General features: G+C 44.8%; 2 protein-coding genes and 2 pseudogenes across 4 annotated transcripts; all 4 read left to right on the plus strand.

Moving 5' to 3' along the window:
• Nucleotides 1-12,983: 12,983 nt before the first annotated feature.
• On the plus strand, nt 12,984-13,390 carry LOC128094660 (40S ribosomal protein S15a-like). The gene has a single exon (XM_052713140.1). The coding sequence runs from the start codon at nt 12,984-12,986 to the stop codon at nt 13,335-13,337; it is 354 nt and encodes a 117-aa protein (XP_052569100.1). The 3' UTR covers nt 13,338-13,390.
• A 3,823-nt stretch (nt 13,391-17,213) lies between these two features.
• Nucleotides 17,214-86,902, plus strand: Dennd5a (DENN domain containing 5A). 3 transcript variants are annotated; one of them, XM_052761035.1, is made up of 23 exons: nt 17,214-17,372; nt 41,738-41,809; nt 42,518-42,627; nt 43,067-43,724; nt 49,867-50,054; nt 55,272-55,589; nt 57,041-57,256; nt 57,644-57,878; nt 59,362-59,512; nt 60,406-60,499; nt 65,327-65,458; nt 68,537-68,689; nt 71,269-71,353; nt 74,170-74,254; nt 74,687-74,815; nt 78,678-78,799; nt 79,999-80,144; nt 80,720-80,838; nt 81,183-81,364; nt 81,860-81,942; nt 82,617-82,740; nt 83,509-83,643; nt 85,849-86,902. In XM_052761035.1, exons 1-23 carry the CDS (start codon nt 17,267-17,269, stop codon nt 85,926-85,928), a joined length of 3,723 nt encoding a protein of 1,240 aa, XP_052616995.1. In that variant the 5' UTR covers nt 17,214-17,266; the 3' UTR covers nt 85,929-86,902. The 3 variants fall into 3 exon arrangements, with proteins under 3 accessions (XP_052616995.1, XP_052616993.1, XP_052616994.1); XM_052761033.1 differs by having other exon boundaries at nt 17,215-17,372; nt 83,509-83,677; XM_052761034.1 differs by lacking the exon at nt 41,738-41,809 and having other exon boundaries at nt 17,215-17,372; nt 83,509-83,677.
• Nucleotides 86,903-95,404: 8,502 nt separating this feature from the next.
• On the plus strand, nt 95,405-97,924 carry LOC128094175 (V-type proton ATPase subunit G 1-like; annotated as a pseudogene).
• A 1,942-nt stretch (nt 97,925-99,866) lies between these two features.
• Nucleotides 99,867-102,578, plus strand: LOC128123849 (40S ribosomal protein S7-like; annotated as a pseudogene).
• The last annotated feature ends 17,472 nt before the right edge of the window (nt 102,579-120,050 follow it).

Below are 120,050 nucleotides of genomic sequence, written 5' to 3' on the forward strand. Positions count from 1 at the left end.
TGCTTGGAAGGCTGAGGCAGGAAGATAAGAGATAGAGTTCATGGACAGCTTGGATATCTGAGATCTGAGATCTTGTCTCAGGAAAACACAGCCTGGAAGTAATAGGTTTTACCCCAAATACAGTGTGTCACCAGTGTTCATAGAGCACAGATTTGGCATAATGCCAAACGTAAGTCCAATCTGTGATGCTTAATAAATGTAAACTAAATGTAGATTACACTGAGAAATACCAGTGTCGTGCTCTAGATTCATTTCATCAGAGTATATACATTTCTTAACAAATAACATTTCTTGATTAAAAGAATTGTTTTGATTTTTGTTTGTTTTGTTTTGTTTTTTCAAGACTGGGTTTCTCCATAGCCCTGGCTGTCCTGGAACTCACTCTGTAGGCCAGGCTGGCCTCCAGCCCCGAGATCCACCTGCCTCTGCCTCCCTAGTGTTGGGATCAAAAGCATGCAGAACCACTGCCTGATTTTTTTTTTTTTTCAAACTTGGTAATTGAACCCAGGTCTTTGTGCATGGTAGGCAAGCATTCTGCCCCTAAGCTTTATTTGTGGTTCCCTCAAAGATTCTAACATACATTTTACCATTAAGAACAAAGAGCATAAGGGCTAGGACGTAGGTTAGTTGGTGTTTACCTAGTATATTTGAAGCCCTAGGTTCAACCTCTCCACCCCTACCTTAGCTAGCACCTCATAAATCTGGCACAGTGGTGCACACCTGTAACCTAGGCACTGTAAGTCCAGCAAAAGGACCAGAAGTTCAAGGTCATCTTTGGCTTCCTAACAAGTTCAAGGTTAATTGGGCTAGTCCTTGTCTCAAAAAACAAAGTATATAAATGGTATATTTTTAATATAATTCTTCATGAAACCTTGAGAACGGGGACCAGGGGACTAGACTGCTATGGGTCTTGGTATTGATGTCAGTGTGTATCTTTGTGAGATGTTGCCTTTGGATGAAAGTGGGTGCATAAGATTTCTCTTATTTCTTAGAACTACATATAAATCTATTAGGATTGTCTCAAAATAAAAAGATTAGGATTACATGTGGTTGCACACACTTTTTTTTTTTTTTTTTTTTTTTTTTTGGTTTTTCGAGACAGGGTTTCTCTGTGTAGCTTTGCGCCTTTCCTGGAACTCACTTGGTAGTCCAGGCTGGCCTCGAACTCACAGAGATCCGCCTGGCTCTGCCTCCCGAGTGCTGGGATTAAAGGCGTGCGCCACCACCGCCCGGCTATGCACACACTTTTAATCTAAGAGGCAGAGGCAGGTAGATCTCTGAGTTCTAGCCTAATTAAAAACAAAAAAAATTTGGAGTTGGAGAGATGGCTCAGTGGTTAAGAGCACCGACTGCCCTTCCAGAGGACCCGGGTTCAGTTTCCAGCACCCACATGGTAGTGGCTCACACCTGTCTGTAATTCCAGTTTCAGGGCTCCTGACACCCTCACACAGACATACATGCAGGCAAAATACCAATGCACATAACATAAAAATAAATTATATATTTAAAAAATTGGAAATAACTTCCCCACCAGTGATGCTTGAATGCATGATCCAGTTTCTCCTTTTAGCAACTGTTCATAACTAAACCAAAAATGAAAGCAATCCAAATGTCCTTTAATGAACTAGTTTTTTTTTTTTTTTTTTTGGTTTTTCGAGACAGGGTTTCTCTGTGTAGCTTTGCGCCTTTCCTGGAACTCACTTGGTAGCCCAGGCTGGCCTCGAACTCACAGAGATCCGCCTGTCTCTGCCTCCCGAGTGCTGGGATTAAAGGCGTGCGCCACCACCGCCCGGCTAATGAACTAGTTTTTAAAAAGAAAGTAAAATTAAGAGAAAACATAAAGCTGGAATGTGGTGGCACATACCTTTAATCCCAGCACTTGGGAGGCAGAGAGAGGCAGATGGATCTCTGGGAGTTCGAGGCCAGCCTGGTCTACAGGGTGAGTTCCAGAACAGGCTCCAAAGCTACACAGAGAAACCCCGCATTGAAAAACCAAAACCAAAAACACACAAACCCCCCCCCCCAAAACTATAAAAGAGGAGCTGGGTATGGCAGCACTCTAGAGATAAAAGGAATAGAAATTCAAGGCCAGTCTAAGCTACATAATGAAACCCTATCTTCAAAACTCAAAATTCATTTCCTCTACTGTCTCATAATCTCTTGGCTTGAGATAGGCTCAATAGTAAAGTACTTGTCTGGCATGTCTGAGGCTTCTGGGTTCAACCTCTGGAAAGCATAGGATTGAAGAGTAGAAATTAGAGACCAGGTGTGATACTCACCTGTAATACTAGCTGTGACTGGAGAGACACATTGAGTTCAAGGCCAGCCTAGGCTAATAGCAAGAACCTATCTGAAAAACATACAGGGGCTGGCAAGATGGCTCTTCTGTCTCAGGTAACCATGATCTCCTTGAGGATGGAAACTAGACAGATCCATGAGAAGTAAGGTTGGTCTGGTCTACACAAACTGATATACGAAGAAAAGGAAGAGTAGCTGGGACTATATAGCCCAGGAGTAGTGTACTTGTGTGGCATGCATGGTGCGGCCCTAGGTTCAATCCCCAGTCGTGCAAGAGAAAAAAGTAAAGGAATCAGTGGGGGTGATTTGCATGATAGTAGACAGGAAGGCTATCGGATATGGACCTAGTGACTTCAGAGAGAACTATTCTGTTTCTCCATCTGAAGCCTAGTGGCATTGCTGAGCCCCAAATTCTCAATGTTCTACTGACAGAAGTGTTGTTGAAAACATTCTGAACACGAAGCCCAGAGATCTGAGTTGGAACAGTGGAGGAGAGTTCATGTCTTCAAAACTCCACGTTTGTCTATTTTAAATAAAGATTTGAATGCTTACAAGGTTTGTGCTGTGGTCTTTTTTGTTTGTTTTTGTTTTTCTGAGACAAGATTTCTCTATATAACAGTCCTGGCTGTCCTGGAACTTGCTCTGTAGACCAGGCTGGCCTCTGCCTCCTGAGCACTGGGATTAATGGTGTGCACCATCACCGCCCGGCTGAGTTGTGCCTTTTAAATTGACCACAGGTAACAACTTAGTCCATCATTACTGGTAGTGTTATAGTGGGACAGTCTGTTGTGTGACATTTTGAAGTTGATTTTGAACGACTTTATTCCAGATCTATTAATCGAAAAAGGACTTAAGGTAGCAATTTTAGGTGGTTTTAAAAATATATCGGCTGGCAAAATGACTCGGGTCAAGAGCTCTTGTTTCTCTTGCAGAGGACGGTTTGATTCCCAACACCCACATGGTGGCCCACAACCATCTGTAACTTCAGTTCCGGAGGATCCAATGCCCTCTTCTGACCTCAGTGGGCACCAGACACACACGTGGTGCACATATGTACACATGAAGGCAAAATATACACATAATAAATCTTAAATCATTGTGGGTTGGAGAGAGCTCAACAGATACTCAATTGAGTACTAGAGTTCGGATTCCAGCAGCTATGTCCTGTGAACACCTGTAACTCCTGCTCCAAGGGACACCTATATCGACACAAAAACAAGTATTAAGTTTTTAAAACATGATGGTACATGTCTGCAATCCTGAAAACTTAGGCAGAAGGTTTGTGAGTTTCAGACCAGCTGGACGACAAAATAACATCCTGTCTAAAGAATAAATAGGTGCTGGGGAGAAGGCTTAGTGAGCTGGATCCCTGAGTGGTGCAAGAAAACTGGGTGAGCCAGGGTGGGGGTTGGGGTGGTATCTCCAGCTCTCAGGAGACATACAGGTGGATCTCTGAATTGAGGCCAACCTGGTCTACATACCAAGTTCATACCACCACAGCTATAGTGAGACACTCCCCCCCTTCTCTAACCCGGACTAGCCTAGAGTTTACTCTGTTGCTGAGAATAACCTAGAATTTGTGATCCTTCTCTCTGTACCTCCCAATATACCAACAATCTCTTTTAAATAATGCTGAATAAGGAAGTATTACAGGGAATAAGAACTAAAGAAAGAGTCACAGTAAGTGAAGGGTTGGACTGTAGCTCAGTTGATAGAGTGCTTGCTTGGCATACACAGAACCATGGGTTTAATTCTCAGCACTACAAAAATCTGTCCTGATGGTACCTGCCTATAATCCTAGCATTTAGTTACATAGTAAATTTGAGCTCAGCCTAATCTACACTGTGCCAATGAGCTATGCCCCAGCCCTTAACAGACTGGCAGGCATTCCTTGTCAGATTTTCAATATTCCAGTTGAGGATATAGATGCTCAACCTGTACTGGCTTATATATCACACTGGTACTGGAATTCTCTGCTCAGATAGTTTTATAAATGTTTTAAAGGAATGAAAGCAGGAAAAAAAAAAGGTAAGCACTCATGACTCACAGACCTTCAGTTTCTGTGCACGAGTCTTTCTCATCATACATCACAATTTTTTTTTTTAAATTAGCATTATAAGGTCACGGCAAAACATTAAACCAAATGTGTGACTTTAGACGGATTTTTCTTTTGGCCACCAGTTCACAAATAACAACACAGAGGCATATTATTTATGAAAGCTTGGCCTTTTCCTGGAACTCGCTTTGGAGACCAGGCCGGCCTCGAACTCACAGAGATCCGCCTGGCTCTGCCTCCCGAGTGCTGAGATTAAAGGCGTGCACCCTCCCCACCCCCCACACACACCCTAACCCCTATCTTTTAATCTTTGTTCTTTTACTTGGTTACCTTTATCTATACTGCCCATCCAGCTTCCTCTGTGGCTGGCTGGCAACTCCGCCTTTTTTCTTCCCAGAGTCCTCTCTGTCCCCAGAAAGTTCCACCTAACCTCTTTCTGCCTGGCTATTGGTCATTCAGTTCTTTATTAAACCAATCAGAAGGTGCCTTGGCAAAGACACATCTTCACAATGTAAACAAATATTCCGCAACACGTGACCCTTCTAAGCACAGTATGTGAGTGGAATGGTGTTGCCCGTGGCCTTGGGCATAGAAGAGGTAGGTATAGATACTGCCTGCCCACTGACCATATCCAGCACTGTGCTCGCAACCAGATGATGAGGGTCAAAGGTGAGAGGAGAATGGAGCAGAAACACAAAGAAAGCCGTAATGGAAGAGCATAACAGATGTTGACTTTAGCTCTGCAAATCTGTATTCTGCTGTCTACCAGCCACATGCTGGCAAATATCCAGGAGCCCTGCTGGTACCGCATACCAGCAGGATAAAAAGATGCAGCTCCAGATACTTTACTGCCACCTGTTGGAAGACTGTCATAATAACTATGCAAATTAATGGTGCCCACAATGAGACCTATCGGATGGAAGTCTGTACTAAAGTTAGTAGGCAGCCTGTGTTACTTTCAGGGTGTTAGGAGCCAGAGTCACAAATACTAATTTACAACGTGATTGAGTTTGAAGTCAGCCTGGACTACACGAAACCCTATCTGAAAAGACCACACAACAAATCCCAAAATAGTCAATTATAAGTTGTATATATTTTCACATTAGTGAAATTTACTATTTTTAGTGGGAGTTCTCAGTTTTGTCAATCATGCACCATAATGTAACCACCATTACAATCAAGATAGATGACAGTTCCAGCACCCCGTCTCAAAATCTTTCAGAAATGGGATGTGATGCCATAGGTCTTTATTTTTTATTTTTTTTTATTATTATTTTTTTTTTTTGGTTTTTCGAGACAGGGTTTCTCTGTGTAGCTTTGCGCCTTTCCTGGAACTCACTTGGTAGTCCAGGCTGGCCTCGAACTCACAGAGATCCGCCTGACTCTGCCTCCCAAGTGCTAGGATTAAAGGCGTGAGCCACCACCGCCCGGCCGCCATAGGTCTTTAAATCCCAGCACTCTGGAGACAGAGACAAGTAGGTAGCTATGAGTTTGAAATCTAGCTATGAGTTTGAAATCAGCCTGGGCTATATATATATATATATATATAGGCCAGCCACATACACATACTGAGACCCTGTCTCAAAACAAAACAAAAATCTTTCAGAGCTCAGCGACAGCTAAATATATCTCCCCTTTGGGATCTGATCCAAGGGCCTTTCATTTCTCCCTCACTAGGGCCATCCGGCCTTTCCCAGGAAGCTCTTGGCCCCAAGCTGATGAGAATAACAGTGCCACTGTGTTCACAGTCTAAGGGAAAAGGCTGGGTGCAGCACACAAGAGGCCATCTGCTCTGATTCTGAAAAGCTTTGTAGTCCAATGGGACATGGGGGGAAGGGAGAGGGCCTGAGAGAAGCGATCATTCAATGTCTCCTGGGCTTGGAGAATCAAAGATACTCCTCTGCTTTCTGGGTCTGACTACCCCACCCTACATCAATCTACACACACACACACACACACACACACACACACACACACACACACACACAACGCACTCATGCAAACACATTTATATATGTATGCATCTACATACAAGATCAGTCCTGTACCAGATCAGTCACCCATACAGAAAGAACTCAGACTTATACTTACACAAACACATTCACATGTTCACACACTACCTTAGGGAAGGTTGCAACTCTTGGGGACATTATCAACATTTGCTTCTGTTCCTCAACTTCATCCTTCCTCATTTGCAGCTTCAGATATGGGCTGAGGCTGACTGATTTTGGAGGCTTCTTTGTTGTTGTTAGTTACATGGCTGAAAGGTGATGCCTGTTAAATATAAATGCAGCAGAGGTGGTTGATGGTCAGAAAAGGAGCTGACACATAATTGCCCTCCAGGAATCAGCTTTGTTAAGTGAAGCACCTCCACCTAGAATGTGACCAGGCTGTGAGGTAGGAGACCATTAGAAAAAAAACAGTAGGGCTAGAGAGACCGCTCATTAGTTAGGAGTGCTTTCTGCTCTTCCAGGAGGTGGGCTCCTACTCAGAGCTTCAAGTCAGGTGGCTCAGGAACGCCAGCTCCAGGCAATCCAATATCCTCTTCTGGCTTCTTCAGACATATGCATACATGGGAATAACATATCAGAAATAGCTTAACAGAGGCTTTAACCATAAAGAGAAACTTTCCTTTAAAACTGGGAGAGGTGACCAAGCATGGTGGCACATGCCTTTAACCCCAGCACTTAGGAGACAGAAGCAGGTGGATCTCAGATTTTAAGGCCAGCCTGGTCTACATAGCTAGTTCCAGACAAGCCTGAGCTTCATCTATAATTCCAGTTCCAAGGACTCCAACGCTCTCTTCTGACCCCTGCAGGCACTAGGAACACATGCAGTACACATATATGCAGACAAAACACTCACAAAATAAATCTTTTTGAAAAACCTTGAGCTGAGTGGTGGTGGTGCACGCCTTTAATCTCAGCACTCGGGAGGCAGAGCCAGGTGGGTCTCTGTGAGTTCGAGGCCAGCCTGGTCTATAGAGCGAGCTCCAGGACAGGCACCAAAACTACACAGAGAAACCCTGTCTCGAAGAAAAAAACAAAACAAAACAAAACAAAACAAAAAAAAAAAAAAAAACAAAAAACAACCTCGAGAGGAGTTTCATTAAGAGGTTCAGTTCAAAGTAAGAATAAAAATGATAGAGATAGAGCTGCCATAATAAGGATGACAGAGAAAGCCTCCCCCAAAAGAGGCTTCAGAGAAATCAGTGAACAAATGAAAATATCTGACTGTATACATCTTCTGGGGCTCACAAGAAATTTTTCGCCATGAGATTTAGGATTACATATGTAACAAAAGAACACGGAGGAACCAGGCCCTGGTTAAGGCCATCATTTAGGAACTATAAAGCCATAAAATAGCATAGCTGCTTAACTCTGTGCCGAGCACGTTCTGGGAGTGTGGCCTGATTTTCAATTCTTTTAGAAAGTGAGTTGTTGAGAGACGGGAGGAGTCCTGTTTCTAAGCAAGGTGGGGCTGGAGGGCGTGAGAGAGTGAAATAGTTGTGACCTGTTAGGTAAAAGCAATCAGAGATGGCTATGATTATCGAGCATGGCGACACAAGCTTATAACCCTAACACTCCAGAGACCGTGGCCTAACAGCCTGGGCAATGTAGTGAGACTGTGTCTCAAAACAAATAATAGAAATAAAAGAACAAACTGTATTGGTGAAGGATCAGTGGGTTCCTTTGTTTACACAGTAGAACTTTTCATTGAGCAAAGCAAATACTTTATTTTTGTTTTTAGATTTTTAAAAATTTTGATTTTTAAGCCAGGTGGCAGTAGCACATGCCTTTAATTCCAGCACGTGGGAGGCAGAGGGAGGCAGATCTTTATGAGTTCAAAGCTATCCTGGTCTACAGAGCTAGTTCCAGGGCAGCCAGGGCTACACAGCGAACCCTGTCTTGAAAAACCACAAAATTTTTTTCTTTAAATTCTATGTGTATGGGTATGTACTGTCTAGTTTTATGTCAACCTGACATAAGCTAAAGTCATCTGAGAGGAGGCAACCCCAATTAAGAACTGCCTCCACAATCAGGCTGCAGGCAAACCTGTAGGGCATTTTCTTAATTAGGATTGATGGAGGAGGTCACAGCTCATTGTGGGTGGTGCCATCCCTGGGCTGGTGGTCCTGGTTCTATAAGAAAGCAGGCTGAGCAAGCCATGTGAAGCAAGCCTGTAAGTAGCCCCGCTCCATGGCCTCTGCATCAGCTCCTGCTTCCAGGTTCCTGCCCTGCTTGAATTCCTGTCCTGACTTCCTAGCAGTGATATGGAAGCATAAGCCAAATAAACCCTTTCCTCCCCAAGTTGCTTTTTGGTCATTTCATTGAAGCAATAGAGATGCTAACTAAGACAGGATGTTTTGTCTGCATGTATGTCTATGTACATTGTGTGCACAGTGCCCACAAAGGCCAGAAGAAGGGGTTGGATCTTCTGGAACTGGAGTTTACAGCTGATTGTGAGCAACTGTGTGGATGCTGGGAACTGAACCCTGGTCCTCTGCAAGATCAAATGCTTTTAACTACTGACCCATCTCTCCAGACCCTAACATATTATATATATATATATATATATATATATATATATATATATATATATATATATATAATTTAAAAAGTAGGGTCTCGTGTAGCCTAGCCTGACCCTTACCTCCCTATGTAGCTAAAAATGAACTTTGAACTTCTGATCCTCTTGCATCTACACCCCGAGTGCTGGAATTACAACAATGTCTGTGCTGCTGTCTCATTCCTGCCGTGCTGAGGATGGAGTGCAGGGCTTGGTTCATGCTGAGCAGGCATTCTACCAACTGGGCTACACCCTAGTCTGATTCCCTTCTTTTTAAGGGCTTAATGATATTCTCTTGTGGTCTATATTACATTTTGCTTATCCATTGTCCATTAATCTGCCAGTGGACACTTGGGTTGCTTCTGTGTTTCAGCTACTGTGTACAATTTTGTAACTTTTTTACACGTTTCTTAGGCGCTGAGGATTGAACCCAGGGCTTTGCGTGTGTTAGGCTACCACTGAACTGTACCTCAGCCCTTTGCTTTGAGGCAGAGTCTTGCTATGTAGCTCAAGCTAGTTTTGAACTGGAATTCTGCTTCTCTGTCCCAGGTTATAGGTGTGTACCATCATACTCAATGTACTTTGCCTGTGTGTGTGTGTGTGTGTGTGATCTCGTAAAATTCAGGCTGTCCTGAAACTCCAGATATAGCTAAGGATGGCTTTGAACTCCTAATCTGAGCTTCCTGGCTCTACTTCCTGAGGGCTAGAATTACAGATCTATGTCACAATACTTAGTTTATGTGATGCTGGGGTTGAATTCAGAGCTGTCTTCTGACTAAACTATATCCTTAACCCTTTATTTTTTTTCCCTAAGTGAATTTTTTTCACAGTATTTTTTTTTTTTTTTGAGCTGAGGACTGAACCCAGGACCTTGTGCTTGCTAGGCAAGCGCTCTACCACTGAGCTAAATCCCCAACCCCCAGTATTTGTTTTTATTTCATGTGCACAAGTGTTTGCCTGCATGTATGTATGTGTACCACATATGTACTGATCTCCTGGAACTGGAGTTACATACAGTTAGGAGCTGCCATGTGGCTGTTGGGAACTGAACCCTGGTCCTCTACAAGAGCAGCAAGTGCACTTAACTGCTGAGTTATCTCTTCAGTCTCTGTTTTTTTTTTTTTTTTTTTTTTTTTTTTTGGTTTTTCGAGACAGGGTTTCTCTGTGTAGCTTTCCGCCTGTCCTGGAACTCACTTGGTAGCCCAGGCTGGCCTCGAACTCACAGAGATCCGCCTGCCTCTGCCTCCCGAGTGCTGGGATTAAAGGCGTGCGCCACCACTGCCCGGCTCAGTCTCTGTTTTTTAATTTGTCTTTAATTTTTTAAAAATGTATGTGTGTGTGTGAGTTTATGTATACCATGTGCATGCAGTTATCCGTGGAAGTCAGAGGTCATTAGATTTCCTGGAACTGAGTTACAGGCTGTGGTTTGAATGAAAATGTCCCGCATAGGCTCAAATGTCCCCAGGAGGTAGAAGTCTTTGGGAAGGATCAGGAGGTGTGGGCTTATTGGAGGAGATACCCCACTGGGGCAGCCTTGAGCTTTCAAAAGAATGGTGCTATTCCCAGAGTACCTCTCTCTGCCTTCTACTTGCAAATCAAGATGTGAGCTCTCAGCTCTTCCTATCACCACACCTTTGCTCTGCCATCACGGACTCTGACCCTCTGAAACCATAAGCCCAGTTAAATGTATTGACTCTTGGTCAAGATGTTTTATAACAGTGATAGAAAAGTAACTAAGGCACAGGTGGTTGTGAGCCACCCGAAATGGGTGCTCAGACTGAACTCAGGTTCCCTGGAAGAACTGTGGGCACTCTTAACCACAGAGCCATTGCTCTGGCACCTGTGTTTGTTGTCGTTTTGTTTTTGCTGTTATTTATTTGTTTGATATAGGAGCCTATGTCGCCAAGCTTGCCTACCTTGTTTATTAACTAATATTTTGCACTGATATGTTCCACATTAGTACATATTGAAATCTCTTCCCCCTTTATTTCTCTTCTTGCTTGTTTTCTATCTGTATACTATTCCCATGTTTGCATAAACTAGTTTCTTTAACCTGTATGGTGTAGCTGAGTAATTTGGGTTATTCTTAGCTTTCACTGTTGGAACCCTTTCTACATTGGAAATAGGTAATTATACCGCTAGTTTGGTGCAAAATATGTCAGTAACTTCATTTTGGCTCAAAAGGCAGTGTTTAGCTCTGAGTGCATCTGTAGACCTTTCCTGTCAGTTCGTTTTCTCTCTGCTCTTGAGCTGAACTTTTGTGACCATTTTCTTCCTCCCCTCTCTTTTAGAGGTGCTCTTTCAGAGTGTAGCCCTGCTGTTCTTTTATATCCCAGGGAAGATGTGAGACTGGAGAGAGGAAGAAGAGAAGTAATGTCATGTGCCTTTGAACTGATTTGCAAACTATTTATCAAATATATAGAGTCAGGGTCATCACTGAGCTACATCTCCAATCTTGGCATTAAAAAAATAATCTTGGGGCTAGAAAGATGGTTTAGTGGTTAAGAGTACTGGCTGCTCTTCTAGAGGACCCTGGTTCAATTCCCAGCACCTACATGACAGCTTACAGCTGTCTGTAACTCCAGTTCCAGGGCATTTGACATCCTCACACAGACAAACATGCAAACAAAATACCAGTAAATAAATAATTTAAAAATAAGCTTATTTGTTTATTAAAGAGAGGTCTCATTGTGTATCCCTGGCTGGCTTTGAACTTGCTCTGTAGACCAGGCTGCCCTTGAATTTACAAAGACCCACCTGACTCTCTCCCTCCAGTGCTGGGATCAAAGGTGAGCCTTACCACTAAGGGAAGTTCTCCTTTCTCTTTCTTTTTTTCTTTCTTTTTTTTTTTTTTTTCAGAGCTGAGGACCGAACCCAGGGCCTTGCACTTGCCAGGCAGGCGCTCTACCACTGAGCTAAATCCCCAACCCAAGTTCTCCTTTCTTTCTTTTTTTTTTTTTTTGTTTTTTGTTTTTTTGTTTTTTTGAGTCAGGGTTTCTCTGTAGCTTTGGAGCCTGTCCTGGACTAGCTCTGTAGACCAGGCTGGCCTCGAACTCACAGAGATCCACCTGCCTCTGCCTCCCGAGTGCTGGGATTACAGGCATGCGCTACCACCTCCCAGCAAGTTCTCCTTTCTTTTTTTTTTTTTTTTTTTTGGTTTTGCGAGACAGGGTTTCTCTGTGTAGCTTTGCGCATGTCCTGGAACTCACTTGGTAGTCCAGGCTGGCCTCGAACTCACAGAGATCCACCTGGCTCTGCCTCCTGAGTGCTGGGATTACAGGCATGCACCACCACCTCCCTGCAAGTTCTCCTTTCTTAACTGTCCTGATCTAGGAGCTACATGCCAACACTCCTTAAATATCCCATTGTTTCAAACTAGCCATGTGGATTCAAGGAAACCAGAAAATGTGTTCCTGTTGAGGCATTTGTCTTCTAGGAACAGCTCCACACACACCATAGAAGGAGAGCTGTGATTTTTATAGTGAAGTGCAAGCATCACTTACTATCTTCTCTCCAAACTCAGTCCTCTCAATGCCCCCTAGCCTCCTTATTGCACCATGAACACTCCAGATGCACTCTGCTTCCCACCCATTTCTGTAATTACATCCCCTCAGATATCCACTTACTTGTCAATGTCCTTCATGCTGAATTGGGCACCCCAGGTTGTGTTCATAATAAACATTATATATTGGCCTGATGAAATGGCTCAGTGGGTGAAGGTGCTTGCTGCCAAGTCTGACAATTAGAGTTCCATCCTGGGAACCCAATGTCATCGAAGACAAGAATGGATTCCCCTAAGTTGTCCTGACTTCCACATGCATGCCGTTGCAGGAACACACACACTGCCTCCGATATAAATAAGTGTGATAAAGATATTCTTAAATATAAAGGAGTATATTATAGTCAAGCATGGAGGTGCATGTCCATAATCCCAGCACTTGGGATGCTGAGGTAGGAGGATCTCAAATTTAAGGCCAGCCTGGGCCTTATAGGCAATTCCAGGTCAGCTGGGTTATATAGAGAGACCCTGCTCTTTTGGCCATCTTTCTGCACTGACACTATGGTGCGCATGAATGTCCTGGCTGATGCTCTCAAGAGCATCAACAATGCTGAGAAGAGAGGCAAATGCCAGGTTCTCATCAGGCCCTGCTCCAAAGTCATCGTTAGGTTCCTAACTGTGATGATGAAACATGGTTACATTGGTGAGTTTGAAATCATTGACGACCACAGAGCTGGGAAAATCGTCGTGAACCTCACAGGCAGGTTGACCAAGTGTGGAGTGATAAGCCCTAGATTTGATGTGCAACTCAAAGACCTAGAAAACTGGCAGAAGAATCTGCTCCCATCCTGTCAGCTTGGCTTCATTGTACTGACAACCTCAGCTGGCATTATGGACCATGAAGAAGCAAGATGAAAACACACAGGAAGAAAAATCCTGTGATTCTTTTTCTGGAGATGTAAAACGCATTAATAAAAAGCCTCCATAGACTGTGGGGAAAAAAAAGAGAGAGAGACCTTGTTTCAAACAAAGCAATGCAAGTATATAATACTCTCAATATTTAAAATCCATTAATTCTTCAATTAATTTCTGAATTTGCACTGTAATCTATTGAGAGGTAAGAATAACTGGATGGGCCGGGCAGTACTGTAGTGGCACACATCTTTAGTCCCAGCACTTGGGAGGCAGAGGCAGGTGGATCGCTCTTTAAGTTCGAGGCCAGCCTGGGCTACAGGGTAAGTTCCAGGAAAGGCGCAAAGCTACACAGAGAAACCCTGTCTCAAAAACACCAAAAAAGCCGGGCGGTGGTGGCGCACGCCTTTAATCCCAGCACTCGGGAGGCAGAGGCAGGCGGATCTCTGTGAGTTCGAGGCCAGCCTGGTCTACAGAGCTAGATCCAGGAAAGGTGCAAAGCTACACAGAGAAACCCTGTCTCAAAAACACCAAAAAAAAAAAAAAAAAAAAAAAAAAAAAAAAAAAAAGACTGGATGACTGTTCTTGGGGCTGGAGAGATGGCTAAGTGATTAAGAGCACTGGCTGCTCTTCCAGAGGATCTGGGTTCAATTCCCAGCACCTACATGGCAGCTCGGAATTCCAGCTTTGGGGATCTGACACCCTCACACAGACATACATGCAGGCAAAACACCAATACACATAAAATAAAAAATAAAAATAAAGTAATTTTAAAAAAAGAATGATGGGCCGGGCGGTGGTGGCGCACGCCTTTAATCCCAGCACTCGGGAGGCAGAGCCAGGCGGATCTCTGTGAGTTCAAGGCCAGCCTGGGCTACCAAGTGAGTTCCAGGAAAGGCGCAAAGCTACACAGAGAAACCCTGTCTCGAAAAACCAAAAAAAAAAAAAAAAAAAAAAAAAAGAATGATGGGGTCTGGAGAGATGGCTCAGTGGTTAAGAGCACTGGCTGCTCTTCCAGAGGACCTGGTTCAAGTCCCAGCACCTACATGGCAGCTCACAACTGTCTGTAACTCAAGATCTGATATTCTCACACAGTCATACATGCAGCAAAACACCAATGCAAATAAAATGAAAATAAATAAATTAAAAAAAATCACACACACAATAATTTTAAAAAAAAGGAATGATAGTTCTTGTCCAGGAGAGGTTAACTGATGTGCTTCCTTTACACAGCTAGTATGAGGAGTGGGAACAGAGAGTTAGTCACTAACTAGTGATGTCTAGTTCTATATTTCCTCTGACTCTCTAAGAAGCAATTATTCTGCTAAGCATATTTACTGCTGGGAAGGAGATCACTTTACAGTTGAGTATTCTGGGCCTCTGAGCAGCTACCATTTCTCAAGACAAATTAATACGGTTTTCAACATGTGTCTTGTGGGTTGAGTTAGTGTAAGAGAGATCTTCTAGCAGCTGGCTAGTCTGGGTAAAACATTTCCGGACTTTAAAACTGAGGACATTTATTCTTTTTCCAAATCTCTTCTTTTTTTCTTTAGTTTTAATTGAAATCCCCCCTCAAAGTCTCCTCTATAATATCACCTCCAAGTGATCCTTTAATTGTACATGATCTGTACTCTTTCTAGGGTCAGTTTTATACCTGGCACTTGAAGCTTGTCCTGCCCCAATCCTTTTCTCCCTCTCTCTGTTTTCAGTTTTCAACCCTTGTTAATACTCTGGCTCAGTTTGCTTTTTTTTTTTTTTTTTGAGATGGGATCTGTACTGTATGGTCAGGCTGGCTTCAGATCTACAATCCTTTTGCTTGGCCTTCAGGATGCTGGAATTATAGGCTTGCTCCATCATACCTGACTTTCCTACCTTCCATATTAGTGCATTCCTTGATGCTGCCCAAAGGTATGGGTTTTTCCACTCTGTTGTGGCCCATGTTATGTATCTGATGTAAGAATTTCTTGTTTATCCCCTGGATCTCTGGAAGCCTTCCCTGACCATGACCCAACAGCAACAGGCTTCCTTGTCTTTGCTCTGTTTAGTTCTCTGAGCCCCCTGCACAGTCCTTGCCCCAAGCAAGCATGCAGTATAAGGTGGCATCACCTCAGATGGACTTTGTAAAGCTGCCCTCATCTCTCGAGTTTTCTTCCATCTGTTCAGGGAGGTTAGATCCAGGGAGCAGATGCTATGGTTTCCAGTGATGTTGGTTGTGACCTCTCGGCCATGCTCCCGAAGGGATCCAGTACTTGAGAGAAATACTGGAGACAGAACCCAGGAGAGAGCCCAGGTTCAGCCCTTGGGAAAGCCAACTGCTTTCTATAGTCCTTCGCTGGCTGCCTGCCAGAGCAGACCTTGAGCACACCATTCTGCAACAATGACGATGAAGTGTAATGTTTCTGGAGTGTCTTTTATGTTCTGGATATAATCCTCACCACTTTACCTATACATGACATTTGTTTTATGCTTTCACAAAAATAATGTCTGCTGGCACCTACAGATTACATAAATAACTTGCTAACATCACGCTATAAATTATAAAAAGTAGGGATTCAGACCGGAGGACTGTTTTCACAGCCCATGCTAGCAATCACTACAGTGTATCGCTTTCGTGGCGTCTGATGTTAAGTTAAAAGACCCACCTGAGCCTGGTGTGGCGGTGCAGACCCGTAAGTCCAGCACCAAGGAGGCAGAAGTAAGAGAATCGCTACAGGTCGGTACAAGCACATAGTGAATTCTGACTCAGTCAGGGCTACACAGTGAGACCCCTTTCAAAAAACAAAAGAAATGACATATCTGTCTAGCTTCTGGGGGAATGAAATCAGAGGGTCTGTTGTTGAGGTCAGAGACAGGGTCAGGAGGTTTCACTCTCTCAGGCACACTGGAAGGAAGGAAGGAAAGAAAGAAGAAAGGAAGGAAGGAAGGAAGGAAGGAAGGAAGGAAGGAAGGAAGGAAGGAAGGAAGGAAGGAAGGAAGGAAGGAAGGAAGGAAAAAGGGAGGGCGGGCGGGCAAATTCTGACAGCATGAAAATAAAGAACTTCTAAGTGGCTGGGGCCTCTTAGAAGGTGGAGAGACAGCTTGGTGCACGGAAGAAGCCCTCCTTGTGGGGTGCGGGGTGGTGAGCTGTCCGAGAACTCGCCTTTCAAGAGTAGGTTTTGTCTCTTGCTTTTCGTTGAACCTCAGTTTCCCTATCTGCAAACTAAGGGTAAATATAAGATAAACTGACCCACCCTCTCCAAAGAACAGGGTTTCCTCAGATCTTTTGGGAAAGCCCCGTCACTGACACCGAGGAACGGGGACAAGGAGAAGCTGTTGTGTGGTGACAGTCTAGGACCAGGATCCGGTGGGCTTCACAGCTCAGTCCTGAAACTCTATCCCCGTGACACCGTCAGCACGGGCCAGGGTCTCAGCTCTACCCCCACGGCCCACTCTTTGCGCAACCCGCCCCCAGTCTTCCAAAGGGCGTCGCAGTCCCGTGAGGGCTGCCGTAGTCGCGGGATCCCGGCGGCCGGCCGCTGGCTACACTGCGGCGACAGCTCTGGAAGCCCGGGCTCCGGGGGCCCAAAGAGCATCACGTCATCCTTTGCGCCCGGCGCCCGCCCCTCCCCGACCGCGCGTGCGCACGCGGCGGCGGCGGCGGCGGCGGCGGCGGCGGCGGGTGGGGGGCCGCGGTGGGGCGGGCAGCCGCTCTCCGCCCTTCCTCAGGCTTGCTCGGGCCGCGGCGCGGAGGACAGTCCAGGATGCGGCGCGGGGTGGTCCAGCGCCCCCCTGCCCCGGCACGGCAGCGGCGGCCGCTGGGACCCGGCCAGGCCCGGGGGCGGCGGCCCGAGCCTCGGTAGCGGCGGCGGCGGGAGCGGCGGCGGCCGAGGGCGAGCGGGCGGCCGGGGGCGGGGGCTCGGCTCCGCGCGGCTCGCCCGGCTCGGCCCAGCGCCATGAGCGGCGGCGGCGGAGGGGGCTCGGCGCCCAGTCGCTTCGCCGACTACTTTGTCATCTGCGGGCTGGACACCGAGACCGGGCTGGAGCCGGACGAGCTGTCGGGTGAGTGCGCGCCGAGCCCGGGCGGGGGCCCGCGGTCCTCGCTTTGTCCCGGGAGCCCGGCGAGGGTCGGGCGAGGGGACGGGACGCGCGCGCGGGGCCCGAGGGCCTGCTGCCCCACGCGCGGTGGGCACGGCGACGGCGACCTGCGAAGACGCGGGCGCTGTGTGCGCCCAGGAGGTCGAGTGGTTGTTTAGTGCAGAAAGAAGGGGAGCGTGCCTTCCAGCACCCTTTTGGGAGGGTAGAAGTTAGCTCACGTCCTAGAGAGAGTTAGTCCCACCCAGACTTTTCAAAAGAGCAAAACAAAAACTTGAGTTTATCTCGCCTCTTCCCAAGAAGCCCGTGATACCAGTTCCTCAAAACCGTTATAACTCACTTCTGAGCAGGCCAGGCCCCGGGCTTTTCCCCCACTGCTCTACCCCTCTGGATGAGACACCAAGAGACAAATTGAACTTGAGTTACACGAAGAATGATTTCTCCGTTGGCACTAGAAAAGAACTTGCGCCCGGGGCCATGCCTTTTTATGAAAGTTATGTCCTTTACCAGGCGAGGGTCATTTGTGAATAAAGGGTGACGTCCCAGTTGGACAGGTTGTGGTTGTGCTGTGTTCTGATGCCTCTCAAGTTATCTTTCAAAGGGGAAGTGGTGGGGGAGTGACAGTGAGGTCCTGACGAGATTTGGCACCCATTGCTTGAAAGTGTAAGAATTATGAAATCCCCGGTGAATTCCTCCGCGCCCGCACTGAAACCCTTGAGTTGCGACAGTTTTGAAAAGTTTTTGTCTGGAGTGGCCAGTAAACATGTTTCAGTGGGTGCAGGCTTGCGTTAGACTTTAAAGTTATGTTATGCCGATTTGATGAGGGGAACTCCTTTCCCTTTCTGTCGCAGTGTGGTCACTGCGCGCTGTACAGTTTTCCCTTTTGAAAGTGATCATCCTGTTGACTGATTTCACTCTGCTTAAGAGATGCTAGGATAGTTTTGCATTTTTTTTTTTTTTGGTCACCAGAAAAATTCCAGTATTTCTTTTGAAAAAAACTAAGTGCCCACTTCAGATGGCAAAAATGGATTGTCTTTTTAACATATGAGAAACTGATACTTTATTTAAAAAATCATGAAGTAGTAATGGATTGATGCTTAGCTGAGCCTCCTGTTGGGGGCAACTTCAGTATTCCAAGCTCACCTTTTTATGTCGTCTAATTCTACACTACAGACAGATGTTGTCATCTGTTTCATATGTATTAACTTTAGACTTTGGGATGATGTAGTTGTTGGAATACGGGTCTAGGTCTTGGTGTTGGAGAGGATCCGAGAGGAAAGTGAGGCCCACAAGGAGAGCAGGGCTTGTAGCTCTTGACCGTTGGTCCAGCGCTTCTGTGGTGACATTGTGCTGTATATAGTAGCCCCTCTGGAAGTCTTTAAAAAACAGTAACATGGTCACCAGTGGTGGTGTGCATTTATAATTCCAGCACTTGCGAGGCAGAAGCAGGAGGATTGCCACAAGTTTAGGGCCAGACAGGGCTTCGTAGTGAGACCTTGGCCAAAAAGAAAAAAGAAAAGCAAACTAACATGTTGAGAAGGGTTAAAAACAACAGTTTTTCTGGATGAATAAAATAATAAAAATAACAATTTTCTGGATGAAGCTCAAAGGTAGAATAACTATTGTTATTTTTATGTTGTGCCATTGAATGTATGCTAAATTGTGTAGATATTTGGTTTTAGAAAATAAAGACAACCTTAAGGGGTGGTGTAAACCCTGCCCTTGGGAGGTGGAAGCAGGGGAGTCTGGAGTTCCAGGTCATTTTCAGGACATTAAGGAAAGGAAAGAAAATGGGGTTTGGGTTCAGATGAGACAGTGTTGTTTTGCTGTTGGCAATATTTGTGCCTCAAGCAAATTAGATAACCAGCACTGCAACTAAAAAGGTTTTACTGAAAACTTAAACTAAAACTTAAAAAAAGCATTATCATTTACCAAAAAAAATGTTATTCTCTTTATGAATATCTGTTAATTATCTGGCTTCTCAGCAAGTTAAAATTCTATCCCTATGCAAGCTTATTGGGAAAATAAAGAAAGGGATGAGTTTGAGAAACGTGTAAGAAGGCATTTTGTGTATTTTTAAATTTGGTTGCAGTAGTATAATGCCAAGATCGTTTATCCAATAGCTTGCCTTTGTTAGAGCAGACACTGATTGAGGGATTTTTTTTCCACCCTTTTCACTTCTGGTGGGTTGATTGGGGAATATGGATGACCCATGGGGACTCTTTGAGCACAACAAAACAGAATACAAATAACTTTGTGCAGTCCATGCTGAGACTCTCTAGGGTGCATTTTTCTCTCCTTAGCCTGTTTGATTGCTCCCAAATTGGTGATGTCATAGTCCGTGAAACTATATGAAATTAGGAATTGAGCTCAGATTCTCTGGTTAGACACTGAGAGGAACCTATGTTCTTTTCTCCAACCCAGTTAAGTTGTATTATTTCTCTGGTAGTTTCCAAATACTCAAAACAAAACAAAAAGCTATGTCCAGAAAAAGCAAATCAGAGATGCTTAGACAGGCTGGGTATAGTGGTCCACATCTGTAATCCTAGCACTGGGAAGGTTCAAGATGCAGGAGAGTTAGACATTTAAGGTCATCCTTGTCTACATAGCTAGTTTGAGTTTATCCTGGGCTACATGAGACCCTCATCTCAAAGAAAAAGAAACCAAAATTAAAAATGCTTCCAAGTAATTTCATCATCAGGAAGGTAGAGACAGATGTGTGTCAATTCCAGACCAGCCTGGCTGCATAGTGAGACCCTGTTATAAAAAAAGCAGAAAGTAAAAATTAAAATTAGGGAAAAAATCCTTTCAGAATCTTTTCTATGCTGACACAGTCAAGGATCATAGAAGTCTAGGGATGTGGTAAATAGCTGTTCTGACTCGAAAGGTAAGTGTGGGCTGGAAGAGAAGATTAGCTAATAGTCACATTAAAAGAAAGGCACCACGGGGTGGTGGTGGAACATACCTTTAATTCTAGCACTTGGGAGGCAGAGGCAGGAAGATCTTTGTGAGTTCAAGGCCAGCCTGGTCTACAGAGTGAGATCCAGGATAACCAGAGCTATTACACAAGAAACTCTGTCTTGAAAAACCAAAAAAAAAAAAAAAAAAAAAAAAAAAAAGAAAGAAAGAAAGAAAGAAAGGCACGGTGTTGAAAGAATACACTGAAATAATCTCTAAATGTCACCTTAATAATTTTTTTTAAAAAAAATTTTATGTGCATTGGTGTTTTGCCTGTGTGTGTGTGTGTGTGTGTGTGTGTGTGTGTGTGTGTGTGTGTGTGTGTGTAAGGATGCCAGATCCCCTGAAACTGGAGTTACAGACAGTTGTGAGCTGCCATGTCGGGTGCTGGATTAAACCAGGGTCCTCTGGAAGAGCTGCCAATGTTCTTAACCACTGAGCCATCTCTCCAGCACCCTGAATGTCCCTTTTTAAGAGACGGAAAATTCTGTCTAGGAACTCCAGAGCAGAGGACTTGTCAGGTGGAAATTCTTAAATGTACTGAGCACTGAGATTAGAATGGTTTTTCTTTTTGAAAATGATGTCTTGCCACGTAGTCCAGGCTAACCTGTGACTCCCTATGTAGGAAGCTCAGGCCATTATGATCACTAAGTATGCTTCCTTGAACTAGGATTTATGTGTGTGCCACTGTACCTGGATAAAATTGGAACTTTAAGGCTACGAAATGTCAGACAGGGAAGCATACTTAGAGATTATATAACTCGATTTTACAAATGAGAAACCAAGGTGCAGAGGAAGGAAGTATTTGTTTTCCATGCCACGTCCCATTCGCCTTTCCTGCTATTTGAGTGATGGTTTGTGTGCTTTGCAGTTGTCTAATGGGGATGAGAGAAGTAAGATATTTGTATGATGGGACAGTAGCAGACGTTAAAGCCTTTTATTCAGACTCAGATTTCTATTTGTTTGTTTCCCAATTAAGACAGAGACTCATGTAGCCAAGGCTGGCCTTGAATTTGGATCCTTCTGCCTCTACCTCTTGCCTCCACCTGCTTGAATTAGATGTGCACCACTACACATGACTCTACTGTTTGTTTGTTTTTTTTTTGTAGCTGATTAGTATTCTGTGACATAAAACATACAATTAGTTGATTAATATTTGAGTTGTTTCTACTTTTTAATATGAGTAATGTTGTGAACATTACATACATGTTTTTTGGTGGGCATATGGTTCGGTTTCTCTTGGCTTGCATATCTAGGAATAAAATTGCTAGGTCATATGGAAACTTTGTTTAACCTTTTGAGCAATTGCTTGCTAGTTTGTTTTCCAAAATTGCCCCACCAGCCGCTGTTTCCACCAGCATCCATGTATTCCCAACAGTACAATCTTTCTGTCTTGTTTTACTTTGTTTTGAGACAAGAGTTTTTTTTACCCTGTAGTACAGGCAGACTTTCTTGGGACTTAATATATAGCTCAGGCTGGCCTTGACCTTATGGTGATCCTCCTGCCTCAGCCTCCCGAGTGCTAGGATTATAGGTGTGACCCACCAGACCTGGCTGAATGTCTTTTTGGTTATAGCTATCCATCCTGTGTGTAATGTGGGTTTTGATTTCCTATTCCTGACTGCTAAGGAAAGATATCTTATTTAAAAGAAATAGACTTTTTCTCATTTTATAGAGATGAAGCTTGAGAGCTGAGTGTGACAGTGCATGCTTGTAATCTCAGCACTGGAGGCAGAGGCAGTATGTCCCTAGTTCTAGCCCAGCCTGAGCTATACAGAGAGATTAGCTCCCCCTCCATCCCCACTGTCCATCTCATCCCTGTGCCCCCCCCCTCCCTAAAATAAAGATTGATGAATTGACTGGGGATGTGAACCAGTGGTAGAATGCTTGTTTGGCATACATGAAATCCTGGGTTTGATCCCCAGAAATGTTTAGTGAACGAGTTTCTTCAAACTTCGAGTCAATATGAATGAAAAGTATTTTGATCTTTCTCTACCAGTCTGTGAGTTCCAGGCCAATTCTCAGTGTCTCTGCCCTGAAACCTAGCTTACCAGCTACAGGAAACTCCAATCTTGATGGCTCACCTCAGGCTTCTGATTGCCCAAAGTCAAGGTTGCTGTAGTAGGGGGAGATTTCCCAAGTAAGGGAGAACAAGGAAGAAGTCTGATGAAGGCTGGCACTCAGGAACTGAAGATGCAACCCAAGGCAGTTTGAAACACATAGCGAATTTGTTCCGAGACTGAACTGGTACAACACTAGAGAGCCCCCCTTGACTTCCTCAGGTGGTGAAGGTCACGTGGAAAATGAGTGGACTTCACTTTAATGACTTTGGGGCTTTGCACCTTTCATGAGGAGATCCTGAGTCAGTGTTTGGTGCTTAAATCAAATTCTTTATTCTGTTCAGCCCTTCCTTCCTTCCTAGGTTAAAAATAGTTTCTTTGCCTAAGGTCTCCTTTGGTAACATCCTTTTCCAGGCCCATTTCCTTTTAGAAACTTCCTTTTTGGTTAAGTCTGGTAGAAGGTGTAGTTGGGCTTTGCTTGGCTCTTGCCTGGCGCTGCTCCTGTAATTATCAGATGAGTGTAGAGCTCTCAGGACGTACACAGAAGGGGCCCTGTGCTTTCAGTTCCTGCTGCTGTGGAACAGTCCTCTGCCAAAGGCTTGCTTTTCCACAGAAGCTGGTGACTTCCATTCAGTGATGAAATTTTGTTTGTCATTACTAAACTTTCTGGTGTACTTTCAGTTATTAAATGAGGTAGATATTAGTAGAATGTCCATATTCCAGGTATTTTGTGTTGATTTAAAATTTTTTATTACCTTTTTTTATATTTATGGGTGTACATGTGTCATAGCATGTATGTGGAAATCAGAGGACAACTTTTGGGAGTTGATTCTCCTATTGTGTAGCTTTTAGGGTTCAAATTTAGGTCCTCAGAATTGGCAGCAAGCATCTTTACATGCTGAGCCATCTTGCTGGCCCACTTTTTAATTTATTATTATTTTATTTTTTTGAGGTGGGGTCTTACTATGTATCCTTGGCTGGACTAGAGCTCAGTATGTAGAACAGGCTAGTCTCAGATTCACAGAGATCCACCTGCCTCTGCCTCTAGAGAAAGGCATGCACCACTGTGTCTGGCCAGTTGTTGATTTTAGTTTGGAGTATTTGAGCCTGTGAGCCACAGGATCCTGGCATGGTGAACAGTAAGAGGGTATGCTGGATCACATGCTGTTTTCAGAATGTTCTTGGGGGATCAAACACAACTCCAGGAATTAAAATAGCAACAGGTAGAGTTTCGACCACTGAATTTGTAAGTATGCTTAAGATACTTGCTTGAAAAGCAACGGAAGGAAAGAGTTTATCTTGGCTCAGTCTGGGGTGATGCAGTCCATCATGTCAGGGAGATTATTATGGTGGAAGCATGGGGCAGCTGATCACTTCATCTGCAGCCAGGAAGCAAAGAGAGATGGTGCTGTGCTCAGCTCACTTTCTCCCTCTTTTTTAGTCAGTCTGGGCTCTAGCTGAGGGATGGTTCCATGTGCATTTAGAGTAGGTCTCCCCACCCCAGTTAAACCTCACTGGAAACACCCTTGAAGACATACCCATCTTTGTGTCATAGGTGATTCTAAATCTGGTTAATGAATATAAACACTATGGTCTGGTCAAAATGTTACTAGGCCAGGACAGGCATGGTGGTGCCTGCCTGAAGCAGAAGAAAACAGATCTGTGATTTAAAGATAGACTAGTCTACATAGTGACCATGAGACCAGTCTCAAAACAAATAAACAAACAAGATTGCTAGCAGCCAGATGGTGGTGGCAAATACCTTTAGTCTAAGCACCTGTGAGGCAGAGGTGGTGGATCTCTGTGAGTTGGAGGTCAGCCTGGTCTACAGAGTGAGTTCCAGGACAGCAAGGACTACACAGAGAAACCCTGTCCCAAAAAACCGACTTTTTTTATACACACACACACACACACACACACACACACACACACACACACACACACACACAATCTGCAGCCTACTGTATAGATGGGACTAGCTAACTTAGTCTAAAATACTTGTGTGGAATGCTGAGTGGTATAAGCAGTGAGAAGGTTTGTGGAGGTTGCTGTCATTTAGTATTCTTTGAGTTCTAAACTTCTCAGTGTGCAAAACATGATCATGTGTTCGTGTATATTGGTCACAGAAGCAAAAAAGTATCAAGAGCTAGAAGTCAGAGACTCTATTCACCACTTTTGATAGATGGTAATGATTAATATTTCTAAATGACCTTATAGTTTTCCAGTGTAGTTTTAAACAATTTTTAATTTTTTTCAGTTTCATTTGGGAAAAAAAAATCTCCTGGCTATGTGGAGGTGGCATATGCCTTTAATCTCAGCACTTGGGAAACAGAAGCAGGTGGATCTCTGTGAGTTCCAGGCCAGCTTGGTCTACAGAGTGAGTTGCAGGACAGCCTGGGCTGTTACACAGAGAAACCCTGTTTCGAAAAACAAGCAAACAAAAAATAAAAAAGGAAAAAGAAATCTTTTGTTCAGTGTTTACCCAGCAAGTTAGAAAAGAATTGTTAGAATCCAGGTCTCTGCTGTCTCAGTATTGATGTGACTTTACTTTTTTTTTTTTTTTTTTTTTTTTTTTTGTTTTTCGAGACAGGGTTTCTCTGTGTAGCTTTGCGCCTTTCCTGGAACTCACTTGGTAGCCCAGGCTGGCCTCGAACTCACAGAGATCCGCCTGGCTCTGCCTCCCGAGTGCTGGGATTAAAGGCGTGCGCCACCACCGCCCGGCGTGACTTTACTTTTTTAAAAAATGTTTTCAAGACAGGCTTTCTCTGTGTAGCTTTGCGCCTTTCCTGGAACTCACTTGGTAGTCCAGGCTGGTCTTGAACTGACAGAGATCCGCCTGGCTCTGCCTCCCGAGTGCTGGGGTTAAAGGCGTGTGCCATCACTGCCCGGCATGACTTTACTTTTTAATTAAAACTTAAAAAATATTTTGGTGATGGGGCATTTGACTAGTGACTTGTTTTGAATTACAGAGTTTGGCATGATATGACATGACATGACATGACATGCTGTGGGTTTTTTGTGGTTCAGTCTCCAGCTCATAGCTGAGTAGAGCTGCAGTGTCAGGAGATCAGGCAGATGACCTGCTTCCTTACATACAGCTAGTAAGGCTGGCTGTGGGTTTTGCTTCTTTCCCCTCTCTTATCAGTTCTGGAAATCTTAGATCAAAAAGTGAGTAGAGCTTTGGTTCTAAGAAGGCTAGTGCTCTCCCCACCCCAGTGTCTCTGTGTTTTCAGGATGTTTCAGGCTTTTTGCATGTGGTCTGTTTTCTTTGAAGAAGAAAGGATAAGATTTGCATCTCCTAACCTCAGAAGTCCCTTGGTGTACTTGGTGTAGTGTGCAGTTCTCATCCTCTGTGTTGGTAGTCAGGGGTCTGCTTGTGATTTCTGTTGCCTTGTAAAGAAATGATAGGGGAAATAACCAAGAAACTTTGAGAATATTTTAAGTGATGGAAACAGGAGAAAATGACTTAGAAATAATAATCACAGGCCAGGATTCATAAGATAGATGGCAAATTCCACTCATTTTAATTATAATACATTAAGCTGACATTTCAGGAAAGTCTAGAGAATCGGTTCTATTGGGGTGGAACAATGGCTCAGTGGTTAAGAACAGTGGCTGCTTTTTCAGAGGACTCATGTTCTATCCCCAGCACTCACATGACAGCTCACAACCAGCTATAACTCCTGTTCCAGGGCATCTGATGCCTTTTGGCCTTTGAGCACACTGCACAGACATACTTGTGCACAAAATTAGAAGAGCCATTAGCCTTCCTATATGAATGACAAATATACTGAAAAAAGAAATCAATGAAGCAGTCATGTTCACAAAAACTACCAAAAAAAGGAAAAAAAAAGTTTAGTTTTATTTATGTGTATGTGCCTACTTTTCTGTTTGTGAACCTGCTTGTATGTGTACCACGTGTATGCCATACCCACTGAGGCCAGAAGGGGGCATTAGATTCCCTGGACCTGGAGTTATAGGTGCTTGTGAGCTGCCAGCTGTGAACCCAGATCCTTTGCAACTGCCCTTAACTACTGAGCGATCTCTAAAGCCTTGAATTTATTCTTTTCTTAAGGTCAGTGTATCATCTCTGATGTTTTATTTATTTATTTTTATTTATTTTTTTGAGACAGGGTTTCTCTGTGTAAGCTCAGGCTGGCCTCGAACTCAGAGATCCACCTGTCTCTCTGCCTCCCTCTGCCTCCCAAGTGCTGGGGTTAAAGGTGAGTACTATCACTGCCAGACAAGACTCTGTTTTTGTAGTTTGCAAGTGATAGCTATAAGGTTGGTTTAGCCTAGTTATGTAGATAGGGATTAATTTTGTTATGTACTGTTACATACTAGGGATTTAATTTTAGGAAAGTGTCTTTTTCCCTTACCTTTTCTACTTTTCATTTAACATGACCATTAAAAAGTTAAAATTTTTTTTTTCTGGCCAATGAGATGGCTCAGAAAGTAAATTTGCTTGCTACCAATGCTGCCGTCTCCACACTGTGGAGAGAAAGAATCAGTTCCCAAAGTAATTTGTTCTGCGACCCCCACATACAATAAATAAGTGTAATAAACTCTTAAAAGAAGTTTAGCTTTCTCTTGATTCTAAAATCCTGATCAATTATACAACTTTAAACATTACATAACTGTGTTAGAAATTTCTCTTGACCCAGAGTCAGCTAGGCGAAGTTCTTCACTTTGCTGGAGACAGTGGTTCATATAGTAAGTGCTTAATGACGGCTTGTTGTATTATTATGAAAAGACATCAGCTTCTTTTCAGATCTTAACTGGTTTTCTGATGTAAGGCATAATACTTAACCTCTTGGAACTTAATCAGCCAAACTTTAAACTTTCCTGAGTGCTGAATAGTGAATGTAAGAGAGGTCTGTAAGAGAGAATAGCAAGGACTGTAATTAAAGTTCCTGAATTTTTTTTTTTTTTTTTTTTTTTTGGTTTTTCGAGACAGGGTTTCTCTGTGTAGCTTTGCGCCTTTTCCTGGAACTCACTTGGTAGCCCAGGCTGGCCTCGAACTCACAGAGATCCGCCTGGCTCTGCCTCCCGAGTGCTGGGATTAAAGGCGTGCGCCACCACCCGCCCCGGCAAGTTCCTGAATTTTTAAAAGTCTGAAAGCCAGAGTCAAACTTGAAGCTGAGATGTTGATGGAGGAACATCATTTGGTTTGGAGTCTGATTATCTCATGATTTGTACATTAAAGATGAATGTGTATTTATCTTGCTACATAGCCCAGGCTGTGCTCTCAGCTCTTCTAGTCCCCTGCCTTGGACTCCAGTGCTGGTGTTACAGGCATACTCCACAAGGCCTGGCTTCGTTTTCAGGTGGGTCTCCACCTTGATAGTATCTTGTGTTAGCCTCAGCCTCCTGAGTGCTGTGTACCTGAGACATGTGCTACCACACCCAGCTCTGTCTTGGATTCTTTTTTCTTTTTGTCCTTGCTTTATTTCTGAGTTGTCATGGACCTTTTTCCTTTTTTCTGGCAATACCAGGGATTGAATCTAGGGCTTCCAGCATGTTGGACTAGTGCTTTATAGTCCAGTCCTTGTGTTTTGAATTTTTTTTCACAACTTATGTTTGAGAGCCTAACCGTAACCAATCATTGACTTTAGTTGTAGTTTCAGATTGTTCATTCTCACTTTTGTATGCTTTCCATTGTGTTACTTGGCTACATTTTGTCTCTGAATTCTACATTTGCTAGGCACATGGGTAGTTTCAGGATTTTGAGTATTGATATTTCATTAGAATTTGCTTCATAGGAGTACTTTTAACTTTTTGTTGTTGTTGTTTTTTTGTTTGTTTTTGTTTTTGTTTTTTCGAGACAGGGTTTCTCTGTGTAGCTTTGCGCCTTTCCTGGAACTCACTTGGTAGCCCAGGCTGGCCTCGAACTCACAGAGATCCGCCTGGCTCTGCCTCCCAAGTGCTGGGATTAAAGGCGTGCGCCACCACCGCCCGGCTTGTTTTTGTTTTTGTTTTTCCAGACAGGGTTTCTCTGGAAGTTCTTACTGGAATTCTTGCTATGTTCTAGGTGGGAGTCTGTGGTATATATTGAAGGTATCTTCTAATCTGTGCCTTCCCTTTTTATTCTCTCTCTCTTTTTTTCTTTCTTTGGTTTTTTTGAGATAGGGTTTCTCTGTGTAGCCTGGCTGTCCTGGAACTCGCTCTTTAGACCAGGCTGGCCTTGAACTCACAGAGAACTTACTGCCCCTGCTTCTCCAGTGCTGGGATTTACCAGCATTCCCTTTCTAGTCTCTTGATGGTGACTTTCAAGGAACAAAAGCATTATTACATTGTAATGTTTATCAGTTTTCTCTCTTTATGTATAGTGTTATTTTGTATCTTTTTGATGATTACAAGGTAAGGAAGCTCTTCTGTGTTTCCTTTCAAAGGCCAGGTTGTTTTACCTTTCATATTTAGACGGGCAAGTAATTCAGAGCTAACACTTTAAAATACTGTGCTGCAACTATTTTGTTACTGGCTGGAAAAAAGCCCCCTTACTTTTTTTTTTATTTTAATTTTTTATTTTTATTTTTCAAGACAGGGTTTCTGTGTGTAACCCTGATTGTCCTGGAACTCATTCTGTAGACCAGGCTGGCCTTGAGCTCACAGGGATCTTCCTGCCTGTTTCCTGAGTGCTGAAATTAAAGATTTCCTGTGTGCTACTACTGCCCAATTCCCCTTAACTTTTTTTTTTTTTTGGCTGTTGTTAGCTGTTGTTTGGTATTCTACAGAGTGAATGAACCATTTCCCATCCACAGCTGGGCTTGAGACACAACAAGGCTTTGATCAGACCAGTACAGTGCTTTAAAGGAACATTTTGTAAAACAAGTGCTGGTTTGTGTTTTGATAGTACCAATTCATAAAATTTTAGTGGTTAGAAAATTCTGCTTTAAAAAATTATTATTATAAAAGATGGTAAGGGTAAAGAAGTTTTCTGTCTTTGAGGGCACATTAGCACCAGGCACCCATGTTCTATTTTTGGTTTTTGGAGACAGGATTTCTCTATGTAGCCCTGACAGTCCTGGAACTCACTCTGTAGCCCAGGCTGGCATCACACTCAGAGATCTGCCTGTCTCTGCCTCTCAAGTGCTGGGATCAAAGGCGTGCGACACCACATTTGAGATGTTGGCTACCTTGGGTTCTGCTGTATGTTCTGTGAAGTGGATATGTGTTACCATGTCCATGCAGTGGAGTATTCTTTCTTGGGAAGTATTGGGGAACTCCAAGGGCATTCCTGCATTTTGTTTTCAGGACTACAGATTTGGAAGGGACATACATATGGCAGCCCTTGGGGAAAAAAGGAGCCAGTATTTGTTGGGTGCTTTACTTACTATTACTCATTTATTCTAAAGGATGTAATTGAGAAACAGCCAAAGTGGAGCTGCAAAGGGCAGGGTATAGGGAGGGCTAGAGCCTGCATCCCTTCCTTAGGGCTCTGTCTCTAGCCCTCTTCTGTTTTCCTGTGCTGGCAGAGGTATGTCTGTTTTCAGAACTTGGTTTTGTTTTCTTGTTGGCATGTTAGAGATAGAAACTTGGGAGCTCATTTTATGATAAACTGGCTAACATGGCTTCTGCTGCCTTAAGAAAACTTGCATTGTTAGAATCTGTGCAGCTTCTCAGTTTCTTAGGTTTGTTTTCATGAGCCAAAAAAGAAAAGAAAGCTTTGATTCTGTTCAGTATTTCTTCAAGAAGTATATTTATGCTAGATGGCACTAAATGTGAAATCTCAACCACGTTTGAAAGCAGGGTGGTGGCAAATGCCTGCAGTTGTGGCCTTTGGGAGGTAAAAACAGGAAGATCAGAAATTTAAGGTCACCTTTGGCTATATAGTAGGTTTGAGGCCAGCCTGGGTGGGATACATGAGCTCCTGCCTCAAAAACAGCACCCAAAAGCACATTTGAAAAAAGCAAGTCAAACCTGAAAATGCAAAATATTTTTTTGCCCGTTATCAGGATAAATTATGTATAGTTTGGAAAGAACGAATTGCTTAGAAAAGACTGACACTGAGATCTCTAAACACTTACTAGAAACATTAAATTTTGCTGTGAATGAATTGCAGTCTCTGACCCAGACATTGCACCTTTGAATTCCAAAGTATTTGGGGATGAGCTAATTCACTCACTGTTAGAAACCTCTAAAGAACCAGAATAACCAGAAAAAAAAAAAAAAAAAGACATTTTCAAGACCAAGAACAAAGTCAACTTGAAGTATTCCTAGCTAAAATTTAGAATGGAACCCTTCTCTCTCTTCCTGTCTAACTGAGGGCCTGCAGAATTGCTCGTGCAAGGCAGGATGGTCAGAAGAACCATTGCGATGTTCAGAGGGTGGCAATGAGAGAATGTCCTGTTGTTTACAAGTGCATCTGTGGAGTGAACTTCAAAAAGTGTGCCCAAGCTGGCTTCAGACAGCCTCCCAAGTGCCTGGATTGCAGGCAGGAGCGTCCATGGCTGGTTTATAGTCAGTTTTCTCGAAGAGAGAGAGGAGCTATGTAGAGATGTGTGGGTAGTTATGGAAAATGTGGGCAGACAGTGCCATGCTGACAGGAGGAAGAATGCTTTTATATAGCTGACACTTAGAGGAGCTCGAGGGAGGGTGCGGAGCCTGAAGTCTGAGGAACAAGTGGGGGTCCATCCATATTTCCCTTTTTGAAAACCTTAGCAAAACACAGAAAATGGACAATGGGTGAGGAAATCTGGGAAGGAAGTAATTGTTATGTTAACTTGTATTCATGGGCAGGGTTCAGTGGGTAAAAGCTGACCTGAATTTGATCTCATGTAGAAGTAGAAAAAGAAAACAGAATCCACAAAGCTCTTCTCTGTTTGCTACATGTACGTCGTGGCATGTACATGCCAGCATGAGTACACACACATGCATACACATAAGCGCACATTTTAAATATTTATTATTGTTTTATTTGTTGTGTATGTGTGTGAGCCTGTATGAATATATTTGTACAATGTGTGTATGGAGGCCAGAAGAGGCATCAGATCCCTTGGAACTGGAATTGTGAGCTGCCAGGTGGGTGCTGAGACCCCAGTTTTTGACAGAGCAGTTAATGCTCTTAACCACTGAACCATCTCTCCAGCCCCCACACGCTAATTAAAAAAAAAAAAACAAACTTAAATTTTACTTATTAAAGGACCCTGTTTTCCTCACTTGTGGTAGTCTTGAAAGGGAGACCAGTACTAGCTAAGTTGGAAACATAATCCAGTTTTGGGAGACTTTTCTTATTTATTTGTTTGTTATGTAGCCCTGGCAGGCCTTGAACTCACAGATCTCCAGCTGCCTTTTTCTTCCAAGTCCTGGGATTTAAGGCATGCACCACCACACCTGCTCCCCACATGCTTCTATAGTACTAAATCAATTGAGTTTTATAGTATAGAAATGAGGAATTAATTTAATATTCTAATTTTTAGATGAAATCTCATTACTAGGTCCAAAGAAATTAAGTTAGTCAAATCGAGCTAGAATGGTAGCACATGCCTGCATTTAGTGCTCATAAGACTGGGACAAGAGGGTCACCAATTTGAGGCCAGCCTGTACCACATAAGCAAGATCCTGTTTTTATTATTATTATTATTATTATTATTATTATTATTATTTATTATACTCTTTTCCACAGAGATTATGTACAAAACTTGTGACTTTAGTAAGTACAGAAAAGTATAAAGAAAAATTAGCAGTTACTCATACTTTTGCCTTTCAAAGGTAATAAATGGTGTGTATTACTTATTTTTCTCATTATTGTGACAAAATAAGCTGTGATGAGAACAGCTTAGGGAAGGAAGAGTGTGTTTTGGCTCACAGTCCATGAAGACAGGGAGGGCATGGCAGGAGGAACCCGAGTACTGGTCACATTGGTATGTACTCAGAAAGTGGAGCTCTGGAGACTGGCTGCGCTTGTTGGCTTTCTTTGCTTCAGTCCGAGCCCTTTGAATGGTGTCACCCTGCCTTAGTTAGGGTTTTGTTGCTGTGAAGAGACACCATGACCACAGCAGCTCTAACAAGGAAAACGTTTAATTGGGGCTGACTTACAGTTCAGAGGTTCAGTCCATTATCATCATGGCAGGGAACATGGCGGCACATAGGCAGACATGGTAGCTGAGAGTTCTACATCCTGATTCGCAGGCAGCAGGAAGAGAGGGACACTGGGCCTGACTTGAGCGTGTGAAACCCTAAAGCCCACCCTGACAGACACACTTCCTCCAACAAGACCACCCCTCCTAATCCTTGTCAAGTAGTTTCACTCCTTAATGACCAAGCCTCCAAACATATGAGCCTATGGGGGCCATTCCTGTTCAAACCACCTCACCCTCTTTTATGGTGAGTCTTTTCACCTCAGTTAACCTCACCTAGATAATGCTTCCCAGGTAGCCCAGAGCTTTATTTTGTGGTGATTCCAGTCTGCTCAAGTATCAGTGTTAGCAGTTTGTGTTTCAGGACTAGGGATGTAGCGCACAGTGGCAGAATACTTGGTGATGTGTGCAAGCCAGTTTCACACTTTGACTCTCAAACCAAAAAGAGTTTGTTGGGGCTAACTGGTTAAGAGCAGTAGGTGCTCTTAAAGGCTGAGCCACCTCTCCAGCCCATGTTAAATTATGTAAAAATATCACATGTTGCAGGAAAATGCCACTCTGCACTTTGTAAGAAAGTGTTGGGGCCCAGAAGACATACACTGAATTGTGGCTCTTTGAAGTCAAGGAAGCTGGAAGCCCTCAGCATTGGAATCTTTTAACCTTAAGTCCTTTTGTTTCTCCCCCCATCCTCTTCTGAAGTGAGTTGTAGAATCCAACCTTCCTTAAGGTGAATCACAAAAAACTGAGGTCCCCCCGCCCCCCAGTGAACACTTGAAAACCTAGAAGGGCAATTCTTGCCCTTCTCCTTTCTGTTCTGTCCTAGTCTGGAGGAGAGGAGTGCTGCATAGAAAGTCTAAGAACAGATGGGCCTTCTCATCTGAGCACACCCTTTCACCCGATTACACTTCTGTGTGGCTTTCCAGTCTGCATTGGGCCAAAGCATAAAAGCAGACATTTTCTCCTGGATTTCCAAAGGCTCTATGTCACAGAAAATTTGTTTAAATATATTTGGTATGCTTACAGATTGGAGAGATAGCTCAGTTGTCAAGAATATAGAGTTCAGTGCCTTGTTCCTATGTCAGGTGGTTTACAACCTGCCTATAATTCCAGCTCCAGGGGACCTTACCTGCACTCACATGTGCACAGATACACACGTACAATAAAAATAAGTTAAAAATTTTCCTTTTTGGTTTTTGAGACAGGATTTCTCTGTGTAGCCTTGGCTGTCCTGGAACTCACTCTGTAGCCCAGGCTGGCCTTGAACTCACAGAGATCTACCTGCCTCTGCATCCCCTGTGCTGGGATTAAAGGTGTGTGCCACCATGCCTGGCAAGCCCCAGATCTTTGTGCTAGCCCCATCAAATCAGTCTTGGGTTGTTTGTTATGGTTTGCCAGGCTTGTTGCAACAAAATCTTGGAATGTCCTGCCTTAGAGACCATGACTTCTTCAGCTTGTCACATTACCTATTAAACATAGCAAATTCTCCAGATCTGAGATGCTACCCTCAGTAGACGTGTGTTCACTGTAGGATATTTAGTTGTGCTAAAAGGAAACACCGTAGTAGTCCTTGCTATTCAAGCTGTGTCCTAGCTTTGCATAGTGGAGCACACAGCACTTAGGACAGTGGTTCTTAACCTGTGGGTTTTGACCTCTAGGGGGGTCGAATGATCCTTTCACAGGGGTCACCTAAAACCATTGGAAAACACAGACATTTACATTATGACTCATAGTAGTAGCAAAATTATAGTTAAGAAATAGCAATGAAAATAATAATAATAGGCCGGGCGGTGGTGGCGCACGCCTTTAATCCCAGCACTCGGGAGGCAGAGCCAGGCGGATCTCTGTGAGTTCGAGGCCCGCCTGGACTACCAAGTTAGTTCCAGGAAAGGCGTAAAGCTACACAGAAACCCTGTCTCGAAAAACCAAAAAAAAAAAAAAAAAAAAAAAAAAAAAAAAAAAATAATAATAATAATAATAATTAAGAAATAGTAATAAAAATAGCAATGAAAAAAAAAAAAAAACCAGGAACTGTATTAAATGTTTGCAGCATCAGAAAGGTTGATTTTTTTTTTTTTCCAGAACTGGGGACCGAACCCAGGGCCTTGCACTTGCTAGGCAAGCACTCGCTCTAGCACTGAGCTAAACCCCCAGCCCCATCAGGAAGGTTGAGAATCACTGCTATAGGAGGTGAAGTTGGGAGGATTAGAAGTTCTGTGGTTATCTTGAGCTGCATAGGGAGTTTGAGGCCCACTCGGGCTATTTGAGACTATGTCTCAAAACACATAAAAACAAACCCCACAAAAAAAAAACAAAAAAAAAAAAACAAAAAAAAAAAAAACAGAGTTTGTAATCTAGTAATATGGAGCAGTCCTGTCTGGGTAAGTTCTCAAATCCCAGTCACTTTGTTAAAACCTGTTAGATAGGAGGTATATGAGTTGGCTTAAGTCTGGTGCCTATAAGATTTTAAACAGTGGGCAAAGCCCCAACACAAGTAATAAATTACGTGACAAAGAAAACACACTGAGAAAGGAAGTGAGCAAATCTGCCTCCAGGGGAAAACACAGGAGTAACAGATGGTCTCTTGATTTTCTCGGAAAGGCTTGGTGAGGGTGCCTTTCTTGGGGTTAGTGCCTGGAAGGGAGCTTTTGTGGCCTTTCTGGGGTAGGGGCCGTTTACTCCCTGCTTCTGGGTGTTCTTGAATGACCCCTGAGCACATAGTCAGCTGGTGATGGAGACTGAGGTGCAGGCTCTCTGCAAGGGGCAGTTAGTTAGCTTCACTTTATGTTATTACAAATTTACTTCAGTTTCATGGCAAGAGGAGATAAGGGGGAGGGAAAGTTTCCAAAACTCACAACCCTTATTGTGTGTGGCTTTTGTTTGTTTTTGTTTTCTTGGGACCCATTCATGCTTTAAAAAGCGCAGGTTGGCTTCACACTTGTGACCGATCCTTCTGCTTCTGCCCTCAAGTGACGGACAGACAGTTGGGTATCACCATACTTGGCTTGAATGTATGTTTTTAAGGTGTCATTACTTAAAAAGACATCTAATAGTAATCTCAAGGTTAGTTTTCATTTAATTAGTAATTTCCATTTCTTTCTATTCTGCTCTGTGCCCCCATCACACACAGATGACAGGAAATGCTGTTTGGTTTTGAATTGGGGTTCACAAATTATCTGGAAGACAGGTACAGTAGAAATACAGGGAACAGACCTGTTGAAAACAAAACAGGCTGGTTCTTTAATGTGTCAAATTAACCAGACCTAAACTCTATACATCTCAGTGAACTTCTGTTTTGTTATTACACTTATTATTTAGTTTGTATGTGTGTATGTATGTGTATGTGTGTGGGCATACCTGTGGAGGTTAGAGGGCAATTTGGAGAAATCGGTTTTCTCTTGCAACCATGTGTGGCTCATGGGGCTCAAACTCAGATCATCAGGCTTGCCAGAAAGTGCTTTTACCTGCTGGGCCATTTTGCTGGCCCCCAGAATCTATAATGCTTCATGAATTTTCCATGTTATCCTTGCATCCAGTCTTCTGTCTGTTCTCCAGATTGGATAATTGCTTTATTGTTTTTAAGTTTGCTACTTTTGACATCTCCAATCTGCTGTCAAGCCTGGTCACACAATGATGTTGTCTACTCCTCTGTTGAGTCCTGGGTTTCATTAATCGTGACTATAACTGTTTGTTTTTTTAACAATTTATTTTTATTTTTTGTGCATTAGTGTTTTGTCTGCGTGCATGTCTGTGTGAGGGTGTCAGATCTTTGAGTTACAACAGTTGTTAGCTGCCATGTGGGTGCTGGGAATTGAACCCTGGTTCTCTGGAAGAGCAGTTGGTGCTCTTAACTGCTGAGCCATCTCTCCTTCCCTGACTATAATTGTTTTAAAATCTTTTCTATTTCCAATATTTAGGACAACTCAAGGTTGTTGTCTGCTGGTTGATTCTTCTTTTGAGAATGGGTCATATTTTCTTCTTTCTTTATATTCTGAGCAATTTATTTTTATTTTTTTAGGTAGGGTCTCACTGTGTAGCCTACCCTGTCCTAGAACTTGCTGCTCTTGAACTTGCAGGGCTTTCCCTGCCTCTGCCTCTCAACTGCTGGGATTGTAGAGATGTACTACCATATGTGGACTTCGGACCCTTGACATTGAGTTTAGTATATTGGCAAACTCTGGATTCTGTTACCTTTCTTCAAAGGGCATTGGTTTTGTGTTTATTTTGTTAACTTTCACTGAATCTCATTTCTTTTAGATTGACTGTGTGTGATGTATGCTCCATGTGTGTGCAGTTCACGGATTGGGCAGGAAGGAATGTGGGCAGAGTTTATATACAAGTTTTAGGTTCCCTGTCTCTAGTTCTCTTTAGAATTTCCTGTCTTGGCTTTCTAGCTGCTGTCATAGTCTTCAGGTTTGCCCTCTGGTGAAGATTGTGAAGCTGGTGTGGGTTTTTGTTAGAGCTGTGGATGCTGCTCATGGCACAGTGGGAAGCCATAGACAAAGGGAAACTTAGCAGAGCTATTTTCTTCTTTGAAATGTTAGTTCTTCTCCTGCCAACCCCCCCCCCCCCCTTTTTTTTCGGTTTTTTGAGACAGGGTTTCTCTGTGTAGCTTTGCGCCTTTCCTGGAACTCACTCTGTAGCCCAGGATGGCCTCGAACTCACAGAAATCCACCTGTCTCTGCCTCCCGAGTGCTGGGATTAAAGGCGTACGTCACCACTGCCCAGCATTCTTCAGTATTTTCAAATAGTTTCTTTTTTTTTTTTTTTTTAATTTTTTTTGTCAAGTTCGTGGATGTTTGCAGGAAAATTGTTGTGGTGGTAGGAACTATTCTGTCATGACTATAAGCAGAGCCTCTAACTTCTATCTTGTTTACTGCTCTAGAGGGGGTGGGACCTGGAGGAATGGAGCTGATAAATGAGACAGACTGAAGTCTCAGGCAATAGCCAACTTTATTCAGAGCATCAGACAGTTTATACTCTGAGGGTTAAGAGGAGTCACATGAGTAAAGTACAGTCACAAGGACAAGCAGCACATGGCAAAAACAAGTTTTTCCATAGAGGCATATAAACAAATACCGATAGCCAGTTGTAATGAAGTAAACTTACTCCTACCCGCTAAACCTGGGAGGGGCACAAAAGCATAATCCAAGAACAATTCCGTGTTTTTGAAGAAACTGAGGTCCTAAGACTCTTGTTCTAGTTTCTTGGAGTTTTCTCACACTCAAAAATCTCCTCCAACACTGTCTCTTCCCTCTCTTTCTCCCTCTCCTCTCCTTCCTTTCCTTCCTCCCTCTCCTTACCTCCTGCCTGCCTGCCTCTCTACTGCTCTCCCCCCTCTCCCTCCCTTCTTCTCTCCTCTCATTCCTCCCCTTCTTCCCCCCCTCTTTTGGACAGGGTTCCATGTACTCCAGTCTGGCCTTCAGTTTATAGTGTAGCTGAGGATGGCCTTGAACTTCTGATCCTCCTGCCCCTGCTTCCTAAGTATTGGGTTACAGGCATGTAGCATGTGCTGCTATCCTTGGCTTCAGTGTAGGCTTCTAATGAAAGGGAAGAAGGGCTCAGCGGTTAAGAGCACTGGCTGCTCTTCCAGAGGACTGTGGCTCAGTTTCCAGCACTGCGCCAACTTGGCAGCTCACAACTGTGTGTAACTCCAGTTCCAGGGGATCTGACACCCTCACACATAACATGCAGACAAAACAGCAATGCACATCAAAAATAAAAGGAATCATTAAAAATCATTTTTAAAAAGGAAAGAAGAAAATACTGTTACTCTAATTTGGGTCGGCACCAGCCTGGAAAGCAGTTATGTAGTGGTGCATGTGGTTAGCATGCACACTTAGGTTGTTTATGGTGGGATATTTACTTCCCAAATTAAGAGGACTATTTGGAGCTGTGGTTCCTAGCTTTTTTGAATTCTGGTACTTAGAATCTGATAGAAATTATGGTTCCCTTCCCAGAAAAATGCTCATGTCTTCATAAAATCACTTTAGAGAATTCAAGAGTTCTTTGAAACTTTCAACATAAGCTCCCCTCCCCCAATTTAGGGTTATTTAAATCAAGCTGATACCCAACAAATCAACAGCAGTCCAAATACTAGTTTGTGATTTGGCTTGGCTAAAGCAGAAAAAGTGTACAAGTCATTAGATGTCCTAAGGCATGTAAGATTTAAAGAATTAGTTAGGGTTTCCTGAAATGTATCTCTGTAGAGGCAGATTCACAGAGATAGAGGAGCACCACACCTAACATTTAAGTTGTTGTTAGAAATGGAATTTAGTTCTTACATCTGTTCCTATTATGGGTTTTTTGTTTTTGTTTGCTTGCTTGCTTTTTGGTTTCTTTTGAAACAGGGTCTCAGATGTGGCCCTGGCTGTCCTAGAACTCACTGTGTAGACCAGTCTGGTATCAAAATCACAGAGATCTGCCTGCCTCTACTGCTTGAGTGCTGGGATTAAAGGTGTGCATCACTGCACCTTAATTAAGGTTTTTAATTTTTTTTTTACTTTATGTGTTTGGATTTTGCCTGCTTGTGATGTGTACCATTTGCATGCAATACCAGCAGAGGCCAGAAGAGGGAGCTGGATCTCCTGGAGCTGGAGTTACAAATGGTTGGTTGTTAGCCTCCGTGTAGGTGCTGGGAATTAAATCTGGGTCCTCTGGAAGAACAGCCAGTGCTCTTAACTGCTGAGCCATCTCTCCAGCCTCCTGTTTATGTTTGTTATATATGTTGTGCAAAGAACTACCTGTTGTTTCTAGAACAGCAGGATTTTATGGTGTGATGTCACATTCCTAGTATTGTTTGAATTTTCTTTTTTTTTTCTTTTCTTTCTTTCTTTTTTTTTTTGGAGACAGAGTTTCTGTGTGTAGTTTTGGTGCCTGTCCTGGATCTCGCTCTGTAGACCAGGTTGGCCTCGAACTCACAGAGATCCGCCTGCCTCTGCCTCTTGAGTGCTGGGATTAAAGGCGTGAGCCACCACCACCCAGCTTGAATTTTCTAGAGATCTACACAATAGAGGGACTAAGGTGCCTGTGTACACGGGCTTCAGACAGTGATCTCTGTAGGTGTTTCAGTTACTACTTTCTCACTGCTGCTTTTAAAAATGCAGCCTTCCATAAACAATAAAGGATTGAATCATATCAACAAAAAACCTCAGGTTTGTGAACTCCTTTCCTCTCTTATTTGACAGTAAAAAAAGAGAAATTTATTTCCAAAAAATATATGAAAAAGTTTATATAAATTATCAAAATGTATATAAAATAGTAAAAAATTATGTTTTTAAGTGTTTTGTCTGCATGTATGTATGTACCATGTGTGTGCCTGGTGCCTGTGGAGGCCAGAGGTGTTAGATCCCCTAGAGCTGGAGTTATAGATGGTTATGAGCTGCCATGTAGATGTGGGAACCAAACCCATGCTCTTTGCAAGAGCAGTCAGTGCTCTTAGCCTCTGAGCCATTTCCCCAGCCCTTGGCTCCACTCTTCCTTATAAGCCATCTTAGAAAAACTTTTTCCAGCAGCTTTTAGTTAGTGGTAGCCACCCTGACCCCTGTGTATGTTCAGATATTTTGTAGATTTTACTCTGGATTTTCTAGATAAGCTAGGAAGAAATGAGCAAATGTAGGAAGTTTTGGAAGCTTAGAAAGAAGAAATAGTTATCTCTCTCAGAACTGAAGGTGGTTTAAAAATACCTGTGAGAAGTTTGACTGTAGACAGGATCATTATGTCAGCTACTTGCTGCTTGATTATGTTCTGCGGTAAGTTCAGGCCTGTCATGGTGGATCTCAGCAGGTGCTGCGGAGAGCACTGACCGGCTCTACATAAGGCCTTGGTTGTAGCTGTTGCCAGCTGCCTGCTGATTGTGCCAGGCTTCCTGAGTGAAGGTTACTGAGTATATTTTGAGAGATGAAATGCACTAAAAGAGAAAGTTTCAGAGGAATCTATTGGGAAGATGGAAGTGGAAGATGGGAGCAATTGAAAGTGTGGTTGGTACTTGCTTTACTAACAGAAGGAAAGTTATGTGTTGACAGAAGCTGAAAATTATGAAGAAATGGGCTGCTGCTTCTAAGCTTGGACAAAACTCAGAGTAGATGAAAAAGATTTTAATTAGAAAGCAATATGTCTAACTGGAGTTTTTAGTTGTTTTGAATAGGTGCCTTAGAATCCACCCCACCCTCTCTCCAGGGTTTCCTGTAGCCTGGGCTGGCTTCAAACTCTATGTAGGCAAGAAGACCTTGTACTTAAAATTTTTAATTTATTTTTATGTAGGGGTGTGTGTGTGTGTGTGTGTGTGTGTGTGTGTGTGTGTGCGCGCGCGCGCGCGCGCGCGCCTGTTTATATGTGTACCATATGCATGCAGTGCCCATAGACGCCAGAAAAGAACATCAGCTCCCCCTGGAACTGGAGTTAGAGGTGGTTGTGAGCCTGATGTGGGTTCTGAGAACCGAACCTTTGCCCTTTGGGAGAGTAGCAAGTACTCTTAACTGTTGAGCCCTGACCTTGAACTTTGATGCTCTTGCCTTCACTTCCAATACTGGGGTAACAGATGTGCACCATCATAGCTGGTTTTAGATGGTGTTTTGTACATGCTAAGCAGACACTACCAACTGAGCTACATCTCTAGGTCTAAAAAAGAAACCTGTGAGATGCTTGTGGGATGGTTTGTACTGAGTAGCTTTCTGTCCTTGGCTCTATGTCTTCCTGTAATGATGAGCTATACTACTCCCTTAATCATTTCTAGCCCCCCATGGGTGTGGTGGCCCAAGCCTTTAATCCCAGCACTTGGGAGGCAAAGGCAGGTGGATCTCTGAATTTGAGGCCAACCTGGTCTGCAGAGTTCGAGGATAGCCAGGGCTATGTAGAGAGACCCTGTGTGTGTGTGTGTGTGTGTGTGTGTGTGTGTGTGTGTGTGTGTGTGACACACACACATACACCAACCCCCTTGAGTTTTCAACTATAGTTAGAATCCTGTTAGCTAGTATGCACAAATAGGCCCCCATGCCACCTTAGCCTCCTGACCTATATATAAAGTAAGGGTAAGTATTATTTTGTGGATTTTTTTTTGTTCTAGGTAAATATATATATATATATATATATATATATATATATATATACATACACATATGCATACCTGTATGTGTTTATTGCTTTGTGACATGAAATGTGACTTGTGCTGGAGTCATGGTCAAAAAGTTTGAATAACACTGCTTTATTGTAATACTTTGTTATTTCATTTATCATATAGCATTATGCCAGTACATTCAGGCTTCTAAAGCCAGGGATGGTGCCAGCCCTTTCATTTCAAGTACGACTGAAGGTAAAAACAAAACAAAATTGAGCACACCCAGAGCTTTCCGGTTCTCAGTCTCTCTAGTGGCATTTTGACTCTTTGGCCTTTTAACCATCTTGTGCCTTTTGAAGCAGTAGATTTTTCAGATTTGTGTCTCTCTAGGTAGCAGTTTTTTTGGCTCTTTCCCTCCTCACTTTAATGTTATTACTTCAGCATATGCTAGTGTTTTTACGAGGAGGCAGGGAGAAACTAAGAATTCTAGCAATTTCAGATGATTCTGAACTGAGAAAATAGCCCACTACATAGCATACCTGAAGTCTTCTTAATGCCTTTGTATTTTTATTATCACAGAAGTATATAGCTTACTCTTAAAATTGTATGCTTCTACAATGTTTCCAGTTGATTTTAGGCAAATTAAATGTGGCTTTTGGGGGTGGAGGATAGGCAATCCACTTTCATTTCTTGTGCTTTCTCCCTCCTTTACAAGAAAATTAACCACTGGGCTTGCAGCAGTGATTTCACTTTGAAGGTAGTGGTGTCCACTATTAACTGCACTATACTTTTTCAGCTTCTTATTGACATAGTAACTTTTGATGCCTTTTCTACTTGGGCGGCTGGCATACTAACCCCTTGCCTTTATTTCTGTTCCTTGCTGGACTACCACACTCTGTGTTCATAACTCTGTGATTTAAAGGGACTTTGTGGAGATGATTTGCTTCCTTCTTTTTCTTACAGGAGAAAATTTTGAGCAGACGCCATTGAGACGAACATTCAAGTCTAAGGTCCTTGCCCGATATCCTGAGAATGTAGACTGGAATCCCTTTGACCAGGATGCAGTGGGAATGGTTAGTATTTATTAGTCGTGGAATTATGCAGAGTAATGTATAGTAGGGTATGAATCCTAAGTGTGGTAGCAATGCTTCTTCATCGAGTACTTATTTTATTTTACTTTTGGGGGTGCTATGGCTTAAACTCACGGCCTTATTCATGCTGGGCAACCACATCATTGAGGTATACCCTAACACTAGTAGTTCTTGAAAAAAGGATTGTAGAACACATTGCTCATGATTCTGTATTTGATTAATGTATCAAATTGGTGAAAAAAATCGTGTTTCTATTGTGTCAAACAAGTATATACTAGTGAGTCAGTGTGAATTATATTAGTGTGGTAGAGCTTTAGGTAGATGGTAGATGGTGTCCAACAGTAGATTCTTGCTAGCTGGTATGTGTTCTGAAGAGGTCAAGGAATGTTCTCACTACTTGTTTTCCTGTTGCGTTTTGCAGCTGTGCATGCCCAAAGGGCTGGCATTCAAAACCCAGGCTGATCCCAGGGAGCCACAGTTCCATGCCTTTATTATCACCAGGGAGGATGGCTCTCGGACATTTGGGTTTGCCCTCACCTTTTATGAAGAAGTGACCAGCAAGCAGATCTGCAGTGCAATGCAGACCCTCTACCACATGCACAATGCTGAGTATGATGTCCTTCGTGCTCCACTTGCTGATGGTGGAGACCAGAGTGGCATGGAAGACGGTGAAGGCATTCCTGGGACCAAGCTGCAGCGCTTCAACTCCTACGACATTAGCCGGGACACGCTCTATGTCTCTAAATGCATCTGCCTCATCACACCCATGTCCTTCATGAAGGCATGTCGGAGTGTGCTGCAGCAGCTCCACCAGGCGGTCACATCACCTCAGCCCCCTCCTCTGCCCCTTGAGAGTTACATATACAACGTACTCTATGAGGTGCCCCTTCCACCTCCTGGCCGCTCTCTGAAGTTTTCTGGGGTCTATGGGCCAGTAATCTGCCAGAGACCAAGTACCAATGAGCTTCCTCTATTTGACTTTCCTGTCAAAGAGGTCTTTGAACTGCTTGGGGTGGAGAATGTGTTTCAGCTTTTTACTTGTGCCCTTCTGGAATTTCAAATCCTGCTTTACTCACAGCGTAAGTGAATGTTGACTGTAACTCTCCACCCATGAGGGGTCCCTGCTTTCTATATTCACATATAATGGGCCTGACTATAAAGGTCAAGGGCTGTTACAGTCTTTTGCAGGTGGGAGGAGAATGGATGGACCCCGAGAAGCTGTCTTCTGATTGGCTATCATTATGATCTTTTTGTAAGAATAGATCTAATTTGGGAGGGGGACCACTGTTTCCACACATCCTTCTGATTGACCCTGGAAAGGGTTAGGAGGTAGTAGCCACCATTAGTGATACTCCGTCATTCTGTCTATTCCTCAGCCTGACAACAAAATCAAAGATTTCCTAAAGGATGATTCTTTTCGATTGAGAAGATGAATTGTTGCTTCTTTCTGTTGTTTGTTATCTGAATTGTTTCTATAAAGGAGAGTGGGATGTGAACAGCGGATTTAGAAAGCATACTAAGGTAGATGAGAAAGAGCAGTTGCTTACTGAGTGAGCCAGACCGGGATCGTGAATTTCAGCACGTATTTATTAAGAGTGTACAGTATTCAAGGCATTGTTTCAAGGGAGGTGGAAGAAAGTGGTGGACAAAATAGAGAAATAGTCTTTCTGTAGTAGTGGAATTTATATTTTAATGGGACAAGAAGAGTTAATAAATAAACATGCAGAATGAAAGGTAGTTCAAGACTTTGGAGAAAGATAAGATAGAAGGATGATATTTGGGGAACAAAAGTTCTGGACGTTCTAAAATTTTTATTTTTATTTAAGTTTGTGTAAGTGTGTGTGTTTGCATGTGGGTATGTGCACATGAGTGCAGGTGCTTGCAGAGGCTAGAGGCCTCAGAGCTCCTTGGAGCTGGAGTTATAAACAATTGTGAGCTTCCTATAGGGCTGGGAACTGAATTGGGGCCTCCGGAAGAGCAGCAAGTATTTTTAACACTAAGCCATCATTCCAGTCCAAGTTCTACTTTTTTCCCCCTGCCAAGACAGGTTTCTCTGTGTAACACCTTTGGCTGTCTTGGAACTTGCTCTGTAGGCTAGGCTGGCCTTGAACTCAGAGATGCATCTGCCTCTGCCTCCAGAGTTCCGGGATTAAAGGCATGTGTTACCACTGCCTGTCAATAGAATGATGTTCTCTCTCTCTCTCTCTCTCTCTCTCTCTCTCTCTCTCTCTCTCTCTCTCCCTCTCCCCCTCTCCCTCTCTCCCCCCTCCCTCTCCCCCTCCCCTCTCTCCCCCTCCCCTCCCCCCCTCCCCTCCCCTCCCCCTCCCCTCCCCCTCTCCCTTCCCCCCCTCCCTCCCTCCCTCCTCTCTCTCTCTCTCTCTCTCTCTCTCTCTCTCTCTCTCTCTCTCTTTCTTTCTTTCTTTCTTTCTTTCTTTCTTTCTTTCTTTCTTCTTTTGAGACAGGGTTTCCCTGTTTAACAGTCCTGGCTGTCCTGAAACTCACTTTGTAGACCAGGCTGGCCTTGAACTCACTGAGATCCGCCTGCCTCTGCCTCCCAAGTACTGGGATTAAAGGTGTGTGCCACCATCGCCTGGCAATAGAATGATTTTTAAAATAGATTTTATTTTCATTTTAGTTTACAAATAGGGTCTTTTTCCCCCATGAAGATTTATTTTGTTTTTGATTATTTGTATGTTTGTGTGGATGTGTACAGGTGCCCATGGAGACCAGAGGCTTCAGGTTTTCTGAGCTGTGGTGACAGGCAGTGTGAGTCTCATGGTATGGGTGCTGGAAATCAAGCTTGGGTGCCCTGGATGAGCAGTACTCTCTTACCCCCGAGCCATTCCCCCAACCTCCTGTTTGGATCTCACTCTGTAGTTCTGGCTGTTCTAGAACTTATTAGTATGTAGTCAGGCTGACCTAGAAGTCTGTACAACTCTATTCAGTCTTCCTGTCTCTGCTTCCCTGGTGCTTGGATTACAGGCATGATCCATCACAACTTGTAGGACTATTTTGAATTGAAGAGCACATACCCAACTAAAATAGCCACTAATTCCAGTTAATTTCTTGAGGGGCTACTGGTCCGATGTTAGTAAGTCTTCTAGTTTTTCTTAGATGAAATCTCTTAGATGAAATCTCTGGATTTTAAATGATGACCACAATGTTGTTAAGAAATAACATAGGTCAAACAAAAGCATCCGTTGATGAATGATTCCCGAGGCTTCCTTTTGCAATTTCTGATTTAAAATACAGTCTTGCTGGGCAGGGGTGGCACACACCTTCAGTCCCAGCACTCAGGAGGCAGAGGCAGGCGGATCTCTATGAGTTCGAGGCCAGCCTGGACTATAGAGTGAGTTCCAGGACAGCCAGTCTACACAGAGAAACACTGTCTCAAAAAAACAAAAAATAACTTTCTGGTCAGTGGCAGACTGCTCGCTTATGTGGTCCAGTGGTGGTCCCATAAGATTATGTCACCAAGTCATAGCTGTCCTAGTTTGTGTATGTATACTATGTGGTGTGTCCTTGTGTCTAATTTTTTAGAATGAGTTACAAAGACTTGTTTATTTCTTCTTAGTGTCTTTAGTTCCAGTGGGCTTTGAGTTACCTCCTTTTTTTTTTTGGTTTTTTTGAGACAGGGTTTCTCTGTGTAGCTTTGTGCCTTTTCCTGGATCTTGCTCTGTAGACCAGGCTGGCCTCGAACTCACAAAGATCCACCTGCCTCTGCCTCCCGAGTGCTGGGATTAAAGGTGTGCGCCACCACCGCCCGGCAAGTTACCTCCTTTATTAGAAGTAACTGCTCATTACAACGGGGGAAATGGAGAGAATAGCCAGTTACCTGGAGCGCAGACATTGATAGTTAAGGGGTATGGAATGCTATGGCAAAGGAGATGCTGATTTTGTTATTGATACTAGTGTACAGAAAAGGGTTTTGTGTTTATGACTCCTGGAGGTTAGTATTTTAGTGTGGGTACACAGATTGCTGGACCTCTGGGGCATTGTTGAGTCACTCTTCAAAATGGGAGGTTGCTTTAAAACAAACAAACAGCAACAATAAAACATTTAAAAGGTAGAGGAGGAAAACCCAAACTCATACAGACCTACAGGCTAGAAAACTCAGAATATTTCTTACCTGTTAAAACAGACCACACAAGTGGAAAGAAGATGTTATTGAAAATGGGAATCATCTTATTCTGTCTTATTTTTAAAGATGCCACAGTCTCGAGTTCACTACAAGAAGTTCTTCAGAGATTTAAATCTAGAGCAAATAAAATTATCTGAGTTTCGGATACTAGATTAGGTTTATCCTGAAGAGGAGGGGTAAAGTGAGACTTAGATTTTTACACTGTTGAAAAGCCTGCTTATACAGAGCAGAGAATGACCCTCTTTAAACCCCAGCCTGCCCTGATATATGCTGAGTTCCCAGCCACTGGAACTACTGAACTCGTACTGAATGAGTATCCAGGACAAAGAAAACCTCATGATGATGGTATTTTTGGCACTGTTTCTCTCATAAGGTGTTTTGGCACACCGTGGGATGCTGTTGTCCTGAGAGCAGCCAGCCATAGAATGTAGTAGCATGTGCTTCATTCTCTTTGGCTAGGGCAAGAGAGGGGAAGCTTGTTGTTTTGTCTTGGACCTAGTGACTTCACCTTAATCTACTGCTATTTCAACCTCGAGATTCAAAGCTGGGGTGAAAACCTGCCAACTCAGAGAGGTTGAGTAGCACCTAGCTAACCTCTCTTTGCTGGCGTTCCCAGAAAGCACATCCTTCTGCTCTGCCACTCAAAGTCCCTCCCTACTACTTGTGGTGCGTCTCTCTATCTCTTCCAGATGCCCTCTGATGCTCTGTGATTACTTTCTGTCAACTAGTTGTTAACTCAGCCTCCATGGTTAATTTTATTTAACGCAAGTGCTAACTTGGGGTTCACAGTGTGATTAAATATTCCCAACAGAATCTCTTTAGTTTTCTTGTGATTAAAAAAGAAAAGGTCTCTGCTTGCCTCCTTCCCTTCCTCCCGCCCTTGCTCCATCCCACCCTCCCATCTCTTACACCCAATCTTGAAATGGTGTGTAGAATATTTATTCAGAGCCGGGCGGTGGCGGCACACGCCTTTAATCCCAGCACTTGGGAGGCAGAGCCAGGCGGATCTCTGTGAGTTCGAGGCCAGCTTGGGCTACAGAGTGAGTTCCAGGAAAGGAGCAAAGCTACACAGAGAAACCCTGTCTCGAAAAACCAAAAAAAAAAAAAAAGAATATTTATTCAGAATATATGTTTCAGTGCCAATATTAGGAATAGTAGGACTGGACTTAAATGTCATCTAAAGGTTTTCTCCTATGTTTCAATATTCTTTTGATTTTATCTTTTGGATTTTTTAAAAAAACTAAAAAAAATTATTTATGTGAATGTGTGTTTTGTCTCCATGTATCTATGTTCCTTGTGCATGTCTGGTGCCCTCAGAATTCAGAAGAGGTGTTGGATCCCTTTAACTGAAGTTAGGAATGACTGTGAGCTATTGTGGGTGCTGGGAACCAAACCTGGGTCCTCTGCAAGAGCAACAAGTGCTTTTATCTACTGAGCCATCTCCCAGCCCTTCATCTTTTGGATTTTAAAATACATTTTTCAGATGTCTGAGAATCATAAGACTTTAGCTTTTATTTATAGATATTTTCAAAGCAAGTAATAAATATTAAAATATTGAAAAGATAAGAATGATCATCATCTGGAGAATTATTAGACTTTTTATTAGTAATACTTACTGGTAATAGAGGACTGGACTTGGTGGTACTTGCCTTAAATCTCATCACTCAGGAGACAGAGGCAAGTGGATCTTTGTGAGTTTGAGGACAACCTGGTTTACATAGCAAGTTTCAGGTCAGCCAGAGTTACATAACAAGACCCTTTAAAAATAAAAAGTGCCAGAGGAAGGGATGAAGGATCTGGAGTTTGCCCAGACCAACACATCAGGCCCATCTTTCTTCAGATACTGATGGCACGCCTGACCTGTCTGTATTTTGTATATTTTTAAGGTTCTTTCAGCTCCCTCTTCATATTGACAAAATCCTAGAGTGGATTACAGACTAGAGGAGAATACTTGATTTATTACAAAAAGTGCAGTTTGAGACCAGTGGAACTGCACGGTGCGGGTACCCCATGCCACCTTTGGGTGTGCCTCACTCCAGCTCCTCAGTGTGTATGCCAGCCCAGAAGCTCTTTGAATCTGCTTTTTGTTTTTGTTTTTCGAGACGGTGTTTCTCTGTGTAGCTTTGGAGCCTGTCCTGGAACTCATTCTGTAGCCCAGGCTGGCCTTGAACTCACAGAGATCTGCTTGCCTCTGCCTCCCAAGTGCTGGGACTAAAGGCATACGCTACCACCGCCCAGCTTGAATCTGCTTTTTAATTTTAATTTTTTTTTATTACTACACAAGCCTGAGTAATGAACTCTTTGCTCTTTGGTGATTAAGTTTCTGGTGTCTGTCCCCTCTGCCCTGAGATCAAAGTTGGGCTGAGAACCTGGCCTCTAATCCTGCCTTTCTGGTGACTTTGAAAGCTATCCAGGGAGGCCTCTACACCACTTCTCAGCCCCCAGTTATCTTGGTATCCAAGCAAAACAACAACAACAACAACAACAACAACAACAAATCAGGATTCCGAGGACCTGTGTGCTAGGAACTGAGGATGAAGGCTAAATATATCAAATTAAAGAAAAGTGTGACCTATAATTAATTTGCTATTGGTGTGAGGAATATATATTTGAGTCTCACAGGCTAGCTTTAAGCTCATGGCATTCTTTTTGCCTCAGCCTCAGTGCTGGGATTATATCATGAGGTACCATGCCCAGCTAAACTCACAAAGTTATATTAGTGTGCAGAAGTGTCTGAGTAGTGAACAATCTTGTTTTGTTGTCTGGTGAACAGAAAATCCTAACCACTGTTCTTTTTGTTCTAGCCTCCCCCACCCCTGCTTTAAAGAATATAACTAATGTTTTGGAGTAGTGGCTAAAGAAAGGTGCCATTTATTATTTCTATATATCAAATTCTATTACCAGCTGGACCTGTGTGTGTGTGTTAGGGGTTATGTTTCAAGTTGTGGTCTACCAGGGTCTGAGTCACAGTGGTCCCTGGGTCGGTTGGATTGTATTGGCAGTTTGAGCTTTCTCTTTGAGAAGCAAGTGTTCATTTGACCGCTTTGTTGATCATGCTTCTATCTTTTTTTCTGACCTAGATTACCAGAGACTGATGACCGTGGCGGAGACGATTACAGCTCTTATGTTTCCTTTCCAATGGCAGCATGTCTATGTCCCCATCCTCCCAGCTTCTCTCCTGCATTTCTTAGATGCTCCTGTCCCATACCTGATGGGCTTGCATTCCAATGGCCTCGATGACCGGTCAAAGCTGGAGCTGCCTCAGGAGGTGAGAAGAGAAGCTGAGTGGGTCAATGGCCCTCTCCAGCACTGGAGGGACAAGGATTCTGGGGGGAGCCCAGCATGGTGTCACCAAGGGCCTTTTTGGGGGTGAAGACCAGGAATATGAAAAACTTTTCAGGAAAAAGTACAATGAATTTTTAGCCCAATTTATATCATTTTAGAGATTCTTCTTCACCTGGCATGTCCATTGTGTTTGTATATTTTATTAATTGCTTTTTTTAAATACACATTTTTTCAAGCACCGTGTTCCCACTTTTATTGCCATCTTTGGCTTCTTGTATACATGGGACACATTCTGTTCCTTTTAGGACTCTTTATCCTCATTCTCTGTTAACTTCAAGTATGTGAGGATGTGAAGAAGTTCCTGGGAAGCCAGCAGTTTTCTTAACGGGACTGTTTGAGAAATTATAGTTTATGTAAGAGACTCCAGCATGTGTGTTCTTGCATGTGGATCCTCTACTCTGTGGCTTTCTCCATTGCTAGAACAGCCTTTGCACTTGTTTCCAGCCTCTCCCTATGCTTAGATAGTGGGATTGAAGAGTACCAATGTGTCCTTCATAAGTAGGTCTGTCTGTGGCCTCAGAGTCCCATTCACCCAGGCTTGCCCTCAATGAAGGTCACACATTATTGAGGGCAGTTACCTAGTTTGGGTATCTTCTACCCTGATTTATAGCAGATAACCTCTATGGGGGTAAAGAGCTGTGGGTCACCCTTTTTAAAAGAGTAAACCATTACACATGATGAGGTAAGAGTAATGATATCCTTGAAACACACTTTTAGTTTTTTTCCCAAAAGAATACATTTTTCACAAAACTAATAATAAGAATTAGCTCATGTCTTACTACCCAGAGATAATTTAATTTAGCATTTTAGTTTGCATTGTTATACTATAAGGTATCTTTAAACTCCGCTGTGAGAAGGAAGCATTGAGGCAGATGAGGGACATTGATGTGGGTCTGTGCGAGGTGGCATCAGGACATTGAGGTGGGGTAAGCTTGGTTTATAAAAGAGACTTTCTATAGAAGGACAGAGGCTGTTCATTTCTTAGACCCTCAAATTAGAATTCATCAGTTGCAGCCGTATCTTCAGCCGTCAGAAGTCTGTAAAAAGCCCTTTGTTCTTTTTCACACCAACACATGATCTCAGCTGGCCTTGAGCAAATGAGAGCCTGAGCTGCTCTTGTGAGGCTTCTTTTGTTCTGGCTTCTCTTTGGGGTTTCATTGTCTGAAGCCACAGCCATGTCAGAAAAGTGAGCTTGAGAGCAGTAGAGTGAGGAAGAGGCTGTCACTTTGTGCTTGTCCCCTTTCTTTCTTCTCCTTCTGTCTTTCCCTCCAGGATCCTGTGTGCTGAGGTCCCCTTCAGGGATGAACTCAAAGATGCACTGAGGGGAAGCTGGCTGGGATTGGGCCTGGGAACTCAGGTTGGCAAAGGGCTTTGTGACCCTCTGAAGGAAGAGTTTGGGAGAGTTTGGGAGATTTGGAGGATACCGGAAATTACTTCCTTAGCTAAATAAGTTTTCCCATGAGCCCTTTCAGCAAGGCAGGGGTGAGCAGAGAAGTGGTCATTTAGCCTCCAGTGTCCTTGCCAGGTTTTGCATCTTCACCAAGCTGTCACCCAGGTGCCAGCCCTTTTCTCAGTTCAAGGAAGGGATGCTTGAGGCATTGGTCGTAGGTTTATAAATGGCTTTCGGTTGCCAGCCCCACTGTGTGCTGAGAGGAAACAGCACAAGACTGTTTTATGAGCCTAGAAATTAAATGGCCTTTTCCTTTTGTCTTCTCACCCCTCTTCTTTCAGCTCTGTAGAGTGACTAGTGAGGTCTACTTAGAGGGTTCCTATGTATCTTAATTAAGCCACCTTTGAAGTGTGTGCCTGAGCTACTTTCCTCAGCCTCCTCTGACCAGAGATATGCACATATGTGGACCCAGAATTTGAGTTTGATAAAATTCTCTATAGATGGGATCTGATGCCTTCCTCTGACTCTGCAGGCACCAAGTACACCTGTGGTGCAGACATACATTCAGGCTGTATGGGAGGGGTACAGTAAAGAAAGCACCATGATTAGGGGAAAGGTTTTTATTGTGAATCAGAAGGAGAAAATATCCAGAGGCATCTGGAAGAGTCCAGAGCAGAGAGAAATAGAAGCAGACTGGGCATGGCCAGGGCTAGGGAAGCGGTGGTAGCGAGAATAGTGGGTTATAAGGAGGGTGAGTAGCTGTGGGGAGGGAAGCCTGTGGGCTGGAGCAGGCCTGAGCGTTTAGGGTGGTGGTGAGAAGGTCCAGGGGGCTAGTGTGGGGGCTTTGAAATGTATGATGGATACTTGTGAATGGGGACTGAAGGAGCCTGGAGGCTAGCATGGACTTTGATATGCTGGTAGCCACAGGTATATGTCAGCGGAGAGCTATATGCCGCTTCTGCCAGAAGGGAAATGACTCCTTTTGGTTGATGGGAACCTGTTTCAAAAGTTCCTGAGGAATGCTGGCTTTTATCTAACCACCAGAAATCCTTCTATAGTAAGTAGCTTGACTTGGGCCAAGACTGTCATTTCTGGATGTATACTGCCTGAGACCTAACACAGCCAAATCACCCATACAAATAAATAAATTAAAAAAAATGTTTAGGGATACTCTCTCTTTGACTCACAGCATTGGGAGAGAAGCCAACAAGCATTATTGGGTGGATCTGGTTATTTTAGTTGCCTCCATGTTTCTTGTTGAAGAAACTGCTTTTTCCCCTCTTTCTTTTTAAAGAGAGACAGTTGAGGAGTAAGAGATGGAGGTGTGTGCCTCTCCTTCTGCCAGCTGTGTGTGAAGGGCTCTTGACGAGATGAGTTGATTTTGTTTTTATCTCCTTTTTTGATGGCTTAGCCTAGTAGCATTTATTTATTTTTCTATTTTTGGTTTTTCAAAACAGGGTTTCTCTGTGTAGCCCTGGCTGTCCTGGAACTCCCTCTGTAGACCAAGTTAGCCTTGAACTCAGAGATCCGCCTGCCTCTGCCTCCCCATTGCTAGGTTCAAAGGCATGCATCACCACCGCCCAGCTGTGTAATAGCATTTATAATGTTCAAATCTTAAAAGAGTGAGAAGTAGTCTATTTTTAGGTTATAAACAGTGGTCTTTTAAGCTGGCAGGAGCTAACTTTGTTATCTAGTAGAGTAACTCAGAGGTATAGTTTAAAGTTAATCTTTTAGTCTTTGAATTTTTGAGATGGGAAATCTTTCTTTTTATAGATACAGGTTGATAGGGTAAATTGTGCACTCAGCATTAAATGATGCAGGGAGTGTTCAAAATGTAGTTTTATAGAATGGCTGTTGGCCAGCTGATCATGTTATACCCTGGCTGGATCATGTTATACCTTGGCTGCTTCTTCCAAAACATGAAGGTTATTGAGCCAAGGATAAACTTGTGGATCACTGGGTCAGCATTTTGGTATATAGTATCAGTGCCTTGCTGAAGAAGGACCCTTACCTTTTGCCATAGGAGACCTATTTCAGGTAGATTAAAAAGTTAAATGGGGAGCCATTGAGGTGGCTCAGTGGGTAAAGGCACTTGCCAGCACGAGGACAGCCTGAGTTCAATTCCAGAACCCACATGGTGGAAGGAAAGAGCCTACTCCCCAGTGTTGTCTTCTAACTTTGCTTGTGTACACACACTCACCCCCACACACATGTAAATGTACTATAAAAAACCTTTGACATTGTAATTCTCAAAAACAACTTTGTAACCTGTATCTCTTTTATATAAAGGAGACAGGCATACCCTGAGCCCTTTACTAATCTGTTGGAGTGAAGGCAATGTTACTTGTCTTGTGAGGACAGGCTAATAGGCATATGAACAGCTCTTCTAATTTATAATGCAAGAAAACGGACAGGAACAAGAACTTTAAAGCTTTAAGTTGATTAAACTTTAAAAAAACAAGGAGGTGCGGGGACTGACCCAGGAGCTGGGATGATGTTCAGCAGTCAAAAACCCTGGCTGCTCTGCCAGAGGACCCGAGGTCAATCTCTAACACCCACATTTTTTAAAGCATTAAGAAATGTGCAAGACCTCTGAGGATGAATGGTGGTCATAGTGAGCAGTTTAAGTATATGACTGGGGTGAAACTGAGTTCAGATCCCAACTCTGTCAAGTAGTGGTTTTAGTATGTTACTTAGTCTTAAAGTCTTAAAAAACCCGTGTCAGGTTTTTTAAATTAATTGATTTAGTGTGTATGGGTGTTGTGCCTGCATGTATATCTGTCTTTGTGCCTGGTGTCCATGGAGACCAGAAGAGGACAGTGGGTCCACTGGATCTGGAGTTAACAGACAGTTGTGAGCCAACGTGTGGGTGCTAGAGATTGACCTCGGGTCCTCTGGCGGAGCAGCCTGGGTTTTTGACTGCTGAACATCTTCCCAGCTCCTGGGTCAGTCCCCACACCTCCCTTTTTTTTTTTTTTTTTTTTTTTTTTAAAGTTTATCTTTTTAGGTTAGTCCAGGATGGCCTGGACCTATGTAGCCCCATGCTGGTCTGGAACTCTTAGCAGGCCTCCTGCCTCAACTTCCCCAAGTGCTGGGATTATAGGCATGCTCTACCCTGCATGACTTCTCTTTGTCAGTTTCATTTGTAAACTGAGACTAGCTAGATGGTAAGAAGTCCTTTGTTAACTCATGTTGCCTACCATTTAGCGTTGTGTGAATGCTGACTGTACTTCCTCTCTGAGGCAGTCTTAAAGTCAGAAGGAAGCATAAGGAGGACTGTGACGGTCAGATCTCACAAATGAGGAGTGAAGCTGAGAAGGGAATGGTACAGCACTCAGTGCATTCAGGGTCACACTGAAGATGGTGGCAGTCAGTACCGGTGCCTGGACTTTGACACTCTTCTCACTGACTGTGGAATTCAGTAATCTGTCAGACATTTGACCAGCATTCACTGTGGAGCTCTTGTGTCCTTAACAATGATACCATCATGGTCTCTATACTACTTTTAGCTATTTCCCCTAGCATCATTTTACTTCTGAGGAAAGTGGTCAGAGATCATGTCATGTTCCTAAGGTTTTATACTCAGAAAGGCAGGGGCAGCTCTGAGCATAGGGCTGTCTCATTGCCTCACTCCATCTTCCTTACCGGTACTATGTCTCATGCATATCATTTAGATGTATCCATTGTCCTTTCTAAAACTTCTCTCATGGTGCTCTATTTGTTCATACCCCTTCCTATTTTGATTTCTAGGCCAACCTCTGCTTTGTGGATGTTGACAACCACTTCATTGAGTTGCCAGAGGACTTGCCTCAATTTCCCAACAAATTGGAGTTTGTCCAGGAGGTCTCTGAGATCCTCATGGCTTTTGGGATTCCCCCTGAAGGAAATCTCCACTGCAGCGAAAGCGCCTCAAAGCTGAAGAGGATCCGAGTCTCTGAGCTTGTGTCTGACAAGAGGAATGGGAATATTGCGGGCTCCCCTTTGCATTCCTATGAGCTCCTCAAGGAGAATGAAACTATTGCCCGGTTGCAAGCTTTGGTCAAGAGGACTGGAGTGAGTTTGGAAAAAGTAAGATTCTGGGAATAAGTTTGTGACAGATTTATTCTTTGTTAGAGTGCTCTCCTGGGGAAGATGGATTTAAGATGAGAAAGTGCCCAGGTCAGGACAGTGCTTATTGTGAGCAGTGAAGGAATGTTCCATGTGGGAAACTGACTTAGTGCTTGCAGCTGTTCTAGCAAATGTTGCTTGGTGAGTCTGGGTGACTTCTTGTGCAGATCAGGGAGAGCCTGTTGCCATTCTGTGTGACACTTTGCAGCATGGTTGGGAAGGATGGTGGTGGTAAGCCTTGAGTTCAGACCTTTCATATCCATTGCCCTGTGATGTCACAACAGCCTAATAGAGATACATCTTGACTGACGCTGAGGCTTAGAGACCTTTAAGCATTTCTGCCCTAGATTGGGAGCCTCGCCTGGAGTTCAGCTACAGTTTATAACAGATCCTGTAATGCTGACCTCTCTCTAGGGACGCACTTGGCTTTCCAGTTTCTGGTTTTGATGAAATTAAGCTTTTTGTGCTTGTTTGCCCATCTCTTTACCTCTCCCATTCTCATTGCTAAATGACTTTGGTTAGTTATATATAAATGTTAGGCCGCTGTAATGATTTTAGTGGTGAGCAATTTCATTTCTCTATTTTATTTTGTAAAGTACAGCAGATTAAAAAAGCTATACCAGTTGAACAAAGAAATGTTTTTAGGAAGATAAGAAACGTATATCCTTTTAAAAAAAGGATAGTCTTTGAAAGGTAAGAAATATGACATCCCACTCTCACTCCCACCCTCAACCCTATCTGTCCTTTCCCCCAAAAAAGAAAGAAAAAAGAAAGGTGATACCAGGAGGGACGGAGAGCCAGAGTTTGACCCACTGCTCTGACTCCCAGGTGCTCTCTTCTCCTTCGCCCAGGAGCGATTCCCTCCTCTCCTCCCTTAGCTGGAGTGCACTCAGCTCCCAGTGACTGCATCTCCACTTCATTGAGTTGCTGCATACCTTCAGACTGAGCTCTGTTGTTCTCTACAGAGTCTCCTTCCCTCCCCTGTCTTTACTTCCTTCCGGCTTGCTAGGCAAGGTTCTACCACTAAGCTAAATCTCTGACTCCTAGAATTCTTTCCTTTCATGTTTCTTCCCATTTTCCCTTCTTTTGTTCTCGCCTCTTCACCATTTGCTGCTGAGACCAAAAGGAAAAAGATCAGAATTGCTCATCGGGTAGTGGTGGCGCATGCCTTTAATCCCAGCACTTGGGAGGCAGAGGCAGATGGATCTCTGTGAGTTCGAGGCCAGCCTGGGATACAGAGCGAGATCCAGAACAGGCACCAAAACTACACAGAGAAACCCTGTCTCGAAACACCACCCCCCGAAAAAGTATAATTGTTTGTATTTTCAGCTGTCCTCTCTCTTTTTTCCTCCTCCCTCCCTCCCTCCCTCCCTCCCTCCCTCCCTCCCTCCCTCCCTCCCTTTCTTTTTTAGCTGGAAGTTCGTGAAGACCCCAGTAGCAATAAAGATTTCAAAGTTCAGTGTGATGAAGAAGAACTCAGAATTTACCAGCTAAACATTCAGATCCGGGAAGTTTTTGCCAATCGCTTTACTCAAATGTTTGCCGATTATGAAGTGTTTGTCATCCAGCCCAGCCAGGATAAGGAGTCCTGGTTTACCAACAGGGAGCAGATGCAGAACTTTGATAAAGTGAGTGAGACCCTGCGAGGCGTGGATGAGAGCTAGTTACAGCTTGACAAGTGAAGTCAAGTGGAGAAGCAGGCGTGCAGATCTTACTGTGATTGACCTCTAGCCAGAGTGCCCCTCCTTGGTTTCTGTTTTGCTTTGTGGTGCTGGAAAGGACTCTCTCTCTCTAGGCAAAGATGTATGTGTAGTTGGCCGTCAGGGCTGACTGTGTCAGACTCTCAGGAAATCTGAACTTTTAGGAGAGTTAACAGAGGGGAGGAGGGTTGTAGTTGACTTTTCATAAAGCTTCACAGAGTTGTCCCACTTCAGCCCTTGGGCGTGTTGCCACTGATGATCAGGGCTGCCATGCTCTCCTCTCTGTTGTTGATTGCTTTCTTTTGGTCCCACTAGGCATCCTTCCTGTCAGATCAACCTGAGCCCTACCTGCCCTTCCTCTCAAGATTCTTAGAGACCCAGATGTTTGCATCTTTTATTGACAACAAAATCATGTGTCATGATGATGATGATAAAGACCCTGTCCTCCGGGTCTTTGACTCAAGGGTAGACAAGATCAGACTGTTGAATGTTCGGACACCTACTCTCCGGACATCCATGTACCAGAAGTGTACCACTGTGGATGAAGCAGGTAAGACCTCTCTTGGCCTCTGGGACTCCGTTGTTAACATGTCCCTTTACCTAAACATGTCTGCTTCTTTCTCTATTTTTGCTTTTGAGTATGTTATCACATGGCCTGTGATGCTCTTCTTTATTATTTTATTTTATTTTTGTTCTTTTGAGACAGGATCTCTGTAGCCCTAGCTGTCCTGGACTTTATTATATAGACCAGGCTAGCCTCAGCTCACAGAGCTCTGCCTGCCTGTGCCTCCCAGTACACAGACTAAAGGTGTGCATCACCATGCATTGCTTTCTTCCTTATGTTTTGTTTGCTTTCTTTTGGCCTGGAAATCTTTTTTCTTTGTTTGTTTTTGAGACTGAGTCTCTCTATGTAGTCTTGGCTGGCCTGGAACTGCTCTGTAAATCAGGCTGGCTTTGAACTCCTAGAGATCTACCCACTTCTCAAAATCATTTTTTTTTTTTTTTTTTTTTTTTTTTTTTTTTTTTGGTTTTTCGAGACAGGGTTTCTCTGTGTAGCTTTGCGCCTTTCCTGGAACTCACTTGGTAGTCCAGGCTGGCCTCGAACTCACAGAGATCCGCCTGGCTCTGCCTCCCGAGTGCTGGGATTAAAGGCGTGCGCCACCACCGCCCGGCTCAAAATCATTTTTGTTTTTGTTTTTTGATTTTTTGAGACAGGGTTTCTCTGTGTAGCTCTGGCTGTCCTGGAACTCACTCTGTAGAACAGGCTGGCCTTAAACTCACAGAGATCTACCTGTCTTTGCCTCCTGAGTGCTGGATTAAAGGTGTGGACCACCACCACCTGACTTCAAAATCATTTTTAAAATCAGGATTCCCAGTCCTTTTCATCGTGTATTATACTTGAAAATGGCAGTATTCAAACAGCCGAGGGCTGTGGTCACTTGAGGCTCTACTTACCTGCCAGTCTGTTCTCAGCCCATCTGTAATCCATGTGTTGAATCTGCAGCATAACCATTTAAATTACTCTTGTCTGTTATCAGAATGTGGAGTCTCATGGGTCTATCAGAATACAGGGTTTAAGCTATGGGATGATGAGCTAACTAGCCCTCATTTTTAAGGCTCTTTCAGAAAAAGAGGTGTCAGAGTGTCACTTGAAGTAGCTATATGCTGTTTCCAGAGCATCAGAGATCACTACAGATGTTACTAGAGCAGACTCCTTGCCACTGGCCATGTCCCCAGCCTTTGTGACTGAACTAGACTCTGTCTAGGTTTCCCCTCTGTGTGTCCCAGAAAATTCTCAGGGCAGTTAGCTGAGACATTTGTAAGAATTACCTACTCTATTTCTAATTTTTTGGGACTTCTGCCCCTCATTGCCTAATGGCCAGTGTTTTGAAGTCATATTTTATCTGTTTGTTTTCCTGTGTGTGTGTGTATTTCAGGCAGGAAGGTAAAATAATCTTTTCACTTGGCTAGAAGTGAAAGAGTAGTCACTTTTAAAAGTTTGACTTGATTTTTTTTTTTTAAATCTCATTCAGAAAAAGCAATTGAACTACGTCTGGCAAAAATTGACCACACTGCGGTTCACCCACATCTACTTGATATGAAAATCGGACAAGGAAAATATGAACCTGGCTTTTTCCCTAGGTTGCAGTCTGATGTACTTTGTACCGGGCCAGCCAGCAACAAGTGAGTAAACCTAGAGATGCTCCAACCTAGCTGCTGATCACAGCAGCCAGTGGCATCCAGAGTCTCAACTAGAGTGGTTGCATAAAAGACCTCAGACGTTCTAAAAAAACAAGTGTGGACAAGACCCAAACTATGTAGGTGTCAAGATTATCTGTTGGTGTTTGTCTCCACTGTACAAATTGAGATAATTGTATCCCAGGACTAGCAAGCAGCCAGGCTGCAGCGGGGTTAAAACAACCTCACATCTGAACCCCATAGAATGACTGTCTAGCTTTAGTTCTTAAACGGCAGTGTTGGAGATAACTGGGCTGGGACTGAAAGTGGCTGTCATGCCGGATGGTCCCTTTTCAGTTTCTTTTGGAGATGAACGTGTCAAGTCCCAGACAGTTTTGTATCTGCATGTGAAGTTTTGGTATATATTTTAAGACAAATCAATGTCTTACTCTTTGGAGAGTGCTCTCTCTTTTGTTCATTCACTTCTCTTTTAGCTGCTCATCCCTGAGGACTTTGTATGGCCCCCGGTGGCTTTCTGTGCTCACCATCAGCTGCCTAGATACTCTCAATTTCTTTGGTCAGTTGGCCTTACTTTTTTTTTTTTAATTTATTTAACTTTATTTTATGTGCATTGGTGTGAGAGTGTCAGATGCACTGGAACTGGAGTTACAGGCAGTTGTGAGCTGCCATGTGGGTGCTGGGAATTGAACCCAGGTCCTCCGGAAGAGCAGCGGGTGCTCTTAACCTCTGAGCCATTTCTCCAGCCCCAGTTGGCCTTACTTTTTAGTGGCTTTTTTTTTTTTCTTCCTATTTTGAGACAGGGTCTCTCACAATGTAGACCAGTTTGGCTTAGAACTCAGAGTAGTAGATATTCTTAATGGCCTCTTTGATATTGTCAGGTGGACAAAAAGGAATGCCCCTGCCCAGTGGAGGCGGAAAGACCGGCAGAAGCAGCATACAGAACACCTGCGCTTAGACAATGACCAGAGAGAGGTACGACACTGTGTGTATGGCAAGGACTCCACCTGCTGTCGCCATTGTCCCAGCAATGGCCTTTCTCCTTAGAGAAGGGTTTAAGTGTGCTTCTGGAAAGTGTTTTCCACATGGCGTTCTCTCCGTACTAATTCCCTGCTGAGTGTAATACAAACTTCAGAAAATGACAGTCTGAAACTTAGGAGAAATGCCTTTAAAATTAGGACTTTTTGTATGTGGTATGTTAGGAAAGAACTAATTTTATTAAAATATAATGGAGGAAAGTTAACTGGAGTGTGTACTGCGACACTGATTCTTAAGATGGAGGACATTTCCCTGTGCTTAGGTGGCTGTAATGGTTAGTTTTCATGTTGACTTGACACAGTCCAGAGTTGGGGGGTGTTGTCTAGATTAGGTTGGCCTGTGATCATGTCTTAATTATCTTGATTACCTTAGCAAGAGGATGTGGGAAGGTCCTCTTGCTATGGGTGATACCATTCCCTGCGCAGGGGATCCTGGATTGTATAAGAATAGAGAAAGCAAACAGAGGACCACCATATCTGCATCCTTGCTTTCTGCTGATTGTGGATGTGATGAGATCAGCTCCCTCAGGCCCTGCTGTTGTGACTTCCTGATAGGATAAAACTGTGATGTGCATCTTTGAACCTGAATCAACACTTGCCTTTGTTAGGGTATTTTATTGCAGCAATAGAAAAGAATGGAGATAGTGGACTTGACTTTATTTTTGCCCCTTATGTGGATAAGGAGAGGGATGGTGTCTTAGTTACTGTTCTGCTATGAAGCGACATCACGATTAAGGCAGCTCTTATAAAAGAAAGTATTTAATTTGGGCTTGCTTACAGTTTCAGAGGGTTGATCCATTATCATCAGGGTGAGGGGCATGGTGGTAGGCAGGAAGGAATGGTGTTGGAGCAGTAGCTGAGAGTTTTACATCCTGATCTTCCTGTAGCAGACAGAAAGAAAAAGAGGGTAGGGGAGAGAGAGAGACAGAGAGAGAGAGAGAGAGAGAGACAGAGAGAGAGAGAGAGACATTGGGTCTGGATTGAGTTTTTGAAATCTCAAGTCCACCTCCAGTGACATACTTCCTCCAACAAGGCCACACCTTCTAACCCATCAGTTCTCAAACTGTGGGTCGGGACCTCTTTGGGTTAGGGGTCACACATCAGATATCCTGCATATTAGATATTTATATTGCGATTCATAACAGTAGCAAAATTACAGTTATGAAGTAGCAACAAAAATAATTTTATGATTGGAGGTCACCATGGCATGAAGAACTGTATTAAAGGGTCACAGCATCAGGAAGATTGAGTCCTGACCTTTCCCAAACAGTTCCACTAATTAGGGACCAAGCATTCATGAGCCTATGGGGGTCATCCTCACAGGTGCAGACCATCACAGGTGGTATCGCAGATTATTGAATTTGTTTCCCCAATTCTCTCTGCTGCAAGCTGCGTTACTGCTTCTTAGTGTAGTCTCTAGTTTAACTTCTGGCTGAAGACCCCGCTGTAGATTTGTTGCAAAGCCTTTCAGAAACTTAAAAGACATTGTGATTTTCATCTTAAACTAATAAAATTCAGTCAAGAAGACTTTTCAGTGAGTTGGAAAATAAATAGCCTGTTTTCCTTGGCTGTTTTTTTTTTAACTTTCTTTTGTATTTATTCTTTGTGTCTTTCACATCAGGCATCTCCATTCCATTCATTTCCCATCCCTTTGTATCAGTCCTCTGCCCTTGCAAACCCCTCCCCAAAATAAAATAAAATAAAATAAAATTTTTTTTTTTTTTTTTTTTTTTTTTTTTTTGGTTTTTCGAGACAGGGTTTCTCTGTGTAGCTTTGCGCCTTTTCCTGGAACTCACTTGGTAGCCCAGGCTGGCCTCGAACTCACAGAGATCCGCCTGGCTCTGCCTCCCGAGTGCTGGGATTAAAGGCGTGCGCCACCACCGCCCGGCTTAAAATAAAATTTAAGAGAAAAAAGAAAGAAGGAAAACTCAATCTCATCATGGAAGCTGTAGTATAACACAGTGAGTCACGAAGTAAATCCTTTTATCCATACACTTTTATGTTTTTTAACTTATTTTTACTCTTTGCAAGTGTTCATTGCATATTGGGGTTTGCCAACATATTATCCTGGTTCTGGGCCAAGTAGTTGCAGGGTTGGTCAGCCTGCCAGCTCTCCCTTGTCCTCACCACTAGGGCGGAGCTCTCCTGCATTGTCCTGGCTAGTTCACCCCTTGCAGTGATGAGCAAGGGGCAGGGTCGGTTCTCCTGCTTTCATGTCCTCAGGGTCGGTTCTCCCATACCTACACCTTCAAGGCCAGCTCTATTGTGTAGACAAATTTCTAAATGATCTTATTAAATAAAAAACACGGAGCCAGGGATATAGGGATGAAAGCCTTAGAGATCAGGGAAATAGTGATAGCCACCAACCTTACTTCTCCAGCTCTGCAGCTACCAAAAGGGAGTGACTTCCTGTCTACCTGCGCCTTTCTTGCCTGCTGTTCTCCCCTCTCATTGGCTCTTAGCCCAGCTACCTCACTGCCTTGTCACTGCCTGTCTGTACAGACCTCCAGGTCTCTAAGGTTGGTACTGGGATTAAAGGCGTGTGTCACCAGCTTGGCTGTTCCCTAGTGTGTTCTTGAACACACAGAGACTCTGCCTGCCATGTGATTGGATTAAGGGCATGTGCTACCACTGCCTGACTTTTGTGTTTACTGGCTTGCTATTTTCTCTGATCTCCAGACAAACTTCATTAACATATAAATAAAAGATCACCACATTTCAGCATAAATAAAATATCACCACACTATTGTGTTGCCCAGGCATGGCAAAAGGGCCACTTTCCTGAGTGCTGCAGCTGATGAGAGGCAGGGACAGCTCTCCTGCTCTTAATACCTCAGGGCCAGCTCTCCCATCTGCCTCAGGCATTGATAGCAGGGGGAATGGGGGGCAGCATTTCTCCCCCACCCATGCTGCCACATGACAGATGAGTAATGGGGACAGCTCTCCCATGCTCATAACTTTGGGGCTGGTTCACCCTCACCTCCACCAACAGAATTGGCTCTATTGTGCTGCCCAGGCGAGGTGCAGGGCTGTTCTCCTGAGTGCTGCAGCTGGTGTGGGACAGGGCCACCTCTCCCACCTGCCTCAGATGTTGATGGATGGGGGTAAGGGGCCATGCTGCTGCATGACAGATGAGTAATGAGGACAGCTCTCCCATGCTCACAACTTCGGGGCTGGCTGATTCTTGGCTGTTTTTTGAAGAAATGAATGAAACTTGAAGGGCTGTTTGTGGCTCAGTGCCAGTTAGAACACTTGTCTTGCAGGGGTAGGCCACTAGAGTTTCAACCCAGCACCACAAAACAATTTTTTTTTTTTTCAACTTTAAGATATAGTTATGAAATTTTTACAACTGGTCTATAGGAAATAATTATGCTTAGACTTTTGTGTTGTTGGCATAAGGGAATTGGTATTGATGTTCTAAATGTTTCACCTCTATCTTCTACTTCACTTCAGTAGGACTGTTTTTAGCAGTATTTATTGAGTATACTTTTGTAGTCAGAATCACTGGGGTAAGCATTATGAAATACCAAGATGACAAGGAGGCAGCCATTTCCTCAGAGAACATGTATGTTAGGGAGTAGAGTCAGGTACATAAGTAAATCAAGTAGAAAAATCTTTTGAAGGAGCCATGTGAAGGGCAAATCCTCTTACAATCACTCATGAGAGAATGTAGAGATCAATTCTAGTGGGATAATCCACAAACAACTACTTGGAGGAAGAGCCAGTGTCTGTTGAGGCCTTAGGGATCAATAGGGTTGTTACAGAGAAAGAGCAACACTTCCAGTAGAGGGCAGGCTCTAAAGCTGGTGTGTATTATATAAAGCAGGCTGTGGAAGATGCTTTTGGAGGAGAGAAACAGAGAGATAGATAGCCAGTTAGGAGGCAGATGCAATTGACAGTTGGGGCAGATTAATGGGTCAGAACATAGAGTGGACAAGGTTGTGATACTAGAGATAATATGGAGGAGGGGCAATATTAGGGATGAAATGCTGGTCATGAACCTGAGATATCAAGAATGCCCATGTGTAGTTTATGAAATTGATGTGGACTCTGTGTTAAAACAAACAGCATACAGAGAAACAGCAACATACTGTAGAAGAGTAGGAAGTATGGTTGTTTCCTCAGTTCCTGATTTAGCAAGATTAGGACAAATAGATCCTTTTTATGTGGTGAAAATAGTTTAGTTCCTTTTATCATGGTGAGTGAAATGATTATTGCAGTCACGTTGAGGTCTGATTGGATTTGCTCATTGAGCTGTGTATGCAGTAGCAGGCATGTCCAATTTGTGGACTCCTGGCTACTACCCTACGATACCTGTGAATGCAGCCCAATGTAAAACAGTAAATGTACTTAACCATTGTGATATCAGTTTGTTTATTTATTGTAATTGTAACCCTGCTGCAGGATTCTTAAGTATAAACTTTGTAGAGGACAATATGATGTCATAATGTCAAAAAGTTGAATATGCCTGCTAGTGTGTGTGTGCCCTGTGCACAGGAGCACGTGTCTAAGTCCCTCTTATGTCTTTAAATCAAAGGTACTTTATTATACCTGTGTCAGCAAAACCAAAAATCATAGCATTTTGGTTTTTCCCTTTAGTACAAGAATTGAACTTAAATTTCCTGCTTACAAGTGTATTTGAGCTCAGGCAGAGGCAAGCAAAGAAGTGTGGGTGTAGTGCTGTGCTCAGGACCCCAGCAGTACTGGTTGCTTATGGTTTCTGTGCATGGACATAAAAGGTCTTTGCTTTTTCTGTTTGATGTAGAAGTACATCCAGGAAGCCAGGAATATGGGCAGCACCATCCGTCAGCCCAAACTGTCCAACCTCTCTCCATCAGTCATTGCCCAAACCAACTCGAAGTTTGTAGAAGGCCTGCTGAAGGAATGCCGCAACAAGGTGAGCTGTGGCCAACTGAGTGCTGCTATTCCCTTGGCAGCAAAAAGGAGATCATTGCTTGGTTCCAAACACTTCTTTTTTAGTTAAAAAATGTGTTGTGTGTGTGTGTGTGAGAGAGAGAGAGACAGAGACAGAGACAGACAGAGACAAAGAGATAGGTCAGGACAACTTTTGGTTTTTTGAGACAGGGTTTCTCTGTGTATCCCTGGAATTCTCTCTGTAGTCTATCCTGGCCTCAAACTCACAGAGATCCACCTGCCTCTGCCTCCTGAGTGCTGGGATTAAAGGCATGCGACTAAAGTCAGGACAAATTTGTAAGTCAGTTCTCTCCTTCCCTCTTCTTGTGGGTCCTGATGAAAGAACTCATATCATCAGGTTTGCTTGGCAAACCATCTAACTGGCCCCACTCCTTATATAATGGGATAATACTGACCTTACAGTCTAGTTGCCTTATTAATTACAGATTGCTTTGCATATGTGGAAATGTTTTTACATTCTGTTGTAATCTGACAGAAATCACTTTTCATGTCTCGAAAAAGCAGTTTGTGAGCCGGGCGGTGGTGGCGCACGCCTTTAATCCCAGCACTCGGGAGGCAGAGCCAGGCGGATCTCTGTGAGTTCGAGGCCAGCCTGGACTACCAAGTGAGTTCCAGGAAAGGCGCAAAGCTACACAGAGAAACCCTGTCTCGAAAAACCAAAAAAAAAAAAAAAAAAAAAAAATATTTATTAAAAAGCAGTTTGTGGGACTCTTACTCCATGTTAACTCAACATTTGTTGTTATTCAGTTTAAGCTTAGTAGTGTGGATGGTTTTCTCATTATAAAAAGAAAGATTAAATTTTTTTTTTTTTGTTATTGTTGTTGTTTTTCAAGGCAGTGTTTCTCTGTGTAGCTTTGGTGCCTTTCCTAGAACTCACTCAGTAGCCCAGGCTGGCCTCGAACTCACAGAGATCCGCCTGCCTCTGCCTCCTGAGTGCTGGGATTAAAGGCATGCGTCACCACCACCCAGCAAAAGATTGATTTTTAATATGTAAGTTATAAATGTAATTTCTTTTTTAAGTTTTTGTTTTTATTTTCGAGATAGGGTTTCTCTGTGTATTCCTGGCTGTCCTGGAACTTGCTCTGTAGACCAGGCTGGCCTTGAACTCAGAGATTTGCTGCTTCTACTTTCTGAGGGCTAGACTTAAAGACATGCACCACCACCTCCTGGCCTATAAATATAATTTATAATCAAAAAATCCTCATGCAGTCAGAGTATCATAATTTTTAGGACAACTCAGGTGTTTGTTCTGTGCTGTGTCCTGATAGTTATCAGTAAAATTAGAAGAAACTCCTGCTCTAAGAAACTTGGGCTGGAGAGATGACTCAGTGGGTTTGTTAATCCCACTGAACTAGAGTAAAGACCATTACCCAGATTCTTTGGTCAAATTACGCAAGCTTTATTTTCTGTCAGACAGGGCTGTCTCTCTAAAGCAGGATTCAAGAAATTAGCATTGAACATAGGAGAAAGTAGGGTTTATATATGCCCAAAACTGTTAGGCTAGGGGGTTTTCAGTTTTTTTTGTTGTTGTTGCATAGGAACTTGCAAAACATTTCAAAATTATTTGGCAGAACATCTTATCAGGGTGAAGATTAGAGTATAAGGTGTGGAACATGTCAAATTTCAGAAAATGGGTCAAAACATGATCAACCCCAAGTGTCACAGAAAGCAGGAATGAACTTATTTTGACCTTGTAACAAGGTGCCTTAATCTTAAGATGGAGTCAGGCTGGTCCATCAGGTGAAGGCACCGGCTGCCAAGTCATCTGATTTCACACATGTACCATGGCACTTATACTCCCTCCACAACCCCCCCCCCCTCTAAAAACTTAAAAACAAACAAACTTAGATTAAGCAGAGCATGGTGGTGCACAGCCTTTAATCTCAGCACTGAAGAGGTAGAAGCAGGCAGATCTCTGAGTTTGAGGCCAGTCTGGTCTACATAGAGAGACCCTGTTTCAAAAACAAATAACAAAAGTTAGTTTATTCTATCAGAATTGATATTTTAATTTCAGACTTTTTTATGTCAAGATTTTAACTTTTTTTATATTTTACTTTGTGTGTATGAGTGCTTTAACTGCATTTATCTGTGTACCACATGCACACCTGGTGCCTAAAGAAGTGGTGAGCCTCCATGTGGGTACTGGGAATTGAACCTGGGTCCTTTGCAAGAACAAGTGCTCTTAACCACTAAGCCAACTCTTCAGCCCAGGATTTTATTTTTTAATTATGTGTGTGCATCTCTGTGATTCTGTGTACTTGAATGCAACTGCCCTCAGAGGCCAGAAGAGGGTGTCAGGTCTCCTGGAGCTTGAGTTATAGGCTGATGTGATCTGCCCAGGGTAGGTTCTGGAACTGAGCCCAAGCCTCTTCCAGGAGCAGCACAGGCTCTTAACCCTGAGCTTTTTTTTTCCAGCCCCAAGTTAAAGTTTTTTTTTTAAATCGACAGTTCATTCTGAGTCACTTGTGATTTTCCCATATAATGTTCCCTTTCCTGTCATCAAGAACATTGTTGATACATTTCTTGAAAGATTGCATGTTCCTCAGTCATCTTTGACATTGATGATGATGTTACATATTTACAATAAGCATTTGCAGATTTTTACCTGAAATTATACTCAATAACTTTGTGTCTCCTTGAGGGTTATTTCAGATTTATTTCTAGGTTATATGTGTGCTTGAAGGTTTGTTCAGTACATTTATTTAAGCACTGAGAATGGGAGAATATCAGAGGTGAGCATGAGCAAAGGACTTTATTCAACTCGTTTCATCTCATAAAGGCAAAGGCTTGACTCCAGAGTGATGAAATCCCTTGCTAGGGTTACATGCTGATAGCTGTGTTTTTACCACCTTCTTACCTGGACTTTGAAAGCTTGCACTCCCCCTAATCTGACCTGTATGTCTGTAAATACACTGTCCCTGGGGCCTCTTCATCTTGTCCTTCCCTGCCCAGCACATATGCCTTGCAGGCTACCACAGCCCTCTGCAATTGTGTGTGGTTCTACTCACTGTGGGGATCTATCCTACTTATCCATTCCTAGACCAAGAGGATGCTGGTGGAGAAAATGGGCCGAGAGGCTGTGGAGCTGGGGCACGGAGAGGTGAACATCACTGGTGTGGAAGAGAACACCTTGATTGCCAGCCTCTGTGACCTTCTGGAAAGGATATGGAGCCATGGGCTACAAGTGAAACAGGTAATGGGTCTAGCTTCTGGTTTCACTTACTAGTTTCCCTATACCAGTGGTTCTCACCTTACTAATGCTGTAGCCCTTTAATACAGTTCCTCATGTTGTAGTGACCCCAACCATAAAATTATTTTTGTTGCAACTTCATAAGGGTAATTTTGCTACTGTTATGAATCATATATAAATATCTGATATGCAGAATATCTGATATTTGACCCCTGTGAAAGGGTCATTTGATTTCCCCTTCAAGGGGTCTTGACCCACCAGTTGAGAACTGCTGCCCCATATTATCTAGCTAGCTGGCTGGCTTTAAAGGTGAACAGAGTGCTTCCAGAATGAGTCATGAAACAGCTAAACAAATGTGAGTTCAGGGTTTTTGTTTTTTCTTATAAATAAACTTTATACATCTGTGTTTTTCAAACTTTTAAAAATGGCATCTTTCGCCGGGCGGTGGTGGCGCACGCCTTTAATCCCAGCACTCGGGAGGCAGAGGCAGGCGGATCTCTGTGAGTTCGAGGCCAGCCTGGTCTCCAAAGCGAGTACCAGGAAAGGCGCAAAGCTACACAGAGAAACCCTGTCTCGAAAAAAAAAAAAAAAAAAAAAAAAAAAAAAAAAAAAAAAAAAATGGCATCTTTCTTGGGAGTAAGTTGCAGGTCAGTTTGATGGATTCTCTAGCTATTGGGGTGTGTCTGGAGGTAGAACAGGAGAGCCTGAGCTCAGGAAGCACCAGCCATGGCTGATTTTACAGCCCTAGTAGAAATGAGGCTCTCATTGAGGGTTAATCATCTGAAGATCTGAGAGAGATCCCTGAGGAGTTGAGTGTTTTGTTTTGTTTTTCCCACATAATATTCAAAGAATTTCTTATTTCAGTGATGTACTTTCAAGTGGGAGTCAAAGTAGCATCTTTTATTTTCATGTACTTGTTTTGAAGCAAGGTCTCATGTAGCCCAGGCTGGCTTTGAAATCCATATGTATTCAAGAGTAACCTTGAACTCCTGACCCTCCTGCCTCCACCTCCTAAGTGCTATTACAGACGTGTACACACCTGGTCTGTGCAATGCTAGATGTCCAATCCAGGGTTTCATGTGTGCTGAGCAAGCACTCCGCCATTTGATCTGTATCCCCAGCCCTTTAGGTACTTAATTTTTTTAGGGGGACATTGTTGTTTTTTGAGAAGAGGTTTCTCTGTGTAACTGTAGCTGTCCTAGAACTCACTCTGTTGACCAGGCTGCCCTCAAACTCAGAGATCCACCTGCCTCTGCCTCCCAAGTGTTGGGATTAAAGGTTGTGTGCCACCAAGGCCCAGCCTTTTTTAAATTTTCTTTTTGAAACAGCATCTCTCTGTGTAGCCCTTGCTGTCCTTGAATTTCTGATCCTGATGCCTCCACCTCTGGAGTGTAGAAATCATAGGCATGGACTGCTACATTGGGGGTTTATATGGTACTGGCTTGGTGTCTGCTAGGCAAGCACACTACCAGCTGAGCCACATCCACAGCACTAACATACTCTAGTTTAGACATTTAACAGAGTGCTATATTACTTGCAAGTGCTGAGTTATGATAGTATCTGTCATTATTCCTTTCATTAAATATAAAACTAAAAGACTTTGTAAGATTATTATAAATACTGTTACTAACATAATGCATACTATATTTTTTATCAGCCACATAGGGACATCAGCATGAATCTGAAATTTTTATCATCAGTGATAGTTAGGAGGTCTGGGGAGATGGCTCAGTTGGTAAAATGCGTGCTGTACAAGCATGAGGACCCGAGGCCTGTCTCCAGAACTTATGTAAAAAAGCTAATGGTGTTGAGTGCTCATGAAGGGGGGGGGGGGCAGCGGCTCACTGGACAGCCAGTAAGTACTTGATGAATTCCAGGCCAGCGAAAGAACCTGTCTTAAAAAAACAAGATGGGGCCAGGCAGTGGTGGCACATGCCCTTAATCCCAGCACTTGGGAGACAGAGATAGGCAGATCTTTTTGAGTTTGAGGCCAGCCTGCTCTACAGAGTGAGTACCAGGACAGTGAGGACTGTTTCACAGAGAGAGCCTGTCTCAAAAAACCAAACCAAAACCAAACCAAACAAAAAAACCAAGTGGAAGCTGGGTGTGGTGGCACATAATTTTATTCCAGCACTCAGGAGGCAGAGACAAGAAGATCTCTGTGGGTTTGAGGCCAGTCTGGCTTATTCATCCCAGCCTGCAACTAAGGGCAAGGATGCTTTTAAATATAATTGGAAGTTTAGAAGCTGTTTATAGACTCTCATAAGCTAGATATATGTTTCTGTGGGCAAGAGGTGACCTTTCTCCACTAGAGCATTTAGATTGCCCTTTACTTCCTTATTCATGGTCCTTTCCATGCCCTTTTGGGCATGTCCCATCTCCTTTGTATTCTAGTTGGGAACCTTTTCAGCTTTTTGTTCTCTTCCATTCTGTTTTTCCTGTATTTTAGTAGAAGATGTATTTATGTACATTGTGTGTATTTGAGGGAATTGAAACCAGACACAGCACCGATATTTTTAGCAAAAGCTGATGTTTGCATAGTGAGTATCTTAATAGCTGTTCATTCCTCCCATTGGTTCCAGGGGAAATCAGCTTTGTGGTCTCACCTGTTACATTATCAGGAAAACCGGCAGAGAAAACTCACATCAGGAAGCCTCAGTACCTCAGGTAAGGCCATCTCTTCACATGTGCAGAGAATGTCTCATCTTACTTCCCTGCCCCTCGCTATAATGATCTTGAATTCCCTGTCCAGGCCAGTGATGCTTTGGCTTTGAATGTTTTCTGTTTTAAAAATAAAGTCACCTGGCTGGAGAGATCTCAGCTTAGTAGTTAAAGACTGCTTGTTGTGGGGTTGGAGAGAGATGGCTCAGTGGTTAGGAATACCTGCTATTCTTCCAGAGGACCTGGGTTGGATTCCCAGAACCCACATGGTTGCTCACAGCATTTGTGGCTCGAGTTCTGAGGGACCCTATACCCTTCTTTTGCCGGGTATGAATGCAGTGCGCATACATACAGACATGTAGGCAAGGCACTTATACCCATAAAAGAAAAATAAAATCTTTTTATAAAAAACGCTCATTGTTGTTGCACAGGATTAGAGTTCAGTTCTAAGCACCCATGTGAGGTAGATCAAAGCTGTAACTAGATCCCCAGGGGATCAGACATCCTCTTCTGGTCTCCATGGATACTCCAACACACAGTGCCCCCCCATACACACACAAATTAAAATAAATCTTAAAAAAGAAAAAACATTGGAGCCACCATGGGCTTACTGAAACACAGAGCATCAGCTGCACCACAGGTTTGCTTTCCTTACCTGTTCTAGACTGTTTTGATCAGTAAAGTAAGCATCCTACTTTGGCTTCAGAATGGGCTGTAAATGAAAGAAAAATGAAATTGGGTTTTACTATGGTCCTGGTGTTTGCAGGAAGCTGTTCTTAGCATCTTTTATTTCTCTGACATGGGCATGGAAATTATTCTACTAGTCAATTCAATGTCCTTCCTTGGAACTCAAGTCAAGAGCCTAGTATGAACAAACCTTTATACTTCCTTTCTGTTTCTAATTTAATAAAAATGTCAGACTAGGGTAGCTGCTCAGTGATAGAGCCTGTGGCATGCTGAGTGTCCTGGATTCATTCACCAGCGGTGCTAAAAACACTGGAGTTGATTTTAAAAACTTTTAATTTATTTCTCTTATTATAAATTATGTATGAGTATTTTGCCTGCATGTGTGTATGTGCACCATGTACATGCCTTGGTACCCATGAAGACCAGAACAGGGCATTGTGTCTCCTGGAACTGGAGTTACAGCCAGTTGTGAGCCATCATGTGGGTGCTAGAAATTAAACCCTCGTTCTTGTTACAGGATCATCTGTTCACACTGTGAACCATGAGATTGCATTATTTACTGGAAAAACCTGTTTCTAGTTGTAGTGTGGCTCAGCCCTAGCACACCACTTTAATCCAAGAGCTTTCTGCTTGAATATTGTAAACAGGATTAAATAAAGTCAACCATAGGTCAAGAGTCAGAGCAAGCAAGCAGTTGACAGGAAGTGAACATAGGATTGTTTTTTTTTTTAATGTGCATACTTCTTTTTATTTATTTATTTAATTTATTTATTTTTATTTTTTTATTTATTTTTAATTTATTTAATGCCGAATGCTGTTTATTGAAGGAGGGAAGAGGTCTTAAATACAGGCTTACAGCACAATGGTAGAACCCCAGAGGACAGAAGTTCGCTACCGATGTTTTACAATCTTGCATCTAAGCTGCTAACGTCCATTATGCAGGATACACAGACAAGGAACTTCCCTTAAGCATTTAGGAGGGTGGAACCAGGCAGGGAATTAGCATAGGGAGGATATCAAGGTCAAGGTCAGCAAGCAAGGCAACAGTTACCCAAAACGGGGGCCAGGGCCCTACAGGTCCCCCTTTTACTAAAAAATGAGCTTCTGACTTAGGTTGCATGGGAAGTCAGAACATAGGATTGTTAAGGAAAAACCGTGGAGAGTAAGGGGGAGTCAGGAGGACAGGGAGAGAGATGCACAGAAAGAGAAGGGAGGGACGTTGAGTTTGAGGAGAGTTGTGGTGTAGGAGAAGATGGGAGGCTTCTAGGACCTTGGTGGAGGAGATCAGCAGGGTGCTTTCTCTGCCTCTGGGAGCTAGCAGGTTTTCACCCCAGCACCTGGCTCCAAGTCTTTATTGGTAAAATAGAACAATTGAGATTTTGTTAAAAACAACAGGTCCTCTAGAAGAGCAACCAGTGCTCTTAACTGCTTAGCCTTCTTTCTAGATCCATCTCCACCCTGCAAAACAAAACAAAACAAAACAAAAACAAATATAACCTGTAGTTTGTAGAGACTCCAGGGACCATCTAGTCCAGTCATTTTACTTTATGAGAAAAAGGAACAGGATTGTTATAAGATCATGCAACAAATTAATGAAAAAGTCTAGGTTGGGAGCAGACCTCTATCTACTCCTATAGGGTCCTTTATGCTGTCCTGAAGTGTTTCTTCCCATAGGTACACTGGCTCCTTTACAACTCTCTTTATACAGAGGGAGTTTACGGCTATTCTTTTTTTTTTTTTCTGGTTTTTCGAGACAGGACTTCTCTGTGTAGCCCTGGCTGTCCTGTACCTCACTCTGTAGACCAGACTGGCCTCGAACTCAGAGATCTGCCTCCCTCTGCCATATCTGTGCTCAAGTCCCTTCTGCCACAAAATCAGCTTTGCTGTGTCTCACTCTGTTAAGTGGGAAGACTGTACCTTTATTGGCTTATCTTACTAATTATTCAAGAATTAAATAATATGCAAAAGTTTAAATCTGATCTCTGTTGGAAACTTAAGAATATTTGTGAATGACTGCTTAAGGTATTAATGATGTAACCAACTGTTTGCTGTAGGAATTTGTGATTTGACATGTGAGAGAGTTAGCTATTTGGATACTCAGGTTTCTTTGGAGATGACCATCTTTGTTGTTCCAGGAATAATTCTTGATTCAGAACGGAGAAAGTCTGATGCCAGTGCCGTCATGTCTCCCCTGAGGATCTCCCTAATTCAGGATATGAGGTCCGTCTGTATTCATTCGTGAATTAGCATTAAAGTCTTGTCTTAGGTGTTGCTTGGGTATGATACTCAGCCCACAAGATCTTGGTGGCTGGTAAAGCATTTCAGCTAACCCAGCTAACTAGGAAGTCTTCATTACTAGTCTTTGTATAGTTTATAAAAAGGTGGTTTTCCTGGCATTTTGGTGAACTACACCAGGAGAGAGCACAGGAGAGCATCTCACCGTCCCAGGGCTTGGGATTAGCCTGGTTTGTTGAACCCTGTACTCTCTGTTCTTTCTCCCAAATAGTGAGAAATCTGTCTGGCAAAGCCACGTGGAACAATGAGAGTGACTCTCCCAGGGTGGGTAGGGCTGTCTTGTGCGTTTCCTTGGCTCAGGGGTGAGGCTAAGACAGTGAGTTCCTTTCCTACCCTACCCTACACTTTTTCCCTTAGGCACATCCAGAATATTGGGGAAATCAAAACTGATGTGGGCAAGGCCAGAGCATGGGTTCGACTGTCCATGGAGAAGAAGTTACTCTCCAGACACCTGAAGCAGCTTCTTTCAGACCACGAGCTCACCAAGTAAGGCCACTTGACTGGGAGTAGACCAGAGCGCCAGGGTTGGCAGGGAGACCAGAATCTGGGGGTGGGAAGGGAGGGAGATGCAGCGTGTTACTGCGGCAGCACGTTACTGCAGCAGCATGCAGTCAGACTGAGGCTGGGACGAGTCCTGCAGTGTCCCCTCCTCCCGCAACAGCCGAGCTGTACTTCTGCCTTCTGCTCCCTCCTTGCAGTCTGCACGTCTAACCCAGTGGGTCCTCCTCTCCTTCCTGAAGCCTTCTGGTCATGAGGCATTTTTCCTTCTGTTTCTTTCCTGTCCCGAGAAGCAAAGGGTTGGAGAATTAAAAGGAAACTTCTGAGTTACCAAACCCTTATCTCTTCTCTCCTGAGCCTCAGGTCAACCTAGAACAGCCAGTTACCCTTCTTCTTCTTTGACTGGGCCTTCTCAAAACTTTCAGATAGCCCTCTAGAACCTCCCTCTAAACCTCCCACTAGGATAGGGAGGGAGTCCAAGGTGCTTACACTTCCCAGAGCCACCAACTCTGCAGTCCCCTGTCCATCCATCTGTGACCTCTCCCCCTCCCCTGGATTGTTCTAAACCAAGGGATGAGAGGTCCTTCTTTCTCTGGCTCTCAAATGACTCCTCTGTGTCCTTTCAGATACAGCACATCTGGCTCGCTCTCTCCCCTTTTTTTTGTGGTGGTGGTGTTAGGGATTAAGGACCTCATACATGTGAGGCAAATGTTGTACTCCTTAGCTAGTAAGTCTTCAGCCCTAATCTTGTTTGTTTTTTGTTTGTTTTTTTTAAACCATAGCCCTATTAGAGGACATTAGCTTAAAATTCACTCAGTATACAGTACTTTCTTACCCAATGTTCTGATCCTTAAACTACTTCAGTAACTAGAAAATGAGATTTGCTTCCACAGATAGGAAGAGAGAGAAAAGAGTACTACATTAAGCATAGTCCCTTGGTATTAGCCCATTTGGCATTGCTACAACAGAATACCCAATGTTGGATACTATATAAAGAAAAAAGGATTTACTTATCTTACAATAAATGGGATGCTGGAAGTTCAAGGTCAGGCAGCCACATCTATTTGACTTGTGGCAAGGGCTTCCTTGGTTACATCACAGCATAGAAAAGGTAATCACCACATGTAGAAGGGACACAGTGCATGGAGTGGTCTCGATTTATGATAATCTGCTGCTCTGATGAGAACTCACTCCAAAGGCCAATATTAATGCCTGCTGAGAGTGACGCTCCTCTGACACAGTTACCTTCTTTTAGGTCTGACTTCAGTATTCTGTCTCAGTATCACCACACTTCGGCCCAAACTTCCAGCACATAGGCCTTTTAGGGAGTTTAGCCAAACCATGCCCAATCCATAGCACCTGCATCCTGTAGCCTCATCTTTTCTCCCATTTACTCAGCGTCAGCCATGCCATGTTCCTCCTTGTCAGCTGTCTGCAGTTGTCCCTTTTCACCTGTGTGGCCCCGTCTCTCTCCATCTACCAATTGCTTTAGGACCCAGTCAGAAGTTTTCTTTCCCGGAGTTCTTTGTTCTCCAGGCAGGCATTTGCTACAGCATTTGTTGGTCCCTCCTTTACCACTTAAATGCTGCATTATCTATTCGTGTGCTGCTTATGACAGTTTGCTTACATTGAGAAGGTGAACTGTGTGCTTTTCCAGTGCGGGTCTAGTATGTTGCTTCGTATCTAGAAGGAATCAACCAGTGTCTGTAAACTGTGTGCCTAGCTGCCTGGGCAGGAACAACCGTCTTGGAAGAGTCAGGCTTGACAGACTGTTCTTTAGCCTCTGGCATTCATTTCAGCCAGCTCCTAAGACTGTTGGTAGCTTGGAGACTGAAGGAGGTGGAGGGGGCCTCATGTTCATGAAATTCATTGAGCCATAAACTCTAGAGGAACAAATTAGCACCCCTGTTGTGAGTCCAGATCTCCTTGACCTCTCCATGGTGATTCCTGCTGCTGGTGTATAGTGTCCCCCATACTTTGACTTCTCCATTGGGACTCCTGCTGCTGGTGTATAGTGTTCCCCTTACCTTGACCTCTCCATGATGATTCCTGCTGCTGGTGTATAGTGTTCCTCATACCTTGACCTCTCCATGGTGACTCCTGCTGTGTATAGTGTCCCCCCATACCTTGACCTCTCCATTATGACTCCTGCTGCTGTATATAGTGTTCCCCCTTACCTTGACCTCTCCATGGTGACTCCTGTTGGTGTATAGTGTTCCTCATACCTTGACTTCTCCATGGTGACTCCTGCTGCTGTGTAGAGCTTCCTTTATCTTGAAACTGCTGTGTGATGTTGTAAGGCTGCAATTACCCTTCCGCTCTTTTTTTTTCCTCCTTTAAAAAATTGCAGTATTCATTTATATTTCTTTGTCTCTGTCTTACTTGCTCTCCCTCACTTGATGATCTCATCCACTCATGACTTCAGTCACCTTTGAGCAGGTGACTCCCGTCTCTGAAGCTCTAGCCCTGACCATTCATTCTTCTGAGCTCTAGTCCTGTATTTATTTCCTTTCAGACCTTAAGAGTAGTTTGGAGAGAATAAAAGCAGGCTTCACATCACATGGTTAACTTCCTTACAGTTTGCAATGTCCTTACTGTTCTCTATGAAAATCTTAACATCTTCCCCACTCTCCCCAACATCCACGATCCAGAACAGAGTCAGTTTTGCTCCCGCTGTTGTGCTCCCTCTAAGGAGGCTGAGTCCATAGCTCCCCCTTCTCTGGCTCCTTGGTTTTTCCTGCTCTGTTGTATTTTAGTCACCATTCTCTTTTCAGCCTCCCACTACACCAACTAAGTGTCCTAGCATTGGCCAGACCTCTAGGGCACAATGCAGAAACCCATTACTTAACAAAGCAAATTGCAAGTCTTTAGCCTGAGGGTGTAGGGCCTTCCTTTGTTTTGTTCTAGCCTAACTTTCCAGTCCTACTGCTACCTGATCATTTCTGGGCTCTCAACTCTAACCACCCTGATTTCTACACATTCTTTTCCTGTGACTTAGAACATCTGTCTGGTGTTATGCTGTCCTCTAGATCCCTCTTGATCTAGAAAACATTACAGGACTAAAAGTTCACTGTTCTTTAAATTTCCAGAAAGAGCCTTTCATCTAGTAACTCATTATGCTTATTGGCACTTACCAGTTTATTCTATTAGTGTATTTGAGGACAAGCTCTTCCCTTTTTAGGACCTGTGGGTAAGGCACTTTATATCCTTCTCTGGTTGGTGGGGATTGTAGTATGGGCAACTAGAATAGTTGTCTTCTTTTTCTCTGTATTTCTCTTTGACAAGGGCCTGAACACTGCTCTCAGTGTCCCCTTTTCTATGGAAAGTATTGTTGTCAAGCCATAGAGGGCCTAGAATTAGGCAAAGGAATTGGCCTTTGGTGTGCTGACTCTTACCTGCAAGCTGGGTCTGAGGTAGGATCAGGAGCCCACTCTGCATCACCTCTGGAATGCAGTGTTCTGACTCACAGCTCTCAGGTCTGTGGAAGGCTTTGAGATGTGGCCTGGTAATGAATGGTCACCACAGACCTCGTGCCAACAGTGTCTGTGTTATCTCTGATGGACTGCAGACCAGCCCTTGGTTTAGAAAAGGAGATTCCATGACCTGTCCCATGGGACAGTATCGTAACATCAGCATGTGTTTTTGTTGGACCTGCTGCAGCTTAAGCCCTTTTCCTCTACCCTCAACAGACTGGCTAGTTTTCAAACTTTACAAAGTGATCCTAAGAAGCTTGAGGCTTGACATCTCGTGCTTCCCTTACCCATCTGCTTGTGGAAGTGAGCACGCTTAGCTTCGTTCCTCTCCTCATGGCTGGGGATTGATGTGTTGATGTCTTGCCTCCTGCTAACAGGAAGCTGTACAAGCGTTATGCCTTCCTGCGCTGTGATGATGAGAAGGAGCAGTTCCTCTATCACCTGCTCTCCTTCAATGCAGTGGACTACTTCTGCTTCACCAACGTCTTCACAACCATCTGTGAGTAGCTCTCTCCTCTGCTCCCTGCTGGCCTGCTCTAGCCAGGCTTTTTAAACCTACCCAGGCTGGCTGCCTCCTTTGTTCTTTATTTCCTTGTTTTTTAATTTTTAAGAAGAGTGTCACTGTGTAGCCAAACTGGCGTCAAAACCAAACTCATGACAGTCCTCCTGCCTCTGTCTCCCAAGTACTGGTATGCACCTCCATGCCTGGCTTCCCTTGTCTTTTCTGTTTGCCCTGTGTGTCTGTGGAAGAAGTAAGGGGTTAGGTACAGTTCCTTCTTGATGGCTGTTTTCTCTGAGCTTTCTCTTCTCACGTCAGTGTTGTTCCAATCACTGCTCTTGGAGCTGGAGGACATAAAAGCATGCCAGGGAGCTACATTTCCTTTCCACCCTGCATGCTTCTAAAGAGTCTTTCTTTTGTTTTGGCCTAGGAGGTGTCTCAGCATCACAGATTTGTGGTAGCCTCAGAGAGAGAGAGAGATCTCTTCCTGAAGTAGCAGGAAGTGATTTAGGCCAGGCCAGCTCTGCCCCTAACTCACATATTCCTATGAGTGGAGCCTGTCCGTGCCTTGGGCCTCACTCCCCAACTCTCGTAGGAGGAGGGTTCCAAATACCCTAAGGTCTTGGAGCCTCATCTTTGTCTGATGCCAAGATTCTTTCTTTACTTGGTAGCCTTTGAGGTGGCTTCAAAGCTAGTTCTCTGGCCAGCCACTCTGCTGCTACAACTCACACTCTTGTTTCTCTCTTTGGCCATCTTCCCTCTCAGACACTAGGGCTGTGGGCTTGGTAGGAGTAGCACTGAACTGCAATTAGAAGACCCAAGGTAAACTGTTTCCTACTCCGTGCCCTGCAGAAGAGAGGTGGCAGCTGTGTAGCCTGCTAAGATCACTATTGTTGTGTTATTAGGGTTCATGAGGCACGAGACTGCAAAGTACTCTGAGATGGAATTCAGTTAGGAGGCGGTTACATTTAAAGCTGAGCCTCCAGATAAGCTTGTTTTTTATTGGGTGATAACCCTGGGAACAGCGAGAGCAAGGCTGGTGTTGGAAGCAGTCAGGGATTGTGATGCTTCAGAACTCCACTGACAGCCACACAGCAGGGGCTGCAGTCATGCCAGTATACCCTGGAGCAGGTCAGGGTCCCCCATCAGGTGTGGGAGAGTTCCAGTCCCACCAGTACCTCTGTGGCTTCTCTAAACAGTGATTCCGTACCACATTTTGATCGTCCCAAGCAAGAAGCTGGGTGGCTCCATGTTCACCGCCAACCCATGGATCTGTATATCAGGAGAACTGGGTGAAACACAGATCCTGCAGATCCCCAGGAATGTGCTAGAGATGACTTTTGAGGTATGTGTTACCTGGGGGTCCTATCCCAAGGCTGTGGGGACTCAAGTTTGTGGCAGCTGAGGTGGGAGTTTTCTGCAGGACGTTAAGGAGGCCTTGTTTCCCAGCCATATGCGTCAGCACAGTTCTGAGACAGTCTGAGGCCAGGACAGGGTTGACCCTGAGGGAAGAATCTGCATCCTGTATGGAGTCACTGGCTGGAAGGAGTTTGTCAGAACTCACGTACTCCCTTGTCCTAGGGCATACATGGGAGTAGGGTGGGGTGGGGCGTTGGGAAATTCCCCAGAGTTCTTTCAGCTGTTACACACAGGTGTTTGTTAAGCCTCAGGACCAACCTCTGGAGTGGCTTGACCCCAGACCTTGGTCTTTTTCTAAGGCTAGCATCTTCTTTCTCAGCCATGAGCTGCCTAGGAGACAGTGCCGGTCTGCCAGATCTGGCGGTAGATGGAGCTATGAGCTCTGCTCCTGCAGTTGCTGAGCCTGCCAGGTAGCAGGCAGCCAGTCATATTTGTGCCTTCAAGGATTGCCACTCTTTCCTCCTGCTTTTCTGACCTAACTTCTTTTCTTTATTCACTCAGTGCCAGAACCTGGGGAAGCTCACCACTGTCCAGATTGGCCATGATAATTCTGGGCTGTATGCCAAATGGCTTGTGGAGTATGTGATGGTCAGGAATGAGATCACAGGACATACCTACAAGTGAGTGACTCTGAGTGTGCACCCTCAGGGCTGTCTGTGGTGATTGAGTATGAGCTTTTCAAGGAGCCTCTTAAGGTTTGACTCTGCCTTGTGCACTTGAAAGATACAGGATGGTTTCCAACCAAGTAAACACGTATAACATTGCTGGACACATGTCCCAAGTCACCCAAGCCACTCAGGTAGTTCCAGTGATAATACACTGTGGGACAAAGAGAGCCTGGGGAGCCCTTAATCTGGTGTTGTAACATGTCCCTATGGATTGGCTTTGTTGATGGCGCTCCTGAGCAGCAAGGGAGGATGCTGGAGAAATGAGCAGCTCTCAGGGGTCATTGCTTTACCTCCAGGTTCCCATGTGGCCGATGGCTAGGGAAAGGGATGGATGATGGAAGCCTAGAGCGAGTGCTGGTTGGGGAGCTGCTCACTTCTCTACCCGAGGTAGATGAGAGGCCTTGCCGGACTCCGCCCCTGCAGCAGTCCCCCAGTGTCATCCGGAGACTTGTAACCATCTCGCCCAACAACAAGCCCAGTAAGTAGAAGCAAAGTCTGGGAATGGGCAGATGTCTGAGTCCTGGTCCCAGCCTGTGCAGCAACCCTAGGAGCCACCACTATTGACAAAGCCATCTCCTCTTGTGATCATCATATGTATGTGGCTCTTGCCTTGAAGACCTGGAAGGAGAATCTGATGTTTTCCATGTTCCTGTCAGGGAGAGGGGTCATTTCTGGCCGCCTCCTTCCTGGTGCCTATTCACCGCCAAGTCATGGCCCTCTTATAGAAGCCAAGAATTCAGAGTAAAATGGAAAGTAAACCTGGCCAGGATTGCATAGAGACAGAGCTCTCCTAGCTTTGACTTTGCCCCCCAAGATTTTGGGACAAGCTCTCTCTGCAGAAGTAGTTGGGCAAGAGTCTCTGCTTCCTAAGTTCCCACTGTCCTGCTTCTCCCATGGGCCTGTTTCCTGTGTCCCCAGTCTCCTGCTTGGTGACCTCTGAGATTCCTTAAGGATGTCTGCTTGATTTTCTCAGAGCTGAACACTGGGCAGATCCAGGAGTCCATCGGGGAGGCAGTCAATGGCATTGTGAAGCACTTCCATAAACCTGAGAAAGAGGTGAGCCTTCCTGCCCTGCAGCCCAGAGCCTTTTGAGTAAGAGGGAGTCATCTTAATAATGCAGTTAACCTTGTTATGCTCTTCAAGGTCCATGTGCTGTGACTAGTCCGGAGTTATCAACAAGGTCTTCTAGGATATCCCAGGCTAGCCTGGAGCTCATTATGTAGTCCATCTGGGCCTCAGAGTTGTGACAGTCTTCCTGCCTCCGCCTCCCGAGTGCTGGAATTATAAGCATGGTTACCGTGCCCAGCCAGAGCCCAGTACAACATATGCCGAGTCTACTTTGGGATGGGGCAGATGCCTTCCTCAGGAGCCCGTACCTCAGTTGTTCTGTTTTCCCTCCATGTTGATGACTGAGTGGAGTCTCTAGGGCCCCCCGGGAAACCCAGCCTCTTCCTGTCGTTTTCTGGATTTGCTTGTGTCTATCCAGAAGATGACTACACTGGCTTTATGCTCCGTTGGGCAATGTCCTGTGTGTGACCCCACTCCATCACATGCCCGTCAGGAGTTCTTCACCAAAAGAGTGTGCTGGCCACTGTGGTTAGTGCTGGACAACAGATGAGAGCCTTGTGGTCTTCGACTTCCTCCTGGCCTGGCTGTGGGTTTAGGGATGCAGTGGTGGAAGGACAGCTCAGCTGACAGCTGCCTGTCACTCACCCTCTTTTCTTTCTCAGCGTGGCAGTCTGACACTGTTGCTTTGTGGAGAGTGTGGTCTCGTTTCAGCCCTGGAACAAGCTTTCCAGCATGGATTTAAATCACCCCGGCTCTTCAAAAATGTCTTCATTTGGGATTTCCTGGGTGAGCTGGTCTGTTGTTCAAGAGTGGGAAAAGCATGTAGCTGTGGAGGTCTTACCTGTATCATGTGGTCTGGCTGTAGAAGTCAGGTCAGGCAGCCCTCGGGTCTGCTCTTTGTTTACCTTGGTTTTCTTGAAAGGATTGCCAGGAGCACCCCAACTCCATGCTCATCCTTTATGAGCTCTTGACAGAAGAAATTCTAAGTATCCTTCATCTAGAATAGGCGGGCTTGTCCCAAGTCCTCACCTTCTATCCCTATAGATCCAAAAGGACAGTTCAGAGTATTGGATCCCAAGCCCTGTGTGGTCCCCACTGGAGGATTTTTTATCCCGGAGAGAGTCCTCAGAGTTTTCTTGTCTCTTCAGACCAGGGGAAAAGACCATGTTTATGCCAAAGGCTACATAAATACATTTTGTAACTAGAGATCATTTTTATTTATTTTAAAAGATTTATTTATTTATTTATGTGTATGAGCGCTCTATCTGCATGTACACCTTTATGCCAGAAGAAGACATCAGATCCTACTATAGATGGTTGGAAGCCACCATGTGGTTGCTGGGACTTGAACTCAGAACCTCTTAAAGAGCAGCCAGTGCTTTTAACCTCTGAGCCATCTCTCCAGCCCTCGAGATTATTTTTAATATACTCACTGACATCAGTATACTTGCTTTATTCTCCTGAAGTTGCCTTTCGGGCTTGGAGAGTCCCACAGCAAGTGACCTGTAGAACAGGCTTTGGGGACCATTATCACAATGTTTCTGCTTTTCACAGAGAAAGCACAAACCTATTATGAGACGCTGGAGCAGAATGACGTAGTTCCCGAGGAAAACTGGCACACGAGGGCCCGCAACTTCTGCCGCTTTGTTACTGCGATCAACAACACGCCCCGGAACATCGGCAAGGACGGCAAGTTTCAGATGCTGGTGTGCCTGGGAGCCAGGTACTGCAGGGCAGAGTGCAGGGCAGCCACTACTCAGATCACAGCGGTAGGGCTGTCATGCAGGGGCACTGGCCACGGCCCAGGCACCTGTGGAGAGCTCCTTTAGGCTGTTCATTCCTTCTGTAGCCTGCATGTTTGTGGGGATCTGTGAAGGAGAACGTGTAGAATTAGGGAAGACGGAGGCCATATTTTGATGGGAAGATTTAAAATTGGAAGTAAATATATATAGTTATTCTTTCATTAAAATTTGGATGTCCCAGGCCTTCTAGAGAGTGGTAGGAAGAAAACTGAACTGAGAAGTTTACTTGTCATGTTAAAAAGCAAAAGGTAACAAGAATCCATCAAACTACCTTGTAAGATGTGCTGAAACCCTAGGGGGAGAGAGTCCAGAGAAGGCTTCAGGAGGAGGTAGTACTGAGATGAGGCTTTAGTGTAAGGAAGTGACAGGTAGAGTGAGGGAAGGGCAGTGTTAGGAAGCACATTCCAGAGGAAGCAGGGCTCTTCAAGACCTGAGACAGAAAATTCCTCCTGGATTACGACTGCATTGTTTCATGAGAAGGCTAAAATAATGTGGATCTGATATCCTGGATTTTATGCATCAGAGTGGACAGCGTTGAGAGCATGAAGGCAAGAGGACTGGATGCAATGGCAGGAGAGAGTTGGTGGAGTGGTTAAATACAGACTCTAAGCTGAGCACTGTGCTACATGGCTGTAACCCCAGCTAAGGCAGGAGGATTGCTTGACCCTAAAAATACAAGGTCATCATGAGCAACACAACACAAAAGTAAAATATAAGATGCTGGAGAGATGGTTCAGTGGTTAGGAGTACCTTTTGCTCTTGGAGAGGACCCAAGTTGGGTTCCCAGCACCCACATGGGCACTAACAAAAGTTCTAGAGGATCTAACACCCTCTTCTGTCCTTTGCTGGCGTTGCATACAGGTGGTGCACAGTTGTACATGCAGGCAAAATACCATACACATAGAAAAAAGTAAAAATAAAAAGTAGACTATAGAACCCGAGTTACCAGGCTCTTATCTTTGGGCACATCCTACTTTTCTGTGATCTTGGACAAGCTATTCACCTTCATTTGTGAGGTGAGGACAATAATATCCTGGGGCTGTCATAAAAACTAAACCTCGGCAGGTGGTGGTGGTACACACCTTTAATCCCAGCACTCAGGAAGCAGAGGCAGATGGATCTTTGAGTTTGAGGCCAGCCTGATCTACAGAGTGAGTTCCAGGACAGCCAGGGATACATAGAGAAACCCTGTCTGGAAAAACCAAACCAAACAAACAAACAACACCCCCCACCCTCCACCCCCGCCACCAAAAAAAACCAACCAAACAAACAAAAACCAAAACAAAACAAAAAAATGTAGCTTGAGTTTTCCTGACTGGCCCACAGTCAGGACAAATCTCTGACACCCGCCAGTCCCACAGCCACTCAAACCCGACCAAGTAAACACAGAGACTTATATTGGTTACAAACTGTATGGCCGTGGCAGGCTTCTTGCTAATTGTTCTTACAGCTTAAATTAATCCATTTTCATTAATCTATACCTTGCCACATGGCTCGTGGCTTACCGGCATCTTCACATGTGGCTTGTCATCATGGCGGCTGGCAGTGTCTCTCTCACTCAGCCTTCCACTTCCCAGCTCTATTCTCCTCCTTGTCCCGCCTATACTTCCTGCCTGGCCACGGGCCAATCAGTGATTTATTTATTGACCAATCAGCAACACATTTGACATACAGACCATCCCACAGCAAAAAAAACCCCAACAAAACCCGAAAGCTAAACCTCTTGCAACTGTACTGGCAGTTGGGAAATGTCATGTGTCTTAGCACTTCTTCCTGGTGGTGGTAGCTCTGGGGCTTGTGTTTGATGGAGCGGGGAATACTCATGGCCTTGTAACTGGTGTGTACTAAGGTTATCTGGGGAGATGAAGGAGATGGAGGGAGAGGCAGGTGACAGGGGTAACTGGGTTGGGTTGTTCCAGGCTGAGCAGGTCCCAGTGGAAGGCAAGCTCCTTTAGGAGGGAAGTGGGGCTATGGGGAGGTGCCAGCTTCTTCATCTTCAGACTTAGCTCAAGGATCCCCCTTGGCCTTGTCCTGTTTTTCTTCCTTTTCCCTCACTTTGACCTGCCTGGACCACTCACTTCCACCCTGCCAGAGATCACCTCCTGCACCACTGGATTGCCTTGCTGGCCGACTGCCCCATCACTGCACACATGTATGAGGACGTGGCACTGATCAAAGACCACACACTCGTCAATTCCTTGATCCGAGTGCTGCAGACCCTGCAAGAATTCAACATCACACTGGAGACCTCCCTTGTGAAGGGCATTGACATCTGACCTCCCAGCACCAGCCAGCAGCAGGACCCAGAAAGACTCCCTGCAGCTCTGCCTCTTCATCCCAAAGGGACCTAAGCATTTGTAAGGGACAAGAAGAGATGTATACTTACTGTAAAAAGAAAACTAGAGGATTTTTGGAAAAAATAATCTATTTTAGAGTTTATTTGCTGATCTGCTTTTTACACACTTTCATGTGAAAGAGTGACAGGAAGAGGGAGCGAGGTTGGCACTGCTTATTTTGAAGCTGGTGCCCTCCCTTGCACGGCCACACACTGGGAGCCTGTGGCCTCCTGGACTGAGCCTGCACACACGTGTGGGGCTATTCCACATGCTGCCCCGTCACGTCGATGAGGCCATTCCACATCGTTTTTAAACTAATGTTTTCTATATTAACATTGTTCTGAATATCTGGCTTTCATGGGCCATGCACAGGTGTGCGAGCGAGCAGGAAACCCATGCTCCAATCAAGGGATTCGTAGCAGTGCCTCTGATCAAGCGCTGCAGTCGGCCCACATCTGTTCTCCTGCCTTCCCCTTTTTTTGGTCAGTATTATTTGGGAAGGAGACATGCCAGGACATGTCGTTGTGCCGCTGTCATGTAGAAAATCATGTTTCCTGTTGGCACGAAGTTGCACAGAAGTAAACATGAGCATGTTTTAACAGGCTTGTCTTTTCTTCATCTATCTTATTTATTTAACCTGCCATTGTGTGTTTTAAGTATTTGTTTTCTTTTCTTTTTTTCTCTTTAAGAAAAGGAAAAGCTTGTCACAATCTAACTGGCTATGTTATTACTGTTAAATTTATGTTGTTTTGCAACTTAGAAACCAGCTACAGTATGGCCCACTTAATAAAACACCTGAGACAAAACTCACTGGTCACTGGCTTTAATGGATGTGTGTGTAGGCTGTAGAGAGTGCAGTGTGGCCTGCCTGAGGACCAAACTCTGCATCTCTCTGGACTGCCTAGGATGCCCCTGAGGACCTGTGTGTGTCCTTGGGCCCTCCTTCTCTTCCTGGTGCCCAAGGCTTTCATAGCTCATTCAGTCAACTGAAGAAGGGGATGTGGGAGGGTGGTTCTCCCACTACACAGGGGGAGGAGACTTGGCAAGAGCTTACAAAGATTGTCACTTGATGGATGATTCTGGGCCATTTCTTTAGAAGGTAGGGAGACTGAGTGGGAACATAGAACACGGGTGGCCTTGTCTGCTGTGTGTGTGTGTGTGTGTGTGTGTGTGTGTGTGTGTGTGTGTGTGGTGCAAAAGCCCATTTTCTCGTGAAGGGTTTGCTGTGTCAGATGTATCAGCGGGAGAGCCTTAGGACACTAGCAACCAGCTAAGTTTTTATTTTTAAGTCAGGCCCCTTTGGCAGAATGTTCCAGAAGCATGGCCTGAGCACATAGAGCCCTCAGACCAGTCATTGCTTTCTTTAGTGTTCTCCTGCTTCTGCATACACTGTTCTCTGCTTTTCCTTTGCCCACTGCCCGTACATTGTGCGATGTTTACTTTAGGAGGCACCTGCTATGATGTCTTCCCCAACCTCCCAGGCAGTTGTCATTTTCAGATTATGGCTCTGCAGTTTCTTAGAGTTTGGCAGATACCAGGGCCATCCCTGGACTGTGACCTTCTGCAGGGCAGAGAGGACTCGAGCACATCTCCGTCATCTTTCTGGCAGCTGGGGAGTGCACAAGGGGTGTTTTTGCAATAGATAAGGAAAAGGAGGCTTCAGGAGAGCCACACTGTGGTGTCTTGCCAGCAGGGGGCATGAGCGGGCTGCATATTGAAACCTCAGTTCCTTTGCACATTGGGGAGGGAAAGAGAGGAGAGGGTGGGTCATGTCTTCAGAGTACAAAAGGAGAATTTCTGGCCCCCTAAGAAAGGTAGCATGAGGCTCAGCTGTGTATATGCATGTTGTGAACCTAAGCCAGGCACACCTAAAACCAGGAGCTTTACAGACACACTCTGCAAAGCGAGTGTAGGTTATCCCACGTTTGGGAGGAGACCAAGGCCTGGGAAAGTTGAACTCCTTGCCCAAGGCCACATAGCCCATAAGTAGTTTGTGGTTCTTAGAGCAGTCTTAACCCTAGCTTGTGGTTTTCCCTCCTGACAGCTAGTCCCTTGTTTGAGTGAGTGGTCCACGCTTTATGATTTTAGAGAGACCTGCCCTAACTGACCCTGTCAGTCCCTTCACTTCTCCTGCCTCTACTTACAAGCATTACACTAATTATTTGTTCATTCTGAGTGTCAGCTTTATGAAGGTGAGACTTGATTTACTTTGTTCACTAAATTGTGCCTGGCAATATGGTAGGAACCTAGTAAGTGTTTGGAATAAATGACTTCATTGGTCATAGGCTTCAGACCAAGGGCAAGCTGTGTAATTCCCCCAAACCTCAGAAACAGAAACAGGTCAATAATAATGTCTGCATCCTAGGGATGCTATAAAGGTTAAATAAGTCAGGCATGGACCAGTGACGTGGCTCAGCAGTAAAGGCACTTGCTGCTGGTGATCTGAGTTTAATCCTGGGGCCCATATGGTAGGAGAGAACTGATTCCTGCTAATTATCCTCTGATCTCCACACGTGCCCTATGGCATGCTTCTGTATGCACATGTGCACACACAGTAAATGTAATAAAGGAAATGCCAGGTGTGTGCCAGTGTCTACTGTTGCTGTTCCTTGTGTTACATCCAGTCCTTTCCTGGTATAGAGATGACTGGAACCCAGAGGCAAATGGTGGTGGGAATGCGACTTTAGTGAGGATGGAATTCACTGTGAGATCTGCCCTGGGTAGCAGATTATCAGGGGAGTGGTCCTGCCATGCTGAGAGAACAGTAGGAGCGAAGAGGTATGAGAGGGCCAGTGGGTTGGAAGCTTGGAGCAGTTGAGAGGTCAGCCTGACCTGGGGAGGGGTGCAGGTTTGTGGGCCCCATAGCCACAAGGTCAGAGACAGTGGCCGAGAGGTATGGAAGTGCCCCCATCAAATGGACGCTCCAGATCTGTGGACTGATAGGGAATTTGCACGTGCTGCACACCAGTCACAACGCAGGGACTGACATTCTCAGCACACGTTTCCACCGCACGAATGGTCCTGCTCTTGGCCCTCCCTGTTTCACACTGAACTGGGAAGTGGAAACCAAGGCCTGAGGGCTGCTGCAGAGCTGGGTGTCAGGAAGGAGTGTGTGTCTACCTGGTTGAACCCTGCCCATCAGGAGGTCACAGGACTCAGGACAGAAGCAACTTAGGGAAAAAGGGTTATTGGGTTCAGGTTATAGTTATCCTGGTGGGGGAGGTAAGGCAACAGGAGCTTGAAGCAACTAGTTAATCCACAGGAAAGAGCAGAGAGGGAGGGAGGGAGGAAGGGAGGGAGGGACGGATGGACGGATGGACGGACAGATGCCAGTGCTCAGCCTACTCCTTTTCATTCAGTACAGGATCCAGTTCATGAAATGGTGCCACCCACATTATCGGTGAGTCTTCATACCTCAACTCAAGTAAGACAATCCTTCACAGGCCAACTTAATTATATCACTCCTTCCAGTCTTCCCAGATGATTCTAGATTTCGTCAAGTTCACAGTTAAAACTCGGAATCACAATTCTTTATCCTCTCTCAGCTCTTAGGAGCTAATAACTTGAGCCAGTGCTCACACTGTGTGACCCCTGATGAATGTGGGACAGGCCTAACTTGGGACAACTGAGTAACAGGCTGTGGTTCTGTACAGCAACCAGAACTCAGCCGTGAGTTTCAGTGAGGGAGTTGGTGGCCTGGGTCGGCCCCGAGCCTAGAGGGTTGCTGAGAAGGTGGGTGTGAGCATGTTTCCTGAATTAGGGCTGTGCTGCTGCTTCTAGCAGCTGCTTCTGCTGTGACTGTCTCTTTCTACTGTGTTTTTATCATCACTGGAATAAGGAGTGACATAAGAGAGCAGCCACATCCAGTCGCTCTAGATTTCAAGGACTCTTGAGTCAGTTGTACCCTGCATGGGGCCCATTCAGGACCTGTAGCAGCTCTGGGTAAGAATGGATCCCGTTCACCCAGCACACAGCCCTGCCTGCTCTCATCCCATGCTGCTCACACGCCAAGATTTCTGGGTAGGTGAGCAAGCACATCAACTTGGTGCGGAACTTGTCATTCCACACAGGTCACTCCACACCTCTGCTAGCCCCAACTACATGTCCCTCCCTGTCCCAGTCCCAGTGGCCTCCCTCCTTAAAACTGCTAGACAGTTTTTTAAAACATTTTTAAATTAATTAATTAGGGGCTGGAGAGATGGCTTAGTAGTTAAGAGCACTTGTTGCTCTGGCAGAGGACCCAGGTTCTGTTTCCAGCACCCACATGGTGGCTCACAACCATCCAGTTGCATGGGATCCTACGCCAGGGATTCTGACCTTCACAGGCACCAGGCATGCACATATATAGATGCAGGCAAGCAAAATACTCACTACATGAAATAATGCTTAAAAAATGAATTAATTTTGTATGTATGTGAGGGTATAGATGCCACTTGTGCATGTGGAAATCAGATGGTGGCAGCTGTGAGTGGATGGGCTTTGGTATGTGGGAACTGCACTGTAGGTCCAGTCCAACAACTATCATCAATGCTGTTCTTGTGCTCAGTGCGCCCGCTCCAGGATGGCTGGGCTACTCAGTTTTCAGTTCTCCTTTGTGGCCCTACTCTCTGGTGGGTGTTAATGTGTGAAACAAAAATCTCCACATTCTGTGCCCTCTCAGTGTCCCCTCATGTGCCTCCACCAGATCTTCTTGTCAGAAACCTTTCAGACCTTTTCCTTCCCGACCCCTGACTATCCTGGGATCAGAAAGTGATAACCTGTGGTGATATGTTGTGTACCCTAATAAACTTGCCTGAGGATCAGAGGACAGAGCCAGCCACTAGATTAGACATAGAGGTCAGGCAGTGGCAGCACACACCTTTAATCCTCGAGAGGCAGAGTCTGGATCTCTGTGAGTTCAAGGCCACACTGGGCTACATGAGATTGATCCAGTCTAGGAGAGAAACAGAGCCAGACAGTGGTGGCACACACCTTTAATCCCAGCACTTGAGATCTCATGCCTTTGCTTGAGAAGCACACGTGCCTTTAATTCCAGGAAGTAATACACACACTTTTTTTTTTTTTTTTTTTTTGTTTTTCGAGACAGGGTTTCTCTGTGTAGCTTTGCGCCTCTCCTGGAACTCACTTGGTAGCCCAGGCTTGCTGTGGGATGGTCTGTATGTCAAATGTGTTGCTGATTGGTCAATAAATAAATCACTGATTGGCCATTGGCTAGGCAGGAAGTATAGGCGGGACAAGGAGGAGAATAGAGCTGGGAAGTGGAAGGCTGAGGAGGAGACACTGCGAGTCGCCATCAGGACAAGGAAGATGTAAAGTACCGGTAAGCCACAAGCCACGTGGCAAGGTATAGATTAATAGAAATGGATTAATTTAAGCTGTAAGAACAGTTAGCAAGAAGCCTGCCACGGCCATACAGTTTGTAACCAATATAAGTCTCTGTGTTTACTTGATTGGGTTTGAGCGGCTTGGGACTGGCGGGTGAGAGAGATTTGCCCTGACTGTGGGCCAGGCAGAAAAACTCTAGCAACACAGGCTGGCCTCGAACTCACAGAGATCCGCCTGGCTCTGCCTCCCGAGTGCTGGGATTAAAGGCGTGTGCCACCACCGCCCGGCTGGAATTCACTTTCTTTAGGCTGAGGATTTTGTGGAGGTAAGAACTAGTGGCTGGCTGTTCTGCTTCTCTGATCTTTCAGCTTTCACCCTGATATATGGCTCTGTTTTTTTATTTTTTATTTTTATTAAAAGACCATCTAAGATTCGAACAACAATAACCCTTGTTCAAAGTCAGGATCACGGAGCTCACCAGCCCTGGCCCAGGGATGTGAGAAGTCTCCTGTGTGCTTCTTGCTGTGTGAGTAGGTACACAGCAGCAGCTCTGTGTGCTGGAGAGGTCTTGTCTTGTCTTTCAGGATGACCCTTAAATGTGCCTGTCCTTCAGCCACTGTCCATTTTGGGCCTTCTACCCGGCCCATCAGCAAACAAGCTGGGTAACAATTCTACCTTGGCAAGTCGGAGTTACCCAGTTCATACAGACAGTTCTGGATGTCCTGTCACTTTGTGGTTGAGCCTGTCATCAAAAGGAGGGCCTATTCATGTAACAGGAGCTATTTCTTAAAAATCCTCTGCCACAGATGGCCCAGTTCACTCTAGGTCCCAGGAGGTCTGTCTAGTGGCTTGCTGTGGTTTGCAGAGAGAGGTCCATGTTGAATCTCTCCCATTTGCTACTTCCAGCACATAGGGCTCGTTACATCTTAGGAGCCCAGTGCCCAGCCCTTTGCCCAGCCACCTGGGCCTCCTGGAGAGGTCTTTTCCATTCAGGGCTTCACTGCAAGCTGGCAGCTTTCTGTGTCACCAGAGAATTCCTAGGAGTGGGATATGCCCTCCAGAATACAAGGAGGCTTGCTTCCTTTCTAGAAGATGCAAGAGGATTCAATTTATCTTTCACTTCTTTTTATTTTTTATTTATTTATTTTTTCATTTAATTTGGTGCCAAGGATTGAACCCCAGGTCTAGACTCTGGAGCATGCTCAGTGTATACTTGACCAGTTTCATCTTTCCCTGTGGCTTTTACCTTGAAGGGGGATATTCTGGCAGAGTGTGAACCCTGGTTGCCTAAAACTTGCATATATGTTCTTATCTACTCCAATGGAAGAAGTTTGGACGCATTGGGCATTTGTGTAGAAAAGACAGCAGCCATTTGGTTTGGCACCAGAGCTGTGTTTAACTCTCTTGGCTTCAGGCATCATCCAGAGAGGTCGTGGCCATTTGGATGGCCCACAGAGCACCAGATTGATTACACCATCCTATTGATTACATCATGGGCAGGAAAGGCAAGTGACACCCAGCTTCTCAGAGACGTTTTCAAGACTCGTGCTCCCCTGTGAAGATGCAGGTACCTGCTGCTCCTGCAAAGCTTCCCAGTTGAGAAGTGACACCCAAGAGAGCTACATCTTCCCCATAGAGCCTGAAAAGTCACAGAAGGTTTCCTGAAGAAGAGTGACATGTTCAGGTTAGCATTTTGAGGAAGGATGTGAACATTCCAGGTAGGGGTCAAAGAAGGTGAGTGTCACTTGGGTGAGTGGTTATGGAGGGAGTTGGAGGATTCTACAGTTGCCTAGAGGCCGAGGCTTAGTTGGGTTGGATGTGGGGTAAGCAGACGAGTCCCCTGCCGGTGTATCATCAAGCTGTTTTGAACTTCAGTTCTTACACTATCAAAAGGAAGGTTGGGGCTGGCTGACTTTGGAGAAGCCCCAGGAACTGAGGGCACGTTCTTCCCTTTCACTGACCCTGAAAGTGAAGCCGACAGTTTCTGAAGTTTCCTTCCGGATGGAGCAAGTAGGCCCTGAAAACTTCCCCCTGGCCCCCTAGGGTCCCAGGGATCTCAGCTTCCTGAAGGCTTATTATAGGGTCTGACCTTTACTCAGGCTACACAGTTGCAGCAGCCTTGGAACTCCAGGATTAATTCCCCTGAACCTGCACAAAGTTCTCAGCCAGATCCTAGGCTGCTGCTCCCAGCCCTACAGCTGGCCCAACTGTCCCTTGACCAAATTTCCATCTTGCTTCAAGCCTTTCTTCCTGATCCATTCTCTGTCCTCAGGAAGTGGCCCATTCTTCCCCACCCTTCAGCTCACTCTGACCAGGCAGCTCTGTACTCTTGGTGAGGTCATCAACTAGAATGGAAGCCAAGAATGCACGAGGGGCAGGCCTTCCAGTAAGCTGTTAGAGCTGGGGGATGGCCTTGGGTAAAGTGCTTGCTGCCCAAGCATGAGGACCTGAGCTCAGATCTCCAGAACACACTTAAGCTGTATGGGGTGTGTGTGTGTGTGTGTGTGTGTGTGTGTGTGTGTGTGTGTGTGTGTGTGTGTGTGTGTGTGTGTGTCTGTAATCCCAGGGCAGTGCCCTTAAAATGAGATGTGAGGTGGGAACAAGTGAGTCCCTGAAGGTTTGTGGGCCAGCTAGCCTGGTATAGGCGATAATCAAGAGACCCTCTCAAGGAATGCAAGCTTGTACAACCACTTTGGAAATCAATATGGTGCTTTCTTAGAAAATTGGGAATCAATCTCCCCCAAGATCCAGCTATACCACTCTTGGGCATATACCCAAGGAATGCCAATCATACCACAAGGGCACTTGCTCAGCTGTGTTCATATCAGCATTGTTTGTAATAGCCAGAACATGGAAACAACCCAGATGCCCTTCAACTGAAGAATGGATAAATAAAATGTGATACATATACACAATGGAATACTACTCAGCAGAGAAAAACAATGACATCATGAGGTTTGCAGGCAAATGGATGGATCTAGAAAAAAATCATCCTGAGTGAGGTAACCCAGACTCAGAAAGACAAACATGGTATGTACTCACTCATAGGAGGATACTAGACATGAAACAAGGATGACTGGACTGCTACTCACATCACCAGGGAGGCTACCTGGAAAACAGGACCCCAAGAAAGACATGGGGATCGCCCAATGACGGAGAAATGGAAGAGATCTACATGAACAGCCTGGACATGAGTGGGGGTAATGAAGGGCGAGGGTCGAGGGAAAGAGAGCTTGGGGGAGCGGGAGATCCCAGCTGGATCAAGAACAGAGAGGGAGAATAAGGAATAGGAGACCATGGTAAATGAAGACCAAATGAGAATAGGAAGAAGCAAAGTGCTAGAGAGGCCCACAGAAATCCACAAAGATACCCACACAACAGACTGCTGGCAATGGTCGAGAGACAGCCCGAACTGACCTACTCTGGTGATGGGATGGCCAAAAACCCTAATTGTCGTGCTAGAAACCCCATCCAATGACTGAGGGAACTGGATGCAGAGATCCATGGTTAGGCCCCGGGTGGATCTCTGAGAGTCCAATTAGTGAGAAAGAGGAGGGTTTATGTGAGCAAGAATTGTTGAGATCAAGATTGGATAAAGCACAAGGACAAATAGCCAAACAAATGGAAACACATGAACTATGAACCAATGGCTTGAGGGGTCCCCAACTGGATCAGACCCTCTGAATGGGTGAGATAGTCGATTGGCTTGATCTGTTTGGGAGGCATCCAGACAGTATGACCGGGTCCTGTGCTCATTGCATGAGTTGGCTGTTTGAAACCTGGGGCCTATACAGGGTCGCTTGGCACAGCCTGGGAGGAGGGGACTGGACCTGCCTGGACTGAGTCTACCAGGTTGATCTCAGTCCTTGGGGGAGGCTTTGCCCTGGAGGAGGTGGGAATAGGGGGTGGGCTGGGGGAAAGGTGAGGGGGACGGGAGGGTGGAGAACAAAGGAATCCGTGACTGATATGTAGAACTGAATTGTATTGTAAAATAAAATTAAATTAAATTAAAAAAAAAAAGAGACCCTCTCAAACTGTGGTTTGACTGAGAGTGGCCCCCATAGGCTCGTAAGTTTGGTCCTCAGTTAGTGGAACTGTTTGGGAATGATTAGGTGTCACCTTATTGGAGGAGGTGTGTCACTGGGGGTGGGCTTTGGGGTTTCAGATGTAACCTCTCAACTGCTGTTCCAGCACCATGCCTGCCTGCCTGCTGCCATGCTTCTCACCACAATGATCATGGACTAACCCTCTAAAACTAAGTAAGACCCCAATAAAATGCTTTCTTTTATAAGTTGCCTTGGTCATGGTGTCTTTTCTCAGCACAGTAACCTTAACTAAGACACAAACCACACAGAAGGCAAGGACCTACACCGGACTCACATATGAGCACATGCACATTAAAACAAAACAAACAGAGCCAGGTGGTGGTGGTGCATGACTTTAATCCCAGGACCTGGGAGGCAGAGCCAGGCGGATCTCTGTGAGTTCAAGGCCAGCCTGGGCTACAGAGTGAGTTCCAGGACAGGCTCCAAAGCTACGCAGAGAAACCCTGCCTCGAAAAACCAACCAACCAATCAACCAACCAACCAACCAACATTTAAAAAGATCCCTTGTGTCTTTTGACTGAGCGTTTCCCAGTGATGGCGAGTCAGTCGTGGGGCATCCAGCAGCTGCTGCAGGCCAAGAAGCAGGTGGCTGAGAAGGTGTCTGAGGCCCACAAGTGAAAGAGTCGGAGGCTGAGGCAGGCCAAAGAAGCAGCCCAGGCTGAGTGAACAGTACGGCCTGCAGAGGAGTTCAAGGCCACGGAGGCTGCGGCACTGGGGGCCCATGGCAGTTGTGGCAGTGAGGTGCAGAGGGAGACCCAGGAGAGGATGGCTGTTCTCCAGAACTACTTCCAGCAGAACAGGGATGAAGTCCTGGATAACCTCTTGGCCTTTGTGTGCCACATCTGGCCAGAAATCCATGAAAACTAGCACATAAACGATGGGAGGTGGAAGCACCTGCCTTGTGGGCTGGCATGGGCGATGCCCGAACAGAGCAGGAAAAGCTCCCAGAGCTCGAGTTCTGTTCCGGAAGGCATTCAATTTCGCTGTGCTGTTGGAGATCCCTTCACTTGTTGAGAGTCAAATCTAGCTTTTTATACATCTTAGCAAGTACGTGAAGTTCCATCTTTTTACCTTGTGTGTCTTTAAGGAGTGTGTGTTTCCTGTGTGTTTGTGCAAGCAGCAGGTATCACTGTTGGTTTTTCTTTTATTAGTCTCGTAGGAAAAAACCAAACCAATTCTTTGAAGAAAGAGAGAGAGTAAATTGTTTCCTTCCACTTTCTTAAAGGTCAGGGGCGTTATCTATGAAAAAGTAGTAAATAGCATTTGTAACTCCTATGAAGCAGTGGCCAGCCTTACAGTCGTCCATTCTGGCTAATCTAGAACAGTGGATATGCTTGTTCAGGCTGCTGTTAGTGTATCTTAACCCAAATTACTAGATGCTAGGACACAAGAACTTGTTACATGTTATTTGGCTTGCTTGTAATCATTTAAAAGTAAAACTTTGTCTTGCCTTTCAAAAAAAAATCATTTGCAAGACTCTAAACCACTCTCCTCTGGCCTTGGATTTGTGCCTCTTTGTTTGCATTTGGGAGTTGGGGGTCCCTCTGGTGAGGCTGGAAATTGAGTGGTCTGGGCTGCAGTTGAGGCCCTGGCCATGCACATTGCAAAGCTCAAGCTTAAACCATCCTGAGACTGTGAGTTTGTACAACTTTGTTAGCAAGAAGCCCCCAGAAGGTTAAGTGAACACTGCTGCTCTGTTTTGTTCACATAATAATACTGTACTGGTTTTTGCAACTGTGAGTCTTTGAGGGTGTTCTTTATTTATTAATGTTAGTGAACCCAAGGGTGGGTATGGTGATATTTTATTTGTACTGAAATGTGATTTTATTTGTATGTTAATAAATAAAGTTGCCTGGGGGTCAGAGCTAATAGCAAGCCATAGCAGAAGCTGGGCGGTGGTGGTGCATGCCTTTAATCCCAGCACTTGGGAGGCAGAGCTAGGCGGATCTCTGTGTGTTCAAGAATACAGCCAGCATTGGAGACACACGCCTTTAATCTCAATACCAACCATAGAAGACCTGGAAGTCTGTACAGACAGGCAGTGACGAGGAGGTCATATGGTTGGGTTTACAACCAATGAGAAGGCAGAACAGAAAGTCAATAAAAAGGACAAACACACAGGAAGTAGCTCTCTTGTGGAGAGGTAGGACAGCAGCGGCAGTGAAGGGTAAGGTTTTTAGCTCTTAGCTATTGCTCTGACCTCTTGGGCTATTAACTTTGTATTTGGCTCTGTGTTTCATATTTAATAAGACCGTTCATCTACAGGTGGGCATTAATCTGAGACCTGAGTCAGTGAAGCTGTAGTCTCAGCCTGTTGTGGAACCCACACAGCCTGGCCTATCTATTCTCCATATCCTTTTGTGTATGAAATAAGCACTTCAACCCAAAGACAAAAGGACGAGCCAGTAAATGGTTTCTGTCTTCATTAGGGTTTCTGTGTTACGAAGAAACATAAAGCCGCTTGAGGAGGAAAGGGTTTATTTTGCTCACAGTTCTGTATAACAGTCCATCATCAAAAACTGAGAACAGGAACTCATATAGGGCAGAAAGCTGGAGGCAGGAGCATGATGCAGAGGCCGTGGAGGAGTGAGAGATGAAGAGGCAGCATGAAGAGAGAAGTGTGAGGAAGTGAATGGGTGAAAGAATGAGTGAGTAAAATGTGATAGATAGACTAATGCTTGTTCCTAATTACCCTCAGATAAAAAGTTTCCTACCCCTCGCTACTCTGAGGCATTCCTTTCATTACTCTGAACGGATCATGGGAGCTGGTCTCTCCCAGTCAGGATAGTGCTGCTTAACTGGCTTGCTCCCAATGGCTTGCTCAGCCTGTTTGCATATAGAACCCAGGACCACCAGCTGAAGGGTAGACCCACCCACAATGGGCTGGACCCTCCCACATCAGTCACTAATTAAGAGAATGCCTTAAGGGCTTGCCTACAGCCCAACCTTATGGAGGCAGTTTCTCAATTGAGCTCCCTCTTCTCAGATGACTTTAACTTGTGTCAGGTTGACATAAAACTAGCCAGCACAGTCTCCAAAAATAGGCAAAGCAAATTAGGTAAGAAAATGAAATACAGGGCTGGAGAGATTCCTCAACAGTGGGGAGCTCTTGCCACCCTTCCAGAGGACCCAGGCTGAGTTCTCAATACCTATGTGGAGATTCACAACCATTTGAAACTCCAGGTCCAAGAGATCTGACTTCCTTTTCTGGCCTCTGTGGGCACCAAGCATACACATGATTCACAGACAAACATGTAGGTAAAACACCCATATACTAAAATTAAAAAAAAAAACAAAACACCACAACTCTCTTAAAGAAGAAAAAAGACACACAGATAAGTAAAGAATTAAAAATGTCTGTTTGCAGAGGATGTGATTTGTGGTTGCTTAGTTTTAGTTTTCTGAGACAGGATCCCATGGAACCTGGTCTGGCTTCAAATGAGCTGGGATTACAGATGTGCACCATCACAGCTGGTGAAATGGCTCAAAGGTTAAGAGCACTTAATTGCATTTCCAGAGGACCTGGGTTCAATTCCCAGCACCCACATGGCAGCTCACAGCTGTCTGTAACTCTGATTCCAGTGGCCCCAACACCCTCACACAGATATACGTACAAACAAAAACCAATGCATATGAAATAAAAGTAAATAAAGTAAAAAAAAGAAAAAGCCAATCTTAAAACTCATGTGGAAATCAAGAGATGTAGGCTAGCCAAAGCAAACTTGTAAAAGACTAAAGTTGAAATACTTGAATTTCCTCATTCTAAAACTTACTATCAAGTTAGTGTAGTGTTGGCATAAGGATAGACATATAGAGATGTGAAATGAAACTGAGCCTAGAGATACATTGCCATGTTAATGGTCAATCAATTGTTGGCCAAGGTGCCAAGAGAGTCCAGTGCGGGAAGATAAAGTTTACAACACGGGGTGCCAGGACAGCTGGTTGGTTACCCACGCAAGAGAGTACAGTTGTGTCCTAACTCACAGCACAAATAAAAATCAACTCAAGATGGACTGAAGATCTACATGTAATAGCTAGTGTTATAAAATTCCTGGGGAAAATGTAGTCGTAAAATTTTGTGACCTAGGATTAAGCAATAGTCTTAGCTATGCTATTCAAAACACAAGCAAAAAATTTTGTTTTCAAATTTTTAAATTTTATCCTTCAAAGGATTGTTGTTAAAAGGACAATCCACAGAATAGTACAAAATATTTCTAAATCATATATCTGACATAGGACCAATATCTATAATATATAAAGATCTTACATAACTTAATAAGACAGTCCAGTTTAAAAATGGGTAAAGAGTTCTTTCTAAGCTCATACTCTTTAAGGATGAGGCCATGTTCAGCTCGAGTGCCAATATTGTGAAGTCCAATGGCGAGAAGCCGGATGAGTTCGAGTCTGGCATCTCTTGGGCGCTGCTCAAGCTGGAGATGAACTCAGATCTCAAGGCGCAGGTGCAGGAACTCGACATCACTGTGGCCAACAACCTTGAAGCTGGTGGTTGGAAAGCTATCATAAGTTTTGTACAGGTTCCTCAGCTGAAATCTTTCCAGAAAATCCAAGTGTGGCTTGTGAACCGGAGAAAAAGTTTAGTGGGAAGCACATAGTCTTATACCTCAGAGGAGGATTCTGCCCAAGCCAACTCAGAAAAACCATAAGAAAGATAAGCAAAAGCAAGTCGGGTGGATCTCTGAGTTCGAGGCCAGCCTGGTCTACAGAGTGAGTTCCAGGATGGTCAGGACTGTTATACAGAGAAACCCTGTCCCAATCCCTCCTACCCGCCAAAAGCAAAATCGCCCCAGAAGCCACACCCTGACAGCAGTGCACGATGCCATCCTCAAGGACCTGGTCTTCCCAAGTGAAATTGTGAGGAAGATGATCTGTGTGAAACTGGATGGCAGCCGGCTCCTAAAGGTTCATTTAGACAAAGCACAGAAGAACAAGTGGAGCATGAGGTTGAAACTTCTGGTGTGTGCATGTGTATAAGAAGCTCACCGGCAGTTGAGGATGTAGCTGAGTGGTAGACTGCTTGCCTAGCATGTGCAAAGCCCTAGGTTCAAGGCCCAATATAACAAAAACAAAACCTATAGAGAGACAAAAAATCCAGCCATATCTGTTCTTTATATCAAAATGATTTAATATGATCCAGGTATGGTGGTGCATGCCTTTAATCTCAATACTTGGATCTCTGAGTTTGAGGCCAGCATGATTTACACAGAGAGTTCCAGGCCAGCCTGTATCATGAGACCATGCCTTAAAAAAAATCTCCCATTTATGGGCTGGAGAAATAGCTCAGTGGTTAAGAGCAGTTGGTGCTCAGTGAGCTGAGAAGACCAGGGTTCAATTCCCAGCAACCATATGGCAACTCAAAACTGTCTGTAACTACAAGATCTGACTCCCTCACACAGACATACATGCAGGCAAAACACCAATGCACATAAAATAAAAATAAATAAATAATTTTAAAGAAGAAGCAGCAGCTTGTGGGCAAGGATTTTAATTTTGAATTCACAGAGTTCAGTTGTAAAGAAAATGACTGAATAAACACATTCATAGTTTTAAAAACTGGGTAAAGACAGGCTGGAGAGATGGCTCAGTGGTTAAAGTGCTTACTGCATTTGCAGACAACCTGGGTTCAATTCCTAGCACCCACATGGCATCTCACAGCCATCTGTAACTCTAGCTCCAGCTACTACAGGAGAAGCAGAGGCAGGATTGCTTAAGCCTGAGAGTTTGGGGGCAGCTCACTGGGACTGTTACTCAGTGTAGAGCATAGAGCATGTATTTAGCACTCTTGTGGCTCTGGGTTTGAATCCTAGGCTCCCCCAACCCCCTGCCAAAAAAAAAAAAAGAGCAGCAAAGAAAGATAAATGTGTTCCTGGCAAGGGTGCAGAGAAATAGAAGCCTTCAGTGTACATCGGTGCAGCCACCGAAGGGTAAACGTTAAGCATTAGGAAATGGCCCAGCAATTCTATCCCCAGGTATCCATCCAGGAGAAATGAAAATGTATGTTAACAGAAAGGCTGGACATGAAAGTTTGTAGCAGATTGTTGCAAAAGTGGGAACAGACTAAATGTCTGTCAACTGAGGAGTGGTTAACACACTGCTGTTTGACCAATGGTCAGCACACACTGCTGTGTGTTAAACACATTGCATACTGGATGGCACTCAGATGTAGCGAGAACATGTGTATTATGACTGCATTCGTCTGAAATGTCCAAAATAGACACATCTGCAGGGTCAGAAAGTAAGAGCTTGTAGGGCTGAGAAGGAACAGAGAATCACAATGTGGACACAGGGGTAGTTTCTTTGGGGGATAGTGAAAATGTTCTGAAGTCAGTCTTGACAGTTGGCACAACTCTGTAAATATACTAAGACCCTTGAGTTGCAGTCTAAGTCGGTGAACTCTATGGTGTGTGAATTGTATCTCAATAAAACTGTTATTTATATATTTTGTTTAAGTCAGGAGCTAGAGCCACAGCTCAGTGGTAGAGCACATGTTTAACATGTGTGGAGCCTGGCTTTGATCCTCAGCACGGCAGAAACAGAACAAATGTCATCAATTCCTAAATCCAGTTTTACAGCCTAAAGTCCAGTTCATCCCCTTCAAGTAGGACATCATTCTGAGAGGGGTCCTTAAGATACAGGACAGTCTGTACTGAAGCCCACAAATTCCAGAACAAATTGGGATGGGCTGGACACCTTCCTCCAGGGGACATTCCTTTAGGATGGGGTCCAGCATCTGCCTGACCCGAGGAAGGTTCAGGGACTATGGTGTTCCCAGCTCTGTTCTTGGGAGAGAGATGGGAGTGGTGGAAACATTCTCCTTCACCTCCAGGCAGTAAAACAAGCCTGGTGATTAAAACATAGAGCAAACTAGAGACAAAACCTTGGAGAGAATGTTCCATCATGCTTCAGTTGTCTCCACAGTTACATTGTCACACAGTAACAGCTAATGTCTCATGCAGGAAAGACTTAAACTAAATATATCCTTTGTATCTCCCCACAGGTATTTTCCAATGTCCTCCAAGCTAGGCAAGGTCATGTGATCAGTCCTGGTCCAGCACAAACAGGCAGGGCTCTGATGTGTTCTTGAAGGTCTTCATGGTTCTCCCTTTAACATACATCGGCTCCACTTCCTAGCTACCAGCCCTTCTAATTTGCAGGCTCTGGGACCACCACCATGTAATAGCTTAACTCTCATCCCAAAGCTCTTTTGCTAAATTACTCACAGTGGTTCTACAACACTTTTACACCCTCATTGCTGCAGAGAACAGCTGGAGAGTTGGCTGTCCTCTGGTCTAAGGAGCTGTGGACCGAGAACGGCCATTTTCCAGCCTCTAGCTCGGACTCAGGGCCACAAGGAGGGGATTGCCAAGGCCAGGGGAGCTGGAGGAACAAGAATCTATAGGCTTCCCTGGGAAAACAGTGGAGTGCCTTTCAGCCACAGAGTGACATTCCCAGGTGGTACATATGGGTCTGGGTGCTTTCCTATACTTTAGTCCAGGAACAAGATATTTCCCCATTTGGTGTTTGCTGAGGGCACAATTCTGTTCAAAGATGAGTTATCTTTTGGTCATGTCTTTACATAATTGAGAAAGGAAGCAAGCTCTCTTGGGTCATAAAGATGCTCATCCCATTTATGAGGGCTTCACCTTCATGACCTCGTCTAATACTGTTGTCTTAGTTACTTTTCTGTTGCAGTGATAAGACACCAGGATCAAGGCAACTTATAGAAGAAAGAGTTTATTAGGGGCTTCCTGTACCAGGCTATTTATTTCTCTTGACTCACCAACCAGCTCCCAAATCATGATACGAAGACTTCTTATTAGTTAAGAATGTTCAGCCTAGCTTAGGCTCATTTCTGACTTTTAACTTAAATAATCTGTTTATCTACTTTTTGCCTCAGGGTTTTTTTTTTTTTAACCTTTTCTTTCTGTGTGTCCTACTTTTCCTGCTTCTTCCGTGTCTGTCTGTCTGTCAGCTGCCTGGCTTCTTGCCCCAGGTGTGTCCCTCTCTTTGTGCCTCATTCTCCCCTCTTTCTTCTTGAGCCTAGATTCCTCCTATTCTCTCTGCCCGCCAGCCCCGCCTATCCCTCTCCTGCCTAGCTATTGGACATTCAGCTTTTTATTAGACCAATCAGGTGCCTTAGGCAGGCAAGGGGAAACAAATGCAACACATCTTTACATAGTTAAACACACATCCTTACCTAGTTAAACAAATGCAGCATAAACAAACGTGACACACCTTTACCCAGTTAAAGCAGTAGTCTACAACAGTTTACAGTTTCAGAAGGTCGGAGTGCATGACCACCATGGCAGGGAGCGTGGCAGTAGCCAGGCAGGTATGGCACTGGAGCAGTAGTTGAGAATTTACATTTTGATCTACAAGCATGAGTCAGAGAGCTAACTGGGAATGGTATTGACTTTTAAAACCTGAAAACCCACCTCCAGTGACACACCTCCTCCAACAAGGCCACATCTCTAACCATTCCCAAAGAGTTCTACCTACTGGGGACCAAGCATTCAAGTATATGAGCCTATGGAGGCCTGTTCTCATTCAAACCACCACAACTGGTTACTTCCAAAGAATGTCCCCTATACCATCACATTAGGGAGTAGGCTTTTAACGTAAGAGCTTGGGTGGGACTCAGGTATTTAATAATAAAATACAAGTCTAGGGCCAGGGAGATGGCTCATCCATCCAGTAGAACAGTGGTTCTCAACCTTCCTCATGCTGTGAGCCTTTAATACAGTTCCTCATGTTGTGGTGACTCCCAACCATAAAGTTATTTTCATCGGCCAGGCAGTGGTGGTGCACGCCTTTAATCCCAGCACTCAGGAGGCAGAGGCAGGTAGATCTCTGTGAGTTCGAGGCCAGCCTGATTTGCTACCCCTGTGAAAGGGTCATTCAACCCCAAAGGGGTCTCAACCCACAGGTTGAGAACACTGCAGTAGGAGCACTTCTTGTGGCCAGCTCCATGACCTGAATTCAACCCCCAGATCCCACAGTGGAAGGAGAGAACCAACTCCCAGGAAATCGTCCTCTGCCAGTCGCAAAAGCACATCCACATCGTCATCATCCATGTCTGGGAGGTAATCCCCTCCTTTGCATCCACAATGGCCCATGGTCGGATGGCGTTCCTTTAGCTATCAGCTCAGAGAGGTACTGAACAAAAGCCACCTTTTGAGGAGGGGTTCATCAGCCCTAGGGGGTCACTCAGAATAAATTAGTTCTTATATAAATTGCAGCTTTAAAAAATGTGTTGCTTTTTTTTTTTTTTCCCATGCTGGGGATCCAAACTAAGACATCTCTCATGTATGCAAGCACTCAGCTCTCAAGCCACACTCCAGGCCTCTCCCCTTGACAGGGTTTCCTATTCTCCATGGAGAGCAGTCAGCCCTGACGGCTCTCCTCCAGCTGTTCTCTTCTTACATAGCTATGAGGAGTAGGTGGTAATTTTCAAAGCCAGTTAGAAAGGATTCGTAGAGGAAGAAAACAGACTGTTCTAAGAAGGGATGTTGAGGAGCTGGCCAGGGTATCAGGAAGGACATGCCATGTGGTTTCTCAGAGGGCCATTGCTTCACACCAAAGCTTTAATCCAGTCGGGTAGGTATTGCACACAGGCTCCTTGCTGGCTCTGCTGAAAAGGATAGAAACAGAAGTAAATGGCACTGGGGCCTGTTCATCAGAAGGCATGATAAGTGGAAATAGTATCGGTGCTGGAAACAATGGCTGACATGATGGTACTGGTGATTTTTTTGTCAGCTTGACACATGCTCAAGTCATTTGGGAAGAGGGAACCTCAGCCGAGGAAATACCTCCATCAGAATGGCCTGTAGGCAAACTTATGGGGCATTTTCATAATTAATGATTGATGTGAGAGGGCCCAGTCCACTGTGAGTGGCTCCATCCCTGGACAGGTGGTCCTGGGTTACATAAGAAAGCCAATTGAGCTGGCTGTGGTGACACGTGCCTTTAAACCCAGCACTCAGAAGGCAGAGGCAGGAGGATTTTGAAGCCAGCCTGGAATGAGTTCCAGGACAGCCAGGGCTACAAAGAGAAATCCTGTCTTGAAACCAAAAAAAAAAAAAAAAAAAAAAAAGCAAGCAAGCAAACAAATTGAGCAAGCCATGAGAGCAATCTACTACACAATGCTCTTCCATGGCCTCTGCTTCAGTTCCTGCTTCCAGGTTCCTGCCTCGAGTTCCTGCCCTGACATCCCTTTATGATGGACTATAGCTGTAACTTGAAATAAACCCTTTCCTACCCAGGCTGCTTTTGGTCATGGTGTTTATCACAGCAACAGAAAGCTGACTAGGACCTTGATGGAGCACTAACCCACCAGCACCGATCCAAGTACTCTACACAGAGTACTCACTCGCTTCTATCGACTATCTTCCCTGCTTTGTAGGTGGGAAGTAAACAGACTTGCCACACTGCTGACAAATGGCAGAGCTAGTGAGGGGGGCGGGGCTCTTGGGGAAGGCGGCCAGTGAACTGTATGAATACCAAGTTCCATGACACTGTTATCACGGAGCTTATGTCTTGACACAGACAAAAACTGAACATCTGGGCAAGAGAGAAGAAAGGACTATCCTTGTTCTGGGCCTGGGCAGGTACTATCAATAGGGAGGGAAGAGGGAGGTGTCCTGGTTAGCTGGGATATAGTCCTACCTTAATTGCACTGGTCACCTGTGCCTTTGTAGTCCTGCCCTTGACCTACACAGGTTGGACTCAGCAGCCCATGGAATACTGGGCTTGTGGTAGTCTGTATACCCAAAGTGGTCCCAGTGACTTTCCTCTTAGCCTGAGGGGAAGCAGAGGGTCACAGGGAGTCATGGTGCTGAAGGAGAATAAGTGAGACATCAGTAGAAAGCCAGAAATCTAAGAGTGTGGCTTCTTACCGTGGAAGACGTTGTGAGGTGAAATGTCAGGGCCGCGTGAGGCAAGTATCCAAATAGGACCCATAGGAAAAAGGAGAGGACCCAAGCCAGTATCTGTTTGGGGGACCCCTCCCACCCCAAAGGGATAAAGTGGTTGGCTACTTTCCGTTTCCCTGGGGCTTGGTCTTCTGTCTTTACCTGTTCAGTTTTGTTTGTTTGTTGTCCTGGGGCTGGGAATGGAACTCAGGTCCTCTGCAAGGCCACTCGTAACTTCTGAGTCATGTCTCCAGCTCCAAAAGATTTCTTGACAATCTTTTGGGTATGGGTAAGATTTTCCTTCTGGGAAAAGGAGATTCCACAAGGGAGGTCACCTACCATATAGAAGAAAATGAAAAATGTTTAAAAATGTGGAAGTTCGGTGGCAGGTAGGGACCCGGTGGATGCAGGGTGGGTCCTTGGGCAGAAGTCAGGGGACTGATCTCCTGTAATGAGAAGCAGGTTAGAGAGAAGATTGTCCAGTGAGACACTTCCTGAAACAGCTGCTGCCAGGGCATGTACAGGGGTGCTCCTGCTGATTTTAAGTTGGCTACAGCACCACATGGAGCTGCAGCCTCTCAGGAGCGCCTCGGGTAAGATGTTCTTTGGGGAGGGGACCCAGGAGAGGGGGCAGTGTTCCACATTTGGGTTAACTGAGGACAAAGAGAACAGCTGCAGGGAGTGGGGTGCCAGGGAGACGCAGGAAGAGGAAGGAGAAGCAAACTTGAGCGTGAACCAGGAAACTTACCGCAAGGCCGGGGGAGGGCCTTGGAATGTGCGCACTATATGGGGTGAGTGCTTGCCAAAGGATGATCTGAAAGTCTGGAGGACTCAAGGACAGCAGGCAAATGAGCTACAGGCATGCACAAAGGGAGAAGGAAAAGTCCCCACATCCACCACGAGGACAGTAACTCGAATAACTCCAAACATTTTAGCGCATATTTTCTACATGTTTTTTGGCCCTTGGCCTTGCTCCCTTGGGTTCTCGCTCCCCCGCCCCCCCCATGACTTGAATTCTTGATCCTCCTGCCTCCACCTCCCAACCTCCTAAGTACTAGGATTACAGGTGTGCACCACCATGCCAGTTTATGTAGTGCTGGGATCAAACCCAGGGCTTAGTGCGTGCTAGGTGAGTCACATCTCCGGCCCCACCAGACTTTTTCCTATGTATACATATACTTCCATATCTAACTTAAAATTCTCTCTCTCTTTCTTTCTCTCTCTCTCTCTCTCTCTCTCTCTCTCTCTCTCTCTCTCTCTCTCTCTCTCCCCCTCTGTACGTGGGGGGTGGGGCTGGTTTCTGGAGCATGGATAGGTGCCACAGTGAGTATTTTGGGAATCAGTTCTCCTCTCCTTCCATGAGTTCTGGGGAATAAACACAGACTATCAGGCTTGGCGGATTTTTTAAAAGCTTGAGTTTGTGTGTATGTGCACATGTGTGGGGTGCCCTTGGAGGCCAGAAGGAAGTGTCAGATCCCCTGGAGCTGGAGTTACAGTCCGTTTGAGCGCCTGATACCCGTGCTGGGAGCAGAACTCCTGTCCTCATGAAGCACTTTCAGCTGCTGAACCGTCTCTCCAGCCCCTGCTCATCTGACTTTTGAAGTGAGATTTAACCTGCCCATTTGCAGTCTGCCTTTTCTACCTCATGTACGATTATGAGCACCTTTCCATTTCAATAAACACTCATCTTTGGCCATATTTTCAGGGGGTATATAGCAAAAAAATCATAATTAAAAATCAAAATGAAAGAAAACGGCTTTACTGCCCCTGCGTGGGGAGCTAACGGAAGTGTGGGTCCTCGCAGGCCTTACAGGGTGGAGCTTTCCCTCCCCAGAGAGAATTGTCTCCCCACTCTTTCTGGGCCAAAAGGAACTGGCAACTTTAATTTGATACCGCAGTCTGTGCACGGAGCAGTGACTCACCAGGAAGGTGCCTTCCCGGGATATTTCTGGCCTATCACTGTCACCTAGATCTTAGGGAACAGGTCCTGACTTTAGCTCAGACTGTGCCCAAGATCATCTGTGTAGCTTCAGTTCTTTGAATCTTCAGTTATCCTACTTCCCACTTCTGTTAGCTCGAATATGTATATGAGAGAGCGCATGTGTGTGGTTAGGTGAGAGTATGGGTGTGGGTGTTTGTGAGAGTGTGTGGGGGGGTGTGTATATGTGTGTACATGAACCTGGGGAGGTCAGAGGATAATTTATGGGAGTCAGATGGGACTCAGGTCATCAGGCTTGCACAACAAGTGTTTTTACCTGCTGAGCTATCTCCCGGGTCTGAGATTTCTTTCGTTGTGTTTTGCTTTGGTTTGTTTTTTGAGATAAGGTCTCACTGTGTAGCTCTAGCTGGCTTGAGATTTTCTGTGTACAGGCTGGCTTCAAACTCACAGAGATCCACGTGTCTCTGCCTCCCAAATGCTGAGGTGTGCATCACCACTCCCAACTTGTTTTGCTTTGAGAGCGTCTATGGTGTAGGGATGAACCGTCCTCCATAGGTTCCTGGATTCGGCAGCTGGTTCCCAGTTGCTGGTGCTGACTGCGGAGGTCTGAGAGGGTCAGCCTTGCTGGAGGAAGGACATCACTGGGGGTGGGTTTTGCTGTCTCTGCTTCCTGTTTGTGGTTGAGGAGTGAGCTTTCAGCTCTCTGTCTTGGCTTTTATGCCTGCCACTCACTGTCACATGTCATAGCCAGAATGGATTCTTACCCCTCTGGAGCTGTAAGCCCAGACTCTTCTATACATTGCCTTGGTCATGGGGTTTTATCACAGCAACAGAAAAGTCATTAACACAGTCTCACTCTATAACCCAGGCTGGTGTTGAAGTCACAGAAATCTTCCATTACAGGCTTGAGCTACTGGGCCTGGCTGTCTGTGTGTGGGTTTCTATCTATTGTATTTCCTGTGGTATGCAGGAGTTCAGCTATGGTCTGATCTAGCCTGATTCTATTCTCTGAGATGCTGGAGGCCTTCCTGGCGGTAGAGACTTTGTCCTCAGGTTAACTTCACTCACGGTAGCAAGATGAAGTCAGGGCTCACAGAGCGGGAATGAGAGGGAAGTCCCATCAAGATTCTCGAGGATTGTCGTGATTCTTCTGGCTTTGTTAGCATGTCTGTTCTTGGGCCACTTGTGCGGCTGGAAGGACAGAACACGCTGGTTTGTCTAGTGTCCAGGCCTAAAGTGGTTTTCTAAAGCCAGTGTGTTGCTAGATGAGAAATGGCGGTGAGAAAGACAGGAGTAAAGGAAAATCTATACGTTGTTAGGAAGACAGAGGGGGCGTGTATCCCTGCAAAGCAACCGAACACTCACCACATCCCACAGTGCACAGCTGGCAGAGGGCTCCCCTGGTCTTGGAGCCTTTTCAGGACAAACAGTGATTGGTCAGGATTGTCCAAGGGATGCCTTTCTGCCCCGCACAGCTTGAGAGGCAAAAGCACAGCGTTTCCAGGTTCCCTTGCACGTTGGTTTTCGGATGTGACTCCCTTTCTGCTGGTGACGTGATGTGAAAGGTGAGGCGTGTGCTGTTTTCCAAACTGTTTTGGTTTTGTTTGTTCCCCCTCTGTGGGGTGCAGAGAAGCAGTGCTGGGACGAGTTGTGAGTCTTCAGAGGTTCAGATTTTGTTTCATTTTTTTCCCCCAATTTTTATTTTGTTTTGGGAAAGGGTCCAGGTAGCCCTGGCTGGCATGGAACTTGCTGTGTAGACCAGGCTAGTCTCTAACTTAAAGATCCACCTGCTTCTGCCTCCCTGCTTGGATTAAAGGGCATGCACCACCACACCTGGCCTAATATGACTGAAGTAACATGACTAGCAAGTACAAGTTCAAAGTTGCTGTTACGATGCATGGCTACTGGGTGAGCTCTTGAAGTTTCTCCACTGGCTGCTGATGCAGGAGTAGCTTCCATGGTGGGTCCAATTCTGTATCTTTAGGAATTCTTCCAGAAGGTCCAACCTAGAGCTCCATCCTTCAGCTCTGCCCATCAGTATTCAGTCCTCTCTACCACGGCCTGTCTGCTTTAAATATCAAGAGCCTTTTGGTCTCCTGTGCTGAGACCTCACAGGCAGATGCCTTCTGGGATCTGGTCAGAGCTGGTTATCTCCCAAGCCCCACGTTTCCTAATTACACCGTGCCATAGGTAGATCAATAACCATTTCTTCCCAACAAGCTGGGGCAAGTGTCTGTTCTCTGGCACAATGTGACGGAGGGATTGCAGTGTGGTGCAGGCTGGGCTTCTGCAGATCCTGGCACAGTGTGATGGAGGGACTGCGATGTGGTACAGGCTGGCTGGCTTCTGCGGGTCCTGGCTCTGCTGAGGTGGAAATTCCTTTGATTGATGCCTTCTTGGTGCCAAAGCCTGCATCCACCTCAGCCCAGCTCACTGCACACCTCAACAGTGTCAAAGCCTACATCCACCTCAGCCCAGCTCACTGCAAACCTTGAAAACCAAGGATGCTTATCCTCAGTCTACATCTGGGGAAACTGAGTCTCAGAGAGGTTAAAGTAACCTCCTCAAGATGTCCCAGATAATAAATAACGGGATTAGAGTTAACATCCAGGTCTGTTTGCATCCTCTGTCTAAGCTCATTTGCATTAAAAATGTCTTCTCACTTTCGTTATGAAGGTGATGCATATTCATTAGGGAAGTGTTGATAACCTGCCTTTGCTGTCGTGGCTGCAAATTGGAAGCAGAAGCAACTCTTTTTTTTTTTCTTTTCATTTCTCATTTTACTCTCACATGAAGTGGAGAAGGAAGCCACCCTTTACAAAACTGCACTGGATTGTGGATCTTTAGAGGGAAGAAAACCATTTCCACTCATCTTTATTGAGGATCTGGGTAGTCACTAGAGGTTGACCACCACTGTGGAGGCTGGGATCTCCTGGGATGATGGAAGGAAGCCATGAAGAACTGCCATGGAGGGCTCATGTCCAAGGCCTCCCACCCAGGGTACCAAAGGAGCCTCTTTGACGATCACCATTAGGAGGACCGACTGCAGCCCCCCCTCCCATCCCTCACCCCCATCGCCCCGTCCCCCTTCCCCCATCTCCCCGTCCCCCACTTCATCCCTCTTTCATCCCCAGAGGGATTGGGATGCCACAGTCCAGGAGCTGGTACATCAGAGGTGGCAGGAACACTGGGGGCTGAGGGGAGGCAGGAGGTGGGAGGTCAGCTTTGCTATCAGAGAAGAGTGAAGTCTCTGTCCTGTGGTCACTGTCCCAGGATCCTGTGCAGGGCCTCTCCAAAGGACGAAACAAGGGCTCACTCCTTGATTTCCTCTTGGCCTCACCGAACAGTCTGGTATCAACCCTGCAGCTCTTCAGCACACAGAAACCTCTCCAGCTCTTTTTCTTGCCCCTCTAATAGACATGCTCAGAAATAGCTCTAGACAACTTGTGGTTCTTTTCCCCTCTGAGGCTGACTTCCTGTTCAACCACTTTCTACTCCTAAGGAAGTTTGTTTCCCAGTCAGGTCTAAGTGGAGGGCTGGGGGGCTTTTCAGGCTCCTATTTCCTGTCCCTTCGCTTAGTGCCTGCCCGCGTGTGTGTCTCAAGCTTCCAATCAGATGTGCTGCTGCCTCCATTTTGTCTCTGGAGCAGCCTCCTATTTCTCAGGAACCAGCCTTAGTCCTGATGGGTCCAGCAGAGCCTGAAATGTGGAGGGGGTTTCTAGAAGTCTCTGAATCCTGTGAAATTTGCACTATAAGGGACCTCTAGAAGTCTTTTGGCAACTTAAAAAAAAAGATTTATTTTAAATTATGTGTGTGGGTGCATATGTGAGCGCTCATGCGCCATGTGTGTGTGTGTGTGTGTGTGTGTGTGTGTGTGTGTGTGTGTGTGTGCTCGCCAGAAGAGGCTGTCTGATCACATAGAGCTGGAGTTAAAGGTGGTTGTGAGCCATCCAACATGTGTTGGGTACCAAACTCTGGTCTACAAAGATCACTAATCATTCTTAATTAACCCTCTAGCCATCTCTCGAACCCTGCAAACAAATTCCACCCCCATCCCCACCTTTTCTTTAACAGCTTCAAACTGACAATGTTGTTAAGGATGATCTTGAACTTCCTGTCTCTGCCTAGTGAGTGGTGGGATTATGGGCAAGCTTCATCACACTTGGGGTATGCACTTTTGGGGATCAAATCCAGGGCTTCTTGCCTGCTAGACCAACTGAGTCACATCCTCAGATACAGGAGCAACTTTCCTAATAAATATTGGTATGTAATTGTGGAGACCCCACTGCTCTGTCACACATGCTCAGTTTCTGAAAGAAGAAATGTGAACTCCATTTTCTTTTCCTATGAGCACTGAGATAAATAATTGACAAACTGGCTTTGCATTCACCTATTAATAAATGAAAGGCACTGACAGCAACCTATAATGAAATTGCAAAACAGACCAACAGATAATTGCAAGGAACAGAAGTTCACACCTTTCCTTGTTATCTTATTAATTGGCTCTGGGAGGTAATTAAAAAAAGATTGCACCATTTCTTATGTGATGATTTTTATCTCATAAAATCACACTGACCAGGAGAGAGAGTTTTGATGCTTAGTATTTTCCCACAAGCTGCAGGCAATATTGTCTATTCATCCTTAATCGGTCCAGGAAGATAATTCACCATGACTTCATCAATAATTCTAAGACTACAGAAGAAAGTCAACGTGGCACTCTATGGCTGCAAGTGAATCACGGCTCATTGGGTAAGATGATTGGCACCAAGCGGCCTAACCTGAGCTCAATTCCCGGGACTTACATGGTGGAATGAGAGCAGATTCCTGAGAGCAGTCCTCTGACTTCCACATGTTGGCACCAACCCCCACACAAAATAAATACTTTTTCAAGAGAAAAGTCCCCTGTGAAGAGCACTGTGGTCCTCAACAGGGGCTGGGAGCAGGGCTCCACTCCATTCAAAGTTGCTTCGGGGCTTATGGAATAAAAAACACCACCCATTCTGGCCTCCCTGCCCTTTCTCCTCCTCCTCCTCCTCCTCCTCCTCCTCCTCCTCCTCCTCCTCCTCTTTCTTTTACCTTCTGGTGAACCAGTGAGTTTACTGGGCTTACTTCAGGAACATGGATAAGAGATGACTTACAAAAGGTGGGTGACCCCCAAACTGCTGCATTGCCACACAGTCCTGCACTGCCCCAGATAGTGACCTTGTGGGAGCTATGTCCCAGAGTCCCACTGCCAGTTAACCTCCCTCCTGCTCTTATGCTGATAGTCTCATTGTCAACAGCTGAGAAGTGTAGAGAGATAATCACCCAGTCTCCTCCTATCATTGACAGTCCATTTCCCAGCGCCCCCTCCCCCGCACCTCTGCCAATTGCCTTCTTCATATCTCACCTGTCTTCCTAGAGTCTTCATGCAAATATTTGCAAGCAAGTACAAATATGGGCTTTTGTTCTACCTCCTTCTACTTGCAAAACGTCACAAACTGCACATAATGTTCTGTATCTTTTCCATTTATGAGCATGAGAGCTCTCCATATTGAAACACAGAAAATTTCTCTTTCCATTTGTACGGCTGTATAATGCTCTATGTTCTTCATGTTTATTATATTTAATTGTTCTTTATTGGGAGGGCACGTGTGCTGCAGGATGCATGCCGTGGTGCACATGCAGAGGTCAGAGGACCACTTGTGGGAGGTGGTTCTCTTGTTCCATTATGATGTGTATCTCAGGGGTGGAACTCAGGCCATTAGACTTGGTTGCAAGTACTCTCAAGCACCTAAGCCTTCTCTTTGGCCCCTAATGCTCCGTTTTATGGGTGTCATATCATTTATGTTTTGTTATATGTGGTCCAGAAAATGATCTATGATAGCCATAGTTTTGGTTTTGAATGAGTGAATTTATTAAGCATACAGCAAGTCAAAGTAAAAGAATAAATAGCAAATGATAGATAGCTGATAGATAGATAGATAGATAGATAGATAGATAGATAGATAGATAGTATCAAATTGGTAATCAAAACATCCAGCAGAAATCAATTGGGAAACAATGGCATCATCAAATTGGGTGCTCAAGACATCCAGCGAAACCTGGGGAAGTTGAGGCAGTCAGCTGGAGTTCCTGACTGAGCTTTCAGCTGCCCTTCCCCACCGCCGCAAGGGCCTTTATATCATGGGACAAACAACTGTAACCTCCGTTGAAGATGGCCACCTTCTAGCTGTTCTCAAGGGCACAGTGTTTTTACTCTTGGGCTGTTTGCCTCTTCCCCTCCTCATCCTAAAGGGACCCTAGAGGACACCCGAGACAAACGTGTAGATCTGAAATGGGGGGGCACGACCTCACCTCCAGTGCCAGCTTCTCAGTGCTCAGACAGAACATGACATTTGCCAGCGTTCTGTACAAGTGTCAAGTTAACCGTTAAAGCCAACTAGGACTGAGGACCTACCTGCGCACATAAGGCCCTGGGTTCCATCTCTAGGATAACTAAACAAACAAATGATACATTATAGAGGCCTGTCATCTTTGTGATAGTATTTGTATCTAAGAACATGTTCTATTTGGGTTATGCTTTAGAAAGTTCCTTCACACAGGCCTTGAATATTATCTGCTAGGTTTATTTCCAGGTACTGAATATTATTTCTTATTATTATGCTTTAAAAAAAAATCTATGGAGAGGATTCTGTAGTTTTCCCACTGAAATCTATGCATCATGATTATTTACAAAGGCACATTTCATAATATTGAACCATCCTTGCACCCCCAAATAATACTCCACTTATCATGATGCTGGATTCCCTTTGGTTTTTGAGGTAGGGTTTCGTGTAGTATAGGCTGGCCTCAAACTATGTAGCCAGAGAGTCAGAGATGTCCTTGAACCCCTAATCTTCTTGCCTCTTCCTTCCAAGGGCTGTGATTACCGGAATATAGCAACATACCTGGATTGATGCTGGATTCTGGTTGCTTTTTTCTTTTCATAGGGTCTTACTTATTTACAGGGTCTAGCCCAGAACTTGCTGTGTAGACCAGGCTGGCCTTTAACTCACAGAGATCTGCTTACCTGGGATTAAAAGCAAGTGCCACCATGACTGGATGGTTTCTTTCTTTCTCTTTTTAAAATTTATTATTTTTATTTTATGTGTATGTACGTATGCCTGAACTTATGTATGTATGCTTGCAGGTGCCAGAGGAAGTCAGGAGAAGGTGGCCAGATTCTCTGGAACTGGAGTTACAGATGGTTGTGAGCTACCTCATGTGGGTGCTTGTAACCAAATCTGGGTCCTCTGCAGGAACAGGAAGTGCTCTTAACCTCTGAGCCATCTCTCTTGCCCCTGGTTGTGAATTTTTTATTAAGGATTTTTAATTAATGGCCATCAGTGACATTGATCTGACTTGCTTTTTTGTGTTTAGTATCACTGAGTTTTGGTATAAAATAGGAAGAACTTGAAGGTGTCTGCCCTGCTTTGCTGTGCTGTATCACATACAGGTTCCTTAACCTTCCCCACTGCAGCTCCAGGGGGCTGCTTTTCCAGGGGGAGTAGGAACTCTGAGCCTGCTCTGTTTCTTCCATACAGACAGGCTGTCATCACTTCTCTCCTGAGAACAGTTTTGTGCATGTGGCTCTTTTGCTATTTAGAAATCTTGGCCTTTTCTTTTGTGTTGTCTCATGATAGCCTATGATTTTCTTCACTGCTTGCTTCATTGCACAGGATCGATGCTGTTTTCACACGAGGGGAATAAAGGCAGCTTGTATTTAACTACTTTTTTCCTTAGGAAACTGTATTTACTTTCAATAAACCTTTACTGAATGCCTGTCGTGTTCCTGACCTAGCTGAGCTTGAGAAATGCAGAATAAATCAGTTAACACCAGCTCTTATGGAGCTCCAAGTCAAGCTGGGAGGGCAGCCAGGGACTCTTACACTTATGACAGTGTGGTGGCTGCAGTGGCTGTGGGGGCCAGAGGTACCTAAGTCAGCCAGGAAGGGGGTTTATTAAAGCTGGCTCTAGAGCTGGGTGATGGTTCATCCCTGCAAACCTCAGTGCTTGGGAGCTGGAAGCAAGAGGACCTGGTGTTCAAGTTCATTCTAAGCTACATAGGGAGTCTGAGGCCAATCTGGGCTACCTAAAACTATATATATATATATATATATATATATATATATATATACACACACACACACACACACACACACACACACACACACACACACACACACACACAGAGTCAGTTATAAAACCTCCCAAGTGCTGTACTCATGATGGGCTGGTTTAAGAGTGCATCCTGGGGAGTCAGACAGAAAGGTTCCACTTGGTGTTACACTTCATTGTGGCCATATTAAAACTGCTAATAATTTCATCTTCAACAACTGAGGGTTTGTTTTGTTTTAAATAGGGTATCATTATTAAACCCAGGCTGGTTTCAAAACTATAGTCCTGTGGCCTCATCTCCCTGAGTTCTGGGATTACAGGTGGACACCATGACATTTAGCCACATTGGTACTTTGTAAGTGAAGTCTGGTGGAATGATAGTGCACAGATATGGGTGGCTGAGATACCTGGATAAGAGTTGCCACTATGGGCTCAGGGTTGTCTGGCACTTGTGCATGCCTTGGGCTGAATGCACAGCATTGTGGGGCTTTGGGCCCATGCTGTCTGAACCAGAGGCTGTGGAAATAGCAGCAGGGCCACAGAAGAAAGGGAATCTGAATGGGGGCAGTATGGAGCCTTCCCTTGGATGTCTGCACCAATATGAACTCTCTGGTCTGAGCCCCGAGACGGGTGCTGTGGACACTCTGACAAGAAATAACTAATAGCTCATTACAAAACAAAGCAAACTCATGGACCAAGTTTAGGATTGGTGATGTCTACAACTCCCACAGCCCTGCAAAGCAAACGTGTGCACACTTGGAATCCAAGGCCGGAGAGTGTTACACTAATGGGACTCTTGAGATTAAAAAGCAAAGGAGACAGTTAACGGAGTGAAGACAGCCTATGGAACGGGAGAAAATCTTTGCTAGCTCTACATCAGAAGCTCAACATGTAGAGCGGCCAAAGAACTAAAAAAAAAAAAGTGAAACAAGACATCGAACAACTTGATCAAAGAAATATATTGAAGAAAGCAGTGAGTTCTCTTTTGAAGATTTTGGACCAGAGGGAATTACAGGCAGTTGAGGCAGGTGATAGGATGCTATTTTGGCCTGCAGCTAAGGGACACTTCAGTCTGGAGGTTCATGTTGGGGAATCGAGGGGATGAGTGAACTTCGGAAGAGCATTCCAAGAAGACAGTAGAGAAGGCCTTCTCGGCGAGGTGAGAGGAAGGTTGGGAGTCTGGGGTTGTGAAGGCTCTGGGAGGCTCATCCCCTCAGAAGCCACTCTGTAACAGAGAAAGATGGGCAAAGCTGCCCATGGTGCCACATTTAACCCAGTTATAGGCCATTAGGCTCTCTCCAGAAAAGCCAGAATGCTACATGTTGGCTGGGCCACCTGTCCCTTCAGGCCTTGTTCATGGCCTGTAGCCTGCAGAGGGGAGGTGACCAGGGAGAAGTCTCAGTTCAGACACAGTGCCATGGGGGCCTCAGCTAGACAACAGAGCAGAAAGCATCCAGTGCAGGACCAATCAGGTCGCTGGAGACACGACAGTGGTGACATTTAAACACCCCCCCACCCCCCGACCTTTTCCCCTATGGAAATCCGCAGTCATAAACCATATTGACTTTAATCTCAAGTGTCAGAAAGGTTGCCCAGGAGTCTGGGAGCTGACCAACTAAAAACAGGTTAGTGTGGAGGCCAGAGCAAACAAAAGCAGATTCAGAGCAATTTTTGACATCTGAGCCAGGAGTGTGTTTTTCCAGGAACCATAACAAACAAACAAAAAAGACTGTCTTAGGCAAAAAGCACCAGGCCAGATCATTATGAATCTGTATTCCTGTTGATACACAACCTTGGAGTACCCGGGAGGGAAACAAACCGCAGCTGTCTTCTTTACCAGGCCCAGGGGCTGGAGGAGGCTCCTTAGACTTTAATGGGCAGCTTTATGTATTTATGTGCTTTACTGGAGCTAAAGAGTGCTGGCCCACACAATGGGAAGTTTTGAGTTGGATTTTCAGAAGAAATAACTTTGATCGTTTCAAAAGCAGTGAAGCCTGATGGGGGGGGGGGAGGCGGTAATTTATGGCCACCATTAAAGACACAAAGACAAAGGCTGGCAGAACGTTTCACTAAGTGAAGATTTACAAATGTGTTAAAACAAAACAAAACACCACCCTTCAAACTAGAAAGAGCTGAGTGTCTCTCTCAGCACCAAGCACAAAAGGAGTGGGAGGGAGGGGCCAGAGCCAGAGAAAGGGTGGAACTTGACAGCCTGCGCTGGAGAGGTTAAAGAGAAAACACAGAGACGTTCTTTTCCCAGTCTCCATCCCGGAGCAGAATACATAACACCCCCAAAGAGACAGACTCGGCTTGGACCCTGAGCTGACACCAGAGAGCTAAGGTGGGAAGCTACAGGTGGTAGCCAGAGCCCCACGAAGAGCTGTGTGCTCCTGTACTTGAGCTAGGTGGGGGTTTTTGATGAGTTGTTCTATCAAGGAATTAGTGTGCAGTGAGTATATTTAGACATGTGTCCACATACACATGAGGATGTATGTAAATATTCACAGGAGAAAATGGAATAAGAACCATTCGGAGAAACCCAGATAAGGACATTCATATCTCTGCAGATGGCCATCTGTTTCATCTAGAGCAGTGGTTCTCAACCTTCCTAATGCTGCCACCCTTCAATACAGTTCCTTATGTTCATAATTGTAATTTTGCTAGTTATGAATCGTAATATAAATACCTGTATTTCTGATGGTCATAGGCAATCCCTGTGGAAGGTCATTTGACTCCCTAGGGGGTCTCGACCCACATGTTGAGAACTACTGATTTAACATGTTCCTGGAATGATGCTGCTTGTAGCGGCCTCAGCCACCTGTGCCTGGAAAAAGATGGGCAGGCCTGGCTGGGAGGAACAGGTGGCAGGCGTTGCTTCTATTTGCAGCTCCCCAAATCTGACGTTTTTGAGTTCCTGTGGTCATGGATGCTAGCTATGCCCGAGACAAAATTGGGAGCTCTGCTGCCTGTGGTGGCCCACCCTTGACCTCTGGACCCCCGTTTTCTTTCACTTCCATGCTGTTAAGATACACTTAACTAGATTGAAGTGAGGAACCATTCTCTGAAGTGACTTTGAGCCCAGAGAGAGAGGGGAGTGGGAGAGACGGAAGGCGAGAGAGAGAGAGAGAGAGAGAGAGAGAGAGAGAGAGAGAGAGAGAGAGAGAGAGAGAGAGAGAGAGGAGAAGAAGAAGAAGAAGAAGAAGAAGAAGAAGAAGAAGAAGAAGAAGAGAAGAGAAGAGAAGAGAAGAGAAGAGAAGAGAAGAGAAGAGAAGAGAAGAGAAGAGGAGAGAGACAGAGACAGAAAGAGAGACAGACAGACAGGCAGACAGACAGGGTTCTCATAGTGCCGCTGGCTGGGGTATCAGAGAGGCCTGGCTAAAGCCAGGCGCTGCTGAGTGTGTTGGACTGGGCAAAGCAGCTGGGTTCACTCGCCCCACTCATACCCTTGTCCTGAATTCTCCCGACAGGGTGTGTGGAACCCCGAGAAGGTGTTGTTGGCGGGGTGCTGGGCCTGGGATCCA

This window comes from Peromyscus californicus, unplaced genomic scaffold, assembly GCF_007827085.1.
Source record: "Peromyscus californicus insignis strain IS unplaced genomic scaffold, ASM782708v3 Scaffold_4__1_contigs__length_199733344, whole genome shotgun sequence".
Lineage (NCBI taxonomy): Eukaryota > Metazoa > Chordata > Mammalia > Rodentia > Cricetidae > Peromyscus > Peromyscus californicus.

What these genes read in the sequence shown, in the direction of transcription:
- LOC128094660 (XM_052713140.1), top strand. Translation starts at nt 12,984, where the DNA reads ATGGTGCGCATGAATGTCCTGGCTGATGCTCTCAAGAGCATCAACAAT.
- Dennd5a (XM_052761033.1), top strand. Translation starts at nt 17,267, where the DNA reads ATGAGCGGCGGCGGCGGAGGGGGCTCGGCGCCCAGTCGCTTCGCCGAC. An exon ending in CTGGAGTGAGTTTGGAAAAA is followed by an intron (nt 55,590 to 57,040) that starts GTAAGATTCTGG and finishes TTTCTTTTTTAG; the next exon opens with CTGGAAGTTCGTGAAGACCC. An exon ending in AGGAAGCCTCAGTACCTCAG is followed by an intron (nt 71,354 to 74,169) that starts GTAAGGCCATCT and finishes TTGTTGTTCCAG; the next exon opens with GAATAATTCTTGATTCAGAA.